Below are 144,179 nucleotides of genomic sequence, written 5' to 3'. Positions count from 1 at the left end.
TACTCAAGAAGAGGGCATAGACTATGATGAAACATACGCTCCCGTAGCTAGGATGGAAGCAATTAGAATGTTATTAGCAGTTGTATGTTTCAATTAATTTAAATTATATCAAATGGATGTTAAAAGTGCATTTTTAAATGGTTTTATAAAAGAAGAAGTGTATGTGGAACAACCTCCTGGTTTTGAAGATTCAAAATTTCCAAATCATGTTTTTAAATTGACAAAGCGTTGTATGATTTAAAACAAGCTCCTAGATCTTGGTATGAAAAATTGTCAAATTTTTTAATCGAAAAAGGTTTTTCAAAAGGGAAGGTTGACACTACATTATTTTTAAAGCGAAAAGGTAAATATTTATTAGTAGTTCAAATTTATGTTGATGATATAATATTTGGTTCTACTAATGATGTTCTTTGCCAATAATTTTCTAAGCTAATGCAGAGTGAATTCGAGATGAACATGATGGGGGAGCTCTCATTTTTCTTAGGACTCCAAATCAAGCAAAAAAAAAGATGGCATCTTCATCAATCAAGCAAATTACGTCAAAGATATGCTCAAAAAGTTTGGATTAGAAAATGGAAAACCCCAAGCCACTCCAATGAGCTCATCTACAAAGCTTGACAAATATGAAGGAGGTAAATGTGTAGATGTTAAACTTTATAGGTCTATGATTGGCTCTTTTCTTTTTCTAACCGCAAGTAGACCTGACATTATGTTTAGTGTTTTCTTATGTGCTAGATTTCAATCATTCCCTAAAGAATCACATCTAAAAGCCATTAAAAGAATCTTTAGATACCTTAAGGACACTCCTAGTTTAGGACTTTGGTATCCTAGAGACTCTAGGTTTAGCTTGCATGCATTCTCTGATGCGGATTATGGATGATGCAAAATAGATAGGAAAAGCACCTCCGGTACTTTCCAACTCCTAGGAAATATGTTGATTTCATGGTTTTCAAAGAAACAAAATTGTGTTGCATTATCTACCACTGAAGCGGAATACATTTCAGCAGGTAGTTGTTGCGCACAAGTTTTATGAATGAAACAACAACTTTTAGATTACGAAATTGAAGTAGGTACTATTCCTATCAAGTGTGACAATACTAGTGATATTTGTCTCACTAAAAATCCCATCCGACACTCTAGAACTAAGCATATTGAAATTAGACATCATTTCATTAGAGATTATGTCACAAAAGGAGATATAGTTCTAGAATATGTTGATATTTTGCATTAATTAGCAGATATTTTTACAAAACATTTAGATAAAGAGAGATTTTGGACACTTAGGAGAGAATTAGGTTTAACCAACCTACCTTGACTTAGTGTTTAAAATAATTTTAGCAATTTTAATTAGTTTTTTTTTGAAAAATGCTTAAATAATATTTTTGATTGCATTCTTTGCTAATAGTTAGGGGGTTTATGATTCTTTAGTGAGAATTAATTATATGTTCAAATAAAATTTAATGATTGCATTCTTTGCTAATAGTTAGGGGGTTTATGATTCTTTGGTGAGAATTAATTATATGTTCAAATAAAATTTAGCATTCTAATTGTTTAAAACAGATTTTTGACATTTTTTGTGCAAAGTGCATCGATATACTATGAAAGTGTACCGATGCATTCCATGAATGTGCATTGATACACTATGAAAGTACACCGATGCATTCCTTGAATGTGTATCGATACACTCAGGAGTGTACCGATACACTCGTCGGGTTTTAGGTACTAAATCCCTAAAATATCATATTTAGCCAAAATACAAAAACCCAAACACTCCCGTCGTGCTATCCTCTCTCAATCCTACTCTCTAAATCGCTCAAAATCAACGTTTTCAAGTTGGAATCCACTTGATTTTCAACTCCTAAACCTGCTACGATCAACAAATTCGTGCAAACATCACTCATTCCGAAAATTTTCAAGGTATTTTTCTAAAACCACTATTTAATTGATTTTTAAACTTATGCCTAGTTTTAATTAGTTCTAGGTTGAATTAGATATCGGGAATTACTCATATTATGTTTCTAAACTAGATTCTACAACTAATTTCATCAAAAACACAATAATTTGTCAAATTTTTTTAATTTCGAAATAAAAAAAAGTTTTGATTTTAAAATTTGATGTTTTTGATTTAATTATGTTGTTTTTGAAAAACTACATATTGATTTTCAAACATTGTTTTCAAAATAGTTTTCAAATATTGCCCATTAGGATTATTTTAGAGAACCTTGAATATTGAGGACTCGTATTAAGTTTTGGGATTGATTATATTGCATACTTGTATTTCAAATTTACAGGTAACCTTACCCATTCCGATTCTAATCACGTCTAAATGCGCTAGGTCATCCTCTAGTCGATCTTCAAACAAACCTCAAAATCGACCTCCTATTCCACCTCCCAATCCAAATCCAAACCCGAACGAACTAGAAATGACCATCCTAAACTCCTGTTTTAATGAGTCTGGTCGTAGACAAAACCTCTACCATAGGTTCCATAATCTGTTTTAGTCGTATAAAATTCGGGAAGAACGTATTCCCTCTATCCAAGCAATGGTTGATATGAAATTTGAATATCTTCATACTCTTCATTCTTGGAAATTTGATAAACTCTTTCACCTTAAACCTATTGTTTATTACCAACTAGTCCACATTTTTTATTCCAATGTGGTTTGTGTCGAAAACGAGTCTCGTACCGAAACTATAGGAATTCGATCTTATCTTCTAGGTCAATTTGTTTATATTGACTCTGACACAATCGCCAATATTTTTGGATTAGATAACAAAGGTTTAGATAATGAAAAAGAGACTGTGGCTACCTGATATAAGGATAAGGCAAGTGCGAGTACTTTATTGACTCATCACGAGCGATTCCTCCACTTGATAATCTCTTGCTGGTTTAGACCATCCGGAGGTAGATACTCCTCCCTTAGAGTTATAGATATATGGTGGATACATTGTATCCAAAAGGATAAGAAAATAAATTTGCCACAAATCATTTTCGATGAGCTAGTTGAAACCGTGAACAATGTCTCTCCAAACATGTAGAAACTTTAGTTTACGGTTGTCTTTCTTAGAAACTTGTTTATCAAATCCAATCTTAGGGTCTCGCTTAACGTAGGCATCCCACTTAAGAACACAGTCAGTCTCACAACCTTAAAAAAGTCAGGATGGTCTGGGGATAAGGATCAATTGGTTTGATCCCCCGAGAAAACACCGGGAGCTAACTCTTCACGAGATCTTCCGGAACCAGCTACGGATGATGATCCAGAGCTTGAAGCACTTATGTGCGATATCGATGATCACGTACCCGATGATGAACCGGTCCAGCAAGAGGATCAAATGCCTCCATACTTTCGATCATTTTTGGAGTCATTTGATCTGAGGTTTGCATCTATAAAGTCCCATTTAACCGTTATAGGGGCTAAACAATTGGAAATTCAACGGGAGATACACGCAAACAATGAAGCTATAAACGAACGAATAAATGCGCTTACACTCGAGATGCAAGCACATTATCCTCCTCCTCCCGATCCACCTATGGATGATTAGACATTGCCTTCCTTTGTTTTCTTAGGTTGCTTAGAACTCAATTGTTAAAACATTTTGGATGTTTTTGGATTTGTGTTTTGGATGATTTGGATATTTGTGTTTGAATGATTTGAATTTTAATTTGAACTTGAATGTTTATATTTGGTTTTGGATGATTGAATTTGATTTGATTAGTTTAAGGTTGAATTTATATTTTGTATTATTCTCATATTAGCCTTATTATGACCAATTTATCATTTCACATTGTTTATGAATATTGATTTTGGACTAATGGCTAATATTTCTCTTAATTGTGATCTTAGTAGCTTAAACTATCTAAATATCAATTGGCTAATTACTTACAAAGTCTTGTTTAAAAACATTTTATAGAGTCTTTTTGATTTAACAAAAAGGGGGAGAATAAAGTAAGGGGGAGTAATTTTCAAAATTGATTTCAAAAATGATTTTCAAAGAAAATCTTAAAATTACTTAAATGTTTTGTTATATCAAAAAGAGGGAGATTGTTGAAAATATTTTGATGTTTCGATATAACAAATTAAGTGTTATTGAATTTTAAGATTTTATAATCATTTTTAAAGTATACTCGATTAAATTATTCGAATATCAAAAATATTACTCCAAGTTTTTCAAAGGTCAATTTCAATCCTCACTAAAGTGTAAAATTGTGTTTTAAGCTTAAAATATTTTTAAAACAATTTTTACAAAGTATTTTGAACCATAATAAGGCCAAAAATTATTTTTACAAAGGGGTGTACCGATACACTCTTGAATGTATCGATGCACACCCAACTTCGAATGCATTTTGTGTACCGATACACAGCTAATGCATCGATGAACTCCTGGCTCTATTGAAACATCGAATGCAATTAGTGTACCGATGCACTTGGAGTGTACCGATACACTAGGTCTTATAACGGTCAAAATATTTGAATTTTACACAGAGTGTACCGATGCACCTACGCTCCCAACATATTTTTTAAATGATAATTACACCATAACAGCTCTATTGACTTCACCAATGATCCGCAACGTTCAGAAATAATTCAAGGTGTATTTAAACAAACTGAGGAGTCATTGATCAATAAGAAGAAACAAGAATTGAGAGAGAATCAAAGAGAAAGCCTTAAACTGATCATTTGAGAATTTTCAAGCCTATTCCATTCAATATTCATTTTTTCTTTCAAGAAATCAATTGTATTCATTCTTGAGTGTTCTTTCTTCGTTCTAGAATTGTGCAAACATATTGCCTTGTGAGGTTTTCCTGTAAGTTTGCAAAATTTGTGTATTTCTCTTTGGGAGAGAGTGTTCTCAAGAATTTGGGGTATAATTCTTGAGGGAGTTGTAAGGTTACTCTTTGTCCTCAAAAGAAAGATAAATTAGTGAATTTGTGGAAATTCCTTAGTGTGGATAGCTAAGGTAGTGGACGTAGACTTTGGTTGAGAAAGTCGAACTACTCTAAATCGCTGTGTAAATATTTTCAATTTTCTGTAAAAGCTTCCACCAAATTTTTTATTGCCAATTCACCCCTCTTGGCTATTTCATCGATCGATTAACTCAACACATCTAAGACATAAATGATGCAAAAACACTCAAGCATGCTTAAAAGCTCAAATCCACTACAAATGATTAGAAATAAACTACCTTGATGCTAGAATCCTGAAATGAAGCTTCTTTCTCAATTATACTTACTTTCTCCTTCAGTAAGGACTTTGTTTTCTCTTCAAGCACTTTCTCACAACCTTTGATCTATAGAGCTTGAAGAGAAATCTAGGAAAAAGAAAGAAGAAAGAGAATAAAATGGTGAAAATGTTAAACCTTTTACCACTCAAACTCACGTTTTGTCTAAAACAAATCATAAGAAATCAAGTTGTTTTTCCTCAATGGTTTAATTGTACTTTTTATCCTTTTTCATGTACATTTCATGAAAAAAATCTCTTTTTATGGTCAATAGGGCCCAATTTATATCTAATTAGGCTCGTATTTGATCCAACGGCTTTAATTGCCAACTCTTTTCGGTCTGTATATCTATGAGGTCAACCCTCATGCATTGACTTAAAAATTCAGGGCGTTACAAGACATGTTATAGAGAGACAGAAAAAAGTGTTTATGGGATGAGGAATAGTTTAATTTACTTTGAAGGAGTCAGTGAAGCAAAGTTGAGTGAAAGTTTTGAGTCTATTTCTTGTTCTTTTATAACAAAACATAGTTGGTCAAATCACTTGATAAAAACAAGTTTTGTCACACAACAAATTTACTAGAAATATTTTTGATACTTTTGAGCACTGGTGGAGTCGGTATGTATTGAAGGGTGTCAATTTACACCCCATAAGTATTTAAACTTTTTTTGTTCATATAAATTATATATAATATAAAAGAAAAAATGAAACCCCTTTTAAAAAGATTTTGACCCCATATTTTAAAAAATACTTAATAATAAAAAATTAAAAATTCAATTTTCTCATTTAAAAAAAATTCTTCATATTCTAAATTTGACACCCATTTTTTTTCTAATTCCTCCCCTGCCTTTGAGGTTTTGTCACATAACATATTGTCATCATTGGCAATTAGAAGAAGCTCTTGAGTATAGTAGATGGTGTTGTGTTGAGTGATAATGACGATCCAAAGAACGTCAAACTGTGACGTCGTAGATGAAAGAAGGTTGACTCTTGTCAATTTAGAAGAAGACTTTAGGGTTTTTTTAAGAAAGAATATGACTTTAACGTGTTACATCAATAATTTTTAACAACAATTATAGTGATTGTAATAAAAGAGAATTAAAAATTTAGTGATCAAAATATAAACATTCTATAAGACTGATGATTATTTTTGTAGTTTACTAATTTTTTGTCGACCTTTACCAAGCCTGTTGGGCTTAGCTTATGCAGTGAAAGAAAAAAAAAGTGAGAGATAAAAATGAAAAATAATTCAACAATAAAGAAATAAATATATTACTTCCATTTTATTAATAAATAAATGAGCCATAAGAATTTTGTTCATTGAATAGTCATGATGATGTATATTAAGTATTTTTTCCAAATGTAATTTAATTTTGATATGAAAAAGATGGGAGTGTTTGGACCAAAACAATATAATATTGAAAGCATGTGAGCACAATTGATCCCGTGCTGTTACAACGACCGGAGAAAATTCTGTTGAAAATTAATTGTGGTTTCCCCGGAGTCACTTGTTCTTTTGGGCTTTATTTTTTTTAGTATAATTATAAGTATTCGATCTATTAATCTATTTATTTAGATCGGATGTTGTAGAGAAGAGGACAATCCTCCTAATCCAGTTTATTTTATTCACAAAAGTTAGAATTTAGACATCTAATCTTACTTAAAGGATATAGTACCTCATCACATGCTAAACCAACTGGTTTTTCGGACTCAGCTTTTTTTCGAGTTGATGTCCAATCACCATCTCTCACAAAGTCTTCTCTATAGTAATACCTCTTCTTTCTCTATTTTTTTTACAATTACAAATTTAATAAACATTATATTACATGAAATTTGAAACTTAGTTTATTACATCAACATATAGTCTTTTTATTTGACTATCCCCTGTTTATACATTTGTGTTGGTGATCTTTTATTTATTTTAATTATATTAATAATTTGTATAATAAAATTTTTAATTACTTTTCTTCCTGATAGAATATATATTGAAAGTTGGATTTTTTTTTATAAATTTTAAATTTAATCCTAAACCTACTTCGAGGGGAGAAGAAGAAGGATTCTAGGAAAATGAATTAGAGTGCTCTTAGTGAGTCTATAACCCATGACCTAAGGGAATATAAGAGAACAAAGATGAATAATTTAACTAACGAATCAACTGTGAATATGGTTTAGGTTTCATTTCATTATTAACTTCAAAATTGTGAATTATAGGGGGAAATACATTTTTTTAGGGCTTTTGAAAAGTGATGTAAAAAAGTGTTTTTAAAAGTGTTTTAAAAAAATATAATTTAAAATTTAACTGTTTGAGATTATTATTAAAGAGTGATTTTGGAGGGTTAAAATGTTCATTTTAGACATTATATTGTAAAATAAAATTAAATAATTGAGGATAAAAATAAAATTTCACCCAAAAAGTGATTTTTCGTTTCAAAAGTTTGAAATTTGAGCTTATGAGATTAGGTTAAATCAATTTGTGGATGTTTAGCATTTCACTCAAAAGGTGATACCGTACATACATTTTACTCAAGTGTGTGTATATATATATATATATATATATATATATATATATTTGCTATTGAAATCATTTAATGAATGTCAAGGAGGAAAATGTAGAACGGGAAGAGTTGGGTTTTCAAGTGAAAATGATTTGTCAAAGTAGGCTATGTTTCAACAAGTCAAGGTCGGCGCCCTCATTTCTTTCTTTTCATTTAATGGAAAATTCTAAGCAAATTGCAACCCAACCCAAATTTCTTTGCTTCTCATTCATTTTTATTGAACACATAACAAAACCTTTCCTCTACAATTGTTTCACCAAATTCCACCACGCATGGATGCCTTCTTCCTTTCACCCATTTCCTTCTCCCTCTTCTCCCTCTGTATCTTTACAGTTTTCCAAGTGTGTTGCGCCAACCACGATATCCACTTTACTTCATGCGCTCCATTCGACTGTGGAACCATTAGGAATATTTCTTATCCTTTCTGGACCGACCATCTTCATCGACCTTCCTATTGCGGCTATGGGGATGAAGGGTATAAGCTGGAGTGCATGGAGAATGAGCCCCCTGTTTTGACCCTCAGTTCCCAACGATTTCGAGTGCTGAATCTCAATGCGTCTTTCGGTTTGCTCACAATCCAACGAGTGGATTTAAACACTTGTCCTCGGGAGATACTGATAACCGATGCTTTTAATTACTCTTTTAGCGCTGAAAACATTACTCTGTTTTACGGCTGTAGACTCAGGGGATTACAACCATTCAGTTGCACAAGGGACGGAAGAGAAGCGTCCCCTGTGTTCGTTGTTGATGAAAATGAATGTGATGGTAGTACTGAAAAAGTCGAAATTCCAGTTGGGAAACAGGCTTTTCATGATCTGATCAACGGAATCACCTCTGTGAATGAAAGTTTACTTCAACCGTTTAACATGAGATACTTTGCATACGAAGAATACTGCAAACTATGCAAGGATTCCGGCGGAAGATGTGGATCCAACGAAACTGTATCCTCAGCATTTGTCTGCTATTGTCGTGATCATCCACATATATTGCGTTGCGACCATCACGGTATGCTTGCTTCTTTTTAACTCTTTCTCCATGATGAACAACTCCATTCAATCCAATTGATATTCAGTCGTCATTTCCAGCTTTTTCCAACTGTTGTAGCGTTTTACTTCTTTGATTGGACCTCCTAAAAGATTAAAAAAAGGGGTTTTGGTCTAACTTTTGAATTGGTCAATGGTCCCATACATCACCAGCTAATATTGGGCTAGTTGTAGCCAACTTGCTTGCGTCAAAGCACATCTTCTACGTCTACTTCTCTTCTTTGCTGTGTAAAATCAACCACTTGTTAAATTACTATTCTATCTTTCTCTATGGTCCCAATAATATTGGGAGGCATTTTTGCATAGATTGTTTTATTCACGTCATTTTAGGCAACGACAAAAAAGGTAGTTTAGACCACGGATTTAGAGAGAGGTATGTTATTAGAACTGCGGTCATTATATAACGGTAAAAGTATTGTATGAAATTGCTAATATCTGTAATAACCACAATATCACCCATTATTATCATAATCATAATAAATACAACACAACTGAATATATGATCGTAAACATAATTTAAATCTCTGATTTAGAGCTTAGATCACTCAAATTTTTCTTCATTTAGTATCACAATGGCATCACTATTACGAGCCTCCTATGTCTCATTTCTGCTTGAAGTAGTTTAGCCGTTAGCCCCTGCTTATTAGAGCAAAAGAACTAAGGGCTCACCCTGATCTAAATTTTTATCTATTCTACTCATTATCATGATTAGCAGCAGTAAATAAGAATAAATAAAACTCGATTCGATTAGAAAAACTGTCATATCTATTATAACAATATATTATAGGGAAGTCTGTGATACCCTAAAACAACTAAAGTTTGGGAATAAAATAATAATATCATGTCTTGGGATTGTTACATGTATTACTCTGTATCTTGATTGGTAACATGGTGTCAGAACCGTCCTTCGGTTGGGCTTTGGAAATTGGGCTTCGACTTGAATTAAATGGTTAGAATCACCACCGACCACTTTAAAATAAATTTAGGTGGGTCGGACGCCATCTTACTTGATCTACGTTGTATCAGAAATGTGTCTGGTTCGGGAGTCGGTTACGGTCAATAAAGGATTAACACCCTTGAACCGCTCTTTCGGTACCAATTAATTTTCCGGTTGTCTTTATTTACGAAAATTAAAATTTAAATTGAAATTCAAAAATTTAATCCGAATTAATTACTTTTAATCGATTGAAAGTATCTCTAAAAAGTCAAAAGTGTTGGATTATAAAAATAAAAATAAACATAAGAAAAAATAACAAAAAATATTAATATAATAATATTAATAAATATATATATATATATAACAATGTAAAAAGAAATAAAAAATATTAAAATTAGGATAAAATGAAAAAAATATATAAAGTAAATAAATAAAAATGAAATAAAAAGAATAAGTCAAAACATCTCCCATATTTTGCGTGTAAAGAAACTAGATTTGCAATGAATATGCTCTTGCCACTCCTCGTGCTTTTAGATACTGGCTTTGGATCATCCACGCTTATTTTTTATCCTTTTCTTCCCTCGGTTTTTCCAAATCGTTGTCCCTTCCTCTGATTTTGATTCCACGTTTTTCTCTCTGTCTTTTTCTCTTGATGTTTGAGTCTATTTATAGTCTAAAGAAATATATTTTTAGCTTAGATTTAGAGTCCTACTTGGACTCAAATGCTTCAGTTTTAGTGTTTCAATAGGACTCAAATATATTGATTTATTTTCTGAATCTTACTAAATCAGGGTTGTTGAGTGTGAGGCCTATAAAAATAAAAAAATAAAATAATAATAATAATAATAATAAGAAATATAATATAATATAATATAATATAATATAATATAATATAATATAATATAATATAATATAATAAAATGTTTTGTAGACCCAGACAAAAACGGGTGTCTACAGCTGCCCCTCTTTGCACATTTTTGTGTTAACAAGAATAGGGCAAAGATAAAAAAAACAACCAGTTTTTGTCCGGTTCTCTTTGATTTGAGACTTGATAGTGTTTGTTGTGACACTAAGTCGATCTATTGGGCACGATATCCTTCTTCTTGAAGTTGAAATCGTGGGTAAATCGAAAAGTGACTCTTTATTGCCAATCTTGGTCGACCTTGGCATTCTTCTCGATTTAAAGACCTGGGTGTAAAAATTGACCGGAAAGTAGTTCCTTGCTAATTCAACGCGGTTGATATGCCCTCGAGCTGAATGGAATCAAACTCGAAGGTCTTTGTCAGATAGCCCTTCTTGCCTTGAGCTATATTACAAATGATGGTGCCTTTGAGCTGAGTGGAGTCGAACAAGGAGGTCATTGTTGACAGATAACCCTTCTAGCCTTGAGTTATGCTGTAAATGATGTGCCTTGGAGCTGAGCGTAGTCGAACTCGAAGGTCTTTATTGGCAGATAACCCTTCTAGCCTTGAGTTATGCTGTAAATGACGTGTCTTAAAGCTGAGCGTAGTCGAACTCGAAGGTTTGATGTTTCAAGAGAAACATTTTCAAAGGTTTTTTTTTTCAAGAGAAACAATTTCGAGGGTTTTTTTGTGTTTCAAGAGAATATGTCTCAAGAGGGAAAAAAATTTGTTTCAAAAGAAACTGTCTCAAGAAAAATTTAGTTCTAAAAGAAACTGTCTCAAGGGAGACGAAATTTGTTTCAAGGAAAATATATTCAAAGATTTTGTTTCAAGGGAAACTTCTCAAGAGAGACAAAATTTGTTTCAAGGGAAACTGTCTCAAGAGACAAGATTTTGTTTCAAGGGAAACTGTAGTAAGAGATACAAAACTTGGAAATTGTCTCAAGAGTGACAATGGTGAGCACGATTCCCTTCGTCGTAAAGTTGAAACCGTGGATGGCCCCTTCGTTGTGAAGTTGAGCCTTGGAATTGGATATCCTTCATCGTGAAGTTGAAATCTAGTATGCTGTTTCGAGGCCAATATCCTTCGCTGTGAAGTTGAAATTGACTTCGAAACTGGAAAGTTTGTTGACAGACACTCCTTCTCTGAGTTGGATATCCTCCACTGTGAAGTTGAAATCCAATCTGGAGATGGATGCTGCTTGTGTGTACGATTCCCTTCGTCGTGAAGTTGAAACTGTGGGTGGCTCCTTCGCTGTGAAGTTGAGCCAGGAATTAGATATCCTTCGTCGTGAAGTTGAAATCCAAGTAAGTTGTATTGTTCCGAGTCCAATATCCTCCGCCTTGAAGTTGAAATTGGCTCTGGAACTGGGAAATTGTTTGTTGACAACCAGTCGTCCCTTCGTTGTGAAGTTGAACTTCTGTTGTCTCGAGTCCAATATCCTTCACTGTGAAGTTGAAATTGGCTTTGAAACTAGGAATCCCCTTCGTCGTGAAGTTGAGCCTCAAAATGGCACGATATCCTCCGTTGTGGAGTTGAAATCGTGGATGTGTGGGTATGATATCCTTCGTCGTGGAGTTGAAATCGTGGATGGCCCCTTCGTCGTAAAGTTGAGCCTTGACTTGAATATCCTTCGTCGTGAAGTTGAAATCCAAGTATTATATGTTGCCGGTGGACACGATTCCCTTCGCCGTGAAGTTGAAACCATGGATGACCCCTTTATTGTGAAGTTTGACTTCGAGCTAGATATCCTTCGTCGTGAAGTTGAAATCTACTCTCGAGCAAATTGTGTCGCTTTGAGTCCAATATCCTTCGTTGTGAAGTTGAAATTGACTCTGAATGAAATTGGAAAGTTATTTGTCGACAAACAGTTACCCCTTCGTTGTGAAGTTTAGCAACCACCATCAATTTCTGAATGTGCTTTGAATCGAGTATCTTTAGTCTTGAAGTTGAAACTTGACTCTAAAGCTGCAAAAATTATGTATGTGGAAAAAATGATGCTCTAAAATGCATGCATAATGAATTAGTTCTTGTTTTATTCATCGGACATAATCTCCTTTTTTGTCTGCTGGTTCCTGCACGTGGAAGAAAGACCTTCGGAAGATCTGATAATTCACATAAAGATATTGAATTCTCAAAGATGCCCCAATATTCGATGTTGAATCTCAAAAAATTCCCCAAAATTTGATGTTAAATCTCAAAAAATGCCCCAGCATTTGATGTTGAATCTTCAAAGATGTCCTCATTGTTCCTCATTTCTTGCTTCAGCATTGATTCTAAGCATGAGCTTGGTATTTGAGAGTCACATGTCATTTACCAAGATCCACTCTAGAGAGATTGTCTTGTTTTGAAAAAAATGTTTTTCTTTCTCTTTTAAAGGAAAACATCAAAAAAGAGTTTCGAAAAATGTTTAATCAAAAGTTTTGAAAATATTACCCCTTTCACGGTTTTACAATTGAGACAAATCATAAAACCAGAGTTCATTGGATATCAAAGAATTAATTACATTGTTAATCATTCAATAAATTATAGCTATTTGACACGTGCCAAGATCAAATCTATTTTTGGAAAATTGTTAAGTAAGAAAAGGATAAAAAAGTCTCAGGTTATTGTGTTTGGTCAAAGGTTTGGCATTTTTGTTTACTTGATGCTCAAAGGTTTGATGGGGTAGCTTGCATGCTCCTCTATTGGAAGTGTTCTTCGATTCCCAGCTTTCATGGTCACGCTCGGATTGTGCGATGTTTTATCAAGGAATTTGTGCGATCGCCTCAGCTGCCCAATTTTTGTATTCGAGCCGCCTTTTCAGGTTTTCAACTCGAATCCTCCTTTGGTTTCAAAACGTCATTCGTAATTTACGTCTTGAACCTCCCTTTTCTATTTTTCTCTATCATACATTAATTACATTATTTTTTACAAATCAAGATTAATCCTGATGGGCGGGATGAAATATGAAGATAGTCTCTTCTGTTTAGAAATTCATGTATGATTAGAATTGACTTTTAAGGCACGTAACGTATGTCATGGTTCATGGTTATGAAAGAAAGGGATAAAAGGCCTAAACAAGTGTTTAAGGGTGATTGAACCAAGGATCAATTTATTCTGATGTCTTCAATCATATATTGCTCAATTTGAATCCGCTCGTATGTCTATCTCTCTCTTGATGCTCTATGATCTTTGAGTGGAGTGATTCAGTGATTCATAAATGATTGTGCTTGATCAATCTCATAGTTTGAATCTCGATGCGTCGTTTAATCGAGAGGATCTTTGCATATGCATCTTGTCTTCTTTTTTTCTTTAATTTTCATTTGCTTTTTTCTTTTTTTCTCTTTTTGTTCTTGATTGAATCTTCGCACTTGGCATTTGGTTCACCTTTCGATATCTCATCTGAATCAATGTCTTCACTCATGCGAGTAGATTTTCTCCACCTTGCCCCCTAGTGTGGAGGGTGATCCTTGGTTAGGGTTGAATCAGAAGAAAAATATTATATGCTCAAAAGGGAACACAAGGGATATATATTTTCTCCTGTTGTGAAGGGATAAAGAAATAAAGACGTTCATCATTTCATACGTGAAAGCTTTCACAGAAGAGGTATCCCCAGGGGGATATATTTTCAGGATTAATTTTGTTCACATGAAAATAGTGTAATTAATGCATGATAGAATTATTTCGAGTGAATTGTTCTTTCTGCTTCTTGCCCCCAACATGTCTCAATGTTCAGGCTCCCTGCGAGATGCCCCAAGTTGTGTCTTAGAAGAATGCTCATGTTCAAATGAACAACTCAATGCCTTGAGTTTTAATGGTATAAAAATGTCAATTTTGAGTCTAAAAAGACAATGTTGTGACTTTATTGACTCAAAGAAAGGTATGGGTGTATCAAAAAGATAAAGACATTGTTAAAAATTTTCAAAGGGAGGTAATGTCAAAATTTGGTCTTTTTGGTAATGACCATGAGTTATTTTAGGTAAAGAGTCAAGGTATTTTGGGGTTTGAGATAGGATAAGAGAGGTCTAATCTTGTCATATGTCAAAAATCTATAATTCTTGAAGAATTAAAAGAATTCTTAATTCATTTAATATTCGAAGAACTAAAGATTAAAATTTGTTCAATTGCTCCACCTTAGAAAGTGGCATAAATTTAATCGTTTAAAAGATTAAGCAAACATAAAAGATTAAAGATGTGTTCAAACAAAACAATCCTCTAAGTGCAAATGATATATGCAATGCCCCCTTCTTCGGCTGTCCATGCCCTTGAATCCATCAGGTTTTGGATCTCGCGCTTCAGCGCCTTTTAGTTCTCAGATGAATGTTTGGAGCATCCTATGTGGCAACTGCAAACAGCTTTAACATCGTAGCCCTTAGGATATGTGGATTCTTTTCTCAGATCATCATAGCAGGCTTAGTCGTACAACCAGCTGATCGGGCTCATTCATTGTGATTTCAATTTTTTTTCTTTTGATGTTACAATCTTGCTTCCATGTGGTTAAAACCACTTCATCGAATCCTCCATGAAGAAATTTCATGTTTATGAAAATGCTTAAAAAAGAAATGTAGATGCAAAATACAAAATGCAAAAACAACTTCTGACATGTTGACTAGTCTTCTGCTTTCGTCTGTCACCAGTTGAATAACCTATCGAACTGCTATGGCTTCTCTGGTTGAACTGTGCAAATGTTGAGTTGCTTTTTGTACTGGCCCAAGAAGTCTCGAATGACTGCATCTCTGGCATTTATCTTTTGTTGAACATGTTCCCAACAAATACATCATTGAAGCCCTCAATTGATAGGAACTATGTGAAGTTCATTTGTCTATTTCTTGAATTCGTCAGCAAGGGTATCCAATTTCAGCTATCGTTTTTCCATTGTTGTCTTTGAAGGGACTCACTTCATCTTGCCCCTACAACCTCTGCCATTCAGTTCTTCAAAGATAGACTTTCATTGTGCTTGATGTAGACCCAGTTCATTCTGAGTCATTTATAATGCAGCAGAGTGATACACTCTTCAATTGTGGGCACCACGTCTTCTGGATTGAATGCGACACATAGTCGCCTTGTAGACTGTCCTCTGTATTTTCATCTATTGTATTACAACCCCTTTGTCCATTAATACAGATTATTCATGTTTAACAAACACATTTTTGGTGGATCAACACCTCTTTTAAATGATGCAAGTGATGAAAATAAAAGAAAATAAAATAAAAATGAAAAGAGTTAGAGAGGTGAAAATAATCAAAAATAATCATGAAAAATAAAAGTCATACCTCACATGCTTTAATTCCTACCCCGCATGCTAATTTCAAACAAATCCTAACTGCATATTTGTCTTGTTCGCATGCTTTGAACAAAAAATAAAGCATGAAACAAAGTAGCCTAGGGTTTGCAATGAGGTTTTGGGGTGGGCTCTAACTCTCCATGGTCTCCCGGTTTTGGTTCTATAGAAAGGTACCCGAGTTCTCCTTGTTGGTGCCCTCTTGGGTTTGCCAGACCCTTAGTCCTAAACCCATCACAGGCTTGTGTGAGTTAAGTTAAACTCGAGAGGATACATTCCCTTATGTCCATACGGAGAATAAATTCATACGAAGACATAAGGTATATAAATCCCGAAGGTTACTTGCTAGGCCCATATGGAGAATAAATTCCCACAAAGGCGTCGCTTTCGCCCCCACTTAAAAGGGTTCAGAGCTCGGGTATAGAGCTAGAGATGACAATTTTGAAAAATCTGAAATCATTAAAAAACGTTAGTACAACTATTTATTTGAAAAAATAATCAAAGATAAATAATAAGAATCGAATAAATAAATTAAAATTTAAACTTGTAATTTTCGCTAAAAAAGACAACCGGAAATTAGTTTCGGCCTAACTCACTTACCTGTCCCCAGTGGAGTCGCCAAGCTATCGGAACCGTCTTTCGGTTGGGCCCCGGGAATTGGGCTTCGACTTGAATTAAATGGTTAGAGTCGCCACCGACCACTTTAAAACAAATTTAGGTGGGTCGGACACCATCTTACCTGATTTGCGTTGTATCAAAAACGTGTCGGGTTCGGGAGTCGGTTACGGTCAAGGAAGGATTAGCACCCTTGAACCGCCCTTTCGGTACTAATTAATTTTTCGGTTGTTTTTATTTGCGAAAATTGAAATTTAAATTGAAATTAAAAAATTCAATCCGAATTAATTACCTTTAATCGATTGAAAGTATCCCTAAAAAGTCAAAAGTGTTGGATTGTAAAAATGAAAATAAACATGAGAAAAAATAACAAAAAATATTAATATAATAATAATAATAAATATATATATATATATATAACAATGTAAAAAGAAATAAAAAAAATATTAAAATTAGGAGAAAATGAAAAATATATATAAAGTAAATAAATAAAATAAAATAAAAAGAATAAGTCAAAAGTTGTTACATCTCCTATGTTTTACGTGTAAAGAAATTGGATTTACAATGAAAATGTTTTGCCACTCCTCGTGCTTTTAGTTACTGGCTTTGGATCCTTCACGTTTATTTTTTGTCCATTTCTTCCCTCGGTTTTTCCAAATCGTTGCCCCTTCTTCTGATTTTGATTCTACGTTTTTCTCTCCGTCTTTTTCTATCGATGTTTGAGTCTATTTATAATCTAAAGAAACCTATTTTTAGCTTAGATTTAGAGTTCTACTTGGACTCAAATGCTTCAGTTTTAGTGTTTCAATAGGACTCAAATACGTCGGTTTTAGTATTTTAATAAGACTCAAATATGTTGATTTATTTTCTGAATCTTACTAAATCAGAATTATTAAGTGTGAGGTCTGTAAAAATAATAATAATAATAAATAAATAAATATAATATAATAAAATATTTTTATAGACCCACACAAAAACAGGTTTCTACCCATGGCATGGACCCTTTGTGGAAAATTAGTTCAACTTTCCTCTTTGGATTATGGAACTTATTCCATTTTACCATATAACTCTCAAAACACATTTTCTTTTCTGTTTCAGGGAATAGTTTTAACTTGCCAAGAAAGCTTGCAATCGGTAAAATAATCCCCCCAATTCTCCTCTGTTTCATTCTTCTCTTCAGGCAGCGTGTTGCTGCATTCTCCATTTTTCACCAAATCGATATAAAGTTTCGATGAATGCAGGTTTTGGAGCGGCTGCCGGAGGCATAATAATATCGAGCATTGCTTTCTACTTCTGGTTGCGTCGCCATCGTGGAAAGAACTCCTTTAACTCATCTTATCACAGCTCTTTCATGATGGATCCTGAGAAGAGCAATAGCTTGGCTGGTGTCCCACTCTTCACCTATAAAGAACTTGAAAAAGCTACCAACAATTTCGATTCGAATAAGGAACTCGGTGATGGAGGCTTTGGAACTGTTTATCATGGTAAGAAAAAAGAATTACATTCGAATCATGTGTTTGTCAAAGTTATATTTTTCTCATCCATCTCTCTTACCTAGGCAAACTTCGAGATGGACGTGCTGTTGCGGTTAAACGCTTGTATGAAAACAACTACAAGAGAGTTGAGCAATTCATGAATGAAGTCTCGATCCTAACTCGATTGCGCCATCAAAATCTCGTATCGCTTTATGGATGCACCTCTCGTCAAAGTAGAGAACTCTTGCTTGTATATGAATATGTTCCTAACGGAACTGTTGCTGATCACCTTCATGGACAACGAGCTAAATCCGGTGCACTCTCTTGGTTCATTCGCTTAGATATAGCCATAGAGACTGCATATGCATTGAGCTATCTCCATGCTTCTGATACCATCCACCGTGACGTAAAAACCAACAATATTCTCCTTGATAACAATTTCAGTGTTAAGGTTGCCGATTTCGGACTGTCTCGTCTTTTCCCAACAGATGTTACACATGTTTCCACTGCTCCACAAGGGACTCCCGGTTATGTCGATCCCGAATACCACCAGTGCTACCAGCTTACCAACAAGAGTGATGTGTTTAGCTTCGGGGTTGTACTGATTGAGCTAATATCATCAAAACCAGCCGTTGACATCACGAGGCACCGGCAGGAGATCAACTTGTCGAACCTGGCTATCAATAAGATTAAAAACCGAGCATTACATGAGCTAGTAGATCCATCGCTAGGGTTTGAATCGGACAACAAGGTTAGGAAAACAATAACAGGTGTAGCAGAGGTGGCATTCCAGTGCCTGCAGAGCGAGAGAGACATGAGGCCGACCATGGCACAAGTGTTGGATGCTCTATTGCGTATACAAAGTGAGGATTACAGTAAAGCAAAGACCGAGGAGATGGATATTTCGGAAGACGAAGTCGTGTTGTTGAAGAGTGGACAACTGCCACATTCTCCAGATTGTGTAATGGTAAAATGGCCTAGCTCTTCTACGACACAGTCAACTAGTACCAGTTAACCGAATTCAGTAAATTTAGAGGCATATACTAAAATGACACTGTCAATCCATCCTATACTGAGATATTGGCGAATGTAATGGGATGACAATATTATGTAGGATAAGTGGCGTATGAAAATGTCAGTTTTGGCACCAAAATTATCAGCTGATTCTTGCTTTTTGATTAATCAGTTGCATGAATAAAGAAACCGATTGTTTAATTCCTTATTTCATTTGTAATATAGAATCATGATATTGGAGTTGTCTAAAGGTCTAAAGGAGTTCTTGAAGGGGTATATATGAAAGGCTTTGGTGGGATTTTGAGGGCATCTAAACTGCCTTCCAGCATAAACAAGACTTCATTCATTGATGGCCTGTGTACCGGGTAGGTTTGTATGCACCACAGCCCTATTATTATCATCTTCTTCGAGATTTCGTTATCTCGACTCGTAATTACACCATGCAATCCTAGGCTGTTGTCTTTCCGGAGACGGTCGTATACCCAATGTGGATAATATATCTCACTACTATCGTCTGCAGATTCATTGATATTCTTTCTTCCTCCCACGATCTCTAGAACCATCATTCCGAAACTATACACATCTGCCTTGTGCGAAACTCTCCCGAATTCCCTACTAAACAGTTCTGGGGCAATATATCTGAACGTCCCTCGAGCACCCGACATAGATATAACGCTCCCTTTTGGACACAGCTTTGAAAGCCCGAAATCAGAGATCTTGGGGCAAAAATTTTCATCTAAAAGTACATTGTGAGGTTTTATGTCGAGATGCAAAATCCTTGTGCTGCAGCCTCGGTGGAGATACTCGAGACCTCGAGCTATTCCTATTGCGATTCCAAGCAATTTGTCCCACGCAAGGCGCCCTGCAGTTGAAATGCTTTCATTGTGTATGAACTTTTCTAGGGAACCATTTGGCATAAACTCAAAGAGCAGAGCTTGCTTGTCCGTGGTGTAACAATATCCGATAAGGGAGACGATATTAACATGGGATGTTCTGCTAATGCTGATGACCTCATTTAGGAATTCCTCTCCATTTCCTTTGCTCACGTCGGTTTTAAGAACCTTGACCGCCACAAGGCGACCGTCTTCGAGCTTTCCTTTGTAGACACTGCAGAACCCGCCTTCACCTAGTTTCTCCAAGAACGAGTTGGTTATTTTCTTGATATCTGAACATTGGTATCTCTTTGGAGCTAGTGATCCATATTTCCTTATGTAAGTCTCAACGTTCAGAGCATTCATCGTCTTCGTTTTGATCATTCGGGACACCAGAATCATAGTTTTGTATCCAACAAGGACGAGACAAGAAAATATAACTCCACTCGCAAAGCCATATCCTATGTCAAAAGAAGTGATACAAATGCAAGTGTTTGATGAGAAATAATGTCAAGAAAGAAGTCAGAATTTAGAAATAAATGGGAAACGAAAACTTACCCAGAAATCTAGACCCCTGAAATTGTTTGTAGCCGCGATCTGTACGAACCAGTAGTACAATCAGAACTTCGTTGAATCATATACGTGCATGTGAAAGATGAAAGAAAATAGACTTACCGTGTGTCGAGCATGGTGGAATTTCTGGCTTGTCATAACAAATGCAAAGAACCTGAGTCGAGTTTATATCTGCAGGTACACATTTTCCATGCGATTTTTTGCAGGATTTACAAAACTCTTCTTCATCAAAGTGATAATCAGCAAGAAACCCTTCATCCAAAGCTTCTTTGGGAGTCAAGGTTCCATCAACCACTTGATTATAAGCCGTGATGAGAACCGGAACTGTGATTTGTAAATCACATTGGTTTTCAGGATCGGTGAATGATTCCCACGCAAGATAATTGGTATCAATACTCCCATTCTTCGTCTTGCAAGAAACGTTACGTGCATCTTCTGCAATACTGCTTTCCATCGGACAACCACCGAACATGCTGATGTTTCGAGTTCCAGTTCCGTGAAAACTAAAAGGAGAATGATTGAGTTCGGTGTTAAGGAGTGGGCAGATGCCATTCCAGATGTCTGATCGTGCAAGTTTCATCCACTGATTGTTTTGTTCTATTTCCAGGACAATGAAACTTTGGCCCTCCATGTTTATAACTGGGTATTGCTTTGTCTGGCATTGAAGCTCGAAACCTTGTCGGCCGCAATGAGATTGTTCGTTTCCCCAGAATGGGTAACTGATTTCTTTCAAGTTTCCACATTCAAAGGAAGACTGGCAATCACTGTAGGAAGGTGGTTGATGGCGGGAATGAGTTGCTGGAAAAACTGTGAAGAAGACGATGAAAGTGAGAAGCTGGAGAGATGGTGGGGAGATTTCAGGTCTCATTCTCTTCAATTTCAGATGGAAATTTTTTCATTCGAAGAACGTAAAACAAAGGAATCATAGGAAAAAGAATATTCATTAGAAATATATAAAATATTTGTTTGCATTGTTATTGGAATCAACAAATTATCAGAATCCTCGACCATATACAATGTTGATACGACGATGAATCCTAAACAAGCAACCAAGGAAATGACGAATTCTCGCACCCATTGTATTAATAGTTATGTGGAAATTTGTTGACATATAAAAGAAAACAAAAACTATTTCCACATCTAAAATGATGCAATTTAGTAAGAACTATGCATTACAGGATAAGTTAATAAACAGGGTTTGCAATTTTAATTTTACTTAAAAATTAATATTTCATTTTTTGAATAATTAAAAATAAATAAAATTATCAACGACAACTAAATGATCTAATGGGATAAGACACTAAATTCCTTAATTAAGGTCATATATTCGAATCCCGGCGTTTATAAATGGAGCAAATTGGGTTGAACGCCCTCACTTCTATAGTATCAAATCATAATTAGTCAATTAATAGATCGAATATTGATAATTATATATAAAAAATAAACAATAACGTATATCTGCAAACTATTTTTAGTAGCGACTCATATCCAAAAGTTTAATTTGAAATTAAATTTGTTTTAATCAAATTTATCATGAATTTAAATAATTCAAAATTATCTAGATACGAAATTAAAAAAAAATCTAGATACGAAAGTAACTTGAAGTTAAAATAAATTAAGCTTAAATAGATTTACATAAAATGAAATAGATAAATAAATAAATATGACTCTGACATAATAATATAATTAACAAATAATATAATATCGTCTATAAAAATGATATAATAAATTAAAAAAAATTTAAGATCTAAAATACTTCAGACTCTAGTATATAGAGAATTCCAGAAGACAAAAAAAAAACATTTCCAAGAGAAATTTTTTGAATATTTAATATTTTTCAGGAAGTTGCAATTAGTCAAATATAATTTCTTATAATTTTATATGATCTATTGGAGTCAGATATATAGTCACATGACCATATTCACTTAACATGTGAGCCTACATATAGCCATTATAGACCATTGACATATGTACTAATAAATTTCTATATAACATTTTGAGTATGATCGAGAGATGAGATGTGACTTCTATGAAATCACCTCACCTATACTCTCTTCTTTGCTCTACCTACTTATGGAGATAAAGCACTTCAATACCGACCAATGGCCATTTTTTGACCGACTAAGTGATCCACCAAATAACCAATTTTCAACTAATTATTCTTTAAATTAAAAAAGATATACCGTCAATTATCCTTTTGATGTCATCAATAATAACTAAAAAGCATATAAAGATTTATAACTAAGAAAGAAAAAGCATAAACATTTGGTTTCAAAAGCATAATTATCCCGGTCTCATGATCGGAACATTCATTAAACTGTTTAGGTTTTAATAAAAGGAAAGGGTAAAGTATACAAATGGTCCTCTGACTATATGATACTACTTTATTGAATCTCTCAATTATTAAAAGTTACAAAATAGTCACCCGACTATTCATTATGTTCTCAGCTCGTCCTTTTCCGTTAAAAAATTAACGGTCATCTGAGAAGGACGCTAACATGCTGACTAAGATATTATATTCGTTTGAGATTATGATCATATTTTACCATATCTCAGTCAACAAGTTAACATCCAACTCAAACCGCCGTTAATTTTTTAACGGAAAATGACTAGTTTGAAACATAATGACTAGTCAGGTGACCATAATTTTTATAATTGAGGGACCATTTTATAATTTTTAATAGTCGAGAGACTCAACAAATTAATATATTATCGTCAGGGGACCATTTGTGTACTTTACCCAAAAGAAAAACAATTTCGTTCCACCAACATAAAAGTAAGTATATAGATTACTCTAAGGATGCATGCGTGAGGATAATGTTAAGAAGGTAGAATTCATCGGTGATCTTGAAGGAGAAGACAGGTAAGGCTTAGGTGGAATTTGCAATACTTCCGACTCTCCAATATCGACACCTAGAAAATAATATAATATAATATAATATAATATAATATAATATAATATAATATAATATAATATAATATAATATAATATAATATAATATAATATAATATCGTATAATTAACAAATAATATAATATAGTCTATAAAATGATAAAATAAATTAAAATTTTTTAGGATATAAAATACTTCGAACTCTCCAATATCGAGAGAATTTCGAAAGACATAGAAAGAACAATTTCAAGAGAATGATCTTGAATGTCTAATATTTCTCGGGAAGCAACGACTAGTTGATATGATCTCCCATAGTCTCATATGACCTATCAGAGTCAAATCTATCGTCACATGATCGTATCTACTTAACATGTGAGTTTATATGTAACCATTATAACCATATAACTGATACACATACTAACGAATCTCTATATAATTTTTTGCACATAATCGAGATATAAGATGTGACCTCTATGAAATCACCTCACCTATATTCTTCTATGCTCTACCTTCTTATGGAGACAGAGAATTTTGATACCAATCAACAACCGATCTCTGATCGGCTACATTAATCCGCTCAAACTCAAAAAGATAAATTATCAATAATTGTTGTAATCAATAACTAAGAAAAACGAAAAGAAAACATGTAAACATTTATAACTAAGAAAAACATTTATAAACATTTGGTTTCAAAAGCACAACTATCCCGGAACCGTTTAATGAGCTGAACATACATTAAACTATTTAAGTTTTAATAAAAAGGAAAATAATTTTGTTCCATCAACATAAAAGTATGTATATAGATTACTCTAAGGATGCATGTGTGAGGATAATGTTAAGAAGGTAGAATCCACCGGTGATCTTGAAGGAGAAGACAGGTAAGGCTTAGGTGGAATTTGCAGTACTTGCACGCTTCCTTCCAACATCTCCATCACCCTACTCATCGGAGGCCTTTCCAACGGATTCGTTTGTATGCACCACAATCCTACTAAGATCATCTTCCTCGCAATCTCAGTTTCTTCTTTAGTCTCCAGACCTAGCAATTGCGGTTCCATATTGTCTTGCACAACATACCCATAGATCCAATGAGGAAAATATATCTCGCTGGTTTGGCTTACTCCAACATCCACGTTCTTTCTTCCTCCAACCATCTCCAGAATCACCATTCCGTAGCTGTACACATCGGATTTATGCGAAACGCCTCCGACGCTTCGGCAAAACACTTCTGGAGCAATGTAACCAATTGTGCCTCTAGCTTCCAACATCGATACGATGCTCTCCTTGGTGGTGCATAGTTTTGCAAGCCCAAAATCGGCGATTTTCGGGCGAAGATTTTCATCTAAGAGAATGTTATGAGGCTTTATGTCGAAATGCAAAATCCGGGTGTTGCAGCCGCGGTGCAAGTATTCGAGCCCTCGGGCTATTCCGATTGCGATTTCGAACAATTGTTCTGATGACAAGTGCTGACGGTCTTTCATGGTGTTATCCTCTTTATAAATGAATCTTTCTAATGATCCATTAGGCATGAACTCATAAATGAGAGCTCGTTTCCGACCCTCTAAACAAAACCCTAAAAGGGTAACAATGTTAACGTGGGAAGTTCGACTGATACTTGCAACCTCATTGATGAATTCTTGACCATCTCCTTTGGTGGTATTAAGAACTTTCACAGCAACAAGATGGCCATTTAGTAGCTTTCCTTTGTACACACTTCCATAACCCCCTTTTCCTAGTTGTTCCTCAAATGAGTTGGTCATTTTCCTGACATCTGAGTAACTGTATCTTCTGGGAGATGAAGTTCCATTGTTCCTTATGAAAGCCTCTATATCTGTATCAGTATCACTCTTTGTGAAGTTACTAATAATGTATCGGATATTTCTTCTGAAATAGAGTGTGATGATGCAGGTAATTAACAGACTGATTGCTCCCGCAGTAAAACCTGTCATATAAAGCAGAATCCCGAGAGAAAATCAGGAGCAAATAATGAAAGGTACAAGAAAGCCTTTGGATAAACAGTCGTACCTATAATAAGCTTTTGTGAAAGACTGGAACCGCTTCCTGTCGTAAAAGAGTACATCAATTCATTAACTTGCAAATCACACCTAAGGTTTAATCATTTTTGTCCTTTATATATATATATATAAATGTTACGTCAACTTTTCATATCATATGGATGTATTATATTAGTTTCACACGTTAATCATTAGCTAACTAATAAATTTTATTTACATAATAATTTTTTTAAAAAAATAAAATATTAAAAATTAAAATTATTAAAAAATAGAATATAGACTAAAATGATATTTAATAAAATGTTAGGGATATATTTTACTGCTATGCCTTATTGTTTTGTTGAAGTTTCGAGAGACAATAGGTATAGGGCATAGAGACGTATGTCAATGAAATGTAAAGGAGGAGACTATTCTCCCCAAGAGAAAGGGCATTTCCATAAATTTCCACGAATACCCAGGTTTTAAGCTTGAGGTTTTTTGTGTGTAGAAAATTTTAAATGAGATGTATTATATCAGTTTCATATGTTGATTGGTAGTTGATTAATAATTTTTATTTACATAATACTTAGTTTGTTTAAATTGATTAATAATTTTTATTTACATAATACTTAGTTTGTTTAAATTGATTGCTAGTTGACTAATAATTTTTATTTACATAATAATTAGTTATATTTAAAATGAAATATTAAAAAGTTAAAATCATTAGAAAATAGAAGATAAACCAAAATGATATTCAATAAAATGTTAGGGACATTTTTTACTTCTCTGCCTTATTGTTTTGTTGAAGTTTCGAGGAGGATAGGTATACAGCATAGAGACGTATGTCAATGAAATGTAAAGGAGGAGACTATTCCTCCCAAGAAAAAGGACAGCATTTCCATAAATTTCCAAGAAACAAAAACGGAACACTTGCGTTTATTTTAACACGCAGGTTTTGAGTTCAAGACTTTTCGTTCGTAGAAAGTCTTTGTTCAAAATTTCACCTATCAAAACCAATAATATAACATGGATCGATTCAAATTAATCAGAATAAAACTTTAGAGAATCGAAAAGATAACAAAAATTCGGTTGAATAAATGATGATTTTGAAATTTGAAATAATTAAGTTGAAACATGATCGACTGTACAAAAAATTGGAAATAAATCTACAACCTAACTATGCAATGGTAAAGCAAGGAGATGACCGAGAACATATAGGGACAGAGTTTAACAAAGGTAAACTTAAGAAAACATACAGGAACAGAAAGACAAAAAAGATGTGTGTTTATGCTCCTTCCTATTATGTTTTGATCATAATTAAATATGAGTCAGATATTTATGTATATAAATTTATCTTAAAAACATTTGAATTTTTGTGAAATTTATGCCTTTTGCGTCATTTTAAATAAAATTTTATATTTTGTTCGTCTCGTATTTAAAATTATTTTTATTGATGTATATCGAGTGACGTAATTGTTTACGATGATAAATATTATAGAGACTGAGATAGAAAAACTAGTTGTTTGTAGTTCTTTCCTTTTTATATGAACTAAGAATCATGGGTGGACCGATATCCCGGTTGAGAAATTAAATATAGAATAAAAGTAAAGAAAAAGTCTCTAAACTATACTTCTTTTTTACTTTAAACCCTTCAATTATTTTTATCAAAATAAGTTCTTAAACTATTATATGTAACCACTTTAGGTCTTACTATTTCTATTGTTGGAGAATATTTTTCGGTCAATGAGATGTTGACATGGTCACACAAAATTAGATACTTGTTTTATAGTTCAACTTACTGGAAAAAAAGAGGAAGAGTTAAAAAGAAGCAAGCACACCGTGATGGTCGCAACGAAATATATGTGGATGATCACGACAATAGCAGACAAATCCTCCTGAGGATACAGTTTCGTTGGATCCACATCCTCCGCCGGAATCCTTGCATAGTTTGCAGTATTCTTCGTATGCAAAGTATCTCATGTTAAACGGTTGAAGCAAACTTTCATTCACAGAGGTGATTCCGTTGATCAGATCATGAAAAGCCTGTTTCCCAACTGGAATTTCGACTTTTTCAGTACTACCATCACATTCATTTTCATCAACAACGAACACAGGGGACGCTTCTCTTCCGTCCCTTGTGCAACTGAATGGTTGTAAACCCCTGAGTCTACAGCCGTAAAACAGAGTAATGTTTTCAGCGCTAAAAGAGTAATTAAAAGCATCGGTTATCAGTATCTCCCGAGGACAAGTGTTTAAATCCACTCGTTGGATTGTGAGCAAACCGAAAGACGCATTGAGATTAAGCACTCGAAATCGTTGGGAACTGAGGGTCAAAACAGGGGGCTCATTCTCCATGCACTCCAGCTTATACCCTTCATCCCCATAGCCGCAATATGAAGGTCGATGAAGATGGTCGGTCCAGAAAGGATAAGAAATATTCCTAATGGTTCCACAGTCGAATGGAGCGCATGAAGTAAAGTGGATATCGTGGTTGGCGCAACACACTTGGAAAACTGTAAAGATACAGAGGGAGAAGAGGGAGAAGGAAATGGGTGAAAGGAAGAAGAAGGCATCCATGCTTGGTGATACAATTCCAGTGAAAATGTTTGTTATGTATTTAATAAAATAAATGAGAGGAAACTACTCAAATGACAACTGAACTATGGGGTTCGTGTGGATATGACCATCATTCTTTTAATATTGACAATATGATCACATGACTATATAAGTGGTTTCAATGTTGCCACTTGTCATTGAAAACAAACAGTTTAGCTGGTGTGGACCTCTGACTCGGCGTTGTCAATAACAGTTACATCAGCTATGCCATTTGTTTTTAAAGACAAATGGTTACATTGAAACCACTTAAATAGTTATGTGGTCATATTGTTAAAATTAAAAGTATGGAGGTCATATTGCTAAAATTAAAAGTATGGTGGTCATATTGCTAAAATTAAAAGTATGTTACTCATGTAGACATCAACCTTATAGTTAATTGGTCATTTGAGTAGTTTACCCAATAAATGAACAGCAAAGAAAATTGAGTTGGATTGTAAATTATTTAGAATTTTCCATGAAATGAAAAGAAATAAATGAGGGCGCTGACCTTGACTTGTGGAGATATCTTTTGGATTGGATTTGGTTCTAATGGAGTGGTATATACCTAACAACAAATCATTTTCACTTGAAGACCAATTATGAACTAATATAATCATAAAAAATGATCTTAGATGTAAGTTCTAAAAATGTCTCGACTTGACTAATATAATTATTTTCCAATTGGACGAGTTGATTATAATACAATATATGTTAAAAGTTTTTTTTATTATTGTCAACGTGCACACTCTGTAGGTGTAATTTTTTTGAATATAAAATTTGTATGAAAAACACTCTTTTTTCATCATTAAATTCGCTTGATAGGTTCAATAATGGAATATAATCTAAACCATATTATAACAGGTTGGTGTTATAAATACGACACAAATATAAATATATAAATATTTTCTTTTAAAAGAGTATAAATACTTGGGTAGTTTCGAGTAATATTATGTCTTCAATCTCTTATCTTTCTTGCTGTCTACAGGTATTGTTCTTGGCAGGAAAGTATCTGTAACGAGTAATTATCATAGGAAGGAATTAGAGCAAAGACCTAAAGGTATGTTACCATCCAAGTCATTAGAACTATGGTTAAGGAGTTGAAGCTTAGTAAGTTTGTATTATTCTCTTTTAATTTTTTGTCTTATGCCCATATGAGTACTTCGTGTGTGTATATATATATATATTTGCTCAGAAAATATGATTTTTATTAATAATCACAAGCCATAATCAAATTGAATGCCTCGTTAAAAAATTTCCTAAACCTAAATAGAAGAAAATAGTATATTCAATCCGGTAAAACAAGAATAAAACTGAAGCTAAAGAACCCTTAACCGAAACAAACCCGCGCTAAGAATAAAGCAATTACAGTACACTTCCAACTAATGCAAAAACAGAATGAAACTCTCTAATTAAAGACCAGCTGGTGGGAAGAAAACACGAAACAGTTATCCAAGAAGCTCACCACCATGCTTTGAACATTTCACTCCTTTTAATTCATTCTTTTGCAAGAAAATCTGCCACGAAGTTCTTTCTCTTGGGACACGAGAATTGAACATTTCGAATTGCCTTTACCAGTTTTTTAATTTCTTCGAAAAGATCGCACCATTTCCAAGGACGCAAGAAGGGGAGGAGATCCAATTTAAAATTACCTGTGAATCTGATTCTACAATCAGAGCAACTTTATTAATCCAATCCACTTCAACAAACACTTCGAGGGTTAAAGCCATCAGTTTCGCAAAATGGAGCCTTGATCAAGAGTAGGACCCGAGAACATTGCTTGCATAAACCCTTTCGAGGATCTAAGTACTCCAGCGCAACCAGCCGCACCTTCCTTCGTAGCTCCAGCAACATTGAATTTAACATGATTACTGGTCGGAGGTTGCCAATCCAAATTGACCCCTGCCGTTATTTCAGAAAAACAATCGCATGACCTTGCCCACCAATTCTTATCATTCAAAACAACTTCCTCTTTTGCACCATATTAGCGCTCACATCTTTGAGAAGAAAACAAGATCTTTAAATATCGTATTTTTCCCCCGAAAGATCTTCTCATTTCGAGCTAACCACAAACTCTAGAGGGTTGCTGCTACAAATTAACCAAGTCGACTTTGTAATCCCTGACAATCTAACTTGAAAGTAGAAACCTATAAGCTCGCCCACACTACTGAGGTTAATCCAACAAATTCCCCACCAATTACAAATGAGTTTCCAAAAGAAAGCTGCAAATCTACAACGTATGAAAATATGACTGGAAGTTTGCACCTCTCCACCACACCATACACAAGCGTTAGAATTCTCATCTATGACCACACCTCCATTTAACATAAACTCTTTAGTGGGGATTCGATCTAATTTGAGAATCAAAAGAAAAGATCATACCTTTGGAGGGACTTTCAAGCTCCAAATTTTGTCGAAGTTGAACTCCGAAGTTGCTGCCCCCTCTGTAGCGTAAGACGGCAATCGGATAGAGCAAAATCGCAATTGATAATTTGAGAAAATAAAGATAAAGATAAAGAAGATGCAAGTTTTATGTGGAAAACCCTTAAATAATATGGGGTAAAAACCACGGGCAACGGTAGAAGAATTTCACTATGAGAAAATAGGAATTACAACTTCTCTCGATCTAACAAGGAGAAAACAATAATAATTCTCTCTTGATAAAAAGGAGAAAACAACTCTCAAGAAAACTCTCTAAATTCTCTACTATTGGGAGAAAGCTAAAATGATTTGGGATGGTTTTGAAGCTAAATGTGTTAGGGTATTTATAATTGAAGCTTAAGGACTAATTTTATAAATACCCTAAAGTACAAGGACTAAATTTTTGTACATGACGAATCCAGGCAAAGAGCATTGGAATACAACAAAGAGGTACAAGGTAGAAAGAATTATGTGAAGATATGATTGTTTCAATCAAATCTTTAAGTGAGAGATTGTTGAAAATTAGTTATACTGAATGCACCGAAAGTGCATGGCATCAATAGTCAAAAAAGGGCACCGAAAAGGGGTTTTGTTTTATTGAAAATTGGTAATGGTAAAATCTCAAATTTAGTCCCTATACTTTAAGGTATTTATAAGATTAGTTCTTAAGTTTCAACAAAATACAACCCCTTTTCGGTGCCCTTTTTTGACTATTGATGCCATGCACTTTCGGTGCTTTAAGTCAAACCAATTTTCAACAATCTCCCATTTGAAGATTTGATTGGATCAATTATATATTCACATCATTCTTTCTACCTTGTACCTCTTTGCTGTATTCCAATGCTCTTTGCTTGGATTCGCCATGTACCGACTAACCACTTTCACTGCTTGTGCAATGTCTGGTCTTGTGCATATCATAGCGAATATTAAACTTCCCACTGCCGGTGTATACGAAACTCGAGAGATCTCTATCCTATCTTCTTCACTGCTAGGACTCATACTGGAGGATAATTTGAAGTTAATAGAAAGAGATGAAGAAATTGGCTTACAATCTTGCATGTTGAATCGTGACAATATCTTCTTCAAGTAATTCGTTTGTGAAAGCCAAATTTTCCTATTACCTCTGTCTCGGTGAATTTGCATCCCTAGAATCTTGTTTGCTGATCCCAAGTCTTTCATTTCAAATTCCCTAGCCAATTGTGCCTTCAATTCTTCAATATGATCTTTGTTGGGTCCTGCAACCAACATGTCATCCACTTATAACAGTAATATAACAAAATCATTATCATCAAACCTCTTGAAATAAGCACAAGAATTTGCATTAAGTCTGTTGTATCCAAGGCACATAATGAAGGAATCAAATCTATTATACCAACACCTCGGCGTATGCTTTAAACCGTACAGAGATTTATTCAACCTACAAACCAAGTTCTTCTTTTCTTCTTCTTCAAAACCTCCAGGCTATAGCATATAAATATCTTCTTCAAGATTTCATGAAGAAAAACTGTTTTAACATCTAGCTGCTCTAGATGTAAGATTAATGTAGCACACATTGCCAAGACTATTCGATCTATTGTTAGTCGAACCACATATCTTTTGACTACCAGTCTTGCACGATACCTCTCAACTTGATCGTTACCATTTCGCTTGATTTTGAAGACCCATTTGTCATAACCATTTTTAGGGTGGAACAATTATTTATTGTTTTAAAAATAGTTACAACTTTTAATTTGGAAAATTGGGGGTTTTAGATTCATTTGGAAAAAATTGGATAGAGTTGCCATCAACCATTGGGTTAGGTAGGATGAATACCTAAAATCGTCTTTTAAAAACAATTTTAAGAAAAATCGTTTTTTCAGACAAAAGTTGGTCTGCGTTTACCAAAGATTTGATTAAAACTTGATCTTTACCATTTCGCTTGATTTTGAAGACCCATTTGTCATAACCATTTTTAGGGTGGAACAATTATTTATTGTTTTAAAAACAGTTACAACTTTTAATTTGGAAAATTGGGGGTTTTAGATTCATTTGGAAAAAATTGGATAGAGTTGCCATCAACCATTGGGTTAGGTAGGATGAATACCTAAAATCGTCTTTTAAAAACAATTTTAAGAAAAATCATTTTTTAAGACAAAAGTTGGTCTGCATTTACCAAAGATTTGATTAAAACGGGTTCGGGAGTCGATTTTACGTGGGGAAGGATTAGCACTCCCACAACGCCCAAAATTGGCACTGTTTCACTTACACGTTGTTGTAATAGTGCAAATCCTAAATCAAATATCAAGTTAAAATATGATCCATTTATTAAAGTATGATTAATTTGCTTCGAATTAATTAATTAGAGAAAATCCTTTAACACTATAAGAAATATTGAAAACATGAACTTAAATGATTAAAATGGTAAAAACAGAAACTTTAAAGGCTAAAACAGCTAAAATAGAAATTTAAATGACATAAATAGAAAAAACAGAAACTTAAGTAACTAAAATAAAATAACAGAAACTAAAGTGTCAAAAATCAGAAAACACAGAGATTCAGGTACTGGAATGAAAAAAAAATCGGTCAATCACTGGTGGTTACCTCCGCCGACCGCCTGTTCTATCATCATCGGCCACAGTCAGCCGCCGCCGCGCCGCCATGTCACCGGTGGTCGATGGTTACCAAATTTCACCGAGAATTCCGTCTTGGCCTCTTCATCTTGGATCTAGGGTCCGTTTTGCATGAATCGGCTCCGTTCGTCGTAAAAAGACCAAAAACTATTTGGATTTATTTTCTCCGATCCACCGTCGTCTACCGTCCAATCGTCCTGATTTTTTAGTATGTTGTTCATGTTGGCCTTGTGCAACTTTTCACCATTCGGATCGTTGATCGAAGATCCCGATCGCTGGTGAAAATCCGGCAGAATCAAATAACCTTTTTTCTTTTTCCTTTAAATATTTTTTTGTATTTTTTTCACTCAATTCTCTCCTCTCAAGTATGCCTCCCTCCTCCCTCTTCTTTGATTATTTCATATCATTTATGGGTTTATTTTGGTTGGATAATGATGAGATATGGTGGGTATAGTGGAATAAGTGGGATTATTAGTGGAGTAGTGGAGGATTTATTTAATGGGTAGTGGTAGATAGTGGGTTAGTGGTAGGTTATTTTAATGTTATGATAGTGGGTAGTGGTGGATAGTGGAGGATTTGTTTAATGTTTAGTGGGTTAGGGTGGTAGTGGTTTTAATTAATATTAAATAATAATAATAATAATATATTTTTTAAAACCCAGACAAAAACGGGTGTCTACAACTGCCCCTCTTTGCACATTCTTGTGTTAACAAGAATAGGGCAAAGACGAAAAAGACAAGCAGGTTTTGTCATTTTTTTAGAGACTTGATATGTTTGTGCTGTGAGGACGACACGGCTCATCTGCGATGAAGAGTTCTGGTTGTCTAAGGGTTGACACGGCTCCTATGTGATGAGGAGATCTGGTCAGAGGATGACACTGCTCATACGTGATGAAGAGTTCTTGGTCATCTTTAGGAAGGGTGATAACTTGGTTCCTACGAGATGAGGACGATTGGTTATCTGGGTTGACACAACTCCTACATAATGAGGAAATCTAGTCGGGTGATGACACGGTTCCTACATGATGAGGACGACAAGCTATCTAAGGGTGATAACACGGTTCCTACGTGATTATGATGACTAGTTATCTGGGGTTGACACGGCTCCTACGTGATGAGGAGATCAGGTCAGGTGATGACACGATACTTACGCGATGAAGACGTTAGGCCATCTAAGTGTGATAACACGGTTCCTATACGATGAGAAGATCAAGTCGGGTGATGACACGACTCCTACGCGATGAGGACGTCAGGCCATTTAAGGGTGATAACATGGTTCCTACGTGATGAAGATGGCTGGTTATCTGGGGTGACACGGTTCCTACATGATGAGGAAATCAGGTCAGGTGATGACATGGTTCCTACGCGATGAGGAAGTCAGGCTATCTTAGGTTATAACACAGTTCCTACATGATGAGGACGGCTGGTTATCTAGGGTGACACGATTCCTACGTGATGAGGAAATCAGGTCTGGTGATGACACGGTTCCTACACGATGAAGAAGGCATGCCATCTAAAGGTGATAACATGGTTCATACGTGATGAGGACAACTGGTTATCTGGGGGGACATGGTTCCTACGTGATGTGGAAATCAGGTCAGGTGATGAAACAGTTCCTACGCGATGAGGATGACAGGCCATCTAAGGGTGATAACACGGTTCCTACATGATGAGGAAATCAGGTCGGGTGATGACATGGTTCCTACGCGATAAGGACGTCAGGTAATCTAAGGGTGATAACACGATTCCTACGTGATGAGGACGACTGGTTATTTAGGGTGACACGATTCCTACGTGATGAGGAAATCATGTCGGGTGATGACACGGTTCTTACGCGATGAGGACGGCAAGCAATTTAAGGGTGATAACACGGTTCCTACGTGATAAGAACGACTGGTTATCTGGGTTGACATAGCTCTTTCATAATGAGGAGATCTGGTCAGTTGATGACACGAATCATACGTGATGAAGAGTTATGGCCATCTAAAGGTGATTCGGTTTCAAAAGAAACTGACTTAGAGATGAAGTTTCAAAAGAAGCTGCCTCAAAAGAGACAATTTTGTTTCCAAAGAAACAAACTCAAAGATTTTTTTCAAAAGAAATTACCTCAAAAGAGACAAAATTTTGTTTCCAAAGAAACAAACTCAAATATTTTTCTTCAAAAACTGCCTTGAGAGACAAAATTTATTTTTTAAGAAAATTGTCTCTAGCAAGACGATACTTTGTTTCAAAAGAAACAATCTCAAAGATGATCAATAGTCTGTTTATTCCTGCTGATGGAGGAAAATACCTTCAGAAGATATAATAATTCGCATCAGGATGTTGAATCCCCAAAGATGCCCCAATATTCGATGTTGAATCTCCAAAGATGCCACAACATTTGATGTTGAATCTTCAAAGATGCCCTTTATTGCTTCAGTACTGATTCTAAGTATGAGCTTTGTGTCTGAGAACCACATGCAAAATACTAAGATCCACTCTAGAGAGATTGTCTTGTTTGAAAAGTGTTTTTCTTCTTCTTTTATTTTCAAGATCTGAAAATATCAATTAGAAGAGTTTTGAAAAATGTTTAATCAAAAGTTTTGAAAATATTGCCCCTTTCTAGGTTTTACAATTAAGACAAATCATAAAACTAGAGTTCATTGGATATCAAAGAATTAATTACACTGTTAATCCTTCAATAAATTATAGCTATTTGACAAGTGTCAAGATCAAAGTTATCTTTGGAAAATGGTTAGGTAAGGAAAGGGTAAAATGTCTCAGGTTATTGTGTTTGGTCAATGGTTTGGCATTCTTATTTCTTTGATGTTCACAGATTTGATGGGGTAGCTTGTATGCTCCTCTACTAGAAGTGTTCTCCGACTCTTAGCTTTCATGATCACACTCGGATTGTGCAATGACTTATCAAGGAATTTGTGTGATCGCCTCAGCTGCACCATTTTTATATTCGAGCCGCCTTTTCAGGTTTTCAACTCGAATCCTCCTTTGGTTTCAGAACATCATTCAAAATTTACGTCTTGAACCCCCCTTTGTTATTTTTCTCTATCATGCATTAAATATTTTAGAAAATCTTTTGAAAATAAAGATTAATCCTGATGTGCGGGATGAAATATGAAGATAGTCTCTTCTGTTTAGAAATCCATGTATGATTAGAAGGGACCTTTTAAGGCACGTAATGTAGGCCATGGTTCATGGTTATGAAATAAAGGGATAAAAGGCCCAAATAAGTGTTTAAGGGTGATTGAACCAATGATTAATTCCTTTTGATGTCTTCAATATTGTCTTGCTTGATTTAAATTGGCTCGTATGTGTCTTTCTTTTGATTTTCTCTGGATGCTCCATGATCTTCGAGTGAAGTGATTCTGAAATGATTGTACTTGATCAATCTTATAATTTGAAGCTTGATGCGCCATTTGACTTTAGGGAATCATTGCATGTGCTTCTTGTCCCTTTTCATTTGTTTATTATCTTTGTTTCTTTTCTTTTTAACTTTTGTTCTTTGTTTTTTCTCTGCTTTGATTTGATATTTGCACTTGGTATTTGGTTCACCTTTCGATATCTACTTTGATTTGATGTCTTCACTCATGCGAGCATATTTCCTTCACCTTGCCCCCAGTGTGGAGGGTGATCCTTGGTCAGGGTTGAATCAGAGAAAAAATACTATAGGCTCAAAAGGGGACAACAAGGGATGTATATACATATATGGATAAATGAAACAAAGTCGTTCATCATCTCATACACAAAAGTCTTCGCAGAAGAGGTATCACCAGGGGGATAGATTTTCATGATTAATTTTATTCACATGAAAACAATGTAATTAATGCATGATAGAATTATTTAGAATTAATTTTATTTTCTGCTTCTTGCTCCTAGCATGCCTCAATTGCTCAGACTCGTTTTCAGAAGATTGCTTCAAGATGCCCCACATTGTTTTTTCTGGTAGGAAGGTTCATGTTCAAGTGAACATTTTTTACTTAATGTCTGCAAGTTTTATTGATAGAAAAAATATTGGTTTTGCGTCTAAGAAGACAATTGTATGTTTTTATTGGTTTAAAGAAAGGTAAGGGTATGACTCTTTGTATCTCCATGAATTATTCTGGGAAAGAATCGAGGGATTTTTTTTGTTTTAGATAGGATAAGAAAGGTTTGATCTTGCCATATGTTAAAAATCTATAATTCTTTGAAGAATTAAAAGAATCACTCATTTGATATTCAAAGAACTAAAGATTAAAACTCATTCAATTATTTACTTTAGAAGGTAGCATAAATTCAGTTGTTTAAAAAATTAAGCAAGTATAAAAGACAGAACAAAAATGATTTCAAACAAAACAGTGCTCTCAATGTTAATGGTAAATGCAATGCCCCCATCATTCTCCTATTGTTCATGCCCCTAAATCCATCAGGTTATGGATCTTGCACTTCAGTGCTTTACAGTTCTCAGGGGGATGTCTGGAGCTTCCTATGTGGTCGCTGTACAGGAGATCAACATCTTAACCCTCAGGATATAGGGACGATTTGCTCAGAACATCCTGGAAGGCTCAGTCTTACAACCAGCTCAAGAAGCTCTCACTGTACTGATTTCAACTTCTTGCTTCTATGTAGTGTCACGTGGTTAGGACCACTTTATAGAATCCTTCATGAAGTAGCTCCATTTTTTATGAAAATACTTAAAAATGAAATGCCGATGCAAAATGCAAAGATGCAAATGCAGATGCAAAAATTTTAATCCAAACGATGGATATCGTAGAATAATTTTCACCAGTGATAAAAGCTTTCACATTCCAAGACATTCCACTTTACAGACATGCCTTCTCTTAGATGGTTGAGTCTGAAGTTGATCACTGCTTTATCTTGGGTCTTCATCCTTGAAAATGATGCCCTTCAAGCGCTTTGTAACTTAACTCTGTTAATGCCCCGTCGGTGCTGAAGTCAGTACGTCGTTCCTTGATGACTAGTTATGAGATGATCGTAGATACGAATATAATGTTGAATTACTCCTTGAATCAGTGGATCATCATTTCAGTCTCGAATGTTGCACGATCTTCGAACTCACTGTTTTTTCTTAGATCTTCGTATTTGGAATTGATGCCCCTCAATGCTCTGTAATCTAACTCCGTTAATGCCTCGGTGGTGCTGAAGTCAGTACGTTGCTCCTTGATGACTAGTTATGAGATGATCGTAGATAAGAATCTACTGTTAGATTACTTCTTGGATCAAAGGATCAGCTCTCCGATTTCAAATGTTGCACGATCTTTGAACAAGTCTGGTATTATGGCCTTCTCTTATCCCTCGGTGCATGTCTGTGTATGTGACTGCTTGATTGAAATTTTTTTTATCTCTTATTGTGCAAAATTTCCACTTGAGTATACCCTTGCGAATAAACACTTTTGCATTATATTATGTTGATGCAATGCAATGCAAATAAAAATGAAAAATGATACAATCAAAAGAAATAAGTTAGTGTGCACATTCAAAAGAAAAGAAATTAGTTAGTACATGTAAGATAATCGATACAGATAAAAATGTTATTCAAAGATGAATATAACACCTACCCCATCATGGTATCTACCCAAATATGCTTTAATTAAATAATATTCCTACCCGGACATGCTTTCTACCCACAATGATGTATTTACAAGAAATTAATCCTAACCACATAGTATCTAGTTCGCTTGTTGTTATTCAACAGGGTTTAAAGCAAAAAGGTTCATAAACGCTCCTCCTTTGTGTACACTTAGTTTCGGTATCTATTGATGGACAGATGTTCGGTATGTTTATACATAGGGTGATCGTTCTAGGGTTCACTATATGCATGCTTTCAGCTCTAACAGGAAAAACGTACTCGAATTATCCTTAATGTCGGTGCCCCCTTAGGCTGCCAAAACCTCGATCCTCACCCATTACAGGTTTCGAGCGGAACGAGTTCAATTCGAGAGGATACATTCCCTTATGTTCATACGGAGAATAAATTCACACAAAAACATAAGGTATATGAATCCATAAGGTTACTTGTTAGGCCCATACGAAGAATAAATTCCCACGAAGACGTCGCTTTCACCCCCACTTAAAAATGTTTGAAGCTCTGGTATAGAGCTTATGTTATGCAAATGCTCGTGATGTGTGTGAGGAGGAACCCTTTGACTTGAAAGGAAAACAAAACTACTCGAAAAAAACTTGGACATATTTGAAAGCAAAAATTCAAATGTTAGTATAACAAAAAAATGAAGCAATTACAAACTTCAATAAAAGGATCATAAGTTAACTAAAAATTCGAATTCATAATTTCCACCAAACGACAACGTGTAAACGACTAACAGCCTGACTCTCTAAAACATCCCCAGCGGAGTCGCCAAGCTGTCATAATAGTTTTTTAGGGTGGAACAATTATTTATTTTTTTAAAAATAGTTACGACTTTTAAATTGGAAAATTGAGGGTTTTAGATTAATTTGGAAAAAATTGGATAGAGTCGCCATCAACCTTTGGGTTAGGTAGGTTGAATATCTAAAAACATCTTTTAAAAAAAAATTTTAAGAAAAATTATTTTTTAAGACAAAAGTTGGTCTGCGTTTACCAAAGATTCGATTACAACAGGTTTGTGTGTCAGTTACACGTTGGGAAGGATTAGCACTCCCAAAGCGCCCAAAATTGGTACTATTTCACTTACACATTGTTGTAAATCCTGAATCAAATATCAAGTTAAAGTATGATTAATTTTCTTCGAATTAATTAATTAGAGAAAATCATTTAACACTATAAGAAATATTGAAAACATGAACTTAAAGGATTAAAATGGTAAAAACAGAAACTTACAAGGCTAAAACAACTAAAACAGAAATTTAAAGGACATAAATAATAAAAACAGAAACTGAAGTGACTAAAATAAAATAATAGAAACTAAAGTGTCAAAAATCAGAAAACACAGAGATTCAGGTACTGGAATGAAAAAAAAACCGGCCAATCACTAGTGGTTACCTCCACCGACCGCCTGCTCTATCGTCGCCGGCCACCACTGGCCGCCGTCGCATCGCCGTGTTGCCACCGCGTCACCATGTCACCGGTGGTTGATGGTTACCAAATTTCACCGGGAAGTCCGTCTTGGCCTTCTCATCTTGGATCTAGGGTTGATTTTGCATGAATCGGCTCCGTTCGTCGTAAAAAGGCCAAAAACTGTTCGGATTTATTTTCTACGATCCGTCGCCGTCCACCATCCGATTGTCTTTATTTTTTAGTATGTTGTTTGTATTGGCCTTGCGCAACGTTTCACCATTCGGATCATTTATTGAAGGTCCCGATCGTCGGTGAAAATCTGGCAGAATCAAAGAACCTTTTTTTTTTCTTTTTTCCTTTAAATATTTTTTTCTATTTTTTCTATTTTTTTCTATTTTTTTCACTCAATTCTCTCCTCTCACGTATGCCTTCCTCCTCCCTCTCCTTTGATTATTTCATGTCATTTTATGGGTTTATTTTGGGTGGATAATGATGAGATATGGTGGGTATAGTGGAATAAGTGGGATTATTAGTGGAGTAGTGGAGGATTTATTTAATAGGTAGTGGTAGATAGTGGGTTAGTGGTAGGTTATTTTAATGTTATGATAGTGGGTAGTGGTGGATAGTGGCGGATTTTTTTTAATGTTTAGTGGGTTAGGGTGGTAGTGGTTTTAATTAATATTAAATAATAATAATATATTTTTTAAAACCCATACAAAAACGGGTGTGTACACCATTTGTTACCAATTGGTTTCCTTCCTTGTGGTAGTGGCACAAGGTCTCATATATTATTTTTATGAAGGGCTTCGATTTCTTCTTGTATCGCCATCATCTATAGTGAAACATTTAAGCTATTTATTGCCTTCTGGTATGTTGATGGCTCACTGTCCTCTGTTAAAAGGTAATATGCAATATTTCCTTCTATAACATAATCTGAGTGTCAATTGGAACGTCTTCTCACATGTTCTAATTGACGAGTTGTTGGAGCTTCAGAACTCTTTGGTTCTTGTTCATCATGTGTTAGTTTTACTTTAGAAGAATCTACTTGTTCAAACTCCTTTTCCACATGTATCTGTGTAGTCTCTGAATTTTCAGTGCTACTATCTTTTTCTTTTCTTTTTAGTTTATCTTCTACAAAGATAATATCCCTACTGATAATCACTTTGCGGGAAGTGGGATCCCACAAGCGATACCCCTTTACACCATCAGCATACCCCAAGAATTTGCATTTTCTGGATTTTTTTGATCCATATCTCCTTAGTTGTCTTCTTCTCCTCAATGCTTGACAATACTTCATCTGCTAATGCTAGATGAAAGTTTGTCATAGCATTCCCGTCTATCTCGTTCCATTTGTTGTCATATGTGAAATTTACCGGCATTTCACTTATAGTCGCTAGATAACCCATCTTTCCTTAAGATGACCTTCATCTTCAATTTCCACAATAAGAAATTTTCCCATTGAGTTTTTCAATATCAAATTTCGTTGTCATAGCTTCTATTATGGATAGCTCCCACAATTTCACTATCGTGAATAGTTCTCTGGAACCTTCAAAGAATGAGTAATAACTTCTTACTTTCTTATGTTGGAGGATCCACCTTTTGATGGCAACTACAAAGACAAAAAGTGGATATTACACACTTTAATATGGCTCTTGATACCAATTGTTGCGGAATACGGTTATCGGATAAAGTAAAACCGCAACTGATAATTTGAGAAAATAAAGGTGAAGATAAAGAAGACACAAATTTTACGTGAAAAAACCCCTAAATAATATAGGATAAAATCTATGGGCAACGGTAGAAGAATTTCACTATGAGAAAATAGGAATTATAACTTCTCTCGATTTAAGAAGGAGAAAACAATAACAATTATCTCTTGATAAAAAGGAGAAAACAACTCTTAAGAAAACTCTCTAAATTCTCTAGTATTTGGAGAAAGTTAGAATGATTTGGGATGATTTTGAAGCTAAATGAGTTAGGGTATTTATTGTTGAAGCTTAAAGATTAATCTTGTAAATATCCTAAAGTACATGGACTAAACTTGAGATTTTACCATTACCAATTTTCAACAAAATACAACCCCTTTTCGATGCCCTTTTTACTATTGATGCCATGCACTTTCGGTGTGTTAAGTCAAACCAATTTTCAACACCCTCTTCAACTAACATATTAGTAAGTTTTTTGACTGAAAAGTTATCTGCAATGTCGTGGATCCAAATAATGCGATCTGGTATCTCCCTATTCAACGAGTAGACTATGAGGGCTTTATGAAGAATTTCCAAGGATGATTTTTTCCCGATCCAACAGAGGTCAGGTGAACATTCCAGACCAGTCCACATCCTGCCAAGAGCCACTACCGAAAAATTCACTAACTGGTCTAGTTTTTCTTGCAACAAGTTTGTACAATCTCGGATGATCAAGTCTGAAAGGTTTACTTCCGCACCAGAGATCTTCCCAGAAGAGAATGTTGTTCCCGTCCCCAAGATGCCAACGAAATGAAACCAAGCCCATCCACTTAACGACCCCACGAGAATACAGCTTTGCTATAATCTCTTTCCACGTGTTTGACATTTTCCTTAACGATTCTGTTTGCAATCTCTATTCCAGCTCATTGGCACCGTATTTAAAGTGAATTATTTTTCTCCAAAGTGCTTCTTTTTTATTCACATATCTCCATCCCCATTTTTCTAAGAGAGCATTGTTTTTCGCCTTGATGTCGCAATGCTAGCCCCTCCTAACTTCTTTGGCAAATAGACCTTACCTCTATTCACCGAGACATTTTTTTAGTCACCACTGGTTCCCCAAAGGAAATCTCTTTTGATTTTATCGATTTTTTGTTGAACAATTTTGGGAACAGGAAATATGGATATGTAGTATAATGGTAGAGCAGTTAAAAATGAGCTCACAGGAGCTGTTATTCCCTCAAAATAGAGCGAGCGACACTTCCAACATGCTAGCTTTGATCTGCATCTGTCCATGATTGGATCCCAATCTCGGATCAGCACCTAATTGGATCCCCAAGTAAGAGAAGGGTAGCCTACCAACTTCACAACCAAATACATTTGCCAGTTCTACTTTAGAATTAACCAAACTGACCCCAACTAAACATTATTTTTTTAAAATTTATGCTTAAGCCCGAACAAACCTCAAAACACCTTAGGATCTTCTTAACATTTTGTAAGTTGCTCACCTACGGCCTAAGGAATAAAATGCTGTCGTCAGCGAACTGTAAATGGGATCAGTTTCTTAATTCCTTCAATTGAGTCGATTGATATTGCTTTTTCAAACAGCAGGTGAAGAGCTTTCGTGACCATTATAAATACGAGTGGTGACAGAGGATCTCCTTGCTTTAATCCTTTTGACATTTTAAATTCTTTGGCGAGGGAGCCATTCAGTAGAACCAAGATTTTTACCTTGGATAGAGGTGTAAATGAAGAGAGCGTTCGGTGAACTATTCGTGAATTGTTTATATAACATTCGTTTATGTTTATTTATTAAGCTAAATAAATGAGTATAAACAAAATTTTTATGTTCTTTTAATAAACAAACAAACATGAACAGACGTGTGTTCGGTTCATTTATGTTCACGAACAAACTCATTTATAAGCTCATTTATTGACTCGTTCATTTATGTTTATGAACAAGTTTATTTACTCAGTTCTACTTTACGTTTTATTTTTTACATTTTAAATATTAGTGAAGGTATAGACTAAATTAAATACATGATAAAAGTTAAATTTAAACTGTGAATTTTAAGGAGTTTAAGAACTATTGTCATAATTTTATCATTTTCTTTAGCTTGCAAATGAAAGGTTAAAACTACAAATTGAACATATAAACTAATGATAAACGAACACTAAACTAAAGTTAAACGAACATGTTTATGAACATATAAACTAATATGGTCATGAACATTAAACGAACACATTCACGATCAATAAATAAACGAACATGAACACATTCAAAAATAAATTTACGAAGACGAACACAATATAAAAAATTTAAACGAACATAAACCGAACATGAACACCTTAAAAAACAAACAAACGAACACGAACATACATTTTTCATTCAAGTTCGGTTCATTTACATCCTTGGCCGTGGATATACATTCCCAGATCCATCTTCTCTACTTTGCACCCAATCTCATTCTATGCCGGGCCATTTCCAAGAACTCTCATCTTACACAATCAAAAGCTTTCAAAATATCAAGTTTGAGTATCGCCGCACCTTTACCAGATTTATCTGTCTGCATTGAGTGGACTACTTCATTGGCAGTTAGAATTCCATCAAATATATGTCGGCCCTCAAAAAACCACATTGGGTTTTACTGATCAGCTTATCCATAACTCCCCTTCATCGTCGAGCTAGAACTTTCGTTATTATTTTGTACAGCGAATTTATCAAACTAATTGGGCTGTATTCTGATATCTGCCTTGGGCAGTCTGTTTTCGGTAAGAGAGCTAGGAAGGAGGAGTTTATATTTTTCTCTAATTTCCCAGTTGCATTAAAAACTTCCATCATCGACACTAAATCACCCTTTACCATATCCCAACACTTCTTGTAGAACAGCATGCTAAATCCATCTGGCCAAGGTGCTTTTGATTCGTCACAATTCCATATTTCTTCGAGTATTTCCTCCATAGAGAAAGGAGCTTCCAAACCAATTGAATTTTGCTTTGAGATCCTTGTGAAGTTCAAGTTGGCTTGCTCTCCAATGCCTCTTCCTGCAGCTAAAGTGGTTTCGATAAAACCCATAAATTTTTTCTTTACTCGAGCAGGGTTGCAATTATCCTCTTCCCCAATACTCGACCCCGTGAAAAAATTCCTCTTGCTTTTGATTTTTACGACTCTGTGGAACTAGGTTGAATTTAAATCACCACATCTTAACCATTGCGTCCGAGTTTTTTTTCGCCACAAATCTTCCTTGGCTCTAAGGATATCCCACACTTTTGTTTTCTTTGAATCAATTCATTCTGCTCTAAGAAGGAGAGGACGACCAAGGCGGAAATGGAAAGACTGCTTAAGATCTGATTTGAAGGATTTAGCCCTTACCGAGGACATGACCTCTGATAGGAAATTATGAAGACTTAAGACCAGGATAGCCGAGTAGTGCGGGTCACCCATAGCGTGTATCATCTCTGTCTTCTTTTAATGCCTTTGTAGTAATTTCCATGACTTATACTTTTTTTTACGTTTCTGTCATTGAAATTTATGAAGGCTTAGAACTAGGGTAGAGGAGTAGTGTTGCATTAATTTTAGGTTTTAAACCCATTTGACTTTATTCATCCTAGTAACTTGTTATCGTTGACTTATGTGTATCATTCTCTTCATGTTTTCTCTTTTTAAATTTAGTCGGGTCTTATGTTTTCTGTCTATATGCAGAAAATTTTACGCATGGAGTTCAACTATTTATTTATTTATTTATTTATACATGCATTGCATTTTATCTTTATTTTTAATTGTCTGACTGTCGGAGGTCGAAGCTGCTCTCAACCTGACGTTGGGGGCAGCCTACTGCCGTACCTCCCCTTACCCATTACATATGGGAATATGGTTTTATTGTTGTTGTTGCTGTTGCTCTAAGCTTAGAGTATCGACATCCCCTTTATCTTCCAAATCATTAATAATTGTTTCTAACTCTTTAGCTTCTTTGTCAAAATCAGCACAAGCAACCTTGTTCCAGTTCTTCAAAGCTCCTTTGACACTTCAAAGTTTCCCATTAAGTTGATCATTTCTTGTTTTCTTTGAGTTTTTAAAAGCGTTTTTTTGGTAACTTCTGCACATCCGTCTATACTAAACCATGCATTGATGAATTTAAAAGGTCTCGGCCCCCAATCCACCTTATCTTTGGCCATCAAAATTGGTAAATGATCTGAAATTGATCTTTGAAGACCCTAGAGAGTAACATCTGAATTTTCCATTAGCCATTCCCCTCCACTAAAATTCTGTCTACTCTGATCCTTCTACCTTTTGGCTTGTACCATGTGAATTTCTTACCCACTATCGGCAAATCGAAGAGCTTGCTTTTCTTTATATTCATTGAAATCTTCTATGCCTACATAGCGACTAACAGCCCCACTTCTTTCTCTCATATTCCTTACGACGTTGAAGTCACCGACTATGAGCCATTTGCTTTGACTATTATTTTTCAACCGAATCAGTTCATCCCACAAGGATCTTTGTTCTGAAGCATCACAAGGAGCATATATGTTGACGAGAGTAAAAACCAATCCGTTTGACAACCAATTTCCATTAATCAGAGTGAAATTTTTGTTGATCAGACTACTTGTCATACAAAACTTGCTATTATCCCAAATTGTGACGATTCCCCTAGACCTACCTGATGCTCCCGATAATTGAAAATTAAAAGAATCATCAAATCATAATTTTCTAATTTCTTCCTCACTAAAGCTCTCCTTCTTGGTTTCTTGTAAGAATGCTACTGAGATTTTATAGGATCAAAAGATTTTCCTTACCTCAGCTACTTTTACATCTAAACCCAGTCCTCTAATGTTTCAGGAAAGTAGCTCCATAATCATCGTCTTTTTCTATAGAACCCATCACTAATTATTCCTTCCTGAACGCTCTTGAAACTCCAGCTGAGCAATTTCGTTTACAACTTCTTGTTCGGACTCTTGTATCTGAATACCCAGCTTATTCACAAACTTAATGTCGATCGTGCTTCTTTAGTCAGGATTTTCTAGCGTGTTTGCATGTCAGAGTCGGACAAAGATCTTTCTTCTAAGTCAGAAACATCAACATTTGCTCTTTTCACGTTTTTCTTCCTTAAGGCGTGATATTTGTTCTTTTCTCTCGAAGACAGCTCTGTCTTGGAGTTCAACAGGGAACCATATCTCTTGTTTTCCTTTACTTTTGGAGAATAGTTAGGAATTGGTTCTGAATCTGTGTCATCATTTCTGCTCAGCTCAAGCCCATTAGTATGTGATGAGTTAAGGTTGTCGATCCACTCAGCCCAAGACCCGTTTTCTTTTGATCTATTTGGCCCAATAAGGATAACAAGTTTTTTTAGCCTATTAGGATATCTCGGTTTATATTTTGGGATCTACGGTATTTTTTACATTATTATTAGAACTCTTTACATTGAGATGACGAGTTCTAATAAAATATAATTTTTTATTAAAATCTACCACATCAAAGTAAAAAATTAGAATAAAAAATGTTTTTTATTAAAACTCGTCACCTCGACGTGACAAATTTCATGTTAGAGTAGAAAATAAAATAAATCCCAAAATAAATTTTTACTTGCCCTATTAGACTAAATAAAAAACTCATATATCTTACTGGACCAATTTTGCCTCTTCCTCCAAATTGACTATATACTTGGAAATTTTGTTAACTGATAAACGTCCAATTCTAAGTCACGGCTCAAACAGCCTACGTTCATGTCTTCACCATTTTTGTCCTTCTCCACAACTTCAGCCCAGGATGGGCCTAGACCTTTGTATGCCCTTTCTTATTCATTATTAGTGGTTATTCTAGGGTTAACCGATTGAATTTCAACGGCTGGAGTCGTGGCCTTCCCCCTTCCCACTTCGAGCCTGCTGCTTTCAACCAAATTCCCAGGGACATCATTATCACACTCCATGCCTAACTCATTCTCAATACTCTTTTCAATTAATGAGCTTCCTGTTTTTGTTGATCCTCCTTTGTTTCCCTCTAGTTCCGAAGAAGAGGCCACCACCAAGTCTACAGAAGGGTTTTTCGAGATAACCTTGCCAGACTCGAGCTCATTTTGTTTGTCATCATTGTTCGCTCTTGACTTTTTATCGGGCCACTTAAGCTGAACCAAAGATCTGTCTGACAGAACTAACTCCACAACTCTCACCACAAACTTCATCTTCCCCGCTACAATATTCACGACTTCGTCAATCATTGATTCTTGAACAGTAGATATCAACATGGACACTTTCTAACAATCCAATGGATGATTGATATTCTCACCATAAGGTTCAAAACTACCCCAAGATTAGCTAGACTTTTCATTGTGATTTCATTCCAGCAGTGCAAAGGTATTCTTAAGAATTCAATCCATGTTACCCTTTCCACTTGACAGTGTGCTTATGTCCAAAGTTTGATCTCCTCAAAGATCTCTTTTAAATAAGACCATTTAGGTCTTCCAGCAATATGAAAATATATGTCCTCAATGGTAAACAGAAAAAAATTTCCACTTATAGGTGGTTTATTTAGTTATTATTTTTCTTTTATTTTTTATTTTTTGAAAATTACATTAAAATGACAGAATTGAACAATTTTTTTATTTTTGAAGTTAAGGCTGGATTAGTGGGCATGACTCTAACATAACGCATTTGACGTGATGCAGAGTCAACAGCTTCTAGAAGGTCCAGCCACTGCTTCTAAAACGACGAACAGATCATCCGCATTTTTGAAATTAGAATTCAAAATTATCTCATTTTTTAGGATTTTAGTTTGAATATTTTTAAGAATTACTTTAAGAGTTGTCTCTTATTTTGAGGAATTATCTTTTCATTATTTTTAGGGATTTTGAAAGCTATAAACACCCTCAGGGTAAGTTTGAAAACACATTCAGATTTCATTATTCTTCTTTGCTTTGGGTTTTATAGAAGTTTTTCTTTATTTTCAAAGTTTTAATTTTTATTTTTAGAGATACTAAGTATGATTGTCATACTTAGTTAATTTCTTCATAAGTCAAGGGCTGAACTGATGACTCAATTTCGATTGTGAGGATTGAAAAGCACCAAAAATACCTTTGGGTAATTTTCTCAATTTTTTGGAGAAACAAGATTGGCAATCGATCTTTCCTTTAAAATCAAAACGCTTTTAAATAAAAAAGTCGACATTGGTTTGGATGTTGTTCTGATTTACAGTTGGGAGGAAGAATCGACTGGTAGCAAGTTTGACTTCCTGTGAGCACACTTAGCGACAGTCCACTAAGGGAAATTAAGATCGGGCCCGATTCTCATTGAGACAACATAGTTCGAGTGGGGTTTTCCTAGATCTTTAAAACTTATTTGGTGTTGACGATGATAGTCGTAGTTAGTCTCCATAAGGACCGAAATTCAAAGATAGATTTTGGATTATCGGTTGACAAGAGAGAGAAACAAGTTATAGGGGTTGGGCCTTATATATTGTAACCGGGAGATATCTGAAGTGAAAATCTATTCCGATGATCAGATGGAATTGAGACAAAGATGAAGCCTGAGGTTGTTTTCACCATAAGTTTTTTTTATCTCAATTTATTTTCAATTTATTTATTTATTTTATCCTTATATCATATTTTTAAACAATTTAAAATCCCCCATCTTAATATCATCTTTTATCCAAATATCTATCTTTTTCTCATCTTTATCAAAATATAAAATCAGAAAGTCCACAACTTCATAAACTCTAAAGTCCTTGTGGACCGAACATGCTTCTCTTTACTACTCTCTTATTTTATTTATTTATTTTTTGAAATAAAGGAATTATTTGACAGTAATACGACGATTGTTAAATTGGCGTCGTTTTCGGGGACTTCGGCTAAAGTAAATGAAGTTGTTTCTTTTTTATTTATGACCAAGAGTAATCCAAGTGATTTGGTAGAGTTAGGTCTAGAAATTGAAGCACGATCCAGACAAATTCACTAAAAAATGCTTCGAGAAAAAAGAAGAAAACTATAACAGGAACAACTAGAGCAATTAGATCCAAAATTAAATTCGGAAGGGTCGTATTCCTTCAATACAAACGAAGAACTGATAATCGAAGATACACTAGGCGCAAACAACACGCCAGAACCAATGCAGATCAAACGTTTCACCAGTTAGATGCGACACCTACCGTACAACAACCCATCTGCATCATTTTTCCTAAAGGAGATATCCGTTTACTTTGAAAACAGGCCTTATTCATCTTCTTCTTATATTCCATGAGCTTCCCAGTGAGAGTCCACACAAACATCTCATAGAGTTTCATATGTTCTGTTCAAACATGAAACCTCAAGGAATATCTGAAAACCAAATAAAACTATGAGCATTTACTTTTTCTTTATCTAGTTTAGCTAAAGAATGATTATTTTATTTACCTCTCAATTCTACAAATACATGTGCTGATTTAACTCGAACTTTTCTTGATAGGTTTTTCCCAGAAGTAAAAGAAAAAGAATTAAGAATAAACATTTTGGGAATAAGACAAAAAGATGGTGAATCGCTTTAAGACTATTATGAGCAATTTAAGAATCTTTGTGCAAGCTGTTCGCGGCACGGATTATTTGAGCAAACTATCCTCCAGTATTTCTATGAAGGGATACTTCAAATGGAGATGAAGACTATATATGCTACTATTGGAGGAGCTCTTGTAAACAAAACACCAGCTGTAATAAGGGAATTAATTTCAACAATAGATGCTAACTCTCAACAGTTTGGCAATTCAAGTGAACCCAACCGACGAGTTCACGAGATAAGTATTATTTCCTTAAAAAATCGATAAGTTAACTGACGTAGTTAATTCTTTGGTTGTAGGAAAAATTAGAGCAGCGAGAGTATGCATAATACCAGATCATCCAACACACTGTTGTCTGATAACACAAGAAGAAGCTGACATATAAGTGAACACAATATGCAATTTTCTAGGACCTCTCCAGAGGCCTTACAACACTTACAAAAACACTTACAACCCAGGGTGGAGAGATCACCCAAATTTCAGTTATGTACAAAACTCGAGGCATAATCAAGCCTATCAATCAAGGCAACGTCCACAACCTCATGAATCACCAAACTCCTCTTTGTAATCTATTGTTGAGAGGTTGACTCTTTCTCAAGAAAAATTCCAAAATCACACTAAGACTCATTTACAAGAAATATATAAGCATAGTCAACTAGTTTAGGTCATGGGACGGAATCACAAGGTAAGCTTTCATCATAAATCGAGGAGAACTAATGGGGTCCAACGATCACCCTTAGGGATTCTATCGTGTATGGGCGCGATATCAAGTGCGTGACAGCCCAACATGTCAAGGCCCACGTGGGACGCTACGGTAGATTTATTACTAGGCCTTTCAACTAATGTTCATACTTTACTTCTCATTGATTTAACTCTTCTTTCATAGCCATAATCTTGTTTTCAACTTCTAATGCTTCTTGGATATTATTAGGCTCTATGCATGAGATAAATGCAACATAATTACATACATTCCTAAGAGAAGATCGAGTAGTTACCCCTTTTGATGGATCACCTATAATCTCACCATCCTTGACATAGTAGTATTCTCTTGGGTAAGTGACTTCCCTTTCTTCAATGGTTGGATTCTCGAGAGCATCGTGAGTTTCCTCATCTTTCACTTCTTCCTTTGATGATGGTTCTCCAACGTCATGTCCAATGTCATGTGAGTTTACAATACCTACATCATCATCAACACAAGAATCCTTCCCCAGAAGGAGATTATTATCGAAAACAACATGTATAGACTCTTCTACCACTAAAGTTCTTTTATTAAATACTCGATAAACTTTAAAATTTAAGGAATAACTTAGAAAAATTCCTTCATCACTTTTAGCATCAAATTTGCCAAGGTTGTATTTACCGTTGTTTAAAGCAAAACATTTGCATCCAAAAGGATGAAAATAACTAATGTTAGGCTTTTTATTTTTGAAAATTTCATATGGAGTTTTCTTTAAAATAGGCCTAATCATTACTCAGTTTATAACATAACAAGCGGTATTTTGGCTTCCGCCCAAAAATATTTTGGCAAATTGTTTTTACAAAGCATGGTTTTAGCCATTTCTTCTAAAGTTCTGTTTTTCCACTCAACAAATTCATTTTGTTGAGGGGTTCTAGGTGCTGAAAAATTATGACTAATTCCATTTGAATTACAAAAATCAGTAAATATAAGATTTTCAAATTCAGTACCAAGATCACTCCTAACACTAGAAATGGAGTAACCTTTTTCGTTTTGGATTATTTTGAAAAAGTGATAAAATGTTCTAATGCTTCATCTTTAGTACTTAAGAATAGAACCCAAATATATCTAGAATAGTCATCTACCAAGACAAATTCATATTGTTTTCCACCCAAGCTAGTAGTCTTAATTGGCCCAAAAAGATTTATATGGATCAATTGTAATACTCTACTAGTTGATACATCATTAATGGATTTAAAGGAGGCTCTTTTATGTTTTTTTTAGCACATGCATCACAGATTTTATCATCATCAAATTTTAGCTTTGGCAATCCTCTTACTAGATTTCCTTGAATTAGTCTTTGTAAAACACTCATACTAGTATGTCCTAGTCTCCTATGTCATAACCAACTATCATGTTCATCCTTAGCAACTAGGCACAAGTTATTCATATTTATGGAATCTAAATGCACTATGTATATGTTTCCTATTCTATGACCAACAAGCATAATTCGATTAGATGCAATGTCAATGACTTTACAACCATTTGATTTAAACAAGACATTGTATCCTTTATCGCATAATTGACTAATACTCAATAGATTATACGTTAACCCATTCACATATAATACTTTTTCTATTTGTATGGAAGATGTATTACCTATAGTACTTATACCTTCAATGTAACCTTTTGAGTTGTCACCAAAGGTTACCACTCCTCCATTTTTGTCGTTAAGCTCTATAAACCGGCTCTTGTCTCCGGTCATGTGTCTTGAGCATCCACTATCAAGGAACCATGAATTTGAACTTGTATTTTGTGCCTTGTAGCAATACTCCTTTTCGTGAGAATCTTCCCTGGTGGCCATCAAGCACATATTCATTACTTATTGTTCCTCTTCATTGGATGATTCGTCATTGCTCCAAGTAGCTACGTGTGCTTTTTGTTTCTTCTTTGAAAGACCCTTCTTGTTCTTCAAATTTGGGCAATCATATTTCATATTCACAGGCTTTTTGCATTCGTAGCATATGATTGGGTCATTCTCTTTTGGTTCATTTTTGAAGCCTTTATTTCTTTTAAACGTTCTTCCTCTGTTGGCCTTTATTAATTTTTGAACCGTTTGGAAAATAATGTCATCTCTTCATCATCGTCATTATCAGAAGAACCACTCATCTTTTGTGGATTTGAGAGCAACACCGACATTCTTCTTTTTCTCCATCTCCTTATTTGTCTCGTCTTTCTTCTCGAGGTCTACCTCATCTTCAATCATCATTTCATGCGTGAGGAGAGAACCAATAAGCTCATCCAGAGTTAAAGACTTTAGGTCTTTAGCTTCGATGATCGTCGTCTTCTTCGATTGCCAAGCTTTTGGAAGAGAATAAATTATCTTCCTTATAAGCTTCTCGTTGTGGATTACTTCTCCAAATGCTTTAAGGCCATTGATAATGACAGAGAATCTATCTATCATAGCTTTGATGTCTTCATCCGATTTCATCCTAAAATTTTCATAGCTATGAGTAAGAAGACTAATTTTGGGTTCTTTTACCTCGATGGTGCCTTCATGAATGACTTGTAGTTTATCACATATCTCCTTGGCGATTGTACAAGATGAAACTCTCCCGTATTCATATGGTCCAAGAGCACAAAATAGAATATGGATAGCCTTTGAGTTGAGCTGGAACATTTTTGTCTCTTCTTCACTCTATATATTAGCATCTATGGATGGTTCAGAGTATCCATTCATCACGATTTTCCATGCACCCATGTCATTTGCTTGAATGAAGTACCTCATCATATTCTTCCAATAAGTATAATTAGCTCCATTGAAGAAAGGAGGCTTGTTGACAGGCTGAGAATCAATAACGAAGTCAAAGTTTGAAGTGGAGGCTATTGGTGACTTGAATATCGATATAACTATTCCCGAATAGAGTCAAGAGGTGGTAAAACCTTCAAATGAGTGTAGCTTTGATACCAATTTTTGAGTTAATCGATCGACGAAAAAGCCAAGAGGAGGTGAATTGACAAATAAAAATTTGGTGAAAGCTTTGATAGAAAATTGAAAAAATTTGCACAACGATTTAGAGTGGTTCGAATTTCTCAACCAAAGTCTATGTCTATTATCTTAGCTGTCCACACTAAGGATTTTCCACAAATTCACTAATTTGTCTTTCTGTTGAGGATAAAGAGTAACCTTACAACTCCCTCAAGAATTATACCCAAATTCTTGAGAACACTCTCTCCCAAAGAGAAAATTACAAATTTGCAAACTTTACAAAAAAACCTCACAAGGTAGATTGTTTGCAAAATTCTAGAATAAAAAAAGAACACTCAAGAATGAATACAATTGAGTACAAATGGTGTTTTTGAAAGCAAAATGAATATTGAATGAAAAATAGGCTTGAAATGCTCAAACAATAAGTTTAAGGATTTCTCTTTGATTCTCTCTTAATTATTGTTTCTTGTTTTTTATCAATGGCTCATGAGCTTGTTTAAATATACCTTGGATCACTTCTGAACATTGGGGATCATTGGTGAAGTCAATAGAGCCGTTATGGTGTAATTATCATTTAAAAAATCTGTTGCGAGCGTATGTGCATCGATACATCTTCAAAGTGTATCAGTACACTCAGTGTAAAATTCAAATATTTCGACCGTTATTTAAACAAGTGTATCGATACATTCCAGGTGTATCGGTACACTAATTGCATTCGATGTTTCTCAGAGCCTTGAGTGTATCGGTACATCGACTATGTATCAGTACACTAATTACATTCGAAATATGGGTGTATCGGTACATACAGGAGTGTATCGGTACATCCCTTTGTAAAACTTATTTTTGGCTCGATTATGATTTGAAATACTTTGTAAAAATTGTTTCAAAAATATTTTAAGATTAAAACACAATTTTACACTTAAGTAAGGATTAAAATTGACATTTGAAAACTTGTAGTAATATTTTTGATATTAGAATAATTTAATCGAATATATAATTTTGAATCGAATATAAAATATTAAAATTCAATAGTACTTTATTTGTTATATTGAAACTTCAAAATGTTTTCAACAATATGCTAGATTACTTAAAGACATCTGTATCACAAAAAAAAGGCTTAGCGGAACAAAAAAGGTGAAAAAGGTGAATTTGGGAGAACATGTTTCAGCTGTCAAGCTTCCACCAAAGTTGACAGATCAAGGTATGTTTGCTATACTTTGCAAAATTGGTAAAGTTGGAATTAAATGGTGCAATGTTCGATTTAAGGGCTTCTATAATTATTATGCCTTTATCTGTGTAAAACTTACTTTCTAATGAGCCCTTGGAGGATACAAGAGTGACAATACAGCTGGCAGGTCGATCAATAATTTATCCCGAATGACTCTTGGAAAATGTCTTTTAGGTAAATGAACTTATATTTCCAGCAAATTTCTATGTCATAGACATTGAAAATGACTGAACGAATAGTTGTTCAGAGATACTATTGGGTTGTCCCTTCCTTAGCATAGCAAATACATAAATCAATGTAAGAAGTGGGATTCCTACAATGAAGTTTGACGATAAAATCATAAAATTTGATGTATACAAAGCAATGCGTTATCATGATAATCTTGCCAATATAAACTTTGTTGATATTATTGAACCTTCTGTTTATGATTTTATAGAATCTAACTTTGTTGATAATCTATGCAGGGAATTAAAGGAATTTGAAAATGAAATTAGGGAGCTTGAGAAAATTTTTTGCAGGTTTCTCAAATCGATTTGAAGAAGTTGTCAGACCACTTGAAGAATACATTTTTTTGGGGGGAAAAAGAGATACTTTGCCAAATAATTATTTCGAACAAGAAGAAAAAGATTTGTAGAAAAGCATATGAGAATGTCAAAATCTATAAGAAAAAAAATAAAAGAATTACATCATCGTAGAATTTCTCATAAGGAAGTTCTTAGTTGGAAAAAACATATGAAATAGAGGAAGTATTTCTTTTAGAACCAATAATCTAGAAACAGGTCGTCGAGCTAATGACATTAAACAAAAGTGCTAAATTGGAGGAATCCATTTCATTTAATTTGAGATAATACTTTATTCAATAGGCAACGCAGCCGATTGTAAGACACCATGGTTCCAACAAGAAGTCCATCTTTGGTCGTCATTAGACCAGGGGAGTATTTATGTTCTATCTCTTGTGTTTTTCTTTACATATTGGAACAATATGGTCTAAGTGGAGATATAATTTGCTATCAATTTTTTCGCTTGATTTTTTTATTGGTTGGAGTTAAGTTTTTATGATATTGATCTGTAGAAATCTTTAGTTGTTTATATTGAAATTCACTTTATACTCTTGCTTCCTTTTAGAGTATGATTATGCTTTGATCGAACTTAATTTGCATAATGATTATTGGTATAACTGGTGATTTTCTATTAAGTATTGATATTTCATGCATTTGTTGATGGAAATGATCTTGACTCAATACATATAAACATTTCTTGTTAGATTTGAGCCTAACGAGCATATATTTTCTTATTTGCTCATTGTTTGCCTGAGTGTGCCGGACTAATTATGATATTCTAGAACTTTAATTTTAATGCATATCGAGACTACATGTTGGTCATAATGTTTTAATGTGATAGGGACACTTACGATTAAACTCACTTTTTCCCAAATAGCCTATCCATTTATTTATCCACTAATGAACCTCTTTTTGAGCTTTTATCCTTTTTCTTTTTTTTCCCCACATGATAAAACCCAAGCCTGTATTTTTATTCTCCTCTTCTACCCTTATCAAGACAAGTAAATTAGTTATTTAATTTGATGTATATTCTTTAATTTTTTTTATTATATTTGCAGAAAATAGGAAAAATTGGTTCAAACAGTGCAGAAAACAACATAGAAAAAAAAAAGAAAAAAAGAGAAAAAAGAGAAAAAAGGGGAAAAAAAGAAAAAAGATTGAAAAAAAGTGTTTATGTTTATGTATTTATATGTTTATAAGTTTGATTTTATGAAGTTAGGAATAATTTTTAAATCTCTTGTTTTGATATTTAAGCCAATCATCATGACCTTTTCTCTACCCTAACCTAAACCCCATTACACCTTGATTTAAAGACTCATTGATTATTGCATTATTTTCACTTTTAATAGTGGAAACTTGATTGGATTCCAAACATATGGTATTATTTTGGTTAGTTTCGGTTTGAGCGATTTCATTTTACCCTAAACACTTTGAGCGGATATGTATGAATCTTTGTGAGGTATGAGTAATGTTTCATTAAAGTTGGAAAATAATTGGGATATCTTGCTTGCTTAAATTTTGTATTTTAGTTATGTCTTTGCTTGATTGTACATTGAATTATGCAATTGTTGTGGACTTGGTTAAATTGGAAGTTTGAGGAATAAAGTGAAATTGAAGATGTCAACTTATGATTTTAACATGTTAATTGAGGAATGCTTGAGGACAAGCATTGAATAAGTGAGGGGAAATTTGATAGGTGGTTTATTTAGTTATTATTTTTCCTTTAAATTGCTCCTTAGTTTTTGGTTTTTGTCGTTGATTTGTTCGTTTTGATTCATTTTCTGTGTAGGACACTAGATTCTGGTAATTGCACTAAAAGAACAGAAATCATCAGTTTTTTCATTTATTTTGGAGTCAAGGTTGGATTAGTATGCATAACTCTAAGTATGACGCAACTGACGTCGCGTTGAGTTATCAGCTTCTAGAAGGTCCACTCATCGCTTCTAGAAGGACGAACGTATCAACCACGTTTTTGAAATTCAAATTCAAAATTATCATATGTTTTAGGATTTTAGTTTGATTATTTTCAAAAATTATCTTTAGGAATTATCTCTTTCTTTAGGAATTATCTTTTCATTATTTTTAGGGATTTAGAAAGCTATAAATACCCCTCAAGGTAAGCTTGAAAACACATTCAAATTTCATTCTTCTTCTTCTTTGCTCTGGGTTTTATAAAAGTTTTTCTTTATTTTCAAAGTATTTATTTTTAAAAATTCTAAGTATGATTGTCATACTTAGCTAATTTCTCCAAAATCCAAGGGCTGAAGCGATGACTCAATTTCGATTATGAGGATTGAAAAGCACCAAAAATACATTCGGGAATTTTTCTCTATTTTTCTGGAGAAATAGGATTGGCAATCGGTTTTTCCTTTAAAATCAAAATGCTTTTAAATCAAAAAATCAACGTTTGTTTGGATGTTGTTGTGGTTTATAGTTGGGAGGAAGAATCGGCTGGTAGCAAGTTTGACTTCCTGTGAACACACTTTGCGGCGGTCCGCTAAGGGAAATTGAGATCATGCTTGATTCTCATTGAGACAACATAGTCCGAGTCGGGTTTTCCAGATCTTTAAAACTAAGTTGGTGTTGACGACGATAGTCGTAGTTAGTCCCCATAAGGACTGAAATTCAAAGATAGATTTTGGATTATCGGTTCATACGAGAGAGAAACAAGTTATAGGGATTGAGCCCTGTAGATTGTAACCGGCATATATCTGAAGTGAAAATCTATTCCGATGATCAGATGGGATTGGGCCCTGTAAATTGTAACCGACAGATATCTGAAGTGAAAATCTATTCCGATGATCAGATGGAATTGAGGCAAAGCTGAATCCTAAGGTTGTTTACACCATAAATTTTCTTCATCTCAATTTATTTTCAATTTATTTATTTATTTTATCCTTATTTCATATTTTTAAACAATTTAAATTCCCCCATTTTAATCTATTTTTTTTATCCAAATCTCTAACTTTTGTCATCTTTATCCAGATCTAAAATCAGAAAGTTCACAATTTCATAAACTCCAAAGTCCTTGTGGATCGACCCTACTTCTCTTTATTACTCTTTTCCTTTATTTATTTAATTTTGAGAAGAATGAATTATTTGACAGTAATACGACGCATGTAATCCACCTAACCTCTAAACTTTTATTTCTCCTAAGCCCCAGGTTTGTAATCTACCCACTCTACTAGCAGTGCTATAAATTGTAGCCATGATTCCGATTAAGCATCATTTCCACTTCCTCAAATCAACTTCTTCGACATGTCCAGCGATACATCTTCGATTTGAAGTCTTCTGATAATCTGATTACTAGACTCTACTTGTCTTTTCGCCACCGTTACTGAATTTTATTTCTTAGGGCTCCATACCTTATTCCTACTGTGAAAGTTGTCGGATAAACCCTTCTTGTTGTACTTAGCTAAACCCACAGAGATGACATTATCGTATACTTGTAATCCATTTAGTTTCTCGATCATTCTCAAGGTTTCAACTCTGCTGCCCACCCTAACGAAAGCAAATCTTGTTCCTCCTCTGCTCTTTTCCTTGCAATGAACACACTTAGTACTTGACCGTGACGACCTGCAATATGCCATAATCCTTTCCAATGAAGACCTTTTGGTAGCTTGTCCACGAACAGAGCTGTTGAATCTGGAGATATTGTTTCCTTACCTCTGAAGAATCCCTTCTTTTGAGTTGCGTCCATGTTTTTTCAATATTTGTTATGGCATCTTAAAAAAAAATAACACTGATGATAGTTAATTATGTTAACTTCAGATATATTTTCCACCGCGATGATAGTTATATGTTTACCTAATATTTATAAATATATATAATTTATCTATGTAAAAGAAATCAACAAAGGATGAAAAACCATAGCCGCTTTTTTTTGGTTGTATCAGATCAATTTTTTCTTTATTTTGTTTAGTAGGCGATGATATTGGATTTGATGTTGGTTGTCGATCGTCGATTTTTTTTCTAATTTTTTAATTTTTAATAAGATTAATTTTTTCTTTGTGGCATGTTTTTCTCTATCATTGTGGTACTCTTCTCTGTCTATGTGGCACGACGTCACAACTAATTAATATGATGTTATTTATAATCATGTTGATCTTCCTTACTATGGACTCCCGGATTGAACTTGGATACATGACTATGCGTTCGTGGATAGTTTCTCACGATGCTTGGCTCTGATTTATTCATTTCAATTTTTTTGTACGAGTCTTTTTGTTGAGTTTATAACTTTTTTTCATTTATAGTCATTATATGATCTAAAGTGACTAGTTTTAATGTTATAAGAAAATATTTAAATTGTATATTTAATTTACGATGATAGTTATAAACCTTTATTATAGTTTAGAATATTGTATATTTTTTAATCAAACCAGCTGATTCTATTTAAAAAAAATCAACAAATGTTACGAATAAATTTAAGGTTTTGTTTATGCATGATGATAAATTTAAGTTTAATAACAAGCAAGGCGGCGTAAGATCCTTGACTTGGACAATCGGGTTCGGGCCCACTTCTATGAATACTCATAGCATTAAATGGGAAGGATTGTTAACTTGAAAATGAGAAAAAAATTAAAAGAAAAAGCTTTGGCGACAGTTGCATGGACCTACCTAAAGTAGATACTTCTAAGAAGTGAGGCAATTTGTGGACTTTTTTTTTTTATCCTTTTCCCCTTTAAACATAATATTCTATTGTTTTATCACAAACTTTCCTTTTTAGGGTAAATTATACTGGTGGTCCCTTGTATTTTTTGTTTTTCCGATTCTGATCACCAATTAGAAAAAGAGCAATTTTGATCATTTACATCATCGGTTCATTCAGTTTTAATCTTTCGACCATTAACTTTCGTTAACCCATTAACAAAAATCTAAATTGATAATTAAAAATAAAAAAATACATGTACCTTCTTGTTCTTCTTCTTCCACCGCTTATCAATCAAAGTAGCTACTTTGACGAGTATGAGCTACCATATGTTTATGATCTATAATTGATTATTATGAGACTAAAATCGAACGGACCGATTATATAAGGGATCAAGACTATTTTTTAATTGATGATCAAAATTAGACGGATCAAAAACACAAGCAGTCACCCATATAATTTACCCTTTTTTATATTGTGAACATAATCCAAGTTGGAATTGCACTAACCGTTAGATGGACATCAAAGGGCTTCGATATGTTGTTTTTACTGATTTTGGTAATAAAGGGAAACAGTTGACTTGAAGCAGAGTTGATGTCAAAAAGTCATGCATCAAAACAAATACATAGGTTACTACGTGGCTGTTGCTCTGCTGTTTCCACCAACATTCCAAGAACCTTCTTTTTATTATTATTAATATTACAGACTCTCCCTGTATTTAAACCCCCTTGCAACATCGTTTTAAGACCATGACATATTCCCAAGCCCTAAACCCATTATTTTTTCTCTATGTTTCCTCAATTATGATACGTTAGTTTTGTTTGTTTTTTTTTTGGTCCTTAAATCTTTGAGAATTCACCTGGAAAATGGCGGGTAAACGGCTTCGTAGTGAGTCTTGTTCCGACACAGAAGAGCCAAACGAGAAACGGATGAGACCTAAACCTTCTTTTGCTTCGTAAAGTTCCAAACTTTCTTCAATAAATGCTCAATTTGTTGTGTATTTCTTTGTTCAAATCCAATAGTCCTTTTGTTTCCATATGGTTCAAGTTTTAGAATCATTTTCTCATGTTTTTTATATTGTTTTTCTTCATATATATGGTGCAATTTTAGCTTTTACCAATAACGCACATCTCTTCTTTCATCAACCCTAATCTTATTTCTCTGCTTATTAACAGAGTAATTGGGCAAGCTGTTATGGTGAATTGCTTGTATACAGCCTTGGAACCAGTCCTTAGAAGAGTGGTATGCTAAAACTAAAACTGTTTACAATTATCATTTTATGCAATACAAATCAATCCTAAATTTAATGCATTATACTTTCATATATAATTCCAATATTTTCTCTAAAATAATGGTTATTACCTATACCTGAAATCTTTTCGTACATGAAAGGGTAAAAAAAAACAAACATGTTTCACACTCGTGCATAAGAAGTTGCAATATTTTGTTTCATTTTCTGATAGAAGTACCCTTATCAACGAGTTTTCAGGTGACGGAAGAAGTGGACCGCAGTCTTCAAAACCGGCTCCGTTCCTTGAGCCGGTCTCCATCACTTCGAATTCATGCAGCAGAACCATCAACCCTTAAACTAATCTTCCATAAAGGCCTTTCCTTACCCATCTTCACCGGAAGCAAGATCCTGGATGAAGAAAGTAACCAGCTTCAAGTGGCTTTGGTAGATACTAGAGGTGACCGAATGGCTCCGGTGCTTCTCCCGAACCAGATTAAGGTTGATATAGTCGTTCTCGACGGGGACTTTCCGTCGGGGGAAGGTGACAATTGGACTAGTGAAGAATTCGATAGAAACATCGTGCGGGAGAGAACTGGGAAACGGCCTTTACTTACCGGAGAGTTAGCAGTGACTTTGAGGGATGCAAGTGCTTCAATTGGAGATATCGAATTTACCGATAACTCGAGCTGGATTCGGAGTCGAAAATTCAGAATCGGAGCCAAAGTTGCACAAGGGAGTTTCCAAGGTATTCGCATTCGTGAAGCCATGACTGAAGCTTTTGTTGTCAAAGACCATCGCGGGGAATGTAAGTATTCATTCTTCTAGTTACTCAATTATTGCTATGTTAAATAATAATCCTTTCTTAATTAGGGTAAATTCGTTTTAATTAGGCTTTTGTAATTGGGATTTTATTAAGTCAAGATGTTAAGTAGCTTAAGCTCCTGAAGTTGAATATAGAATCCATCTTAATTTTTAATTATCAACAAGGCGTATTGAAATGATTATCTAATAATTTTTTTACATAAAACTGTTTTTGATTATATTTCCATCTTATATTGCTAGCTGTTGTACTTTGCATCTGACCCTTAGCTACGATTAAGATATCTACAATATATTATCAATTTGTTGTTTTAAAACCTTTTTATTTAATAGAATAAGTGACAAATTCCAATCTTATAATATACATACTAACCCAATGTAGCTTAAAATCTTGACCCAGTCAAATCAATCACTACCCTAACCAAGCACGTTATCTTTTTTATGCGAAATTTCTGATTAAATTTGATATTTTAGGGCGATGGATGGGTAGGGGTTATGAGTTTGAAAAAGTACAAGGGCATATGTCATATGCCCATCATCGAATATGTAATTTTCTTTCATGTACTGTGAAACTCTGGGTCCATGGGCATCAAACCATTGAGATAAGGGCATTTCCTTTTCATGCTTAATTAAAACCATTCAAGTCATTTTCAGTCAACAAAGGAGTGCACCATTCTTCCTTTTCGTCTCAAATATCAAATATTAGTTTTTTGCTACCTTTAACCAGTTTTTTTTTTTTTTGGGGGGGGGGGGGAATAATTTAATACGATTTCATTGTTGACAAATTTGTCTTTGTTTATTTGTTTTGTGGATTGAAGTGTACAAGAAACATCATCCACCAATGTTGGGAGATGAAGTTTGGCGTCTAGAAAAGATTGGAAAGGATGGAGCATTCCGCAAAAAGCTATCCTCTGAGGGCCTCCACACAGTCCAGGACTTCTTGAAATTGTCCGTTGTTGATCCGGCCAAGCTTCGAAGGGTAAGTATTTACATTCAGATTTAGAGTTTAGAATTTATGATTTAAAACAAAAAAACTGAAATAATTCAATTTTCAATGACGTTGAACAGATTTTAGGTCCAGGAATGTCCGAGAAAATGTGGGATGTGACAATCAAGCACGCCAAAACTTGTGTTATGGGCAATAAATACTATGTTTCTCGAGGCGCCAACTACAGGATCTTCTTAAATCCCATTTGCCAACTCATGAAAGCAGAGATTAATGGGACTATATATCCTATACAAAACCTAGATAGTATTAACAGAGTATGTTTTATTTATTCTAACCTAAAATTATTTTCTTGGCCGCAAGTGTTATTTAATTGTATGTTCATATAAGCTTATGTATGTCATTTGCAACTTCAGGGATTTCTTGAAAATTTGGTGAGACAAGCATATGTAAATTGGTCGTCCTTGGAAGAAGTAGAAGGAATTTCCAGTGAGATTGGTCTGCTCTCACAAGGTAATTAATTCCTTTTCAAACAGCTTTCATAACATTAAACTTGAGATCTTTTATTATTAAAGGGCTTTTAGTAACATTTATAAGATATTTTTGCTATGCAGGTGAGGTCATGTTAGATCAATGTCCTAATCATCAAGATGTGATGGTGAGACCATTTCAACAAAATGTGTATTTGACTCATGGTCCGACTGAGGGCTATATGCCAAATGGCAGGAATTGGCAAATAAGTCAAACTTATTTGAACACACATAGTGAAAATGGAATTCGATTGAACATGTTGGAATCAAATTCGGATGACGATTTGACATCTCCAAAATCATTCACCACAGGAGGTTAATGGTGAATTAAACAAGTCCATCAATTATCCCTAATGTAGTTTGCCTTGTCCTCCTTTTATTTGCAAGTATGCTTGTTGTACATAAATAATCAAAACAAAAGGGAAGAGGCATAGTGAAAACTAGTTTTCTTTCACGTGCAACGCATGAGACTATTTGTAAGATTTCGAGTGAAAGTTGGAGTGAAAAGTTACTAATTTAAATAAATTAATATATTTATCTTTGTTATAAATATTTTTTAATAGTTTGATTCAGATTCAATGTGACATAAATTAATTAAGAGATAATTGAGAAAAAAATAATAAATCTAATTTGATTAGAAGTAAAAAGTTTATTTTCCTTTTATGTAGGAAACCTACTTTGAGTAAATTTCTACCAATCAAATTTCTTTTGTAATTAAATATCTATCCTTTTAAGTAGATAATAGGAGTTAATGTTAAAATTAGGGGTAAACTACAGAGTTGGTCACTTTTTTGTTTCAGTTTTATAAATGTATGGTCCCTGGATTCAAAAAATATAATTCGTATTCATTTTTCTTTTGTTTTAATTGAGATGTGGTCTTTGAAACATTAACTTCCTTTAGTTTCATGACGTGACACGTTAAGAAAAATGATTTAATTTTTACTTGAACCCTTAAACTTTAGATAAATTACTAATCATGGGTCTTTTTGTAAACTCAAAATAGTGCAGGGATAAAATGTCAATTTACCCCTTTTTCCATTTCCCAAACCTATCTTTCCGCCGCTTCCCTTGCTTCAAACCATCTCTTGTGATCCCCTCTCGAAACCTCTACCAATTGACAGGAAGATGAGCAATGGAGTTCCTTCCATGGCACGTTCGACGCCGTCTCTTCCCTTTCGACCTTATTCGAAAACAGAGGTGAAAACAGAGGTGAAAACAGAGTACTTACAATCCACCAATCATAACAGCAAACATGGTGGCAATGGCAATTCCTCCATTGGTGTAATGATACCTAACCAAATAACCTCCGTACCAAAGAAGAAGAGCATAACAAAAAAAGGCAACAAAGTAAGTAGCCCCCAATCTCATTCCCTTTGCGAATCCGGTTTTGTAACCGAGCTTTTGAGCAACCTTCAACGTCGAAGAGTATGCTTGTGATGCTCTTGACTCACCAACGAAAGCCATAACAATCCGAATTTTAACCACCGTATGAGATTAGCAAATACCCAGATGAGAAGGGAAATATGGGAATAAAGTGATGGAAACACAAAATTTGCACTTTTTTTTACCTGTTTTACAATATTTTCCCCTTGAGATAAAGCTTATTGGCTTTTAGCAGAAAGCTTGGCTAATATGGTTGTATGGATTGCTCCAATCACAGCAATGAGAGGAACCACTGCAAGTGTGACCAAAGCCAATTGCCATACTGCTGTAAAACCCACAACAAAATCAGAAGAGGAAACTAACGGGTTGGGGAAGAAAACATATTGAAAAAGGGTAAATTTATATTTTTTCTCTGAACTATTTAAGATTTACAAAAAGACCCATGATTAGTAAGTTATCTAAAGTTCAATGGTTCAATTTAAAATTAAACCCTTTTACTAACATGTCACATCATTAAATTAACGGAAGTAAACATTTCAGTGACCACATCTAAATTAAAACAAAACGAAAGTGACTTTGAGTTATATTTTTTGAATTCAGTGACCATACGTTTATAAAAATGAAACAAAAGTGATCAACTCTGTAGTTTACCCTTAAAATTAAGTTGTTTTTTCAAATCATCTTGTATTCTTCTATTTTCTACTTTACTGAAAGTTCTTCTCTTTTTCCCGTGATTTTTCCAACAAGGTTTTCCATGTTAAATTTTAATGTTCTTTATTTTACGATCATTTTACATTCGTTATTATAGCGTCTTCATTATGAGAAACTAGTGTCAAAGTTTTTTGGATTAGACCTGTTCACGAAAACGAAGTCAATAAAATATGAAACTTTGTTGTTGAACCACAATATCATGTTCTCATTATGGCAGTTGGAGATTATTATGCCCTTGCACGATTGGACTTAGACAATGCGTTCAAACGAGTTGATAAGAAGATATCGTTAGATTGGATAAATGAAAAAGAATGTAAGAATTAAAAGGCTCTATCTCAAAATCTTTTACTCTTATAAATTCATATTTAGTAGGATGTGTTGAAAGAAAATACAACTACAACTTTGTGGGCAAAATTGAAGCAATTATGCATGAAGAAAATATTGATAAACAAGTTGCCCCTGAAGCAACGTCTCTGCTCACACAAGTTGATAGCAAGATTGTCGCCTGAAGACCATCTGACTACATTCAAAGAGATCGTCTCTGACCTAGAGACTATGACCTTGAAGTATGACCAAGAAGACTTAGGATTGATTACTGAAGATAATTTCGCTCGTATTCTAGAAGATGCTGACTGGACAATCGAAATCTATTGATTTTTGGGCTAATTAATCCAATGAAGATATTATCAAAATAAACTCGAAAGAAAACAAATTAGTAATATCCAAACAACAAATGAGGAGTAAATAATAGTAAAAATATGTAATATTCAACACTTATCAAATTCCCCCTCACTTATTCAATGATTGTCCTCAAGCATATTTCAATCTCTATTCCCACCACTTACCAAATATTCACTCAAAAGTTTATGTCAAATATCAAGTTCAAGCATGGGTTGAAAAAGTTAGAGAAGATAATCAAATAAAAGTGACAAACTAATCCAATGAACAACAATTAATCAAATGGATAAGGGTTAGATATGCAAAGCTTTTGTTATATGCTTGTGAGATGAAATCAAACCAAGTTTAGTTTCCTCATGAGAAGCGATTGGCAGAGTGTGAGTTTTATTTGCTTCCCCTTTTGTATCACTCACTTTTTTTTTTAGTTTTTGTTTTTCTTAAATTCTTCCCTTTTTTCTACGTTTCTCTCTATTTTTTAAACTCTGTAGTCTCGACTCATCACCGAACCTTTAAATTGGAAATGAGATGACAACCCAAGCACCTAACCTCAGTTCTCCAATCTGATCACATTCAAACGATCTACTACTCACATCCGTCTCACAAAGTTATACACATGAAGATAACATTAATCACTAGCGAAATAAGAACAAGATCGCATTTAAGCAACATTAACAATTATACCACAAGGTTAAAGACTTTCATAAAATCATTTTATCGTCTCAAATCAATTATTCATGCATAACACGGTCAACTCAAGCTTGTAAACATGGGATTATGACAAAACTAACAAGCCAACCAAAGCAAGCAATATTCATAAGCATCGAAATATCCTGTTAAACCAATATAAATAAGCAATGTGAAATTCTTACTCTACCCCCTCACTTAAAGCATATTGTCCCAATACTAAAATTAAAGCATAAGAGAAGGAATAATGTAGGATTATATAATAATATGAGTTATTATCATCCCTTTAGTTAAGGGATTCCGTAAATATTCTTTCAATCCCTTATTTTAAGGGATCATATCTCTTAGGAGTAGTATCTTTCCTAACTTAGAATTTTCTAATTTAGAGATATAGTTTATATATACAAATGTAATATGTCCTATTGAATTAATAAGAAAATATAGAGACTTACACTGATTTCTACATGACATCAATTAGGTTACGATTTTTATCCGACCTAGACCATGTTTACGAATTCTATGCATACATCTCATTCTCCTACAACGGAGTTCGCTTCAAATCCAGAAAATTTTTCTGGTTATGATGCTTAATCAGATTTGTCTGGTCTTATTATCACATGTCATCGATTGAATGACAATAGCTTTCTTGAATGGTCCCAATTGGTTAAGATTTTTCTCTTGGGCTGAGAAAGATTGGGCTACGTTACTGGTGGAATCAAGAAGCTTTCTGCGACTGACACTGTTTTTGCTAAGTGGATTTGTGAAAATGGTCAGGTTATGACTTGGGTCCTTAATTCTATGACCCCGAGTATAAGCAGAAACTTTCTTTTATACAACACAAACACCAAAATCTAGAGTGTATTCTATGAAACCTACTTTAGCATTGATAACATTGTCAAATTATATCATATTGAAGATCAGGCAGTTACCCTTAAGTAGGGAACCATGTCTGTCATTCTCTACTATAATACCCTTACCGCTCTTTAGCAGTAATTAGATTTGTATGCACAACATGATTGGGAAAATCTAAGAGATATTATCCTTTACCAGCAAATTATCACTCAACGAAGTCTTTTTCAATTTATTTAAAGGTTAAACAAAGACTTGGACGAGGTTTGTGATAAGGTCTTGTATATTTCTACTCTTTTCTCCATTCAAGAGGATTTCTCTATTGTCAAGAATGAAGAAAGTCGACGATGTGTGATGCTGTTTGCTGAACCATATTCCCATCCTGAAGGATCTGCCTTACTCACCCATCAATCATCTCCCACATCCAAACGGGGGAGACCTTGGTGTGATCATTGTAAAAAGTCCGGCCACTATAAGGAGAAGTGTTGGAAGCTTCATGGTAAGCCTTAGGATTAGAAGTCCAAGAACCATCGCGATAATAAATCAAGCCTAATCGCTGCCGCATCTGTCACTAACTTCACCAAAGAATAGATTACTGAACTTAAAAAATTTATTTGGAAAGTTTCAGGAGCCTTGTTATGGTAATCTGGTCATGCAAGAACCAGAAGGTAACCCTTCTACTACAATTTTTTTCTCATCCCAACTGACTCCTATTTGGATCATGGATTCTGGTGCTACAAATCATATGGTTGGTAACAAGACTTTGTTTCACAATTTGCCCAACATTTGGTAAAGCCGTCAAAACGGATGATAGTTCCTTGTGTAAAATAGAAGGACATGACACTGTTCTTAAAAATGTTCTCTTAGTACCAAATCTGGCTTGCAATCTTGTTTGTGTTAGTAAACTTTCCATAGACTTGTACTGCTCCAGAATTTTTAATGATCTTGATTGTACTTTGTGGGCACTGAACTCAAAGAAGATGATTAGTAAAGCTAGCTTGCAGAATGACCTCTACATCCTCCCTTCCTCCCTAAAACTGAGATATCCAAATCTTTAACCGCTTTAGGAAAAGTTAATATTGTTATGTCATGGCACTTTCGTGTAGGCCATCCTAGTTTCCAATACCTTGAAAAATTGTTTCCTGCTCTATTCATTAATAAAAGGCCAAATTCTTTTTCTTGCAATGTTTGCTCTCTTGCCAAACATACTAAATCATCTTATTTTTCTTCTACATACAAGCATTTTCACCATTTTGCTTTGATCCACAATGATATTTGGGGCCCTTCTCGAATGAAGAATGCTGATAATTGCAAGTAGTTTATCACTTCATTTATGATCACAGTAGGATAACTTAGACTTATTTGTTGAAAGATAAATTTGAAACTACTGGTGTTTTTGTGCAATTTTATAACATGGTTATCACTAAATTTGGGTCTAAAATCTAGCTCTTTAAATATGATAATGGTAGTATTTTTTTGCTAGGTCTTTGGGAATTTTTTCAGGGAAAAAGGCATGGTTCAACTTAGTTCTTGTGGTGGAACTCCATAGCAAAACGATATTTCCAAAAGAAAAAATAGGCACCTCCTTGAAGTTACTCGTTCTCTTCTATTTACCCCTAATGCTCCCAAATATTTATGGGGGAAAGCCTTATTAACTTCCACATATTTAATCAACTGAATGCCTAGTAAGGTTTTACAATTTCAAATACCTCAATCTATATTTTTGCAACAATTTTCCCATTTTAAGCCTATCTCATCCATTCTGCCACTTAAAATCTTTGGTTGTATTGTTTTTATCTAAAATATTACTCCTAATAAGTTCAAGTTAGATCTTAAGTCTCTAAAATGTGTACTAGTTGGTTATTCTTCACTTAAGAAGGGTTATAAATGCTATCATCCTCATTCTAAATGAATTTTTACCACTATGGATATAACCTTTTATGAGCAAGATCATTATTTCACTCCGGTTGAAATTCAGGGGGAGACATGGAGGGATTTTCAGCTACATCAGGTATCTTCTCCAAATCTCCATTCTCAATCTTCAGAATTGTCATCATTTTTATCTTTACCTATAGATTTTTCATGTGTTTCTACTCCCATTAATTATCTTGTAATACCTATCACTAATTCACCCACACCTACTTTAAACACCCTTCCTGAAAATACACCTACTCTCATTAATAGTTTTTCAAAAGCAACACCACCCAAACAGCTTCGTGTCTATACAAGGAAAAGAAAACATATCCCTAAGGTTGTTTTGCAATCTTATTCTTACCGAGAATTGGATTTGAGTCCAGCTGCTGAAATGGAAGTTTTCTATTAGATGACTTCCTGATTGCTATTAGAAAATGGGTTAGACAGTGCACCAAGCATCATATTGGAAAGTTTGATGGTTACAATTTATTGATGCCTTCTTTTCAAGCATTTACAATAACCTTGGATAAAGAACATGTTCCTACAAGCATAACAGAAGCTCTAAATGATCCAAAATAGAGAAGGGTCATTGAAGAGGAAATTTGTGCACTAGAGAAAAATGTTAATTGGACCGTTACATATATTCCTTAAGGAAAAAAGGTCATTGGATATAAATGGATCTTTGCTGTAAAGTATAACTCCAATGGTAGTATCCAATGATATAAAGTTAGACTAGTGGCCAGAGGCTTTACGCAAATATATGTGATAGATTTCACAAAAACTTTTGCACCTGTGGTAAAGCTTAACATTGTTCGAGTATTCCTAAGTTTGGCTATAAATTACGATTGGCAATTACACCAACTTGATGTCAAAAATGCAGTTCTTAATGGCATGCTAGAGGAAGAAGTCTATATAAAATTACCACCTGACTTAAAGTCTACTGAAGGTAGTAACGAGGTTTGCAAGCTCAACAAGTCTCTATATAGGTTAAAATAATCACCTAGAGCTTCGTTCGAGTAGTTCACTAAAGTCATTCTTAAAAATGGCTACAAAAAGTCCCTTGTCGATCATACTATTTTCATCAAGGTAACTTCTACAAATAAGAGAGCTATCCTAATCGTGTACGTGGATGACATAATTCTTACTAGAGATGATGAGGAAGATATTAACAATTTGAAGAAGTTGTTAAACAGGGAATTCGAAGCCAAAGACTTGGGGAAACTACGGTATTTCCTAGGAATAAAGGTGGCAAGATCAAAAGAACGACTTGTGATCAACCAAGGAAAGTATGTACTTGATTTACTCAAAGAAACTGGTTTTCTTGTTTGTAACCCGACTAATACACCAATGGATGCAAACTTGGGATTCAACAAAGAAGATGGGTCCTTAGTAGACAGAGAGAAATTTCAAAGATTAGTTAGGAAACTAAATTACTTATCCTTGACAAGGCCATATATAGCCTTTCCCGTAAATGTGATAAGTTAACACATGACTAATCTACTGAAGAGTATATGGCAACATCAAATAGAATTCTCAAGTACTTGAAGAAAACTCCAGAACACGTCTTAATGTTTAAAAAGACACATGACAGAACCGTCAAGATTTTTATAGACTCTAGATGGGCTGGATATCTCACTGAAAAAAGATCCACTAGTGGCTACTGCACTTTTGTTTGCGGTAACCTTAAAACTTGGAGAAGTATGAAACAATCTATCATTTCAAGAAGTAGTGCTAAAGCTAAATTTAGAGCACTAACATTAGGAATATACGAAGGAATTTGGCTACTTAAATTAAAGAATTTGACACTAATCAGGATGATCACTTTAAAGTTTTGTGTGATAATCAATCTACCATTCTGATTGCCAAGAACCCAATTCAACATGACCGAACAAAGCATGTTGAGATGATATGCATTTTATTGTTGATCAAGTTAACAAAAAGACAACCACCATTTCATACATTCCTTCATATGAACATATTGCAGACATTCTTACTAAAGCTTTGCCAAAGCCTGTTTTCAATAAATTTCTATTCAAGTTGGGATTACATAATGTATATTCTCTAGCTTGAGGTGGAGTGTAAGAATTATGGAATTATATGAGTTGTTACCATCCCTTTAATTAAGGGATTCTATAAATATTCTTTCAATCCCTTATTTTAAGGGATCATATCTCCTAAGATTAATATATTTCTAACTTAGAGTTTCCTAATTTAGATACATAGTTTGTATATACAGATACAATACTTCCTATTGAATTAATAATAAAATAAATATACTTACACTAATTTCTATAAATAGAGATATTCTCCATATCTAGTGTCAGACGTGACTGCAACCTCGACGAGTGAGCGATGGTAATGAAAAAAAAATCACTATTCGACTGCAAATACCAGATCTACTCCAAATTTGTTCGATTGAAAATTTAGGATATTTGAAAATTCAAATATAATAAGTATAAAATTAAGATAAATAAATAAAATAAAATTGAAAACAAATATAAACTAAACAAATGAAAAAAAATAAAATAGGTTGCCTCCCATTAAGCGCTTTGTTTAACGTTGTTTAACTCGACGACCTGATCCAGACTATAGGTTCATCTAAAATAATTTCCTCGATCACACAAGCTAGATTGTTTTCGTAATACAACTTTAATCATTGAATATTTACTTTAAAATGAGTTCTTGAATCATCTTGAATCATCTTTGAAATGAGTTCTTAAATCATCTTTAGTTTTATCCTGATATATTTGTGCATTGTCGTAAGTGTTGCAATGAATTTCTTCAAGCTCTTGAATATGAAATTTTATAGTTTCACCGATTACATCTATCTTTATATTGCATTCTTTAACTGCCCAATATGCTTTATGTTCCAATTCAACCGATAAGTGAATCAGTTTACTAAAGACTATAATAATATAACAATTTCCAAAAGATGAAACAAATGGACCCATATAATCAATACCCCATACATCAAATATTTCAAAAATATGTATGGATTAAATGGCATGTCGTTACGACAACTTCAATTACATGCGCTGACATTTTTCATAAGATTTAGAAAATATTAAGCTAGAAAAATCCACTTTCAAGAATTTTGTGTGCAGTTCTTTTTAGTCCAAAATGACGTTTGCAAAAGTAAGACTGGAAAAAATTAAGGATGAAATTTACATCGATTTCATCACCACAACATCGAATTACCTGATCCGAGTAATGTTTTCAAAGATATGGATCGCCCCAAATATATAATCGAGACTCTCAGTTGATACGACTTACCTTAGATCGTGATATATTAGATGGAAGTATCCCGATGGCTAAATAATTAACCATGTCCGTTTACCATGTTATAGTTTATTGCACCAATAATAGATATTCTTCAAGGAACTATTCTTGAACTGGTACATCAAAGTGAGAGATAGGGAGTCTACTTAGATGGTCGATGAATAAATTTTCACATTATTTTTATCCTTAATTTGAAGATTAAACTCTTGTAAGAGTAAAATCCATCGAATTAAACGCGGTTTTGCCTCATTCTTACTTTGAAAATATTTCAATCCTACATGATCAGAGTAAACAACAATATTAGTACCGAGAAAATAAGAATAAAATTTATCTAAGGAAAAAATAATAGCAAAAAACTCCTTTTTAGTAGTTGAGTAATTTCGTTGAGTTGCATCTAGTGTCCTAGACACATAGGCTGTCACGTGATGCTCCTTACTAATTTTCTGCCCAAGCATGAATCCTACACTTGAATCACTCACATTGAACATAATCTCAAAGGGAAAATCTCAATTAGGAGGTTGAACTATGTGTGCTGAGACAAGTTGTTCTTTGCGGACATCAAAAACATCTTTGCATTCATCTTTAAAGTCAAAAGCTTTATCTTTTTGTAAAAGATTGCAAAGAGGTTGTGATATCTTGGAGAAATTCTTGATAAACTTGCATGAACAAGAAAAGAGTAAACATCTCTCATATTTTTGGGGTATGGGAGTAAGGGAATAGTATCAATTGTATTCAAGGCATTATTTCAAGACATTGGTTAAATTTAAAAGACATTCATCAAATGAATTACCATATATAGTAAAGTCGTAAATGAATACTTCAATTACTTTCTTTTTGTAATAAGAAAGTTTACTAAGGATGCATATTTGGAATGTAGCGGTGGCATTACAAAGGCCGAAAGGCATTCTTCGATAAGCGAATGTGCCAAAATGACATATGAATGTCATTTTTTCTTGGTTTTCAAGCACTACTGGATCTAAAAAAACCTAAAAATCTATCGAGACAATAGTAGTGAGATTTACCGACTAAACATTTGATCATTTAATCAATAAAAAGAAGTGAAATTTGATCTTTTCGAGTTAAAGAATTCAGCTTCTTGTAATGGATACAAACACTCCATGCGTTTTGAACTCGTGTAGGAACTAGTTCGCTTTCAAAATTTTCAACTATCGTCACTCCAGTTTTCTTAGGAACCACATGGACCAGACTTACCTATTACTATCAGATTTCGGGTATATGATGTCGACGTCTAAAAGCTTTTGAATTTCTTTCTTCACTATCTCCATCATTGGAGGATTACGACGCCTTTGACCTTCTCGGGATGATTTTGTGTCATCTTCAATCTTAATCTTTTGTAAACATATTGATGGACTAAACCCATTGATATCGACTATAGTGCATCCCATTGCTTCCTTGTAGGCCCTCAAAACTGTCTCTAAGTTTTCTTCCTCCTCATTTGAAAGCTTATTTGAGATAATGATTGTTATCTATTAGGAATGCTTATTTAAGATGGTCCGGTAACTGCTTCAACTTGATTTGTAGTGCCAACAAAATAGAAAGTAAAAGTTTAGATTTACATGGAGTTATGCATAAATCAAAATGAATAGAAAAAATATTTTCCAACTCTCTAATTTCTTCCTTGTGATTTTTGAATTCCTGCAGAAATCATCGAATAAGTTAGTTTCAACAAAATCATCCACCAAAGGCTCAATATCATCAACAAAATTAATGCTTGCAATATTATTTGGATATTTCACCGCCTTGTAAACGTCGAACTTAAAAACTTCACATAGAATTTCATAGTAAGAGTTCCACTCTTAACATTAATTTTGGCATATGCAATGATCAGGAATGGCCGACCAAGAAAGATTTAAGATGAAGTATTGATTCATTCATTTTCTATGTTGATGAGATAGAAATCCACTGGGAAAATTAAATTGTTTACCTTAACTAGTAGGTTCTCAAGAAAACCTTCGAGATAAGTAACAGATCAATCAATGAGTTGAATCGTTACTTTAGTTCCCTTCAAAGACTCAACAGAAAGTGAGTTGTAAATACAAAGAGACATAACATTTATGAAATCACCTAAAACAAACATAGCTTGTTTAATTCCTACCTTATCGATTTTACAAGGAATATAAAACATACCTTGATCCTTTAGTTTAGGTGGAAACTTACGTTGAAAAAAACTGATACATTCTCACATAAATTTACCTTTTCATTACTAGTAAGTCTCATTTTGGTTGTGAAAAGATCTTTCAAGAATATTTCATATCTTGGTACTTTTCGGATTACCTCAAGAAGCGATATATTTATCTATGTTTTTTGGAAAAAAATCGAGAATGTCTTTTTCCTCAGCTTGTTTGTCACGTTTAACTAACCTTGTAGGAAAGGGAGGTGGGATAACATAGGGAGATGGCGCGAAAAAGGTTGACAATAAATCTTTCTTTTTTCTTTGTGATCATGTGTCAGCCTTTTTTTTTGTGGAATCTTGATTCTTTTTCTTTCTCCCCTACATCAATTACTTTTTTCTGGGAGTCTGCGATAACATCTTCTCTTAAGACAGTTTCGATCGCTCAACGATGGACTCCAGTGAAGGTTTCGGTAGTTGGTATGACTATTGTGGGGTCAACCTCAGTTGATATGGCTAATTTGGTCTAGGATTTTATGCATAGCTGAAGTTCGAATGAACTCTCCATCTTGAATTATAGGCATTTATGTGAGGATTGTAAGGTCTATAGGAGGTCATGGAAAATTGCTAATTGCATTTACTTCTGTGGTAGTGTCTTCTTGTAATATCGGATAACAATCTGTGGGATGGTCTGACATTGTGCATATTCCGCAAAGTCTACCGGTACCTATTTTGCCTGGAACAAGAGATTGAACAATATCAACTAACTTATCAATTTTAATTTACAATGAAGTTGTACTTATCTCATGAACCAGACGAGCAGGTTCATTAGAAGAGCCAATCTGTTGAGAATTAGAGGTCATGGTAGAAATTAAATTTTTGGCCACATGTGGAGTCATTTTCACAAGTGTTCATCCACTAGTTACATCAATTATCTTTATCTCCAAAGAAAGCAAGACTTTATAGAAATATTAGAGGAGAGTTTGTTTGGTTAACCCGTGTTGTGGAAAGCTAGCAAGAGTTTCTTGGATCGTTCCCAAGAGTCGTATAATGACACTCCATACTTTTTTTAGATTCTTATGATGCTTTTGTCTTTATTCACTCGCCTTCGTTGCAAGGAAGAACTTATTAAGAAAAAAGACGAGTCATGTCAGCCCAAGTATCAACATAATTAGGCGGTAACTAAAATAGTCAATCTTTAGCCAAATATACCAAGGAAAAAGGAAAAGCGCGAAGTTTAATCTAATTCTCGGATCCTCTTCTAGTTTCATGCTAGAGCAAACCATATAAATTTAGTTAGATGTTTGTAATTATTTTTACTCGAAAACTCATGGAAAATAGGTAGAAGATGGATCAAGCTGGTCTTGAGTTCAAATGGTGTTTCTCTATTTAGGAATGCAATACATATAGTTGTTGTTCGGCAGGTGCCGCAAAGCATTGTTGGATTATTTTATTAGTCATAGGGATTGGTTTATTATGTAGGTATTATAGGTTAGGTAGGTTTCATCCTTTTTGTTGTATTCTTTCCCTAAGCTACTGCTTCGATCTCAGGTTCAAAATCAACTAGTTCGCCCAGATTTTTCCTGGTCATAAACCAAAACAAACAATATCAGTAATTTGTTGAAGTCCCTAGAACCAAATTGACAAGCATCATAATTATCAAATAAATTAAGCATTCCTCTCAAATAAATAAGCTAAGAATATAGTATAGAGAATAGAGGGTTGATCCGTAGGGACTTAGAAATTTCCAATGTCAGTTTGAATTGATTTTGATCCAATAAAACTAAAAAGAAAAATAAAAGGGGTTTATTAAAATAAATTGAATAAGTTGAAATAAATAAAAATAAGAAAATAGATGATTGAAAAATAATTATGATGAGATATAGCCTCAAACTTTGCTTCGCCTCAATTTGTATTAATCATTGAAATAGATTTTACTCAGGAATTCTTGCTGGTTACAATCTACAAGGCCTAACCCTTGTAACTTGCTATTCTCTCATGTGAACTAATTTCCAAAGTGAATCATTGGAATTTAATCTTTGTTTGGATTAATAACATCTACCGATGTTAACACCAATGCTAATTTAAATGCTGGAAAAGACCGTACGCAAATTATGGTATCTCAATGAGAGTCGAACATGATCTTGATTTCCCTTAGCAAACCGCTGTTAAGTTTGTTATTAGGAAGTTGAATTTGCTACAAGCTGACTCTTCTCCCCAACGGTAAATTAAAACATTCAAGTCAAGGTGCACTCTTTGAATTGAAAGTGTTGATATATTTAAAGGAAAAACCGATTGCCAGTCCTAATTTGTAGAAAATCAAGAAAGATACATGAAGGTATAAAACGCTTTTCAATTCTCACAAAATGGATTGAGTTGATTCTTAGCTTTTGGCTAATAAGAAAATTAGCTAAGCATGTTAGAAATCATACTTAACATTATGAAAAGAAAATAAAGAGATGAAATAGATGAAAGAAAATTAGGAATTTAATAAATAGCCAAGGAAATATAAATTCCGATATGAGTTCAAAGATTAAACCTAAGGAGTATTTATAACCCGAAAGTTCTAAGTAAATAAAATGACTAATTCTTAATCAAACTAAAAATCCTACCAAGAGTTCTAGTGAAATAACTAATTACTAAATAAAATAATAATAAAATAATCAAACTAAAAATCCTAAATAAAAAATTAATAATCAAATAATCAAACAAAAAATCCTAAATCTAAAAGGTTTATCAAAAAAGATAAAAATAAATATTTAAATCTTGTACTTCTGGTTGAATTCTTCTTCATCTTATGAATAACCTTATGCCAGGTAAATTCCAATTAAATATTCAAGATAATTCTACTCGTTTTCTAGAAGATATTGACTGGACAATCAAAATATGTTGGTTTTTGGGCTAATTAATCCAATGAAGCTCCTATCCAAAATAAACCCGAAAGGAAATAAATTAGTAATATCCAAATGACAAAAGAGGAGTAAATAATAGTAAAAATATGAAATATTCAACACTTATCAATTCCCCTATGTTTATTACCTATTTCTTACCCGTCCTTGAGAGACACCATCTTGTACATTCGTGAAACACTTACTCTTGGAGACATTTATGATAACATGCATTTGTACGAAAATATGAAACATCTTGTAGATGGATCAGAGTCTCAAGCAGTAGTGGATGAGTCGACTAATAACAATAAAAGAAAAAAAGAATGTAATTCTATAGGTAAAGACACGACCATGTGAAAATACTCAATTTGTAGTAAATTTTTTAATTTTTGCAAGAAAATGTTACATTAAATTAGAGTGTTACAAGTTACATAACAAAATCAAAATCTAGTGAGTACAACTTAGCGAAGGAGTGCAATGATAGAGAACTCATTGTTGCAACTGCCAACAATTCAAAAGCAAGGAATGGATCATCGACTCTATATATACCTATCATATGTTCGTCAATCATGATTGTTTCAACATGTGTTGTTTTGATGGGTAATAATGCCTATTGTAGAATTATAGGGATAAGAATAATCAAAATTAAGATGTTTGATGATGTCATCCAAACTCTTAGTGAAGAACAACATGTATCATATCTAAAGAGAAATCCAATTTTGTTAAGTATTATGCTAAAGCTGAAGTTCTAAAGGCCGACAAAGGTTCCCTCATAATGATGAAAAGGTTAAAAGAAAATTATTATATTATATAATGTTTGGGGTTTCATAGTTGAAAGTGATATTGGTATTACATCCCTCACTTTGTCAGATGAAGTTATCACGAAACTTTGACATATGCCCCTAGGGAATATTATTGGGAAATAAAACTGAGAACAAGTAATTTCCCTATAACCAGATTAGTGAGAATGCAAAATAAAAGCGGAAAAATAATACCCAAAACTGATAACAGAGTTCAACCATTGTGTTTACGTCTCCGGACTGCTGCAGATCTTTTACTAAGAGAAAATTTACAAGTGTTTACAAAACACTCACTACTCACAAGAAACTCTCTAGTATTGGGAGAAAGAAATGATTTTGAGATGATTTTGAAGCTAAATGGGCTAGAGTATTTATAGTTAAAGCTTAAGGACTAATCTTATAAATACCCTAAAGTGTGTAGTGGCTAAAATGTAATTAACCCAAACATATTTTAATTAAAAAATTAGGGTACCGAATTCAGTGCCCCCTTTGTTGAAAACCCATGCAAAAAAACGGTGCCCCCTATAGCCTTCATTGTTGACTTTACAATCTCCCACTTGAAGACTGATTTTAATCTGTCTTCTCACCTCGATCGTTGCAGCAGCATTGCTGGTCTTGTTACTCTAGCATGCCAACTGAAGCTGAACACAACTTCAATTTGTCCATGGTCACCGTCTTTGTCAACATATCTGCCGGATTTTGAGCTCCACTAATCTTTTCAAGTTTCAAAATCCCATCTTCCAAAAGAGACCGGATAAAATGATATCGCAATTATATGTGCTTGGTTCTGTAATGAAAAGACAGATTCTTCGCTAGATGGATAACACTTTGACTGTCGCAATACAACACATTGTTTTCTTGTTTCTTGCCTAACTCTTCCAAGAAACTTTGGAGCCAAACGATCTCCTTGCTGGCTTCTCTAACAGCGACATATTCTGCTTCAGTTGTGGAGAGAGAAACTATATTCTGTAGTTGAGAAACCCAACTTACTACGGTTCTTCCTAGAGTATAGATATACCCTGTAGTGTTTCTTCTGATGTTGACATTTCCGGTAAGTCAGCATCTACATAGCTTGTCAGTATCGTATCTCCACCTTTGAAACAAAGTGTTTTGCTTGTAGTACCCCGCAGATATCTGAGGATCCATTTGACTGCTTCCCAATGTACCTTGCCTGGATTATTCATGCACCTGCTAACAGCTCCCACTGCATGAGCAATATTTGGTCTAGTACAAACCATGGCATACATCAGACTTCCAATTGCTGAGGTATACGGCACATTCACCATGTGTGCTCGTTCTTCATCTGTCTTTGGTGACTGTTCTTTGGAGAGTCTAAATTGAACACCTAAAGGTGTACTTACTGGTTTAGCATCTTGCATGTTGAACCTGGAGAGTACTTTGTTGATGTACTCAGCCTGTGACAACATCAAAGTCCCCAACTTTGTGTCTCTCTTAATCCTCATCCCAAGAATCTGCTTTGTAGCGCCCAGATCCTTCATAGCAAACTGCTTCGACAATTTTTGGTTTAAGTGTATAATCTCTTGCTTGTCTGAGCCTGCAACGAGCATGTCATCAACGTACAATAATAAAATAATGAAGCTATTTTTGAACCTCTTGATGTAACAACAATGATCTGCTTGGCATATGGTAAAATCAATGCTACTCATGAAGCTATCGAACTTCTTGTACCACTATTTAAGAGCTTGTTTTAAACCATACAAGCTTTTCTTCAACCTGCATACCAAAATTTTCTTTCCTGCCTCTATGAAGCCTTCTGGCTGCCTCATATAGATTTCTTCCTCCAAATCACCATGAATGAAAGCTGTCTTTACATCAAATTGCTCAAGATGTAAATTTTCTGCAGTTACAATTTTCAGTACCAATCTGATTGTAGACAGTTTTACAACTGGAGAGAAAATTTCATTTTAGTAAATACATTCCTTTTACTGAAAACCTTTGACAACCAATCTTGCTTTGTAGCGTTTTCTCCCATCGTGCTCTTCTTTGATCCTGTAGATCCACTTGTTATGGAGCGCTTTCTAGCCTGGTGGTAATTCAGCTAATTCCCACATCTGATTTGACATAAGCGAGTCCATATCATCTTTCATGGAAGACTCCCACTTAACTGAATCCTCCACCTGCATTGCTTCATCATAACACTCTGGTTCACCATTGTCAGTCAGCAACAAGTAGTGCAAATAAGGCGAATAACACTGGGTTGGTTTACGAATTTTGGAGGAGCGTCTCAGTTCTGGTGTGCTTGGTTCTTCTTGAACTGCTTCAGGACTGATTTGAACATCATTTCCAGAAATCTCCTCGAACTCAGCAAATTCCTTTGTTTCAGCTTAGGTATTTGAGCTACTTGATTCTATGGTTGCCTTGTCTTTGTACATCACATTTTCATTGAAAATGACATCTCTACTTCTGATGATCTTTCGATTTTCGTAATCCCAAAAGCGGTAACTAAACTCATCACCGTCATAACCAACAAAGACACATTTGTTAGACTTGGCATCAAGTTTACTTCTTTCAGCAGAATCTATGTATACATAAGAAATACAACCAAACACTCTTAAGTGTGAAAGGTTTATTTCTTTCTTGCTCCAAACTTCCTCTGGTATTCTTCCATCCAAAGGAAATGAGGGTCCATGGTTGATCAGGTAAGCTGCAATGTTGATAGCTTCAGCCCATAGAAATTTGGACAATTCGGCATGTATCCTTATACTTCTGGGACATTCATTCAGAGTTCTGTTCATGCGCACTGCTACGCCATTCTACTGCAGTGTCATGGGAACTGTTGTCTCCATCTTGATCCCATTGTTTGCGCAGAAATATTTGAATCTACTATTTTGTATTCTCCTCCATTATCATACCTCAACCGCTTGACTTTCAAACCAGTCTCATTTTCCACCATGGCCTTCCATTTTCTGAAGGTATCAAGACTTCTGATTTCTTCTTCAGAAAATAAACACACACCTTTCTTGTATAATCATCGATGAAGGTGACATAATATAACGAGACTGCAAGAGATGGAACTAGAGATGGTCCCCATACATCAGTATGAACCAACTCTAACTTTTTAGCCTTGGGTGTCTTGCCAATCTTTGCAAAGCTGACTTTCTTTTGTTTGTCAAAGATGCAATCCTCGCATAGTACGATATATATATTCTTTAGATTCGGCAGCTTCCCTTTTGACAAAAGTGTATGGCCAAGCCTTTGGTGCCATAGGTTTGATTTTCCATCAGCATCTGCTGCAGCAATGATATTCTCTAAGTTTGAGGTTACATAGAGAGTACCAATCTTCTTACCACGAGCAATGACGAGTGCTCCTTTGGTAATCTTCCATTCACAGCCTGAAAATGTTGTACTATAACCTTCTCCATCAAGTTATCCTACAGAAATCAAATTTCTTTTGAGGCCAGGAATATGTCTAACTCCTTTCAGTGTCTAGGTGGTCTGGTTTGGCAGCTTTAATCGGATGTCTCTTTTTTCGACGATCTTCAAGGTTTCATCATCAGCTAGATGAACCTTCCCAAAATCACCACTGACATAGTTCTCCATGATTTCTCGGCATGGGGTGGAGTGGAAAAATGCCCATGAATCCAAGATTCATGATTCAATCAGACTGTTGACGCTTAGAATCATGGCATCACCTGTTTCCTCTATCACGTTGGCAGATTCCTGTGCTCCAGTATTTTTCTTCGATGCTCGACAATCTCTTTTAAAGTGACCCTTCTTGCTGTAGTTATAACAGGTAAAATCTTTATTTCCCGTTCTTGATTTTCCCCTTCTGGATTTAGATCTGCCACGATTTGAATTTCTTTATGAAGTTCTCCCTTTGGACTCCGTGTGCAAGGCTGAGTAGGTTGATGCTTCACCCGATTCTCTCCGTCGAATTTCTTCGCTTAGTACCAGATCCCAAACATCGTCGAATTTCAATTTACTATTTCCCGACGAGCTGCTAACTGCTGTAACAGTAGCATTCCAACTGTCTGGTAGAGATGATAAGAGAATTAAAGCTCAAACTTCATCATCGAATTTAATTTCCATAGAACTTAACTAGGTTGTAATTGTGTTGAGTTCATTTAGGTGTTGAGCCACTGATGCCCCTTCCGCCATCCGCAAATTGAATAATCGCCTCATCAAATGAACTTTGTTTGAGGTCGATGGCTTCTCATACATACTGGATAGAGTCGTCATAAGACCCGACGTGGTATTTTCCTTTGCTATGTTGAAAGCAATATTTCGGGACAACGTCAGTCGGATAACTCCGAGGGCTTGTCTGTCGAGAAGAGCCCAATCTTCATTCTTCATGCTCTCTGGTTGCTTTCCTGAGAGAGGTTGATATAGATTTTTCTGGTACAAAAAAACTTCAATCTGCATCTTCCAAAAGCCAAAGTCTGCACCATCGAACTTCTCAATTTTCACCTTCCCTTCGTCTACAGCCATCGCTCCCACTCGAATCTGGCTTCGTTTGGATCGTTTCTGACAATTCTTGCTAACCATCGTGTATTAGAATACCTCCGTCGATAAATTCTTATTGCTGACAAAAATTTTACTATTCACGAAATTTACTATTCACTTTAATAGTAATGAATAGTAACCTCACAAAAAATTGATAAAATTCACAACCAAAAACTCTGATACCAGTTGTTGGGAAATAAAACCGAGAACAAATAATTTCCCTATAACCAGATTAGTAAGAATACAAAATAAAAGCGTAAAAATAATACTCGAAATTGATAACGGAGTTCATCAAATTGTGATTACGTCTCCGGACTGCTATAGATCTTTTACTAAGAGAGAAAAATTACAGGTGTTTACAAAACACTCACTACTCACAAGAAGCTCTCTAGTATTGGGAGAAAGAAATGATTTTGGGATAATTTTGAAGCTAAATGGGCTAGGGTATTTATAGTTAAAGCTTAAGGAATAATCTTGTAAATACCCAAAAGTGTGCAGTGGATAAAATATAATTAACCCAAAAACATTTTAATTAAAAAATTAGGGCACCGAATTTGGTGCCCCCTTTGTTGAAAACCCATGCAAAAAAACGGTGCCCCCTATAGCCTCCATTGTTGACTTTACACATATGAATGAGAACGATATGACAAAGTTGAGTAGAAGAAGACTTCTTGTAACACCCCAATTTAGGACGATCGGGTCATCTGTTTACGACACCTCCCGCACCATCGTGTTCCTTGTGCCGTTCTGAGTCCACCGGTGTCCTCCCTTTTCTTCGGCGGCGGCGGTGCGTGTGGAGGTGAAGCGGTCAAAGTTTCCGATTCATTGAAATCGAGCTCTCCGCCGTTAAAAAAATTGAACGGAGCTTTGTAAGTATCTCGAAATCGCTTAAAATAATTTTTAGGTATTTTTCCGGGAATTTTTCGATATCAGGGCACTGTCCACGCGCCGCCACTGCGAGTTGGGGATGGTCCAAATGACCGGTTTGATCGGTTTTGGTGAATAGTTGACCGGTTTGACCGGTCATAACCCGACCCGACCCGACCCGTTGATCCGACCCGACCTGTTGACCCGACCCGTTGACCGTTGACCGGCGTTGACCACTGTTGACCAAAACTTTGATCGGCTTTGAACGGGCATTAAACGACCTTTGACTTCGACCGAGTATACCTATCCTGACATTTTTTGACGTTCCAAATCCGATTCCTCTGTCTGTTTTTCAAAATTCGAACCCGAAGGCCTCGAAATTGTAGGTCAAACCCGTTGACTTTGATTTTGACCAAAAATTCCAAATTTCCGAAAAGTCATATTTTATGCTTTCGACGTCCTGAATCCGAATCCGAAGTCCGTTTCACCAAATTCGAACTCGGCAAGCCATCTTTCATTGATTTATCACCCAATTCGATCCGTTTATCACAATTAAGCTCTGTTTCTAATATAATTTATGTTGATATGTATCTGAGAAATTATTGGAAGTTGAATTGAAGATCAAAGGTGTCGTAACCGTCTTTCGGTTGTGCTCCGGAATTGGGATTCGACGTGAAAAATGGATTGGGAGTCGCCACCGATCATTTACTTTACGAAATGTGGGTTGATCAGATACCTTATTTCTTACATGATCTGCGTCTTACCAGTGATATGTCGGATCCGGGAGTTGATTACGGTCAAGGAAGGATTAGCACCCTTGAACCGCCCTTTCGGTACTATGTAATTTCCAGTTGTCTTTAATTGAGAAAGTTGAAAGTTTAAATTGAAAGGTAAAATAACGATCCAAAACTTACATTTGATTGATTGAAAATGTACCCTTAAGAAAGTAAAAAAGTCATGTTAGATAAAATGGTAAGAAATTAATTAATTAAATTAAAATGAAAAGAAAACAAATTAAGTAAAATGATAAAATGACGAAAGCAAAGATAAAATAATAAGTAAAAAAACAAATAATAAAATATATATAAAAAAGAAAAATAAAAAGAAAATAAATAAAACAAAATAATAATAACAAAGTACGAATAATATATATATATAAAATAAATAAAAAAGTAAATATATATAAATTAATAAATTAAATGACGAAAAGAACATATACACATATAATGGTAAAAAAATAAAGATAATTACAATATATATATATATATAGTAACAATACTAATAATGATAATAAGTAGTTAAAAAAACAATCACACCGAAAGGGAAGAAAAGAAAGTAAGATTTGGTGAAGCATAATTGACAGGAAGAAAAAAATGATGAGGAGTGGGGACAAAGTAGGTAGATATAATTAACTTATGTAGAATATATATATATATATAATAATAGTAAAATGTATATATAAAAACAATAATATCAATAAAAAAAAGAAAATAAATATAATATAATGATAATAAAAAAATATAGAAAATTAATAGAAAAATATATGTATAATATTATAAAATATAGCACTTAAAATAAAAAAACCAAATATATATTAATAATAGGTATAAAAACTAAAATATTTAAAAGAACATACACATATATATATATATATATAACAAAATAAATAATATAAAATAATACAAGTAATAATAAAAGAATAATAAAAGAAAGAGAAAGTAAAAAATATAATAATAATAAAATAAAAAATATACATATATAATATAAATAAGTAGAATAAAAGGAAAATATAATAGTAAAATAATAATAAATATAATAGTAATAATAAAAATGCAAAGAAATAAATATATATGGGTAAAACGTATATAAATAGAGAAAAATTAAAAAAGTGATAAATTAAAATAAAATTAGCAAGTATATATATATATATATATATATATATAACTAATTAAGGGATTAAAATGAAAGGAATGTAAATTAAGTGGGTAAATGTCAAAGAACATTGAAGATTAAAACCAGTAAAAATAAAAAAAGTTTTCATTTTTTGATAGATTTTCGTACTCTCATTCCAAAAATGTAATTTGTTTTTGCGAAATAGCCTCTAGGGAGTGTAGATATGAAATCAAAGTTTTGAAAAAACTCCCTCTGGGTCATCGGCTAAAACATTTATCTTTGGGGTTCTCCAAAGAAAACACGATTAACAACGCATGCAAGTGAAGAGTAAAGAGAAACAAACGAAAGATAAAAAAAAGCTTTCACCTTTATTACTTCGAATCGTTTACAATAGCTTTGCCTTTGTATTTTCCGTGTTTTCCTCTGTATTTTGTCTGTAAATCCTGTCCTACAATAGTGAGTTACAATGACTATTTATAGTGCTTGTGGATCCTATCTTTAGGAGTTTAAATCATAGTAGAATTCTATCCTATTTTAAGGAATTTGAATCCTAGCAAAATTCTATCCTATTTTTAGGAGTTTGAATCCTAGTAGGACGAAAATGTGTGTTGACAGCTGCCCCTCTTTGCCCATAGTCGTGTAACGAGGATAGGGCAAAGATTAAAAGACACACTTTTCGTTCGGTGGAGTTGAAAATTGACTCTGATGTTTCAATAACTCCATGTCGAATTGAGTTACGGATGACTCCTCCGTCGTGAAGCCGAGTTCATCTTGAAATGATATGAAATTGAAGCCGTAGTTCGGAATTTGAATCAGCACGTGGCATCTCGTTGCCCTTCGGTCTTCTTCTCGGTTTAAAGACCTTGGATCGGAATCGAACTGAGAAATCTTCATTGACAAATAGCTTTTGCTTGAAAATGGTTGCTTGTCACTAAAGCACGGTTAACCCAGGTCCTCTTCTCGACTTGAAAACCTCGACTGCAACTGGAAAGTAGTGCGATTGATGTGTCATCGAGCTGAATGGAATCGAACTCGAAAATTTTGATGGCAGATAACCCTTCTAGCCTTGAGTTATGCTGTAAATGATGTGCCTTGTAGCTGAGCGTAGTCGAACTCGAAGGTCTTTGTTGACAGATACTCCTTCTTTGAGTTGGATATCCTTCGTCGTGAAGTTGAAATCCAATCTAAAGATGGATGATGCTTGTGTGCACGATTCCCTTCGTCGTGAAGTTGAAACCGCGAGTGGCACATTTGTCGTGAAGTTGAGCCTGAAATTGGATATCATTTGTCATGAAGTTGAAATCCAAGTAAGTAGCATTGTTCTGAGTCCAATATCCTCCGTCGTGAAGTTGAAATTGGCTCTGGAACCGGGAAATTATTTGTTGACAACCAGCCGTCCCTTCGTCGTAAAGTTGAACTTGCGTTGTCTTGAGTCCAATATCCTACGTTGTGAAGTTGAAATTGGCTCTGAAATTGGGAAATTGTTTATTGACAACCAGCGGTCCCTTCATCGTGAAGTTGAACTTGCGTTGTCTGGAGTCCAATATCCTTCGTTGTAAAGTTGAAATTGGCTCTGAAATTGAGAAGTTGTTTGTTGACAACCAGCGGTCCCTTCGTCGTGAAGTTGAACTTGCATTGTCTGGAGTCCAATATCCTTCGCTGTGAAGTTGAAATTGGCTCTGAAATTGGGAAGTTGTTTATTGACAACCAGCGGTCCCTTCGTCGTGAAGTTGAACTTGCGTTGTCTTGAGTCCAATATCCTTCGCTGTGAAGTTGAAATTGGCTCTGAAATTGAGAAATTGTTTATTGACAACCAGCGGTCCCTTCGTCGTGAAGTTGAACTTACGTTGTCTGGAGTCCAATATCCTTCGTTGTGAAGTTGAAATTGGCTCTAAAATTGAGAAATCGTTTGTTAACAATCAGCGGTCCCTTCATTGTGAAGTTGAACTTGCGTTGTCTGGAGTCCAACATCCTTCGCTGTGAAGTTGAAATTGGCTCTGAAATTGAGAAATTGTTTATTGACAACCAGCGGTCCCTTCGTCGTGAAGTTGAACTTGCGTTATCTGGAGTCCAATATCCTTCATTGTGAAGTTGAAATTGGCTCTGAAATTGAGAAGTTATTTGTTGACAACCAGTGGTCCCTTCGTTGTGAAGTTGAACTTGTGTTGTCTTGAGTGGCACGATATCCTCCGTCGTGGATTTGAAATCGTGGATGTTTGGCTTCGAGCTAGATATCCTTCGTTGTGAAGTTGAAATCTACTCTCGAGCAAATTGTGAGTTCGAGAGAAACTTTCAATCTGTCGAGTTGGTCAAAGTGTAGCTTCTTGCTGCTGAGTTAAGCAACCAACATGAATCTTTAAAGGTGTTTTTGAATTGAGTATCCTTCGTCTTGAAGTCGAAACTTGACTCTAAAAGCTGCAAAAAATTATGTATGTGGAAAATGATAAATATGATGCTCTAAAATATATGCATAAGACACAAGTAACATGAATTGGTTATATTTTATCTCCTGAAAAAGGTCTGATAATTTGCATTAGGATGTTGAATCCAAAAATGCCCCAATATTTGATGTTGAATCTTCAAAATGCCCCAAATGTTCCTCATTTCTTGCTTCAGTATTGATTCTGAACATGAGTTTTGTGTCTAAAAGTCACATGTCATTTACCAAGATCCACTCTAGAGAGACTGTCTTGTTTGAAAAAATGTTTTTCTTTCTCTTTTATTTTCAAAGTTATGAAAATATCAATTAAAAGAGTTTTGAAAAATGTTTGATCCAAAGTTTTGAAAATATTGTCACTTTCACGGTTTTACAATTGAGACGAATCATAAACTAGAGTTCATCGGATATCAAAGAATTAATTATATTGTTAATCCTTCAATGAATTATAGCTATTTGAAAAGTGCCAAGATCAAAGCTATTTTTGGGAAGTGGTTAAGTAAGGAAAGGATAAAAAAAAATCTCAGGTTATTATGTTTGGTCAAAGGTTTGGCATTTGAGGCTCAAAGGTTTGGCATTTGATGCTTATAGGTTTGGCATTTGATGCTCAACGGTTTGATGGGGTAGCTTGCATGCTCCTCTACTGGAAGTGTTCTCTGACTCCCAACCTTCGTGGTCACACTCGGGTTGTGTGATGCCGTATCAAGGAATTTGTGTAATCGCCTCAGTTGCACAATTTTTATATTCGAACCGCCTTTTCAGGTTTTCAACTCGAACCCTCCTTTGGTTTCAAGACGTTATTCAGGATTTACGTCTTGAACCCCCCTTTGTTATTTTTCTCTACCATGTATTAATTACATTGTTTTTTGCAAACAAAGATTAATCCTGATGGGCGGGATGAAATCTGAAGATAATCTCTTATGTTTAGAAATCCATGTATGATTAGAAGGGACTTTTAAGGCACGTAATGTAGGTCAGGGTTCATGGTTATGAAAGAAAAGGATAAATAGGCCCAAACAAGTGTTTCAGGGTGTTGAACCAAGGATCAATTCATTCTGATGCCTTCAATCATGTCCTGCTCAAAATGTCTCTCTCTTGATACTCTATGATCTTCGAGTGAAGTGATTCGGGAATGATTGTGCTTGATCAATCTCATAGTTTGAAGCTTGATGTGCCATTTCAAACAAGTGTTTCAGGGTGTTGAACCAAGGATCAATTCATTATGATGTCTTCAATCCTGCTCAAAATGTTTCTCTCTCTTGATGCTCTATGATCTTCGAGTGAAGTGATTCAGTGATTCGGGAATGATTGTGCTTGATCAATCTCATAGTTTGAAACTTGATGCACCATTTGTCTTTAGGGAATCTTTGCATGTGTTTTTTGTCCCTTTTTCTTTTTGATTTTTGTTCTTGTTTCTCTTGTTTCTTCGTTTTTTTTGCTTTTTTGCTTCTTTTCTTTTTTGTTCTTGATTGGATCTTCGCACTTGCCATTTGGTCCACCTTTTAGTATCTCATCTGAATCAATGTCTTCGCTCATGTGAGCATATTTCTTCCACCTTACCCTCCAGTGTGGAGGGTGATCATTGGTTAGGGTTGAATCAGAAGAAAAATACTTACAGGCTCAAAAGGGGACACAAGGGATATATTTTTTCTCCTGTTGTGAATGGATAAAGAAAGAAAGTCGTTCATCATTTCATATATGTAAATCTTCACAGAAGAGGTATCCCCAGGGGGATAGATTTTCAAGATTAATTCTATTCACATGAAAACAGTGTAATTAATGCATGATAGAATTATTTCAAATGAATTTTTCTTCTTTTTTTCCAGATGTCTCAATGTTCAGGTTCCCCGCGAGATACCCCAAGTTGGTTCTTTAGAAGAATGCTCATGTTAAAATGAACAACTCAATGCCTTGGGTTTTAATGGTAAGAAAGGTTATTTTTGAGTCTAAAAAAGACAGTGGTGTGATCTTATTGACTTAAAGAAAGGTGTGGGTGTATCAAAAAGATAAAGGTAATGTTCAAGAATTTCAAAGGGAGGTAATGTCAAAATTTGGTCTTTTTGGTAATGACCATGAGTTATTTTGGGTAAAGAATCAAGGTATTTTATTTTGGGGTTTGAGACAGGATAAGAAAAGTCTAACCTTGCCATATGTCAAAAATATATAATTCTTGAAGAATTAAAAGAATCCTTAATTCATTTAATATTCGAAGAACTAAAGATTGGAATTTGTTCAATTGCTCCACCTTAGAAAGTAGCATAAATTCAATCCTTTAAAAGATTAAGCAAATGATGAAAGATTAGAGATGTGTTTAAACAAAACAATCCTCTAAGTGCAAATGATATATGCCATGCCCTCTTCTTCGGCCATTTATGCTCCTGAATCCATCAGGTTTTGGATCTTGCACTTCAGCGCCTTATAGTTCTCAGAGGAATGTTTGGGGCTTCTTATGTGGTAACACCTAACAGCTTCAATATCGTAGTCCTTAGGATATGGGGATTCTTTTCTTAGATCATCCTGGCAGGCTTTGTCCTACCATCAGCTGATCAGGCTCTTTAATATTACAATCTTGCTTCCATGTGGTTAAATCCACTTCATCGAGTCCTTCATGACTTAATTTCATGTTTGTGAAAATTCTTGAAAATGTAGATGAAGATGTAAAAAGGCAAAAATGCAAAATACAAGAATGCATGAAATGTTCGAGGCATTGATCCAGAAAAGTGTCCGTTATTATAAATAATCTTTACTTAGACAAAAATGTTTTATCTTATAAGAGACATAAAAATGATCAAAGGTACATTCTGACTAAATCCTCTAGACCCCGAACAGCTTCTAGTAGATTGACAAGTCTTCTGTCTTCATATGTCACTGGTTGTATGCCTTGTCGGACCATTCCAGCTTCCCTTTCCAGGCCGTGTAGATGAAGAGTTGCCTTCTGTACTTGATCCAGGAAGTCTCGGATGACTGCGTCTCTGGCCTTCACCCTTTGTTATGCTTGCTCCCAACGAAAACGCCACTGTAAACCTCCATCGAAGAGCACTATCTGAAGCTCGTTCACTTTCTTCTTGAACCTATCTACAATAGCTTCTAACTCAGCTATTGTTTTGTCATCTCTCTCGTGTTGTTTCTCCATATCAGCCATCCAGATTCTCAAGCATTGGTTTTAATGCTGACTGTCTGCTAAGCGCCTCTGGGCAATCTTCATCTGTTCCTTCCAAGCTCTCTCGTTAGGCCCTTCGAACTTTCTTTTCAGGCTATGAGCTTCGTCTTTCCAGTATTCAGAAGCCACTTTCAACTTGGAGTTATCCTTGACTTTATCTTGATACCCATTTCTCAAGTCTTCGAGCTCAAAGCAGATTTTTTTATGTTCTTTTTCAAGTTTATCTGCTTGATCTTTCTGAGAGTCGACATCTAGCTTCCACTGATAGTGCTCAGCTTCAAGCTCCTTTACCCTCTACTTCAGCTTGTTATTCACAGCTTCAAACTCTATCTTGGCTATCTCAAGTTCAGAAAAGATGGGCCTGAGATGTTCTTCCAAGGTCCAGGTGTCCTCACAGTCTGGCACCGGGATATTGTCATTTTTTCTCAATCTTCGCCACTCCACATAGTCCGGAGTAAGCATGTTTCTGGCAGCTACAACATCCATCCGGAATACTATCTTCCATGAATCGACTGCTTCCTTGATCATCTTCTTATAGTTGTCATCGTGATACTCAAACTCTGATTTAGCTAGTCCGCATGTTGCTGGGACAAACTGACGTGCCCCATAATGTCTAAGTGCTAACAATGGAGCATACCCAATTGCATCCCAAAGTTCAGGTAAGGTCATAGTGTTAGAGTCCCCACATTGGAAAAGAACGACACTGAGGAACAACCAGGGGGCTCTCCAAGTAATATCTCGGTCTTGATAGATGAGTGAAGACTTTCATCAACTTCTCTTTTGAAGTTCCTTCATGCCATTTCATGGTGATGAACTCTCTCAAAGGTGAATACGTAGTGCTAAATCGGCGGTAGGCAACCCAATTAGTCTTCCAGAAGTGGCTGTGAATCCAGACTTGAAGGAGCTGAACACATCCAATGAATCTACCTCCACCAGCTCTTCGGTAATGGTTGAGAGACCGAAAGGTCTCGGCTAAGATGGTTGGTGCTGGGTTGACTCGTTTCGGAAGTTGCTCAAACAGTTCCACCACGGCTCTCAAACAGTTCCACCATACAAACCTAGTGCAAAAAAGGTCTATAGTCTTCCATTCATCAGGGTGGTCATTCATTAGTTTCCTTATGTGGATCCACTGAATTCCTTACCCGTTACCTTTGTTTCGGAGTCGGTCAGTCACCCACTTTTCATCAATTCCTACAATCTTAGCCAGTCTGTTCTTGAAAGGCTGACTCTTGATGTGTTTGATATAGGCTCGCTCCAGTTTAATGCTTTCACAATGCAATAGTGTAGTATACTCCTCGATGGTAGGTACCATGTCCTCTTGGTTAAAAGTGAAGCAACTGTATCCCGGGTTCCAGAATTGAACCAAGGCTCTGATTAAGGGCTCACCGGTCTTAACATGAAGCAAAAGTGCAATGTCACCATACCGCTGACTGAGCTTCTATTTTCGATCATTCTTCCAACTGTCCCAGATGTCTCGAAGTTCTTGCACATTGTTCTGTTTTAGGCTGATAGAGGCATAGCTAACAAGCTCTGACACATAACTTCCTTGAAGACTGTCTCTTTTTTCTTTCTGAGTCTTCTCGGACCATAGTCGTATCTCGGGGTTTTTAATCTCCTGTATTACAACACCTTTGTCCATTAATGCAGATTATTTATGGTTAACGAACACGTTTTTTGGTGGATCAACACCTCTTTTGAATGATGCAGATGATGGAAATAAAATAAAAGAGAGGAAAAAAATGAAAAGAGTTAGTAAGGTAAAGATAATAATTAAAGCAATCATGAAAATAAAAGTCCTACCCCACATGATATCTACCCCACATGCTTATTATTCCTACCCGGACATGATCTCTATCCCGCAAGTTGATTTTGAATAAGTCCTAACCGCATAAATTTCTAGTTCACATGTTTTGAACAGAAAGTAAAGCAGAAAATAATTTCGGCATCCTAGGGTTTAAAATGAGGTTTTGGGTGGGCCCTAACTCCTTGTAGTCTCCGGGTTTAGGTTCTAAAAAAAGGTACTCGAGTTCTCCTTGTCGGTACCCCCTTGGGCTTACCAGACCCTTAGTCCTAAACCCATCACAGGCTTGTGTGGACTAAGTTAAACTTGAGAGGAAATATTCCCTTATGCCCATACGGAGAATAAATTCACACGAAGGCATAAGGTATATGAATCCCGAAGGTTACTTGCTAGGCTCATACGATGAATAAATTCACACGAAGGCGTCGCTTTCACCCCCACTTAAAACGGGTTCGGAGCTCGGGTATAGAGCCTTTGGATGAAAAATCTTTAAGGGCTGAAATCATTAAAAACGGTCAGTACAACTATTTACTCGAAAATATAATCAAAAGTAAGTAATAAGGATCGAAATGTTACCTTAAAATTTAAACTTACCCTTTTCATTAAAAAGACAACTGGAAATTACCTTAGCCTGACTCACTTACCTGTGTCCCTAGCGGAGTTGCCAAGCTGTCGTAACCGTCTTTTGGTTGTACTCCGGAATTGGGCTTCGACGTGAAAAATGGATTAGGAGTCGTTACCGATCATTTACTTTACGAAAAATGGGTTGATCGGATACCTTATTTCTTACCTGATCTGCGTCTTACCAGTGATATGTCGGATCCGGGAGTCGGTTACGGTCAAGGAAGGATTAGCACCCTTGAACCGCCCTTTCGGTACTATGTAATTTCCAGTTGTCTTTAATTAAGAAAGTTGAAAGTTTAAATTGAAAGGTAAAATAACGATCCAAAACTTACATTTGATTGATTGAAAATGTACCCTTAAGAAAGTAAAAAACTCATGTTAGATAAAATGGTAAGAAATTAATTAATTAAATTAAAATGAAAAGAAAAGAAAACAAATTAAGTAAAATGATAAAATGAAGAAAGCAAAGATAAAATAATAAGTAAAAAAACAAATAATAAAATATATATAAAAAAGAAAAAGAAAAAGAAAAAGAAAATAAATAAAACAAAATAATAATAACAAAGTACAAATAATATATATATATATATATATATATATAATAAATAAAAAAGTAAATATATATAAATTAATAAATTAAATGACGAAAAGAACATATACACATATAATGGTAAAAAAAACAATAAAGATAATTACAATATATATATATATATATATATATATATAGTAACGATACTAATAATGATAATAAGTAGTTAAAAAAAACAATCACACCGAAAGGGAAGAAAAGAAAGTAAGGTTTGGTGAAGTATAATTGACAGGAAAAAAATGATGAGGGGTGGAGACAAAGTAGGTAGATATAATTAACTTGTGTAGAATATATATATATAGTAAAATGTATATAACAACAATAATATCAATAAAAAAAGAAAATAAATATAATATAATGATAATAAAAAAATATAGAAAATTAATAGAAAAATATATGTATAATATTATAAAATATAGCACTTAAAATAAAAAAAACCAAATATATATTAATAATAGGTATAAAAACTAAAATATTTAAAAAGAACATACGCATATATATATATATAACAAAATAAATAATATAAAAATAATACAAGTAATAATAAAAGAATAATAAAAAGAAAGAGAAAGTAAAAAATATAATAATAAAATATAAAAATATACATATAATATAAATAAGTAGAATAAAAGGAAATATAATAGTAAAATAATAATATAATAATAATAAAAAAATGCAAAGAAAATAAATATATATATATGGGTAATAACGTATATAAATAGAGAAAAATTAAAAAGTGATAAATTAAAAATAAAATTAGCAAGTATGTATATATATATATATATAACTAATTAAGGGATTAAAATGAAAGGAATGTAAATTAAGTGGGTAAATGTCAAAGAACATTGAAGATTAAAACCAGTAAAAATAAAAAAAGTTTTCATTTTTTGATAGATTTTCGTACTCTCATTCCAAAAATGTAATTTGTTTTTGCGAAATAGCCTCTAGGGAGTGTAGATCTGAAATCAAAGTTTTGAAAAAACTCCCTCTGGGTCATCGGCTAAAACATTTGTCTTTGGGGTTCTCCAAAGAAAACACGATTAACAACGCATGCAAGTGAAGAGTAAAGAGAAATAAACGAAAGATAAAAAAAGCTTTCACCTTTATTACTTCGAATCGTTTAGAATAGCTTTGCCTTTGTATTTTCCGTGTTTTCCTCTTAATTTTGTCTGTAAATCCTGTCTTACAATAGTGAGTTACAATGACTATTTATAGTGCTTGTGGATCCTATCTTTAGGAGTTTAAATCATAGTAGAACTCTATCCTATTTTAAGGAATTTGAATCCTAGCAAAATTCTATCATATTTTTAAGAGTTTGAATCCTAGTAGGACGAAAATGTGTGTTGACAAAAGGCATTCGAATGGAATTTTTATGGTCGATCAATATTGCATAGAAATCGAGGTAATACTTTACTACCTCTTTATGCTTTATGGAACATGTTTATATTGATAAATGCATGAACAAGATAATGTTGGTCACTTTGGTGGAGTTGAATAATTTATACACTTGATATGATGTGGTAGAAATTCTGTAACTAATTACGGATCGAATGACTAATATAAGAGATTATGGAATTGTGAGATTTAATTACAAGTTTGTGATTAGTGATAAGGAAATCAGCCCTGTATCTGCAACTTATAATTTATTTCATCAAAGGTTAAATGTTAAAGGTATTTGGATGGGAAATTATGAGAATACTCCGGTAGGGTAAAATTATGAAAATACCCTTATGTTATAAAAAGACAAGATTTGAATATGGAAGTTAGATAAGAGGATTTTACAGACATATTGATCTGATAAAAATATTGATGTGTATAAGAAATGTTAGTTTTATTTGGAAATTATGGATAACCGGTTTTAATCCTATTAGAGTTTGTGAAGGATACTAGAAGTTTGTTAAGAGAACCGTTTCAAGATCAGAGAGTATTCAAGAAAGCAATTAATTATAGGATCTCAAAATCATATTATTTTTGTTAAGAATTAATACCGAAATTACCTGGTTAAGAAATTACGAAAATGCCTTAAGAGGTAAAATAGTCAGAGTTGACCCTGAATGAGAAAGTACTTTGAGGATTCGTACTTAACTCGATTAAGTACGGATTCAATTGTTAAAATCATATCTTTGTACAGAAAATTCATGATAACCTGTTTGTAACTTCTGAGAAGACAGTGACCTGAAAATTCAGAGTTAAGAATAAATTATCGAGGGTGTTCTTGTGTCAGAATTGTTTGAAAGGTCTGGAATAAATGATAAGTTGGATTTAAATAATAAGATAGAATGGAAAGAAATGATTGAAATACACTGAATCTATAAAATGACCATAATACCCTTGTAGTAGAAATGACCCAAGAATATCACCAAGCTCAACAATGATTGGATATCCTCGAAATCGCTTAATGAATGGAATAAAACTGAACGCCAAAATTACCAAAATACCCTCATGACCTATACTAAGTAAATGTCGTGGATTAATTAAGGAATCCAAATAAGCATGGGTATTGGCCTACCTTTAAAAGTAATGGAACACAATTTAAGTGAGTAGATCAACCCTAAAGCTATGTCAATACCTGAATGGCATAGATATTACTGGAATACGTGTTCGTCTTCTTAAGTTTGACTCGATGATAAATTTTGGAAGTATTCAACTTAGTTCAACTCTAGATCGTATTCAGTACTAAGAATTGGACGTTTATTCTACAAATCAACCACGAAGACCAAATTGAATGGAATGGAAGTACAACATGTATCTGAAATTCAGGAACGTTTGAATTACTCTGAAAAATCCTGAAGTAACTGGAATGAAGATGACTGCTAAATAAAATAGGTAACCTCAATGACTGAGGATTTAGTAAGTGATTTGGATAAGTCTGGAAACTCTGATGAGTTTACGTAGTGTACAATTACAATGGGTTATGAACAAATTAATCAAGTACGTCAGCATTTCATGATATTGTGGAAGTGTGGAAATGAAATAAAGACATTGGAAGATTTATTCAGTGATGATTCCGAAGATGATCTATGGATAAGAATTTTTTTGTATTAAAGTGTAAATACCCTAAAAGGACACGAAATGACCAGTCGATAAGTATTAGTTCTGGGAACTATTCATCTAAGAGTTGTTCGATAATGCGATCAATCGACATAGATTGTTAAGGTTCTGAATCTTCGTTGTTAAGTTGTTCGATTATCCACTCAATTGATATGGATGTAAAAGATCCTGAATACCCTTCTAATTACGTACAACTTCTGAAAATTGTCCAAATAAGATATGATCCTGATAATTCACATTTTGAATAACTGATGATTCCGATAGTTATTGAAATATTCCTATAGTGATCCTAAATACCGACATTCTACCGGTAAACTGAAGATTCGTGTTTCTCTGCCTTATAAGATTATCTAGTCCCTCTAAATAATGTCCATAAACTCTGGTGTGTTCCCTACTCACATGAATATTTTATCTGATTTTCGATTTGAATTCTGATCTGATACTTGACATGGATTCTGATCTGATATCTGACATAGATTCTGATATGATACTTGACTTGGATTCTGATCTGTTACTTGACCTGATTTCGATCTGTTACTTGACCTAATTTATGTTTTGATTTTTGATATATCCGTTTACGGACGGAAAATGTTTTAATTGGGGGGTATTGTTGAAGGAAGAAGTTTCGTAGGTTCCTCGGCTTTGTGCTTAGGGCCTTATATGATGTGTTGGGTTGGGTGTATGGTTCTGGGGATCCTACACATTTTGATGTGTTGGGATGGGGGTATATATATATATGTTTTAAAAAATATCTGAAAAGTTACATGGTTTTTGGGAACACACTAGATAACCTGTTCTGATCTCCTGAACTCAATCATCTGAAACATTTCTCTGAACTGAAAGCTTATTGTCCGTTACCATCTGAAATATCAGAAGGATCTCTGCTCAGTATAAAAATCTATAAATGTTCGGAAATAATAAGGATATGTATGTTTATATGTATCTGCACGTTCTTCAGCATCATCTGGTAGTTCTGTATTACTGAGCTTTTCGAAGCTCACTCTATTACTCACATTTTCAGGTTAAAAGAATTGTACCAGTGCATCTATCGACTTCAGTAAGGGAGTTCTTTCGGCGTAATTGCAGAGAATGGTACATGTGATTAGGGGGCATGTAATTGTATTTTGATTTATATATGAGTCTGGAAATTTGTTTTCTTTTTAAATAGTGACAACTGATTTTATAAGTTATACGTTTCAATAAAAGTTTTAAATTTTTTGCTATTTTTACAGTGGGTCGCTCTGGTGGCCCTAATGTGACTTCCCGGATCGGATCGGATCCTCCGTATCGGTCTGGGAGGTTACATTTAGTGGTATCAGAGCTATGGTTTGAGTCAAAATTTTTCAAGATAGATCGGCCGGTTGAATGTCAAAATATGTCTTATCAGTACATGCCCCTAGACTGCAATCGTACCTCTCTAAGCCTAAACTCCAGGGATGAGACCCTATCTGTAACGAATAAATCAAAGTCTCTATCTGTTAAGGTTATACTTGTACAAAAAGGAATACCAGTAACATCTGTCTAAACGCTATGAAGTACCTCACGAGCCATATGAGAGTTATTCATCTGAGAAATTTTGACCCGACTTCGGAAATGAAATTGGGATATGCTACTGCTTTATGAGCCGATTCTCGTGACAAAGACTGAATTGATTATTCAAGGAAATTTTTGTTCGGATTCTTTTATTGAAATAAGGAAAAGTTCTGATAAGAATGTATGCTCAGCTGATTAAGGATTAGTAGAGAACACGAACTTTTGTAAAAGCTACTTGAAGATATGGAAGAGTTGATGGAAGTTTCATTTCTGCAATAATGTGACATGAATAAATTTCGAGGACGAAATTCTTTTAAGGAGGGGAGAATTGTAACACCCCAATTTAGGGGCTAAATTTTAAGAAATTATAAAGTATTGGATTTAATTGGTATTTTGAAAGAAACAGTGGGTTAAATTGCAAAATTTTAAAGTTGGCAGATCGCTTTATGAAGTACAGGAAGTTCAGTGGCTAAACTCTTGGTTTAGCCATTTTTAATTATGAGATGTTATAAACCCCCAATCTCCCGTATGTTTCTGGAAATTTTTCTAGTTTTCCCTCTCCGATCAACTAACTTTCAACTCCGATCTACTCGCCGTCTGACCTCCGATCGACGAGCTGAAACCACCATCGTGTTCGTTGTCAACCGAAGAACAAAACCCCTCAAACCTTTCGTCGTGAATCATCGCCGTTTGTCGTTAAATTCAGTCAGAAGTATCGTCGGTAATAACTCGGTTTTAGTTGGTTTTTCATCGATTCACGACGATCGGGTCATCTGTTTACGACACCTCCCGCACCATCGTGTTCCTTCTGCCGTTCCGAGTCCACCGGTGTCCTCCCTTTTCTCCGGCGGCGGCGGCGCGTGTGGAGGTGAAGCGGTCAAAGTTTCCGATTCGTTGAAATCGAGCTCTCCGCCGTTCAAAAAATTGAACCGAGCTTTGTTAGTATCTCGAAATCGCTTAAAATAATTTTTAGGAATTTTTTCGGGAATTTTTTGATATCAGGGCACTGTTCACACGCCGCCACTGTGCGTGGGGATAGTCCAAATGACCGGTTTGACCGGTTTTGGTGAATAGTTGACCGATTTGATCGATCATAACCCGACCCGACCCGTTGACCCGACCCGACCTGTTGACCCGACCCGTTGACCCGTTGACCGTTGACCGGCGTTAACCACTGTTGACCAAAACTTTGACCGGATTTGAACGGGCATTAAACGACCTTTGACTTCGACTGAGTATACCTATCCTGACATTTTTCGACGTTCCAAATCCGATTCCGCTGTCCGTTTTTCAAAATTCGAACCCGAAGGCCTCGAAATTTCCGGTCAAACCCGTTGACTTTGATTTTGACCAAAAATTCCAAATTTCTGAAAAGTCATATTTTATGCTTTCGACGTCCTGAATCCGAATCCGAAGTCCGTTTCGCCAAATTCAAACTCAGTAAGCCATCTTTCATTGATTTATCACCCGATTCGATCCGTTTATCGTAATTAAGCTCCGTTTCTGATATAATTTATGTTGATATGTATCTGAGGAATTATTGGAAGTTGAATTGAAGATCAAAGGCATTCGAATGGAATTTTTATGGTCGATCAGTATTGTACAAAAATCGAGGTAATACTTTACTACCTCTTTATGCTTTATGGAACATGTTTATATTGATAAATGCATGAACAAGATAATGTTGGTCACTTTGGTGGAGTTGAATAATTTATACACTTGATATGATGTGGTAGAAATTCTGTAACTAATTACGGATCGAATGACTAATATAAGAGATTAAGGAATTGTGAGATTTAATTACAAGTTTGTGATTAGTGATAAAGAAATCAGCCCTGTATCTGTAACTTATAATTTATTTCATCAAAGGTTAAATGTTAAAGGTATTTGGATGGGAAATTATGAGAATACTCCGGTAGGGTAAAATTATGAAAATACCCTTATGTTATAAAAAGACAAGATTTGAATATGGAAGTTAGATAAGAGGATTTTACAGACATATTGATCTGATAAAAATATTGATGTGTATAAGAAATGTTAGTTTTATTTGGAAATTATGGATAACCGGTTTTAATCCTATTAGAGTTTGTGAAGGATACTAGAAGTTTGTTAAGAGAACCGTTTCAAGATCAGAGAGTATTCAAGAAAGCAATTAATTATAGGATCTCAAAATCATATTATTTTTGTTAAGAATTAATACCGAAATTACCTGGTTAAGAAATTACGAAAATGCCTTGAGAGGTAAAATAGTCCGAGTTGACCCTGAATGAGAAAGTACTTTGAGGATTCGTACTTAACTCGATTAAGTACGGATTCAATTGTTAAAATCATATCTTTGTACAGAAAATTCATGATAACCTGTTTGTAACTTCTGAGAAGACAGTGACCTGAAAATTCAGAGTTAAGAATAAATTATCGAGGGTGTTCTTGTGTCAGAATTGTTTGAAAGGTCTGGAATAAATGATAAGTTGGATTTAAATAATAAGACAGAATGGAAAGAAATGATTGAAATACACTGAATCTATAAAATGACCATAATACCCTTGTAGTAGAAATGACCCAAGAATATCACCAAGCTCAACAATGATTGGATATCCTCGAAATCGCTTAATGAATGGAATAAAACTGAACGCCAAAATTACCAAAATACCCTCATGACCTATACTAAGTAAATGTCGTGGATTAATTAAGGAATCCAAATAAGCATGGGTATTGGCCTACCTTTAAAAGTAATGGAACACAATTTAAGTGAGTAGATCAACCCTAAAGCTATGTCAATACCTGAATGGCATAGATATTACTGGAATACGTGTTCGTCTTCTTAAGTTTGACTCGATGATAAATTTTGGAAGTATTCAACTTAGTTCAACTCTAGATCGTATTCAGTACTAAGAATTGGACGTTTATTCTACAAATCAACCACGAAGACCAAATTGAATGGAATGGAAGTACAACATGTATCTGAAATTCAGGAACGTTTGAATTACTCTGAAAAATCCTGAAGTAACTGGAATGGAGATGACTGCTAAATAAAATAGGTAACCTCAATGACTGAGGATTTAGTAAGTGATTTGGATAAGTCTGGAAACTCTGATGAGTTTACGTAGTGTACAATTACAATGGGTTATGAACAAATTAATCAAGTACGTCAGCATTTCATGATATTGTGGAAGTGTGGAAATGAAATAAAGACATTGGAAGATTTATTCAGTGATGATTCCGAAGATGATCTATGGATAAGAATTTTTTTGTATTAAAGTGTAAATACCCTAGAAGGACACGAAATGACCAGTCGATAAGTATTAGTTCTGGGAACTATTCATCTAAGAGTTGTTCGATAATGCGATCAATCGACATAGATTGTTAAGGTTCTGAATCTTCGTTGTTAAGTTGTTCGATTATCCACTCAATTGATATGGATGTAAAAGATCCTGAATACCCTTCTAATTACGTACAACTTCTGAAAATTGTCCAAATAAGATATGATCCTGATAATTCACATTGTGAATAACTGATGATTCCGATAGTTATTGAAATATTCCTATAGTGATCCTAAATACCGACATTCTACCGGTAAACTGAAGATTAGTGTTTCTCTGCCTTATAAGATTATCTAGTCCCTCTAAATAATGACCATAAACTCTGGTGTGTTCCCTACTCACATGAATATTTTATCTGATTTTCGATTTGAATTCTGATCTGATACTTGACATGGATTCTGATATGATATCTGACATAGATTCTGATATGATACTTGACTTGGATTCTGATCTGTTACTTGACCTGATTCCGATATGTTACTTGACCTAATTTATGTTTTGATTTTTGATATATCCGTTTACGGACGGAAAATGTTTTAATTGGGGGGTATTGTTGAAGGAAGAAGTTTCGTAGGTTCCTCGGCTTTGTGCTCAGGGCCTTATATGATGTGTTGGGTTTGGTGTATGGTTCTGGGGAACCTACACATTTTGATGTGTTGGTATGGGGGTATATATATATATATATATGTTTTAAAAAAGATCTGAAAAGTTACATGGTTTTTGGGAACACACTAGATAACCTGTTCTGATCTCCTGATCTCAATCATCCGAAATATTTCTCTGAACTGAAAGCTCATTGTCCGTTACCATCTGAAATATCAGTAGGATCTCTGCTCAGTATAAAAATCTATAAATGTTCGGAAATAATAAGGATATGTATATTTATATGTATCTGCACGTTCTTCAGCATCATCTGGTAGTTCTGTATTACTGAGCTTTTTGAAGCTCACTCTATTACTCACCTTTTCAGGTTAAAAGAATTGTACCAGTGCATCTATCGACTTCAGTAAGGGAGTTCTTCCGGCGTTGTTGCAGAGAATGGTACATGTGATTAGGGGGCGTGTAATTGTATTTTGATTTATATATGAGTCTGGAAATTTGTTTTATTTTTAAATAGTGACAACTGATTTTATAAGTTACACGTTTCAATAAAAGTTTTAAATTTTCCGCTATTTTTACAGTAGGTCGCTCCGGTGGCCCTAATGTGACTTCCCGGATCGGATCGGATCCTCCGCATCGGTCTGTGAGGTTTCATTTCTTGACGATCAAAGAATTTATAAATTAGATTTTTGTGAACATTGCGTCTCTGGGAAGTAAAAAAGAGTCTGGTTCACTAGGAAAATCCAAAAAAATGAAAGACATTTTAGACTATATACATTTTAATATTTGGAGTTCGTCTAGAGTACTACATGAAGGAGGCATTTGTTATATGTTGACGGTGATCAATGACTTCTTCGAAATAGTCTGAGTCTTCTTTCTTAAAAAGAAGAGTGATGCATTCTTCGCATTTAAAGATTAGATGACAATGATTGAGAAATAAAAAAGGATACAAGTAAAAGGCCTCCACATTGATAATGACTTGAGAATTTTTTTCCTAACGAATTTAATGAGTTATATGAAAAAGAGGGGATCATGAGACACTTGAAAGTATATCGAACCCCATAATAAAACATCACAAAGTGGATAAACATATAACGGAGAAAGTTTGTTATATGTTATCTAATGCTAGTTTACCTAAGTCTTTTTGGCTTGAAACTGTCTCCACAACATGTTTGTTAATTAGTAGATCTTTGTCGACTGCCATTAGGAAGAATATTCCATGTGAGATATGGTTGGGAAGTCCTCGAGATTACTCTAATTTGAAGATTTTTAATTATCTCGCATACACTCATATAGATAAGGGAAAGTTATAGATGATACCTATGAAGTTTATCTTTTTTGGGTTCAAAGCTGGTGTAAGGAGATATAATTTATGGTATAAAGAAACCAGAAAGATAATGATTAGAAGTGATGTTTTCTTTGATGAGACTGTTATGTTGCAGGAATTACCTCTTAAAGGCACAACAAATAAATAGCAACAGAATCAAACACAACACTAAAGAAGGTTGAGCTTCATGTCGGTACATGATCTTTAATGGAGACGTCTCAAAAATTCGACAATCACCTCTGCCACAGATTTCTCCAACACAAACATGTCTCTAAAGGTATATAGACCCCGATCTAGTTGCTTATGTGTTAAACATGGTGAAGATACTAATTTTTTACCCATATTGATTTATTATTATTATTATTATTATTATTATTATAATTATTATTATTATTATTATTATTATTATCATTATTATTATTATTATTAAATATATTAAATACATATATAAATAATAATAAAAAATATACAAGTCCAATCAACCGGCCCAATTACAAATGGCCCATCACAAACCCTAACAGATTAGGGTTTCCATCTTCCCAGCCGCCTCAGCTTGCTGCCGTTGGATCTGGCAAGATCCAACGGTCCAGATAGTTCCAGCAGCAAACCCTAGGGTATGATACCCTAGGGCCACGCGGCCGCCGCAGCTGCTCTCGCCGTCTCCACCGCTGCCACGTCCCAACCGAAGGCTCCAGAAGCTCCAACGCCAGCCGTCCATGCCATGGCTATGGGGTGAGTCACCACTGGTAGTCCGGTGACTCACAGAAGGGTAGTCTATTACCCGGTCCGATGACCACACCGGTGATGGCTATAAAGCCATCACCCCATCTGCAAGCAAGAAGGAGAACAGACAGAGACGGAGAAAAAAAACAGAGAAACAAGATACTAAAAAAAACTACTACCAACGATCTCAGTAGCAAAGAAACAGAAAAGAAAGAAAAGAAAAAGAAAGAAGAGAAACTTACCGAGGAAGCCCCGACCACCGGACTTCACCAAAACCTTCGAAAAACCGAAGGTATATTTCTTAGATTTGCTCCGATCGGGAGCCGTTTAAAGGAAAAAGTCATCGGGACCGTCATTAGGACGGTCCGATCTATGTTTTAGTATAAAAAAAAATTTTCCGGCCACCGAAGGCGGTGGCCGGCGGCGACGGTGGGCGGTGGAAGAAGGCCGACTGACGGCTGCCGGCCGGCTGGCTTCTCTCTGTTTAGAGAGAAGCGAGAGAAAAAATTTCTCTCTCAGAGAAGAGAGAGAGAGGAGAAGGAGAAATGAAGGCTGGCCCTTCGGGCTAGCCGTTTTGGACCTTATATAGGCCTTCCTGAACGACGTCGTTTCAGGAAGGACTATATGTGTAATTAAAGAATAGTTAAATCATTTCCGCAGCCATCTAAACTTGTAAACTTTCCATTTTAGTCACTAAATCAAGTTTATAATACTTTTAATTCAGATCTTTAATTTTAATTTCATTTATTTTAGTCCTTTATATTAAATAATATATTTAGGATAAATAACAGATTTAATCCCTTAATTTTAATAAATAATATTTTAATCCCTAGTTTATATTTTTAATTTATTTTATTCTAAAATCTGAATTTTAGATATTTTTATTTTAGTCACTAAATAAATAAAATAAAGAAATAGCATGTTTAATCCCTATAATTTTGATTAATTATGAATTAGATTTTTAATTTTACTTTTACTATAATTTAGTCATTTATTTTAAATGTTTTCATTTATTTTATTGCTTTTAAATATATAGCTCTAATGGTATTTTTATTTTAATTTTACTTGTTTTATTTTTAAATATTTTTATTATGTAGTCATAAATATATATAATAATAAATATTTATATTAAATAAATTATTTTAATATTTATTTTTCAATATCAAAGAAAAGGACAGTCTTAATACAACTGGATGTCCTATTCTGATATTTTAAAATTAAAAATTATAAAAAAAATATTATTTAATTTACATTAATATTTATCAATATCAAAGAAAAGAGCTGTCTTAAGGCACCTAGAAGTTCTTTTCCTATATTTTTAAATATTTTTATATAATTTTGAAATAATAGGATTATAAATTAAATATATTTTGAATTTTTTTAATAGAGACAATTTATAATTAAAAAGTACCAATTTTGGGCGTTGTAGGGGTGCTAATCCTTCCCTAAACGTAACCGACCACGAATCCCTTTTTATTATTAAAAAGAACGAATTTTTGGTTATAAATGCATATCGGTTCATTTTTTTATTGGTGTTTTCTTAAAACTCTTTTAGAAAATAATTTTTAGGTATTCGACCTACCTGACCCAAAAGGCCGATGGCGACTCCCAAATTATTTTCAAAACCATTTATTCACATCAATTTTCCCGCCAAGTATAATATTTCGTGCCCGGACGAAAACCGGTTACGACAGCTTGGCGACTCTGTTGGGGACCTGGTCAAACTTTAAAAACAATTATAAATTGTCTCTATTAATTAAAAATTAAAATTTATATATTTAATTTTTAATTCTTTCTTTTCAAAATTTTTATATATACTTATTATTTTCATATTATTTATATGTATATTATTTTATTAATGTTCCATTTTATTTGCAAGTATTTTATTTCATTATTTATTTTTCTGTCAAAGGTTTGAATATTTCTCCTCACACACAACACTTGCATTGCATAACATAAAGCTCTATAATTGAGTTGTCCCTTTTAAGTGGGAGTGAAAGCGACGTCTTCGTGAGAATTTATTCTCCGTGTCAGACCTAGCAAGTAACTTTCGGGGTTCATATGCTCTATATCTTCGTGAGAATTTATTCTCCGTGTCAGGCATAGAGAAATGTATCCCCTCGAATTGAACTCGATCCATTTTAGTCTGTGATGGACTAGGATTGAGGGTTAGCAACCCAAGGGGGCACTAACAAGGACAATTCGGGTACCTTTATTCTTAGATCTGAAACCCTGCATATAAAAAACCCTAGAAACTCTTCCGATCTGAAGTCATGCCTAAAATAGGTGTACACACAGGAGAAATGAATTCTAACTTTCTTGTTTATTTTATTTTCTTTACTGATTAAATTACATGTATATTTAAATTATTTAAATTATTTAGAAAAGCATGTTTAAATAAAAATATTTAGGTAAATGTTATTATTAAATTTCTTTATTATGTAAACTAATTCATTTCTTTTTGTGTGTTCTTTATTTTTTTTCTGTTTGCATAGCATCATACAGGATAAAAGGCATTGATCCTTGTGTTAATTGTCTCATTGGAAAGCTTTCATCCATGGATAAAAAGTGCTCAAACCAAGTAATTCTAAACTCAGAAGTAAGACAGTGGGCTGAGGATTTACAAAGACAAGAAGGAGACAGTCTGCAGGATGATTATGTATCTGACTTAGCCAGTTATGCTCCAGTTTCGCTAAAAAGAAATGATATGCAAGATTTGCGAAGTATTTGGGAAAGTTGGGATTCAAATAAAAAATTGCAGTTTTATCAGAATTACGGAGACATCCCATATTTGCTATATGTTGAAGTTGATGATGAATTGCTCAGAGCCCTAATTCAATTCTGGAATCCAGGGTACAATTGCTTCACTCTCAATAAAGAAGATTTGGTCCCTACTATTGAAGAGTACACAACTTTGTTACATATCGAAGGGGCTTTGGAGAATCGAATCTATTCAAAGTCAATTAAAACTCAACCATTTCGAGTTAAATTAGCAAAGATTGCCGGGGTACGAGAAGAATGGGTGGCATCCCGTACAAAACAAAAAGGCGAAAACGAAGGCATTGCTTGGACCAACATTAAAGAACTTATTCAGAGTCATCCAGATATTAAAGTACGATTCGATTTATTTGCTCTGGGTATGTATGGTATGGTCATCTTCCCAAAAGTATTGGGATATGTTAAAGCTGCAGTGGTAGATTTGTTTGAACAGCTACCGAAAAAGATTAATCCTGCTTCTGCAATCCTAGCAGAGACCTTCAGATCGTTAAATGCTTGTAGAAAGCTAGGAGGTGGACGATTCTCAGGGTGTACCCAGTTGTTATATGTTTGGATCCGTAGTCATTTCTGGAGGACAGAAAAAGTTTCATACCGACGCTTTAATACGGATTATTCACCATTAAAAGAATTTCTGGAGCAGGAATGGCCGAAAGAAATTAAGAAAGATATGTGGATTAATGCCTTTCGAAATTTGCAAAGCAATGACATTGTTTGGCGAGCCCCGTGGCAAATCCAAAGGGAATTCTTTTACAAATGTGGAGATTACAACTGGATAATGCTGCTCGGATTATGGAGAGGAATTGGATATGCACCACTTCTGGTCATAAGACAGTATGAAGGTCGTCAATTTGTACCTGTCACTGCTGGATTACAGTCATCTGAGTTCGCATTCCATAGCAAAAATTATAAAAGAAATATCATGGAAGCCGTTACAGCTTGGAAAACAACTTTTTGTATCCGAGCTAAAGCAGCAAAAGAAATGCTAACTCCTGATTATGAAGAATGGAGATCTGCAAGGAAAAATGAAAATATTCCTCTACCAGATCAAAAAGAGGATATCTCTATGGAAGATCGCATTAAGGTGGTTCCATCAGAGATTGAAATCCTGAGAGCTGAGTTTGAAGCAGAAAGAGAATGATGGTCGAAAGAATTAGAGCAAATGAGACAAGATAAAGCTATGTTGGGGGTTGACATTGACTTTCATTCATCACAATGTGCAATGTTGAGAAAAGATAAAGAAAAAGTTGATGATGAATTCAGAGCATTACAGAAAAATTACCAGGAGTTATATAAATCCCGGAAATAATCAGGATCAAGCCAAGCAACAATACAGATGACCAGAGAATTGAACATCGAGAAAAAACGAGTTGAAGATCTGAAAGGAAAGAATAGCCGTCTACTCAAAAGCCTTGAGAAAGGAAAGCAAAAAATGGAAGATTTTGAGGTCGACAGAAGAGAGCGAATTATAAAACACAAGGCTGAACACCGCAAGATCATGAATGAAATGCAAAAAGAAAGGGATCGAGCCAAAGATTTAGAAGAAATGAAGAATGACATCTTTGATAAATTTGAAGGTGAGAAAAATATCATGTTCAAGGGATTTGAATCTGAAATGAACCAGATGATTGCTGAACTTGAAGTCAGAGGCCAAAAGATGGAAGAATCCAATATTGAAAAAGAAAAATGGGAGCTAGAAAGAAAAAATTTCAACACCAGGCTTGAGGTAGAGCAGGAAGTGGCTAGCAATTGGATGCAAAGATGCAGAAACAAGGATGTTCAAATCTAGAAGCTTAATCAAAGAACGCAAGAAGCACGAACAAAACTTGAAGAAGATCTGGATCAGTCTAGAAACAAAAACTCAGAGTTTAACGCTTATATTTTGCAACTTGAAGAGTCATTGTTTCAAGAGAATGTTCGTCTAGGACCTAATGATCTCAAAGAAAGTAATGAGGAAAGTGCTTCACTGCGAAGACGCATTAGAGATCTTGAAAAAATTCTACACAATTGTCAAGTCAGAATCACTGAGTTAGAGCAAACTCTTGAAGGAACGAATGAACAATGGCAAAAGTCAACTGATTTCTATGTTGAAAGAAGTGAAGAAAGAAGTAATATGGTGTTCGAGGCCATGGTACAAATGAGCGAAGTTGCTAGATATGTTGGGGAACTAACTGTTGAAGCCAAAATAATTGAGCATCACGTTGATCCAGTTTCTAAGTGTGGAAAGAATGTGTCATGGTTAATGAAAGAAATTATAGAGCTTAATAGGAAAGCTATGCCTTATCTGTAGTTATGAATTATTATAAAGAAACTTTTGTATGCCGATGAAAGTTGTTCTATGACAGTTAACTTTTTGGGATCAATACCTTTTTTGCATACATACATTTTGCATACATTCATCATTCATTTCATAATTTTCTTTAGGAATAATTTTATTATTTTATTTATTAAGATAAAATTCATTAATTAAAATTTGGAAAAAATAATATCAAAAGATTTTTCAATCGCAGTTATTCTGGCCAAAAGAGAAATACAACATCACTACGGTACTAGACAAGCTACTAAGAGAATTATGGAGGATAAAATACAACGTATTGAGGAACAGCATAATAAAGAACAAGCAGAAATGAGAATGAAGCTGGAGAAAATTGAAGCCAATATTGCAAATTCACAAGACAGCATGATGCAGAAAATAGAGGACATGTTTAAAAGGCAGGATATCATTGGAAAAATGCATGAAAATCCTGTATCTTTCGACCAAGAACCTATGTATCCTCTAGGTTTTCCACCAGAACCAATTTATCATTCTGGTACTACACCTATACAAATCAATGCTCGTACATCAGCATTTCAAGAAGCCAAACCACAGGAAAATCAACAAGTGGATCCTGCATCTTCAAGTAAAAATCCGCTTATATCAGATGAGAAAATAGGGGATTTTAATACTGAGCATTTAATCCCAGATTTGAATGAGCTGAATGAGAAACAAAAAGTAAATGAAGAATTGACCAGACAGATCAAGAGCTTAGAAGAACGAATGAAATCCGTGGAAATAACTGAATCATTCTATGGGTTTGACGCCAGTGAGTTGAGTTTGGTTCCAGACTTAATCCTCCCCATCAAGTTCAAAGCTCCTGAATTTGATAAATATGACGGTACTACATGCCCTTCATCCCACATTACTATGTTTTGTCGCAGAATGGCAGGATATGTGAAGGAAGAAAAATTGTTAATTCACTGTTTTCAGGATAGTTTGACAGGACCGGCTTTAAAATGGTATACTCAATTGACCAAAGCCAACATTAGATCCTGGAAAGATTTGGCTAAAGCATTCTTAGAGCAGTACCGCCACGTAACATACATGGTTCCTGATAGATGGACTCTCCAAAATTTGGAGAAAAAGAATAATGAAACATTCAGACAGTATGCCCAGAGATGGCGTGACACGGCAACCCAAGTTCAACCACCTTTGTCAGAAAAAGAGGCCACAGTAATGTTTGTCCATACATTGAAGGCTCCTTATTTAAATCATCTAATGGGGAATGCAACCAGAAATTTTGCAGATTTGGTCATTTCTGGAGAACTCATTGAAAATGTCTTGAAAAGTGGCAAAATTGAATCAAATGAGGGGTCTAGTTCCAAAAGACCTATGTACCGGAAAAAAGAGAATGAAGTTAACAATGCAAACTCTTACAACAAGGATTCATCGAAAAGTGTTACAATAACCCAACCAAGGGTTAAGAAAGAGGAAACAAACACTAATCGAGCAGATTCCAGAGGATCTCGAAAGGAAAATGAAAGGTTGTCTTTTACACCTTTACCAGTACCATATGCTGAGATCTATGATTCGCTGTTAAAAGCAGATGTCATACGGCCCTATCCTTTGGTTCCCATACAACCACCATTCCCTCCTTGGTATGATACAAAGGCACACTGTGTTTACCATGAAGGAATCACGGGTCATTCTATTGAAAACTGTTTGGCATTCAAAAGGGTGGTCCAAAATTTGATCAACACTGGAAAGTTGGAATTCAATACACCATCTGCATCAAATCATCCATTGCCAAATCATGGAGATAAACACGTGAATGCAATTCAGGAAGAGAATAGAAAGAAAACAAAAACTGACATTTCTGAAATTAAATCTCCTTTTGTTTGGGTATTCCAACAACTCTCTTTAGCCGGTATAATTCCACAACAATTCAGGCCAAAGCAGAATGAAGGCAAGAATTATTGTGAATATCATCAGGAGAAAGGGCATAAAATTCAACTATGTCCTGAATTTAGGGATTTGGTGCAAAAATTGATGAACAATAGAGAAATAGAATTCTTTGAAGAAGAACCAGGGAAAAAAGAAGATGATATTTTCTCATCAGAGGATTCTAAACCTAGTCAAAGAATAAATGATCCTGTGATCATTAATGTGAAATCATCTACGGTGATTCCTGCACCAATAAAGCCGAAAGTAGTTATCACCACTCCTCTACCATTTCCATACAAAGATACCCGCAGGGTACCTTGGAATTATACTACCAATGTTTCAATGGTAGGAGGATCTGTTTCTCTAGAAAAAACAGAAGAGAAAAAACAGAGTTTGGGTACAACATCGACGTCTGAAGCAATAAGCGAAGTCGGTTTCTTTACAAGAAGTGGGAGATGTTACTCTCCCGAAACATCCAATGCTTCAGAACAAGTGAAAGCAAAAGGAAAAGCCATGGCAATACCTCAGAAGGTATTTGATGATGAATCCCCTCCAGCATTCAATGAGCCTGTGTCAGAAAAACAAGCCCAAGAATTTTTGAAATTCCTGAAACATAGTGAGTATAGTGTGGTTGAACAACTACACAAACAACAAGCGAGAATTTCTATTCTTGATCTATTGATATTGATGAATTCAGAAGCACATAGAAATGCTTTGATGAAAATTCTCAATCAAACATTTATCCCTGAAGATATATCCCTCAATAAACTTGACAGAATTGTGGGACATATAGCCGCTGACAATTACATAACGTTCACGGATGATGAAATACCAGAAGGCGGAATGGGGTCAGTAAAAGCTTTGAACATCACGACACATTGTCATGTGTTGCCAGGAGTATTGATTGACAATGGATCCGCTCTCAACTTAATGCCTCTAGTCACACTTCAAAGAATGCCTCTGGATCAATCACACATGAAGAGTTATCAGAATGTAGTGCGAGCATTTGATGGTACTCAAAAAGAGGTGCTTGGGAAAATGGAAATACCGTTGTTAATTGGACCAGTCGTGTACAATATTGACTTTGTGGTGATGGACATCCACCCTACATATAATTGTTTATTAGGGAGGCCATGGATTCCTTCAGCAGGAGCCGTTCCTTCTTCATTACATCAGAAATTGAAATTTGTTGTTGATGGACAACTAATATGCGTCGGAGCTGAAGAAGAAATCATTGCGTCTGTAACAAGCGATGTTCCATATATTGAAACCAATGATGATGCACTTGAATGCTCTTTCCGAGCTCTTGAATTTTTAAATGCAACCTTTATTGCAGAAGGAAGCAAAATTCCATATCCCAGATTGTCTTATTGCACCAAGATGACGGTACAACAAACTTTAGGCATCGGAGCTAAAGCTGGGAAAGGGTTAGGAAAGAATCTTCAAGGGATTTTAGTTCCTATCAGTATAAAGATGAAGAAAGATCGTTTTGGGCTAGGGTTTAAGCCCAATTTTCAGCAAAAGAACAAAGAGATGAAAAGAAGATGTGAAGACAGAAAGGCAAGGTTGAAAGGGAAAGAAATCCTTTGGGAACACATGTTTTTCCCACAGTTGAAGACCACATTCATATCAGGGGGAACAATTAATGTAGAACAACAGCTTGTTGAAGCCTTTAAAGAATAAAAGTTGACGAAAGATCAAGACATAGTTGAAGAAGCTATGAATGGATTATTTATCAACATGATCATGAATGACAACAAGACTGGCAAGTACTTGGATAGGATTCGCCCATGTTTTCCTGGAGAAACACTCAACAATTGGACCACTGAAGATCTTCCTATAGTTTTTAATATTAACGCAGAGTAATATTCAGAACTAATCTTTATGTTTAGCTCAAAAGTATGAAAACTTTTTTGTTATCATGTAAAAGAAATTATGTTAAATATAAAGAACTTTCTTTAAAATTTTCAGATGGCAATCATTCTTTACATTTTCTTACATTTTTACATTTATTTATTTCATAAATTTACTATATTTTTTCGGAAATATGTCCGACTTAAATTTGCAGGTGTCACCATGTTAATAGCATGTTTATTCCTAAATTTAATCAAGAGATAAATTTAGAGCAACCTATATGTCTGAAAGAAATCAATGGGTGTGAGGATGAACTGGAATGTGATGTTCCTACTGAACTATTAAGATTGGTAGAAAAAGAAGACAAACAAATTCTACCCCACAAAGAAGAGGTTGAGACTGTGAATTTGGGAATAGATGAAGAAATAAAAGAGGTGAAAATTGGTACTACTCTGACAATCCAGATAAAACAAGAATTGATAAATCTCCTTCAAGAGTTCAAAGATATCTTTGCATGGTCTTATCAAGATATGCCTGGTTTAAGCATAGATATAGTGATACACAAGCTTCCAATCAATCCAGAATATAAACCGGTCCAACAAAAGCTCAGACGAATGAGGCCAGAAATGTTGTTGCAGATCAAAGAGGAAGTGATGAAACAGATCAATGCAGGTTTCCTACAAGCAGCTAAATACCCAGAATGGATAGCCAACATTGTTCCCGTACCGAAGAAAAATGGAAAAGTTCGAATGTGTGTAGATTACAGAGATCTCAATAAAGCTAGTCCGAAAGATAGCTTTCCATTACCCCACATAGACACATTGGTAGACAATACTGCAGGGCACGCATGGTTTTCATTTATGGATGGATTTTCAGGATATAATCAGATAAAAATGAATCCTGAAGACATGGAAAAAACAACATTTATAACCATGTGGGGCACATTCTGTTATAAAGTGATGCCATTTGGATTGAAAAATGCAGGGGCAACGTATCAAAGAGCCATGGTAACTTTGTTTCATGACATGATGCACAGAGAGATTGAAGTATATGTAGATGACATGATTGCCAAATCCCGAACTGAAGAAGAACATGTTCAAAATCTGAGAAAGCTTTTCCAGAGATTGAGGAAATATCAATTAAAGCTCAACCCCGCAAAATGCACTTTTGGGGTAACTTCTGGAAAACTTTTGGGATTTGTGGTCAGCAAAAAAGGAATCGAGATTGATCCAGATAAAGTAAAAGCAATTCAAGATCTTCCACCACCCAATACAAAAAAAGAAGTTCGAGGCTTTTTGGGAAGATTAAATTATATATCTCGGTTCATTTCTCAATTAACTGACAAATGTGATCCAGTGTTCAAATTACTTCGAAAGAACAATCCTGAAGTCTGGAATGAAGAATGTCAAGAAACTTTGGATATTATTAAGAAATATTTATCCAATGCCCCAATTTTAGTATCACCAATGCCTGATAGACCATTAATTCTCTACTTGACGGTCTTCGAAAATTCGATGGGATGTGTACTAGGACAGCATGATGAATCTGGAAGAAAAGAAAAAGCTATTTATTATCTGAGCAAGAAATTTACTGATTGTGAAATTCGATATCCACCAATACAAAAATTATGTTGTGCCTTGGTGTGGGCTACTCGAAGACTCAGATAATATATGTTATACCATACTACTTGGCTGATATCAAAACTTGATCCTTTGAAATTCTTAATGGAATCACCAGCTTTGACAGGCAGAATGGCTAGATGGCAGATGTTATTATCTGAGTTTGATATTTTATATGTCAACCAAAAAGCGATAAAAGGAAGTGTCATAGCTGATTTTCTGGCCAGTCGTGTATCAAATGATTATCAGCCTTTGAGTTTCAATTTTCCTGATGAAGATTTGTTATGTATATCCATGAATGAAGAAGTCAGAACAAATGACACATCTGCATTTTGGAAGCTTTACTTTGACGGAGCATCCAATGCTTTGGGACGAGGAATCGGGGCAGTGTTAATTTCTCCAGAAAATATTTATTATCCCTTTACAAGTAGACTGGAGTTCTTTTTCACCAATAACATGGCAGAATATGAAGCTTGTGTCATGGGATTGAAAACAGCTATAGAAAGAAAAATCAAATGTCTCAAAATATATGGAGATTCATCGTTAGTGGTGTATCAATTGCGAGGAGAATGGGAAACAAAAGATCCCAAATTGTTGGAATATCGAAATTTTACCCTTGATTTAGTGAAAGAATTTGAGAGAGTTACCTTCAATTATCTCCCTCGAGAAGAAAATCAAATGGCAGATGCTTTGGCTACATTAGCTGCTATGTTTCAAGCAACTAAGAAAGTTGATATGATGCCAATCAAAATGCAAGTATATGAAATTCCTGCACATTGTTATAGTGTGGAAGAAGAAGTAGATGGTAAACCATGGTATCATGATATTCTGCAATATATCAAAAATCAAAGTTATCCACCAAATGCATCGGAAATTGATAAAAGAACCTTGAGAAGAATGGCTGCTGGATATTTTCTTGATGGAGAGATTATGTATAGAAGAAGCAATGATCAAATGCTATTGAGATGTTTAAATACCAGCGAAGCTCGAAACGTAATTAAAGAAGTACACAATGGAGTATGTGGAACACATGCAAATGGTCTTTCCATGGCCAGAAAAATAATAAGATATGGATACTATTGGGCTACCATGCACACAGATTGCCTTGATTATGCAAGGAAATGTCATAAATGCTAGATATATGCATACAAGATTCATGTACCCCCATCTCATTTACATGTAATGACAGCACCCTGGCCATTTTCTATGTGGGGAATAGATGTCATTGGTGCAATCACACCAAAAGCATCGAATGGACATTGTTTCATTCTTGTGGCAATTGATTATTTTACCAAATGGGTTGAAGCTGCTTCATATGCCAATATTAAGAGGTCCACAGTCTGTAAATTCATAAAGAAAGAGATAGTTTGCCGATATGGTCTACCAGAAAGGATCATTACAGATAATGCTCTGAACTTGAACAACAAAATGATGACCAAACTTTGTGCACAGTTTAAGATCAAACATGCAAACTCAGTGGCGTATCGTCCAAAGATGAATGGGGCAGTTGAAGCAGCAAATAAGAACATCAAGAGAATCATTACAAAGACCACTAAAACTTACAAAGATTGGCACGAGAAGTTACCTTTTGCTTTATATGCATACCGAACTACTGTTCGAACATCTACTGGGGCAACACCGTTTTCTTTAGTCTACGGGATGGAAGCAGTCTTACCAATTGAAGTTGAGATTCTATCGCTTCGAATATTAAGAGAAACAAAATTGGATGAATCTGAATGGATCCAAGCTAGAGTTGATCAATTGAACCTTGTTGAAGAGAAAAGATTGAAAGCTATTTGCCATGGACAGATATATCAAAAACGGATGATGAAGTCTCATGATAAAAAAGTACATCCAAGAGAATTCCAAGAGGGTGATCTAGTACTAAAAAAGATCTTGCCTATACATAAAGATTTCCGTGGGAAATGGATGCCTAATTGGGAATGGCCATACGTTGTAAAAAAGGCCTTTTCCGGAGGAGCATTGATCTTAGCAGAAATGGATGGAAAAATTCTGAGAAATCCAATAAACTCGGATTCTGTCAAGAAATATTATGCTTGAAGAAAAAAGAAAAAAAAAGAAAAAGAAAAAAAAGAAGAGAGAAAAAAAAAGGGAAAAAAGAAAAAAGGGGGGTCAAGGTGAAAACCCGCAAAGGGCATCTTGTAACCAAAGGAAGGATTTGAGTTGAAAACCTGAAAAGGCGGCTCAAATGCAGGTTGATATTAGGCATCTGGCAATTGAACCCTCTTAAGATTTTGACAGTTTGGAAGAAACTTCACATCTACAGGCATTTCGACAACGTTTGAGATCTTCCAGACAAAAGCTTACATCATTTCTCTAAATTGTGTCAACTTGATTAATTTAGAAATACTTATGCTAATAATTTGTTGAGACATTTGAATTTTTATCATTCTTATGCTTGCCATAACTTTGAATACAATTCTATCTATTTCAAGTTCAATTGAGATTCAATTTATTTTCGAAAATTCAATTTATTCTTTTATTGAATTAACATAATTTTGAAATAATTTAAAGATTTCTGAATATCACTTTATGTTAATACCTTTTAAAAGCATGGAATATAAAGTAAGCAAATCATCACCATCTTAAAGCCATAAACAACAAGATTGTTACACGAGATGCTACCGACAACAAGGTCGAATCCGCCAAATATACTCATCAATTGCTCCAACCGATCACCATTCAGTTCTTGCACCTCTGTTTTCAAAGATATACTAAGACAGTAGAAGGCGATCTTTGCAGCACTGATTCCAGCAAAAAGAAACAAGACATTGATATCACTGGGAAACATGTCTCTATACAGATCCTTGTGTATGATTTTTAGAGAAACCTAGAAGCATTTCCACCTCATCAGGTTCAAGTGGAGCAACTTTATTCCTTCCAACCCATACTAGATTCCATTTTCAGCACTCATTAAGAACATACTTCTGGACACTCGAAGGTGGCTCATTGTCATAAGCTTCAAGAACCTTACAGATCCTTTCTGTCAATTTGGCATTTCCTGTACATGTTTATAAACAGTTCAACTTTGTTCTTTGATCCCAAGAAGGCCATCATTTCTTTGTTAATGGAAAAGCATCAACACATGGAGGAAACAGAATAAGAGAAGATATGTTCTTAATTGGCAGAATTATGAATATAGTTTTTTTAGTGTAGTAGCATGAATATGTTTCGAATCTACAAAATCTGGCTCTACATCTAATAAGTACTGTGATATCCCAGTCCAAACATTAATTGGAATAAATGAATGTGCTCATAGCATCTTCTGGAAGTGTTCTTTGAGTTATCTGATCTGGTTTGGCAGAACCAATCATTGAATTTGGAAAATGAATGTGCTCATAGCATCTTCTGGAAGTGTTCTTTGAGTTATCTGATCTGGTTTGGCAGAACCAATCATTGAATTTGGAAGATGAATGTGCTCATAGCATCTTCTGGAAGTGTTCTTTGAGTTATCTGATCTGGTTTGGCAGAACCAATCATTGAATTTGGAAGATGAATGTGCTCATAGCATCTTCTGGAAGTGTTCTTTGAGTTATCTGATCTGGTTTGGCAGAACCAATCATTGAATTTGGAAGATGAATTTGCTAATAGCATCTTCTGGAAGTGTTCTTTGAGTTATCTGATCTGGTTTGGCAGAACCAATCATTGAATTTGGAAGATGACTTTGCTCATAGTAGAAATAAGGAGACTCAATAGCATCTTCTGGAAGTGTTCTTTGAGTTATCTGATCTGGTTTGGCAGAACCAATCATTGAATTTGGAAGATGACTTTGCTCATAGTAGAAATAAGGAGACTCAATAGCATCTTCTGGAAGTGTTCTTTGAGTTATCTGATCTGGTTTGGTAGGAACTACAGAACCAATCATTGGAATTAAAAGATGAACTGCATGATCATCTTCATTAAGAAGCTTCTTTTCAAGCTTCTTTTGCTTATTCCTTTCCCAAAAATCATAGCCCAGGTTTCGCCTTTTCTTGTAATTGGGATCATCACATAATGGCTTCCCATCTTTTACCGGAAGAAGTGCGTCAGCATCTTTAGTCATTTAAGCAACACATATAAAATCTATCAATTTTGCAATTGATGAATCTGGACCACATTTCTCCAGGGCTATTGAAGTTTCAGCCTCTGAGAATCCCATTTTTGTCAAGTATAACAGTTTATTCTCCTCATTAGAATCAGAATTCAAGATTTCTCGATATTAAAAGAACCATCGATATCTGTGAAATCATCTGAAAAGGTCACTTCATAATCAGATGAGTTGTTATCAGAATCAACATGTTGCCTGAATGCAAGCTTTTCAAGAGCCTATACTATTGAGTTTTATTCTCAAGAGGTTTTGTGACATTATATCTACATCTACATTTGTCAAAGATGATAGATTCTATGATTTGAAGAAGAAAGATCTATTGGGTTTTTACAATTGAAGAAATACTCAATTCACCAATCTGAAATCAAATAACTTAACATTCATGCATCATATTTAGGTGTTTACAAAAATAGGTGCATTTTCATTCATTTTCATCTATGTTGAATTTTTAACAGGAATTTCAAAGATTTTAGCAAAGATTCAAATCTATCACTTGATGGATTATCTTTTCCAGAAAGAGTTCATAATGAAAAGAACTCATCTGAAGAAGGAAGAAGAAGTTCATAATGAGAAAAACTTGTTCAACCTTTTACCTGAATCCATCATTTGATGGATCAACTTTTCCAGTTCGAGTTCATAATGAGAAGAACTCATCTGAAGAAGGAAGAAGAAGTTCATAATAAGAAGAACTTGTTTAACCCTTTTGCTTGAATTCATCATTTGATGGATCAACAGCACCAAGGAGAGTTCATAATGAGAAGAACTCGTCATATGAAGAAAGAAGAAGAAATTCATAATGAGAAGAATTTGTTCAATCTTTTGCTCAAATCCATCATTTGATGGATCAGCTTTTCCAGAGAAAGTTCATAATGAGAAGAACTCATCTGAAGAAGGAAGAATAAGTTCATAATGAGAAGAATTTGTTCAACCTTTTGTTTAAATTCATCATTTGATGGATTAACATTGCCAAGAAGAGTTCATAATGAGAAGAACTCGTCATCTGAAGAAAGAAGAAGAAATTCATAATGAGGAGAATTTGTTCAATCTTTTGCTCAAATCCATCATTTGATGGATCAGCTTTTCCAGAGAAAGTTCATAATGAGAAGAACTCATCTGAAGAAGGAAGAATAAGTTCATAATGAGAAGAATTTGTTCAACCTTTTGTTTAAATTCATCATTTGATGGATTAACATTGCCAGGTAGAGTTCATAATGAGAAGAACTCGTCATCTGAAGAAGAAGAAGTTCATAATAAGAAGAGCTTGTTCAACTTTTTGCATAATTCTATCACAGAAGGAGATAGATTAGCATCAGCCTTTCCAGAGAAAGTTCATAATGAGAAGAGCTTATTTAACCTTTTGAATGACTCTATCATAGAAGGAAAAAGGTCAACATCATCTCCAGTGGAAAGTTCATAATAAGAAGAACTCATCTGAAGAAAGAGAAGAATTTATTCAATATCTCCATTATGATCAAGTGAAGCCAAATGGATAAAAAAATTTATTATCTTTTCATCTTTGCCCTATTCTTGTTAACACAAGAATGAGCAAAGAGGGACAGCTGAAGATACTAATTTTTTACCCATATTGATTTATTATTATTATTATTATTATTATTATAATTATTATTATTATTATTATTATCATTATTATTATTATTATTAAATATATTAAATACATATATAAATAATAATAAAAATTATACAAGCCCAATCAACCGGCCCAATTACAAATGGCCCATCACAAACCCTAACAGATTAGGGTTTCCATCTTCCCAGCCGCCTCAGCTTGCTGCCGTTGGATCTGGCAAGATCCAACGGTCCAGATAGTTCCAGCAGCAAACCCTAGGGTATGATACCCTAGGGCCACGCGGCCGCCGCAGCTGCTCTCGCCGTCTCCACCGCTGCCACGTCCCAACTGAAGGCTCCAGAAGCTCCAACGCCAGCCGTCCACGCCATGGCTATGGGGTGAGTCACCACTGGTAGTCCGGTGACTCACCGAAGGGTAGTCTATTACCCGGTCCGATGACCACACCGGTGATGGCTATAAAGCCATCACCCCATCTGCAAGCAAGAAGGAGAACAGACAGAGACGGAGAAAAAAAACAGAGAAACAAGATACTAAAAAAACTACTACCAATGATCTCAGCAGCAAAGAAACAGAAAAGAAAGAAAAGAAAAAGAAAGAAGAGAAACTTACCGAGGAAGCCCCGACCACCGGACCTCACCAAAACCTTCGAAAAACCGAAGGTATATTTCTTAGATTTGCTCCGATCGGGAGCCGTTTAAAGGAAAAAGTCATCGGGACCGTCATTAGGACGGTCCGATCTATGTTTTAGTATAAAAAAAAAAAATTCGGCCACCGAAGGCGGTGGCCGGCGGCGACGGTGGGCGGCGAAAGAAGGCCGACTGACGGCTGCCGGCCGGCTGGCTTCTCTCTGTTTAGAGAGAAGCGAGAGAAAAAATTTCTCTCTCAGAGAAGAGAGAGAGAGGAGAAGGAGAAATGAAGGCTGGCCCTTCGGGCCAGCCGTTTTGGACCTTATATAGGCCTTCCTGAACGACGTCGTTTCAGGAAGGACTATATGTGTAATTAAAGAATAGTTAAATCATTTCCGCAGCCATCTAAACTTGTAAACTTTCCATTTTAGTCACTAAATCAAGTTTATAATACTTTTAATTCAGATCTTTAATTTTAATTTCATTTATTTTAGTCCTTTATATTAAAATAATATATTTAGGATAAATAACAGATTTAATCCCTTAATTTTAATAAATAATATTTTAATCCCTAGTTTATATTTTTAATTTATTTTATTCTAAAATATGAATTTTAGATATTTTTATTTTAGTCACTAAATAAATAAAATAAAGAAATAGCATGTTTAATCCCTATAATTTTGATTAATTATGAATTAGATTTTTAATTTTACTTTTACTATAATTTAGTCATTTATTTTAAATGTTTTCATTTATTTTATTGCTTTTAAATATAGCTCTAATGGTATTTTTATTTTAATTTTACTTGTTTATATTTTTAAATATTTTTATTATGTAGTCATAAATATATATAATAAATAAATATTTATATTAAATAAATTATTTTAATATTTATTTTTCAATATCAAAGAAAAGGACAGTCTTAATACAACTGGATGTCCTATTCTGATATTTTAAAATTAAAAATTATAAAAAAAATATTATTTAATTTACATTAATATTTATCAATATCAAAGAAAAGAGCTGTCTTAAGGCACCTAGAAGTTCTTTTCCTATATTTTTAAATATTTTTATATAATTTTGAAATAATAGAATTATAAATTAAATATATTTTGAATTTTTTTAATAGAGACAATTTATAATTAAAAAGTACCAATTTTGGGCGTTGTAGGGGTGCTAATCCTTCCCTAAACGTAACCGACCACGAATCCCTTTTTATTATTAAAAAGAACGAATTTTTGGTTATAAATGCAGATCAGTTCATTTTTTTTGGTGTTTTCTTAAAACTCTTTTAGAAAATAATTTTTAGGTATTCGACCTACCTGACCCAAAAGGCCGATGGCGACTCCCAAATTATTTTCAAAACCATTTATTCACATCAATTTTCCCGCCAAGTATAATATTTCGTGCCCGGACGAAAACCGGTTACGACACATGGTAGAGGATGTAGATGCAATCCAAGAACCATCAACATACTCTGAGACAATTAATGGTGAAGACTCAAGCAAATTGATCGTGGCTAGATAAGAAGAAAAATAATCTCTTCACAAAAACAACATATGAAATTTGGTAAAAGTTGGTACATTGAGAAAGTAAGTTGCACCTAAGCCAAAAAGGGGTTCATTGAGAAAGTACTTGTTATATTTAATATGTTAAGTGCTAAATCAATTAGTACTCCATTGGTATCTCATTTTAGACTTTCATAAGAATTATCTCCAAATCAGATGATGACATTGAGTACATGTCATGAGTTCATTACTCTTTTATAATGGGATCACTCATGTATGATATGATTTGTACATGCCCAAACTTAGCGCATGCATTCAATATAGTTAGTATATACATGGTGAATTTGGAAAAAGAACATTAGAAAGTTGTCCAACATGTTTTTCGGTACCTCTGAGGAACTTCTGATGTAAGTTTACAATTCAGAAGAACAAGAGACGAGTTATTGGATACATTGATTCTCATTTTACTAGAGACATATATGAAATTTGGTAAAAGTTGGTACATTGAGAAAGTAAGTTGCACCTAATCCAAAAAGGGGTTCCTTGAGAAAGTAATTGGTATATTTAATATGTTAAGTGCTAAATCAATTAGTACTCCTTTGGTGTCTCATTTTATACTTTCATAAGATTTATCTCCAAATCAGATGATGACATTGAGTACATGTCATGAGTCCAATACTCTTGTACAATAGGATCACTCATGTATGATATGATTTGTACATGCCCAAACTTAGCGCATGCATTCAATATAGTTAGTAGATACATGGCGAATTTGGAAAAAGAACATTAGAAAGTTTTCCAACAGATTTTTGGTACCTCTGAGGAACTTCTGATGTATGTTTACAATTCAGAAGAACAAGATATGAGTTATTAGATACATTGATTCTCATTTTACTAGAGACTTTGATAAGAAAATATATCTCACAGGTTACGTCTTCGCAATTGGAGGTTAGGTCATTAGTTGGAAAGTTACCTAACAAACTATGGTTACTTTGTTGACTACTGAAGTTGAGTACATGGCAATTACGGAAGCCTATAAAGAAGTGATTTGGTTAAAGCATCTCTTTAGTGAAATAAGTAAAGAAATTCAACTAAATACAATATTTTGTGATAGTTAGAGTATCATCTTCCTTAAAAATGATCAAATATTGCATGAGAGGAAAAACATATTGATATTTGATCACTTTGTATGTAATATTATTGCTTGATGTGATGTTGTTGTGAGAAAAATAAGTACTCATGATAGTCATCTTGTAGATATGCTAACGAAGTCACTTCCTACAATCAAGTTTGAGCATTGCTTGAACTTGGTTAGTGTTCCTTGTTGAAGAATACCCTTTGAGGTTTCATAGAAGAAGTGAAGAATATATTCTCAAGGTGAAGAACTTGTTCGTTGAAGTGAAAAATTGTTAAGTTTGTGTTTCATCATATTTGGCTTTTTGTCTCGAATCCTTTCCACTTGCATAATTCATGTCAAGGCGGGAATTGTTAGAGTTTGGCTCGAATTTAATGGGACAAATTAATTAAGAGATAATTTGGGAAATTAAGAAACCTAGTTTGATTAGAATTAGAAAGATTATTTCCTTTTATGTAGAAAAGTTATTTTGAGTATATTTCTATTAATCAAGTTTCATTTGTAATCAATTATCTATTCGTATAAATAAATACTAGGGGTTAGAGTTAAAATTAAGTTATTTTTCCAAATCCTCTTGTATTTGTCTACTTTCCACATTAGTGAAAATTTTCATATTTTATATGTGATTTTTCCTAAAAGGATTTTTCACGTAAATCTTAGTATTATTTATTTTGAATCATTTCGCAAGATATTACGATTATGATAATGTGTGTGATGTGACCGAATCACATATAAAAATTATTTAAGTCTTTAATAAGAATAATTTGATAATGAAAACATAATCACGTGCATTTGTCTGCTCATGATAGAATGAATTGGTTACATGCATATTCGCACCTTGAATTGCATGTTGATTGCTAGCATTACTTGCCTAGTTAGATTTATCTGGTTCGAGTGATGCAATGAAGTAGTAATACATTACTGAGCTTCGTAAAGTACAATGTTCAAATTATTTTCGTGTGGTTCATAGTTTCTTGGTTTGTGATGGAATGATAATAGCATCAATGATTTGTCTCAATTAGATCTTACAGAGTATATTATTTTGGTTTCTTTATATTTTGTTTTAAAGTTAACAAAACTCCAGATCTTAAATAAACCTGATATATTTTACATGGTTGATCATTATGGGAATTCGATATGACACCTTATATCCTCTAAATAATTCGAATCGAGTTCGAAATGTTACAATAATCTCATGGGTTATACGAGAAAAAAAAAAGACAATTTTCGAATTTGATTCCAACGTGTTCAATCGGATTCCATTTGTGTTCAAATAAGTTTGATTTATTTTCCAATTACTAACATTTGGCATATATCCGATTAGGATATTGGTCTAACATGTGCTCACCTGCATAGAAAAATATCTTATAAATGTTACTAAAAGCCCTTTACTAATAAAGAATCTCAAGTTTAATGTTATGAAAGCTGTTTGAAAAGGAATTAATTACCTTGTGTGAGCAGACCAAACTCACTGGAAGTTCCTTCTATTTCTTCCAAGGACGACCAATTTGCATATGCTTGTCTCACCAAATTTTCAAGATATCCCTGAAATTGCAAATGACATACATAAGCTTATATGAACATACAATTAAATAACACTTGCGGCAAAGAAAATAATTTTAGGTTAGAATAAAAAAACATACTCTGTTAATACTAGCTAGGCTTTGTATAGGATATATAGCCCCATTAATCTCTGCTTTCATGAGTTGGAAAATGTGGTTTAAGAAGATCTTGTAATTGGGGCCTCGAGAAACATAATATTTATTGCTCATAACACAAGTTTTGGCGTGCTTGATTGTCACATCCCACATTTTCTTGGACATTCCTGGACCTAAAATCTGTTCAACATCATTGAAAATTGAATCATTTCAGTTTTGTTTTTAGAAGAAGAAAAACCCTAAATCTGAATGTAAATACTTAATCTTCTAAACTTCGCCGGATCAACAACGGACAGTTTCAAGAAGTCCTGGACAGTGTGGACGCCCTTAGAGGTTAGCTTTCTGTGGAATGCTCCATCCCTTCCAATCTTTTCTAGGCGCCAAACTTCATCTCCCAACATTGGTGGATGGTGTTTCTTGTACACTTCAATCCACATAACAAATAAACAAAGATAAATTCTCAAACATTTTTTTAACAATTCCTACCTAAAAGAAAGAGAATTTTATGTTGCGGAAGACGGCTATCGGATAGAGCAAAATCGCAACTGATAATTTGAGAAAATAAAAATGAAGATAAAAGAGACACAAAATTTACGTGGAAAACCCCTAAAAATTTAGGGTAAAAACCACGGGCAACGGTAGAAGAATTTCACTATGAGAAAATAGGAATTACAACCTCTCTCGATCTACCAAGGAGAAAACAATGATAATTCTCTCTAGAGAAAAAGGAGAAAACAACTCTCAAGAAACTCTCTAAATTCTCTCTAGTATTGGAAGAAAGCTATAATGCTTTGGGATGGTTTTGAAGCTAAAAGAGCTAGGGTATTTATAGTAGAAGCTTTAAGGACTAATCTTGAAAATACCCTAAAAGTTTAATGAATAAAGTTTGTAATTTGCCCATTTAGTTTTCAACCATTGTTGCACCTAATTTTGACATTTTATATTTGGTGCCTACCATTGTTGAAAATTTCATTTTTTTTCAACCTTGCTAAATGCACTTTCGGTGCATGCTTTCAACAATCTCCCACTTGAAGATTTGATTGGCACAATCATATCTTCACACCATTCTTTCTACCTTGTACCACCATGTTGCTTACGTCTCTGACAGTCCACAAGAGGATCGACACTAGGTAAATTTATCAGCATTGATTGCCTTCGTCATGAAATCTGCTATGTTGTCTTTGGTATGGATCTTCTGCATATCTATCGTTCCTTCTTCCACCTTTTCACGAATGAAATGGTACTGAACTCGTATGTGCTTTGTCCTTAAATGAAATGTTGGATTCCTTGCTAGATGCAAGGCGCTTTGACTGTCACAAAATAGAGAGACATACTCTTGATTATGCCCAAGCTCCTCCAATAGCATCTTCAACCAAATTGCTTCTTTACTGGCTTGTGTAGCTGCTACATATTCTGCCTCTGTTGTGGACGTAGCCACAACTGACTGCAATTTTGAAACCCAGCTTACAGCTCCACCAACAATTTTGAACACATATCATGTAGTAGATTTGCTTTTATCCAAATCCCCTGCATAGTCAGAATCTACATAACCATTGATTAGTAAGTTTGATCCTCTTTACAATATTCCAATGCTCTTTGCCTGGATTCGCCATGTACCGACTAACCACTCCCACTGCTTGTGCAATGTCTGGTCTTGTGCATATCATAGCGAACATTAAACTTCCCACTACTGATGCATACGGTACTCGAGACATCTTCATCCTCTCTTCTTCACTGCTAGGACTCATACTGGAGGATAATTTGAAGTTAATAGGAAGAGGGGTAGAAATTGGCTTACAATCTTGCATGTTGAATCGTGACAAGATCTTCTTCAAGTAATTCTTTTGTGAAAGCCAAATCTTCCTATTACTTCTGTCTCGGTGAATTTGTATCCCTAAAATCTTGTTTGCTGATCCCAAGTCCTTCATTTCAAATTCCCTAGCCAGTTGTGCCTTCAATTCTTCAATATGATCTTTGTTGGGTCCTACAACCAACATGTCATCCATATACAACAGCAAAATAACAAAATCGTTATCACCAGACCTCTTGAAATAAGCACAAGGGTCTGCATTAAGTCTGTTGTATCCAAGGCACATAATGAAAGAATCAAATATCTTATACCAACACCTCGGCGCCTGCTTTAGACCGTACAGAGATTTGTTCAACCTGCAAACCAAGTTCTTCTTTTCTTTTTCTTCAAAACCTTCAGGCTGGAGCATATAAATTTCTTCTTCAAGATTTCCATGAAGAAAAGTTGTTTTAACATCTAGCTGCTCTAGATGTAAGTCCAATGTAGCACACATTGCCAAAACTACTCGAACTGTTGTTAGTCGAACCACAGGAGAAAATATTTCATTGAAATCAATACCTTCTTTTTGAGCATATCCTTTGACCACCAGTCTTGCACGATACCTCTCAACTTGATCGTCACCATTTCGCTTGATTTTGAAGACCCATTTGTTACCAATTGGCTTCCTTCCTTGTGGTAGTGGCACAAGGTCCCATGTATTATTTTTATGAAGGGCTTCAATTTCTTCTTGCATCGCCATCATCCACAGTGAAGCATCTGAGTTGTTTATTGCCTCCTGGTATATTGATGGCTCACCGTCCTCTGTTAAAAGGCAGTATGCAATATTACCTTCTATAACATAATCTGAGTGTCAATTGGGACGTCTTCTCACACGATTTGATTGACGAGTTGTTGGTACTTCAGAACTCTCTGGTTCTTGTTCATCATGTGCTGGTTCTGCTTCAGAAGAATCTCCTTGTTCAAACTCCTTTTCCATATTTATCTGTGTAGTCTCTGACTTTTCAGTGCTATCATCGTCTTCTTTTCTTTGTAGTTTATCATCTACAAAGATAACATCCCTGTTGATGATCACTTTGCGGGCAGTGGGATCCCACAAGCGATACCCCTTGACTCCATCAGCATACCCCAAGAATTTGCATTTCCTGGATTTTGGATCCAGCTTTGAGATTTCTTGGGAGTTGTACATCACGTACACAATACTTCCAAATATATGGAGGTTTGAATAATCAGTTGGTTTACCAGTCCACATCTCTATTGGTGTCTTTAGCTCTATTGCAGTTGATGGAGCTTGATTCACCAAATAACAGGCGGTATTGACTGCTTATGCCCAGAATGATTTTTCTAGGCCTGTGTCCCTCAACATTGCTCTTGTTCTTTCTAACAAGGTTCTGCTCATCCGCTCTGCCACTCCATTTTGTTGAGGAGTGTTTGCCACTGTGAACTGTCTTTTGATGCCTTCTTTCCTGCAAAAGTCATCAAATTCTTCGCTTGTGTATTCTCCTCCATTATCTGTTCTGAAACACTTGATCTTATTTCCAGAATCAAGTTCCACTCGCGCTTTGAAGATTTTGAAAGTTGAAAACACATATGACTTCTTCTTAATAGGATACACCCAACATCTACTAGAGTAGTCATCAATAAATGAGACAAAGTATTTTGCTCCACCTAGGGATGTAACTGGTGCTTGCCATACGTCAAAATGAACTAATTCTAGAACATTTTTGCCTCTAGAATTTGACGTGTTGAATTTCAACCGGTGCTGCTTACTTGTTATGCAATGCTCACAGAAAGTAAGTGATACCTTTGTTAAGCCTGGAAGTAGCTTTTGCTCCACAAGAACTTTCATTCCTTGTTCTGACATGTGTCCAAGTTTTTGATGCCATAGCATTGCCAAATCTGAACTACATGAGGTAACAGAGGCTTCTGCTTCTACCAAAGTCTCTCCCTTAAGCATGTACAAGTTTGCAGCTATTTTTTCGCCTTTCAGCACCACAAGCGCTCCACGGAACACCTTCATGATTTCTTTCCGTGTTTCAATCTTGCTTGCATTATTATCCAACAATCCGTAGGATAATAAATTTTTCTTCAGGCCTTTCACGTGCCGCACATCTCGAACAACTTTAATTGTTCCATCATACATCTTTAATTTGATGGTTCCCACACCAACGATCTCTAAGGCATGATCATTGCAACTATACACAGATCCTCCTGAGACAGGTTCATAATGATGGAATCATTCTCTTCTTGAGGTCATGTGATATGTCGCTCCCGAATCAATGAGCCATATATATGCAAATCTTTTTCTGCCTTCCACGGTGGTTGACGCTTCACAGCATAGAGCATCTCCATCATCTGAAGTGTTTGCGGTATTGCCTTGTGGATTGGAGTTTTTATTTAGACTCCAACAATCCTTCTTCAAGTGACCCTTCTTTCCACAGTTGTAGCACTTTAAATTCTTCTTGCTCCTTGACTTCAATCTACCATGTTTGTGACTGCTGCTTTGGCCACGTTCTGTTGATCTCCCTTTCGTCGTTGTCAACGCTTCTGCTTGTTGCAGATTTATTTGTCTGTCTTCCTTGTTCTTGCGCCGATTTTCTTCTTGTAGAACAGCAGCTGCAACGTCATCGAAGACTAGACTGGTGACATTATTGTTTGTCAAGTTGATGATGAGTTGATCATACGAATCTGGTAGACTTTGAAGTAGAAGTTCAGCACGTTCTTGTTCTCTTATTTTACAACTTAAGGATGTAAGCTGATAAATTAAAGTGTTCAGCGTATTTAAGTCCTCTGTCACTGAAGTAGATTCTGGCATACGGAGAGTGTACAATTTCCTCTTAAGGAAAATTTTATTGTGCAACGATGTGGCCTCATACAATTTGGTGAGATGATCCCATATCTCCTTAGCTGTCTTCTTCTCCTCGATGCTTGACAATACTTCATCTGCTAATGCTAGATGAAAGTTTGCCATAGCATTCCCATCTATTTCGATCCATTTGTTGCCATATGTAAAATCTACTGACCTTTCACTGATAGCTGCTAGACATCCGTCTTTCCTCAGGATGGCATTCATCTTCAATTTCCACAATGAGAAATTTCTCCCATTAAATTTTTCAATATCAAATTTCGTTGCCATAGCTTCTATTACGGATAGCTCCCACTATTTCACTATAGTGAATAGTTCTCTGGAACCTTCAAAGAATGGATAATACCTTCTTACTTTCTTATGTTGGAGGATCCACCTTTTGGTGGCAACCACAAAGACAATAAGTATATATTACACACTCTAATCTAGCTCTGATACCAATTGTTGCGGAAGACGGCTATCAGATAGAGCAAAATCGCAACCGATAATTTGAGAAAATAAAAATGAAGATAAAAGAGACACAAAATTTACGTGGAAAACCCCAAAAAATTTAGGGTAAAAATCACGGGCAACGGTAGAAGAATTTCACTATGAGAAAATAGGAATTACAACCTCTCTCGATCTACCAAGGAGAAAACAATGATAATTCTCTCTAGATAAAAAAGAGAAAACAACTCTCGAGAAACTCTCTAAATTCTCTCTAGTATTGGAAGAAAGCTAGAATGCTTTGGGATAGTTTTGAAGCTAAATGAGCTAGGGTATTTATAGTAGAAGCTTTAAGGACTAATCTTAAAAATACCCTAAAAGTTTAATGACTAAAGTTTGTAATTTGCCCATTTAGTTTTCAACCATTGTTGCACCTAATTTTGACATTTTATATTTGGTGCCTACCATTGTTGAAAATTTCATTTTTTTTTCAACCTTGCTAAATGCACTTTCGGTGCATGCTTTCAACATTTTACTCTAATGGGTATTGAGCGCATAACCTAAAGGAAATGAGGAGATGTGAACTGAGAGTTTTTAATCACATACTCTAGAGATTATTGATATAAATTCTCAACAATTAAATCATATTAAATTATTGTAAAAATCTAGTAGCTAACATAAGACTAATATTTGATATTTCAGACGAAAAGGCAGAGATGGCGCTGTTCTTTGTTGACTGAAAAGAGACTTGAATGGTTTAAATTAAGCATGAAAAGGAAATGCCCTCATCTTAATGGGTTGCCGCCCATGTACCCAGAGTTTCACTATACATAAAAGGAAATTTCATGTTCAATGATATGCCCTATCAAATATTTTTTTATATTTCAGAATAAGTAATTTCTTAAGCAGTTATATATAACTTATTATTTGTTTTGCAAAATTGAGTGGTATTTATCCTCGATAAACTTAACTTTTTTATTGAGAAAAAGTGACACATGACATTAGTAATAAGTTTTTGCTGTATTTAGACATATGTATAATTCTTTATAATTACTTAATTTTGTTATTGGTATAGTATCTAAGGACTTGTTTATTAATAAATATTTAGAAGAAGTCTAATTTAGCAACGGACATAAGATTTAATATTAGAGGTGAACTTAAAATATTTTAAAAGAGATAAATTTTAAAAATTTTATGAAGATGAAAACAAATTATCAATTAAAAAATAAAAAGAAAATATCTAAAATATATGATAAGTTAAAATTTTCAAGGGCGGTCCATTACTGATCTAATCAAATTTAATTAATTTATAAAATTAATTATTTTTATTAAGAAAAAGTGGTATATCATATACTGAGATTTTAAGCTATGTTAACGGGTCGGTATATTATAAGATCGGTATTTGTCACAAATTCTATTAAATAAACCCAGTTTAAAAGGGGTTTTAGACAACAAATTGATAATATCTTAATCGTAGCTAAGGGTCAGATGCAAAGTACAACAGCTAGCAATATAAGAGGGAAGTATAAACAAAAACATTTTTATGAAAAAAATTATTAGATAATCCTTGTTGATAATTCAAAATTAAGATGGCTTCTATATTCAACTTCAGGATCTTAAGCTACTCAACATCTTGACTTAAGAGAAACCCAATTACACAATTCTAATTAAAGCAAATATTACCATAATTAAGAAAGGATTTTTATTTAACATGACAATAATAGAGTAAATAGAAGAATGAATACTTACATTCGCCGCGGTGGTCTTTGACAACAAAAGCTTCAGTCTTGGCTTCACGAATGCGAACACCTTGGAAACTCCCTTGTGCAACTTTGGCTCCGATTCTGAATTTCCGACTCCGAATCCAGCTCGAGTTATCGGTAAATTCGATATCTCCGATTGAAGCACCTCCATCCCTCACAGTCACTGCTAATTCTCCGTAAGCAAAGGCCATTTCCCAGTTCTCTCTCGCACGATGATTCTGTCGAATTCTTCACTAGTCCAATTGTCACCTTCTCCCGACGGAAAGTCCCCATCGAGAACGACTATATCAACCTTAATCGGGTTCGGGAGAAGAACCGGAGCCATTTGGTCACCTCTAGTATCTACCAAAGCCACTTGAAGCTGATTGATTTCTTCATCCAGGATCTTGCTTCCGGTGAAGATGGGTAAGGAAAGACCTTTAGGGAAGATTAGTTTAAGGGTTGATGGTTCTTCTGCTTGAATTCGAAGTGACGGAGACCGGCTGAAGGAACGGAACCGGTTTCGAAGACTGCGGTCCACTTATTCCGTTACCTGAAAATGAATTGATAAGGCTACTTTTATCAGAAAATGAAACAAAATATTGCAACTTTTTATGCATGTCTTTTTTACCATTTTTAGGTAAAAAAAAGTTCAGGTATAGTTCCTCAAAAAAAAATTCAGGTATAGTTAATAACCATTATTTTAGAAAAGATATTGAATTATATATGAAAGCATAATGTATTAAATTTAGGATTGATTTGTATTGAATAAAATGGTAATTGTAACAGTTTTAGTTTTAGCATACCACTCTTCTAAGGACAGGTTCCAAGCCTGTATACAAGCAATTCACCATAACAGCTTGCCCAATTACACTGTTAATAAGCAGAGAAATAAGATTAGGGTTGATGAAAGAAGAGATGTGCATTATTGGTAAAAGCTAAAATTGCACCATATATATGAAGAAAAACAATATACAAAACATGAGAAAATGGTTCTAAAACTTGAACCATATGGAAACAAAAGGACTAATGGATTTGAACAAAGAAATACACAACAAATTGATCATTTATTGAAGAAAAGTTTGGAACTTTACGAAGCAAAAGAAGGTTTAAGTCTCATCCGTTTCTCTTTTGGCTCTTCTATGTCGGAACAAGACTCACTACGAAGCCGTTTACCCGCCATTTTCCAAGTGAATTCTTAAGGACCAAAAAGAAAAACAAACAAAACTAACGGACCATAATTGAGGAAACATAGAGAAAAAATAATGGGTTTAGGGTTTAGGAAATGTCATGGTCTTAAAACGATGTTGCAACGGAATTTAAATACAGGAGAGTTTGTAATATTAATAATAAAAAATGAAGGTTCTTGGAATGTTGGTGGAAACAGCAGAGCAATAACCACGTAGAAACCTAGGTGTTTGTTTGATGTGATGACTTTTTGACATCAACTCTGCTTCAAGTCAACCGTTTCCCTTTATTACAAAAATTAGTAAAAACAACATATCGAAGCCCTTTGATGTCCATCTAACGGTTAGTGCAATTCCAACTTGGATTATGTTCACAGTATTATAAAGGGTAAACTATATGGGTGGTCCAAAGGTTTTTGGTCCATCTGATTTTAGTCATTGGTTAAAAAAAGAACAATTTTGGTCCCCTGCGTTATTGATCAATTTGGTTTTAGTCTAATTGTAGCTCATAGACCATAAACACAAGGTAGCTCAAACCCATCAAAGTAGCTGCTTTGATTGACAAGTGGTGGAGGAGGAGGAGGAAGAAGAAGAAGAAGACATGTTTTTTTTAATTGCCTACTTAACTTTTATTAATGGGTTAACAATAGCTAATGCTCGAGGGACTAAAATCGGACAAACCAAAAACATAAGGGACCACCGGTGTAGTTTAGCCTAAAAAAGAAAGTTTGTGATAAAACAATAGAATATTATGTTCAGAGGGAAAAGGGGTAAAAAACAGTCCACAAATTGCCTCATTTCTTAGAAGTATCTCATTTAGGTAGGCCATTGCAGTTGTCCACAAAGCTTGTTCTTTTAAAAAAAAAATCTAATTTTCAAGTTAGCAATCCTTTCCACTTGATGTTATGAATATTCATATAAGTGGGGTCAAACCCGATTGTCCGCCTCGCTTGTTAATTGTTATTAAATTTTAATTTATCATCATATCAGAAACAAAACCTTAAATTTATTAGTCCCTTTTCCTGATTTCTTTTACTTAGACAAATTATATATCATATATTTACTAATGTTGATGGAACAAATTTATTATATCGATCGCTGATAAAATCTTTTTTTTTTATTTTAACAAAAAATCACAATAATAAAAAATAAATGTTGGTCGGTGTTTTTATATGATGGAGATGAAGGAATCATGGAGATATAAGGGTGAAGGAGGAAACAGTGGAGAAGATCCCCTCCTCATTCGTGGTTGAGGATTTATAATAACTCTAACTGATGATGTCAAATATAAGATCATTATAATTTTCGTATGCCAACATATGGAATAAATATGATTGCAGGATTCTTAGTTTTCGTCATAGTATATCGTGTGGGTCAATTAGATGGTTTATCAACGTATTGTACCTGATTTGGAAGATATAGTCTTCTTGAAGACTTCTATAAGCGAAAGGGCTATACTATCCAAAAGTGTTTGATTGGATTTATGTGAAAATTCTTTCTTTTCATTTACTTTAGATGGTAGAATAGGAATATTAAGGAGGCAGACAGATCTGAACACATATACTTCTTGAGATACAAGATATGGATATAAGCAAAAATTACAACTCAGACATAATTTTTTTAAAAAATTAGAACATATATCAATTCTTATATTATGATCCTAACATTGTTAATGTAAATGGGCAAAGCATTAAACAGTCAATAGACAAAGACTTTAAATATACAAAGCACAAAGCAAACTAAAAGTGCATAACAATGGGAGCAAATCTCAACAACTTGTCCAAAAGTACTTGGTGAAAATTTCCTAGCAAATATCAACTATTCTTTCATTATAATAGCACTGTGTAACTTCTTCAAAAACTCTTCGGTCACTTCCTCTCTATCGAGCCTACTGGGATGAGGTCCTCCCTTGGACCAATCCACATACATCAACATTTTATACGCATTTCTGTCGGGGAATTTCATATCGACAAACGTCGGTAAGTAATGCTCATCCCCGTAACAATCATTCTTGCAATGTTGCCAGAAAATGGGGAAATATGTTCGGTCAGTGATTACTTCGACGCAGAGAAAACGATCAATTTGAAACCACTGAGAGCCTTTTCGCCATTGTTCGATGGTGATCAGCGGAGCCATCGCAACTTTGTATCGGCCACGGCCGACTGGATTTGGTAAATCATATGACTCCACGAAGAACTTGGTTGAGTTGATGAGATAGTCATAGACGATGGAAAAATTGAAGAGAGGGATACATGATTCCGAAAGAACGAAACGTTCGTTGGAGATATCGAGCAACACGTTTGCTAATAAACGGCGTTCCGCTTCCACCATATTCATTTCTCCCCATCTCGCTATCTGTATTAATTCATTTCGATGAGAACATATTGTAACGCTTGAGACATGCGTATGCAAGTGCAAATTTGATCGAATTTTTTTTAATTAAATAGAGATGTATTACATTTTAAAAGTAAATATCGAAATTTGAATTTATACAAGGTAAGACAACATAAACATCTTGATAATTCGGTGAATTAATGGATCTTAATTATAACTCAGGTATAGAAATTTATCCTTATTGTAGAATTACTCAAGTATAGAAGATTAATCCTTTTTACAAAAGAAAAGATATATAGTTCTAATAAAGTTTAATAAATTTTATAAAAGAGGTTTTATTCTAATAATTAATTGCTATAATCAATAATTATTTTACATACTTTTATAATATTAAATTATTGTTTGATAACATAAATTTAAGAAAAATGGATTGAATTTCTAATTTAATATAAATTATGATTGAAGCAAAGGTAAGTATCGTTTTTATGATTATATGTTAATTTATAAATTCTATTTTCTCGATTTGAGGGGCTTAGCCGCTTAGGTACTTAAATAGCCAGCAGAACTTAACATAATCGACCATAAAAACATGGGTAAAATACACAAATGGTCCTCAAACTATCAGACATTGCTTTGTTAAATTCTTTGACTATTAAAAGTTACAAAATAGTCCCCTTACTATAGGGTGTTGCTTTATTGAGTCTCTCGACTATTAAAAGTTACAAAATAATCACACTACTATTCATATGTTCCAAACTCGTCCCTTTTTGTTAAAAAATGATGACAATTTGAGTTGGACGTTAACTTGTTGACTGAGATATGATAGTCGTTTGACATTTTGAGATCATATTTTATTATATCACAATCAGCAGGTTAAAATTCAGCTCAAATTGTCATCATTTTTTAACAAAAAAATGATGAGTTTAGAACATATGAATAGTTGAATGACCATTTTGTAACTTTTAATAGTTTGAGGACTCAACAAAGCATTCTCCTATAGTCAAGGGATCGTTTTGAAACTTTTAATAATCGAGAGAATCAATAAAGCATCACATTATTGTCAGGGAACCATTTATGTACTTTACCCAAAAAACATAAACAATATATATGCTCTTAAAATCTAAGCTGTTTTTTTTTCACTTGAAATACTACCAATTTTTGGAAAATTGAAAATATAAATAAAAATTAAAAACACAATTAGAACCAAAATTACCTTAATTTATTGGCAAAATCAGGAAAATATTAGTGGCGCCAAAATAATTTGACAAAATAAAGTATCTTTAAATTTATTTTGGGATCTATGACATTTATTACAATTTTCTGGACTTGGTCACGTGGGCATGACGAGTTCCAATAAAATATATTTTTTATTAGAACTCGTCACAGGAACATAACAAGTTCTAATAAAATTATGTTTTATTGAAACTCGTCATGTCCACGTGAAAAATTTTAATAGAAAAAATATCTTATTGGAATTCGTCATGTCCACGTGAGCATTTCGAAAACTCTATAATAAATACCATAAATACCAAAATAAATTTTCACCGACGATATATTTAAAAAAAAATTTGGCGCATGCATTATTGCTGTCTAATTTATTATGTTTTAACTTTTTTCCAAAATTTTCTTTTGAAGCTCGGTTTTACATTTAAGGCAAAAATCTCAAATTACTATATAATAATTACGTAGCGTAATTTAATGCAGCATGATTACCAAATTTTCCGGACCTTTTTTCATTTCATTTTGGTTCAAAAATCTATCAGATCAAACAAATTAACACAATCAATGAAATGAAAGTAAGAGAATTAAACAGCTAAAATGGAATTGAAAGAATGAAACATGCTGAAAATGGGATGAAACTGACCTTACTAGGAATCCAACGTTCATGAAAAACTGAAGACTTGGCATTGTTTCACCAAAAGAAGGATCAGAATGAACGTAAATGGAATAAAACCCTTCATGTCCTCTAAAGAATTTCTCCCAAAGAGGAGCCAATAACACTTTACCTCTCGTCAAGAACATAAATGCCACTTTCGGGGTTCGTTTGATCGGGAATTTTTTGATTTTAGGAACAAACGATGCCCTCCAAAACAACTCCTCATCCGTCATGTTATGCCTAGTCATCGCTGGTCTGAATAATTCTATAATATAATCCCTGCGTTTCCTCTTATTCTTCTTCGTCGGCCAAGAAGGCTTAGGATGTTGTGTCATTGGAGGAGCTGGTCGAATAACAGCAGCCGTTACATTTGTTGACGGTGGAGACAGCGGGTGACAAACGGAAGCGCGGAAGTCGGAGAGTTGATTGAGTTGGAAATCCATGGAGGCATCCTTGAGATAGAAGAAACTGAGAGTGATACCTATGACCAAGCCTAAACTGAAGAGGAGAATATAGAAAATGATGTCGTAGAATTGAATAGGTGAATTGGAGAGTTTGGTGGTGGCGGTGGGTATTTGAGAACGCTCCGCCATATTCTTCTTCATTGCCAATGAGGAATAGGCAGCGCCGTCGTGGGATGGCGTTGGATTGAGGGCTGCTCTTCTTTCTTTGGGCTTTTAATTAGGACGAGAAAAAATCGTCGTCGTCGTGGTGATGTCAAAATGAAATTATTTCTTTCTGTTTTTTGCTTTTAATATAAGATATACAGAGAGAACCAAGGACGTACAGATTCTTTGATGTCAAAATGAAGTTTATTTCTCTCAAATGTTTTTTTTCCATCTTTTTAATTAACGGCTAATATTGTAATAATTATCGGTTAATACTCTCAAATACAATCTTCTTAAATTGTGGATTATTTAAATTTATCTTGAAATTTTAAAATACTCTGATTGAATCTTACAACAAAAATTTCAAGTCCTTTCATAAGTTTTGACATTAAATATTAAATTATGGAGGAGTTAGTTTTTACATTAAATATCAAATTTTAATTTTTTTTTATTAATTCATTAATTTTTAAATGAACAATCATGCGAGATTTGAACATTCATTTAATTTCTTTTCATTTCCGGTATCTTTATTAGGGATGGCAAAAAAATCCGAACCCGACGGGGAAAACCGAAAACCGAATTAAACGGGTCGGGTTCGGGGATGATAAACGGGGACGGGGGGGACGGGGAAAACTTATTTATTTTAAACGGGGACGGGGACGGGGACGGGTTTGGTAATCCCCGCCCCGATACCCGACCCGATAAATATTAAAAATAATTATTTATATATATATATATATATATATAATATTAATAAATTTAATTTAAATAAAAAATATATATTTATATATTTAATTTAAATATATATATATATACCCGGCCCGATTCTCGGCCCAATACCCGACCCAATACCCGTTTAAATAACTGTTTATGCTAAACGCGGATACCCGTTTCCCTGCGGTTTTCCCCGATTACCTGACGGGGATCCCCGTTTAAATCCCGCGGTTTTTTAAACGGGGACGGGTATCGGTTTTTTAAACGGGGACGGGGACCAATACCCGGCCCGAACCCGGCCCGTTGCCATCCCTAATCTTTATTTATTTTTTTCATCTTTTACTCATGTACTTGAATTGAACCCACTAGTTCATCGATTGATATTTGAGATAAATCTTTCGATTCTTCGATTGCCACGACCACATAATCAAATTTTTGTTTCGACTGTCACAAAATCTTTTCAATCACTCTAACCTTATTGAGTGATTCACTATTTCTCTTCATTTCATTTACTACCGCTTTCACACAACTAATGTAATCATCGATGTTTTCAATATTTTTCATATTTAACATTTCAAACTCAGCTATTTGGGATTGTAAACGTATTTTTTCGCTTTTTCGATACCTTGAAGAGATTTTTGCAAATCTTTCACTCTTGTTTTGCGGTCTTCACAGCTGAGATTTTTTCAAAGGTAGATTCATTTACACCTTGAAAAATAAAGAACAACGTTCTCTTATCTTTATTGCAGGATTCTTTCAATGTTATCTTTTCTTCATTGGTCAAAGCTGCTTCTGCTACTGCATTTTCGGGTTTGGCATAACCTTTCTTGAAGATATCCCACCAATCTTAGAAACCAAGTAACGTCTTCATTTGGATACTTCAATTGTCATAGTTCGTCTTTGTCAATCTTGGGATTTATGTTTGAATCATGTTGGCCATCTTTATCGTTGCGTAAACACAAACCAAGCCCTATATACTAGTTGTTGGAAGCGTTAATAGACACTCGATAAATTTTATAACTCGCATGATATAATTGATGCGAACCAAAATAAAATACGATACTAGCTTCCTAATTTACAAATGCTGTTATCAAAGCTTTACTAAGCTCTTTCGTATCTGTCGTATCTTTTCTTTCCCACTCATTCGTACATAAACTAAAACTATCTACACATATATAAGTATAATAAACCACCTATCTTTGTTGCTAATTTCTTCATGCATTGCTCCTCAATTTACTTGACGAAGTAAAATTCTATGTTGTCAATATTATCTTTTTCCCACCTCAATTCTCTCCATTAAATATCTAATTTGTTGATGCCAAGTGTTGCTTCCATAATCAATTTGTTGTTATGTTGGTACATGTTATTATGATGCCATTAATTTGTATTTAAGCTACTGCCACTTTATCCTCCAGGTGATCATTTGCATATCCATATAACTCTTAAATTGCATTGTCGTAATTAAACTCCATTATCTGATGTCTACTTTCTTCAATTTGTAAGTGGTTTGTCGACATGAAAATCAATTTTGAATTCTAACAGGCAAATGTGTTTGCACCAAATTAAACACTATTGGAATATTGCAGAAATGCACAAGAAGAAAACAAGAGAATACTTTCTTGATTTAATAGCTTGAATGAATTTACAGTAGCAACATTACGGTTTTATACAACAATACAGCAGCCTTGTATAACTGTCTAACAAACTCATAACAACCTAGCTTCTAGAACTTCTCTATATTCAGATATGCATGAGCTATACGTACACACAATGCATGACATTGCACATACACAAACACACTCCTCTTTCACGCGAGCTGCATCTCTCAACATTCTCTCTACTTCTTCCCCTCTTCAACAAACAATCAAACATTCAACTTGTCACGAAAACTAGCAAAGGCAGCTTTTGCCGAGGGTTTGGTCAAGCCATCAGCAACTTGATAAGCTGCTGGAACATAGCTCACACATAGTTGATTTGCAGCTATCTTTTCCCTAACAAAGTGCACATTTAAGTCTACATACTTGGACTGCGAGTGGTACACTGGATTAGCACTCAACGTAATTGCACTGGTGTTATCACACCATATTGTTGGTTGTTTGCACTGTGACACCTTCAAATCGGTGAGCAAAACATCAACCCATGCTACTTCAGCTGTTGTGTCTACAAGGCTTTTATATTCAGCTTCCATGGTTGATCGTGACACCACCTTCTGCTTCTTTGCACTCCATGTTACCAAACTTCCTCCAATAAAAACACAATAGCCAAACATCGACCGTCTATCATCTGCACATCCACCCCAATCAACATCCGAGAAAGCTGATATATGCAGCTTGCCTGGCACAAACCCCAGACCATAGTCCAATGTCCCACCTAGATATCGTTGAATGCGTTTAGTAGCAAGAAGATGTTGCTCTCTCGGTGCATGCATATACTGAGCCACTTTGTTCACATTAAAGGCAATATCGGGTCTTGTATGACACACGTAGAGTAGACCTCCTACTAGGCTTCGAAATTCTCGTGCATCAGCCAACAATTGCCCTTCATCCTTCTTTAACTGCGAAGATGCAACCATAGGAGTAGAGGTACACGAGGCCTTAGTCATTTTATTTTCTCAAGCAACTCTAGAATATACTGCTTTTGACTAAGAACCAACAGCTGATCACATTTCTTGACCTCAATGCCTAAAAAATAGTGTAGCTCCCCCAAGTCTTTCAACGAAAAATGATCTTTCAACAACGTGACCACCTTTTCAACTTCACTCGAAGACTGCCCGGTTACTATTATGTCATCAACATATACTAAAACATATGTTGTCACTCCTCCTGCTGCCATAACAAACAGGGAAGCATCAACTTTGGACTCCCTAAATCCAAGATGCACAAGACTGTTTTTAGATTTGCATGCCAATTCCGTGGTGCTTGGCGCAAACCATAGAGAGACTTATGTAGCTTGCACACCAACTTGATGCCATCAGCTGTTTATTATTCAAATCCAGGTGGTTGTTGCATGAACACGTCTTCATTCAGCTCACCATGAAGAAATGCATGTTGACATCGATTTGCCTTAGTGGCCATCCTCTAGAGATAGCAAGTACAAGTATAATGTTCAACGTAGCAAATCACCACTAGGCTAAAGGTCTCCTTGAAGTCTTGCCCAGGTACTTGAGAATATCCCTTAGCAACCAACCTAGCCTTGTACCATTGAACCGTTCCATCAGAATTGATTTTAACTTTGAATAACCACTTACAGCCAACAACAGACGTCTTTCAGGCAACTGAACAAGCGTCCATGTACCATTACTTCGAAGAGCAGTAAGCTCAGCATGCACTTGTTCTTTCCACTCCTTGGACTAAAGGACATCATCAATCGAAGCTTGAAGTGTAATACCCCAAAAATTTAGATAATGATCATAATGCAAATTTTGAAAGTTTGATGGTCAAAGTAGAAAATTTGGGAAAAGTTTAAGGAATTAAGTGGTAATTTTCCCAAAAAGAATTTTATTCCATAAATGGATTTATTTAGTGACAAAATTATAAATTTGGTAAAGTTTGGTGACCAAAGAATAAACTTTGAAAAGTTTAGGGACCAAAATGTAATTTTTTTAAAAAAATACAAATGTGTCGCGAAAATAAGAAAAAAAAATATTATTTTCACATTTTTTTAAATGTTGGAAAATAATATTTAATGGTTTAATTCTATGTTTAATTTGAACCATTTGATTAAAGTGACTGAATTATAATTTGGAAAATTGCAAGGGAAAATCGGTAAACTAAGATATTATTTGTTCATATTTGAATTATGGATGAAGATAAGGTAGGTGACATGATTTGGAAGATGATAAGGATTCTTGGTTTTATGGTAATTATGAAGTTTCATTAAGGGTATATTGGTATTTTCTCAATTTAATGAATTTAATATTCAAATGATAATTTAAAGATAGATAAGCATGAAAAATATCTGAATTTCATGCCAAAGTGTTCATCTCTTCTCCATAGACGTGAGCTATACCAAGGTAAGAGAAAAATATTTGTTTTTCATTTTTGAGTCAATTCCT

At 34.6% G+C, this 144,179-nt stretch overlaps 4 protein-coding genes and 2 pseudogenes across 4 annotated transcripts; 2 read left to right on the top strand and 4 right to left on the bottom strand.

Annotated features, from left to right (window-relative positions):
• The first annotated feature begins 8,018 nt into the window (after window positions 1-8,018).
• Window positions 8,019-19,224, top strand: LOC120166121 (LEAF RUST 10 DISEASE-RESISTANCE LOCUS RECEPTOR-LIKE PROTEIN KINASE-like 1.2). Its single transcript, XM_039175483.1, has 4 exons — window positions 8,019-8,778; window positions 17,633-17,668; window positions 17,776-18,018; window positions 18,093-19,224. The coding sequence occupies exons 1-4, from the start codon at window positions 8,046-8,048 to the stop codon at window positions 19,022-19,024; spliced, it is 1,944 nt and encodes a 647-aa protein (XP_039031414.1). The 5' UTR covers window positions 8,019-8,045; the 3' UTR covers window positions 19,025-19,224.
• A 37-nt stretch (window positions 19,225-19,261) lies between these two features.
• On the bottom strand, window positions 19,262-25,293 carry LOC120166013 (LEAF RUST 10 DISEASE-RESISTANCE LOCUS RECEPTOR-LIKE PROTEIN KINASE-like 2.3). The gene is made up of 4 exons (XM_039175420.1): window positions 24,173-25,293; window positions 20,623-21,339; window positions 20,454-20,492; window positions 19,262-20,366 (listed from the first exon to the last, which is right to left on the bottom strand). Exons 1-4 carry the CDS (start codon window positions 25,115-25,117, stop codon window positions 19,269-19,271), a joined length of 2,799 nt encoding a protein of 932 aa, XP_039031351.1. The 5' UTR covers window positions 25,118-25,293; the 3' UTR covers window positions 19,262-19,268.
• A 1,876-nt stretch (window positions 25,294-27,169) lies between these two features.
• On the bottom strand, window positions 27,170-27,928 carry LOC120166012 (LEAF RUST 10 DISEASE-RESISTANCE LOCUS RECEPTOR-LIKE PROTEIN KINASE-like 2.1). The gene has a single exon (XM_039175419.1). The coding sequence runs from the start codon at window positions 27,926-27,928 to the stop codon at window positions 27,170-27,172; it is 759 nt and encodes a 252-aa protein (XP_039031350.1).
• Window positions 27,929-61,021: 33,093 nt separating this feature from the next.
• LOC120165930 (protein SAR DEFICIENT 1-like) lies at window positions 61,022-64,206 on the top strand. Its single transcript, XM_039175361.1, has 7 exons — window positions 61,022-61,216; window positions 61,437-61,503; window positions 61,751-62,297; window positions 63,130-63,290; window positions 63,380-63,574; window positions 63,674-63,770; window positions 63,872-64,206. Exons 1-7 carry the CDS (start codon window positions 61,128-61,130, stop codon window positions 64,105-64,107), a joined length of 1,392 nt encoding a protein of 463 aa, XP_039031292.1. The 5' UTR covers window positions 61,022-61,127; the 3' UTR covers window positions 64,108-64,206.
• A 1,182-nt stretch (window positions 64,207-65,388) lies between these two features.
• On the bottom strand, window positions 65,389-134,680 carry LOC120166010 (annotated as a pseudogene).
• A 1,652-nt stretch (window positions 134,681-136,332) lies between these two features.
• On the bottom strand, window positions 136,333-139,396 carry LOC120166009 (annotated as a pseudogene).
• Between the last annotated feature and the right edge of the window lie 4,783 nt (window positions 139,397-144,179).

The sequence above is a fragment of the Hibiscus syriacus genome, unplaced genomic scaffold (assembly GCF_006381635.1).
Source record: "Hibiscus syriacus cultivar Baekdansim isolate YM2019G1 unplaced genomic scaffold, ASM638163v2 tig00111621_pilon, whole genome shotgun sequence".
Classification (NCBI taxonomy): domain Eukaryota; kingdom Viridiplantae; phylum Streptophyta; class Magnoliopsida; order Malvales; family Malvaceae; genus Hibiscus; species Hibiscus syriacus.
Note: the sequence above shows the minus strand (reverse complement) of the source record. Positions and strands in the feature narration are given on the sequence as shown.

Coding starts and splice junctions, on each gene's coding strand:
- LOC120166121 (XM_039175483.1), top strand. CDS start 8,046: ATGGATGCCTTCTTCCTTTCACCCATTTCCTTCTCCCTCTTCTCCCTC. Junction 17,669..17,775: donor GCCAAGAAAGCTTGCAATCG/GTAAAATAATCC, acceptor CGATGAATGCAG/GTTTTGGAGCGGCTGCCGGA. Junction 18,019..18,092: donor CTTTGGAACTGTTTATCATG/GTAAGAAAAAAG, acceptor TCTCTTACCTAG/GCAAACTTCGAGATGGACGT.
- LOC120166013 (XM_039175420.1), bottom strand. CDS start 25,117: ATGACCAACTCATTTGAGGAACAACTAGGAAAAGGGGGTTATGGAAGT. Junction 21,340..24,172: donor TATCCTCACACATGCATCCT/TAGAGTAATCTA, acceptor CTGAAATTGAAG/AGAATGAGACCTGAAATCTC. Junction 20,493..20,622: donor CAGATATAAACTCGACTCAG/GTTCTTTGCATT, acceptor TGGTTCGTACAG/ATCGCGGCTACAAACAATTT.
- LOC120166012 (XM_039175419.1), bottom strand. CDS start 27,928: ATGGATGCCTTCTTCTTCCTTTCACCCATTTCCTTCTCCCTCTTCTCC.
- LOC120165930 (XM_039175361.1), top strand. CDS start 61,128: ATGGCGGGTAAACGGCTTCGTAGTGAGTCTTGTTCCGACACAGAAGAG. Junction 61,504..61,750: donor AACCAGTCCTTAGAAGAGTG/GTATGCTAAAAC, acceptor ACGAGTTTTCAG/GTGACGGAAGAAGTGGACCG. Junction 62,298..63,129: donor CAAAGACCATCGCGGGGAAT/GTAAGTATTCAT, acceptor TGTGGATTGAAG/TGTACAAGAAACATCATCCA.